The sequence below is a fragment of the Eptatretus burgeri genome, chromosome 3 (genome assembly GCF_056783735.1).
Source record: "Eptatretus burgeri isolate ZD-2024b chromosome 3, Ebu_testis_v1, whole genome shotgun sequence".
Classification (NCBI taxonomy): Eukaryota; Metazoa; Chordata; class Myxini; order Myxiniformes; family Myxinidae; genus Eptatretus; species Eptatretus burgeri.
In genome coordinates, this window is record NC_140963.1 from 43,992,313 (window position 1) to 44,136,491 (window position 144,179).

The 144,179-nt window shown below is 41.9% G+C and overlaps 2 long non-coding RNA genes across 4 annotated transcripts in view; one reads left to right on the forward strand and one right to left on the reverse strand.

Moving 5' to 3' along the window:
* Positions 1-2,917, reverse strand: part of LOC147029784 (uncharacterized) — a 6,629-nt gene extending 3,712 nt beyond the window's left edge. Inside the window, exon 1 of the long non-coding RNA XR_015056083.1 lies at positions 2,233-2,917. This is a non-coding gene — a long non-coding RNA (uncharacterized LOC147029784). The remainder of the gene's footprint in view (positions 1-2,232) is intronic.
* Positions 2,918-4,414: 1,497 nt separating this feature from the next.
* LOC147029785 (uncharacterized) lies at positions 4,415-114,996 on the forward strand. Of its 3 annotated transcripts, none has more exons than XR_015056086.1 (4): positions 4,415-4,988; positions 110,130-110,245; positions 113,058-113,147; positions 113,462-114,996. It is a non-coding gene; the product is annotated as an uncharacterized LOC147029785 (long non-coding RNA). The 3 variants fall into 3 exon arrangements; XR_015056084.1 differs by lacking the exon at positions 4,415-4,988 and adding an exon at positions 51,211-51,264; XR_015056085.1 differs by lacking the exon at positions 4,415-4,988 and adding an exon at positions 51,266-51,380.
* Positions 114,997-144,179: the final 29,183 nt, after the last annotated feature.

Here is a 144,179-nt window from a genome sequence, read left to right on the forward strand (position 1 = left end):
CACAAGGGCGGGGAAACTCCAGGTGGCTAAACACCACCGAATGACATATGCTAGAATGCATGACGTCATGTCTACTTGCATAGTTTCACACCAACGTATACAGAGCGAGGGTTTCCTTAAGGAATCGCAGAAACTGCTTCGTTTGAATAAAATGAACAATTCGGTATTTGCTTCTCATGTGAAAGTAATTCCACGATTTTCATCATTGCGCCTAAAAGTTTATTCCTTTTGTTCCAATGAGATGTGACCGATTTCACCTTCCTCGAGGACAGCAATGGATGGTTAAGTATAAGACTGCACCACGGAGTCTCGAGCTCAGTGCACACTGCAAGGACACTGGACAAAAAGATGTCAACAACAAAGCTCATCTTCCAATTGGTATACCTGGCCAGTGGCTTATAATACGTCCATTGTTTCCAAAGCGATTGATATCATAGATTCGATCACTCTTCGGTTTGTGAATCGATGCACCAGAATCGTTCTTCACTCATTCTGTGGATCACAATCCCACGTCCTTTCGTCCATGTTGACGTGTTACACCTTGTCTGTCATATATATATATATATATATATATATATATATATATATATATATATATATATATATATATATATATATATATATATATATTTATTTATTTATATAGACACATATGAATGTGTATCTGGAATACGTGCATCACATGGAGCTGTTAACATTGTGTACTCGAACCGTGGGCTACATGAGCCATATATGATGCAATGAAACTGCCCGCTGATACGACGACAGGTTGTTGTGCACGTCTGCATCAAGTGCTTTCAGTCGGCTCGACGTGAGCGACATTCCCAGACATGGGAATCAAAGAGCACGCACCAGGGTTCGCGCTCTCGAACACATTACTCCGTAACGTTATGCACAGCTACGTGTCACGCACGTAATGTACAGCCTCGTACATGGATGGGTATTACCAAGTGCGCCGATTTGTCGACAATGTTGTTTCCCCGAGGACATGTGATATGCTTGTTTGTGAAAATGCTCAAAACAAGAGCGAGCCGTCCGAACGCTTATACACGTATTGGTTGGTATAATGTTCGTCTGAACAATGCAATTAACTTCATTCACTGCTGTAGTTCGTCGACACACACACACACACACACACACACACACACACACACACACACACACACACACACACACACACACACACACACACACACACACACACACACACACACACACACACACACACTACCGTTGGAATTCCTACCGTTGTTAATGGTATATGTAGTTGCAATATGTAAGGACTCACCAGCTTGTATAACTAACGAATGCTTATGGTATTATGAATTATCAACGACAGATAAGTGCAGGCATTCACGTTATGTGATTACGTACGAACCACCTGGAGACGTTTCGTATAATATACATCACAATGTGCACCGCGTTCATACTGCACCTTCTACCGCACCATTCACCATGCTCGTGGCTCCATTCACAAGCAGTCAACATTCGTGTGTTGTGAAGTTAATTGAGATTTCATTGATCTGTTTGTTTAACGTTCGAGCTTCGAATTTAAAATATTGTGCTACAAAAGCCCTGCACGTATAGACCTCTTGATGTTGAGAATGAACTGTGTGAATGGCTGCTGTGTTGCCCCGGCGTTATGGCTTCGTGAAGCTTGCTTGCACAGCGACTGAGCTACCACTTATGTTTCTGATGAAGCAACAGGTCGTTGTTGGCAGTTTGAGTCATTTGGCATTTGGAAGTGACTGCGGCACAAGCCAAATCATCATGGCTCCTGAAATCCCATAGCACGTACACCCGTGTAGCTGATGAAAGCATTGCACAAGGGAGGGAGAGAGAGAGAGGAGACAGACACACAGACAGACACAGACAGAGACAGACAGAGGTTGGCAATGCACGACGTGGCATGAGCTATTAGAGCTATCATACTGTGGATACAGTCATTGGGAAACAGGTGTTACAGAGACAAAGACAGAGACAGTCAGAGTCTCCATTAAAACAGTCCCGAGAGGGCAATATTCAAACCAACATTTTAAAGCTTATTCAAAAATATTTGCAAAGACAACAACCCATAAGTGGAGGTGCGCAAGCCACAACTTTAAGATAGAGATTGTGTATAATCAATTTCGGTAATCTTAAACCGTGCCCCTTAATTTTTTTTTTTTGCTAACTTACTGATTTTATTTGAAAACAGGTGCTGGTAAGGGATTCAAACGGCGCTTATCCCACCTGTTGTGACCACAGATGCTTCTTTGCTCTTCTCTGCATCCGAACGGCCTTCTATGGAGCGCGTCTTTTTATGGCTTCAGTCGCCTCTCGACTAACGGCGTTCGATGCTCCGGAATGGGACGAGACCGTGTAAAGCGGTGCTCAGGGGCAGCCTGGCAGCACCGCAATGCGCTGCTGTCCATGGTGCTGAACTTGCGTCTCGCTCAGGACGCGCTATCGGCGAGACGGACGTTAAACGGCGCATGAGCTCCAATCGGTTCGAGCCTCGAGCTCGTCATGGACGCTCGCTCGGGCCGGATGCGACCGACGAGGATCCCTCGCCGCCCCGCAACTACCCCGATGACTTCAACAACAAGCGTGCGCTCACTCTTTCCCCCTCCCCGCGCCAGTTCGCTCGCGCTGCACGATGTCCCCCGGAGGAGGGGGGGGGGGAGCGCCAAAGCGCGACCTCCAATATTAATTCCGATTCACGGCCTCCCGAAATGGAAAACATCGTGGTCTGGAATACAAAAGCTCTTTCCACTCTACCCGTGCCTGCCGCGCGTATGTATAACTCTCGGTCCTCTGTCCTGCTCTTCTCGCCGAACGTCGTGAGCTCGCAGCTACACGATTACCATCCGATGGCGGGAAATACTAATTACCAGTAACTAGTCTGCACCGACGCAAGATGTGCTGAAAGCTGCGATTTCTCGGAGAGGAGAGTGAGGTAGGCGGGGGTTGATGAGGGGAGGTGGTTGGGTGGATAGCACAGAGAGAGGAGAGAGGGGGGCGGGATGGTGGAGGGGTGGGGGGACATGCTCGCCGTGTCAGGAGCTCGTCCCACATGCCGAGGTCCCCGGAATGACGCGCGATGGTGATTCCGCGGCGGCGCGCTCTCCCTATTTATTTTCCCTTCTTCAATGCGGTCGGAATGGCTAATGCCGCAAATGCAGGCACCACCGCGCAGCGAATCCATGATGTCATTGGCAAAGTGACTCGTGCAGGCCAAAAAAAAAAAAATAATAATTATCATCAAATAATAACGCATAATCCCGTCCCAAAACGGGCATCATCACAATCTGAGCCGCAGCACGATCGGGGGTCTTGGAGGCTACACATCGGTGAATACATACACAATAAATCTATTTAAATTTTTATTCCACTAAGCGAGTGCAAAATGCACAAAATGGCGGGAAGCACGTGCAGCACGTGACAGCACGAACGTATAAATATCAATTCCGACGGCCATTCATAAAATGCGTCTTCATTGGGGATGTGGCATCGACGTGCGTGGTATTTCTTTTATAATCCGCAGCCAGGGCACACGAACGTGGTGAAGATTTGAGAGTAAATGCAACCAACATACAGCACCTGGGGAAAGGCTTGCAGTGTGGGTGCAATGGATACTGTGCGTGCTCTGGTCGTGCACGGCAGGGTAGAAAGTACGGGCGCGAGTACCATTGATGTCCGCCAGGGCGTGCGGTGAGCTTGCTGTTATGTTTTTTTTTTTATTAATGGAGGGTTTGCTCAATGCACAGCACCGTACGTACCCGTGCACGTCACAATGGCGTCGGCATGGTGCGCATGCAGCTGGAGGACGGTGGACGGGCTTCTTTGTAAAATGCATTCGCTGCCTTTATGTTTCCGCTCTATATGTGCTGCCAGTGACCGTGCTCCAACTGGTAACATTGACGATAGTAGTCGGCGTTTTATTTATCAAAATGCACTGTGTGCCCTGCACGGTTCGCCATTGCGCGCACAGCTTCACCACCTGGCGACACCTTCCCGCCTGTTTCTATTTTTACACATACTCGACCAAAGCCTGTTCAAAGCCTCCTCCATCTCCTTCAATCTCCATCCAACCCCCACCCCTTCCCCAAACCCCTCCCATAATGCTACCCCTTCAAACCCCATACCCCGCCCTTTACGCGCAACCTCTCGTTCTCCTCCAATGCGATATTGACTTTCATTGACGTCATTGCGTCATTAGATATCCCTTAGAAACACCGCGTGCTAAATATAGCCGCTGTACGTTTGCCGGCTCCATCCCCCCCCCTCCAATACCCTCCTCACCACCACCCCGCAAACCAGGAGCCCCATCTCCCACCCTCCCTTTCGGTCCCCAGTGCTCCGCCGCCGCCCTTTGCCGCGCTCTGTACACGTACGGAGTTCTTTCCACCGAAACCGCCGCAGCGCCCAAAGCACAATGCTGACCACAGCGGAGACACTGCGTAAAGACCCACACGGTAGTCGTAGGTCCAGATAAACGTGCTTAAAAATGAGCAATAAAGAAAGCACGCAATCCGTCCCCCATTTCGCCAACGTGCTGCACCCATTACCCCGCATCGTCGTCCGTGAACCTCAGAGCGGCTCGCAGTGCTTCGGTGCGACCATGCCCCGGTCGTCGTGTGGTCGGTTCGATTCCCGCTGATACTCGAGGAGTGGCGATGCGCGCACGCTCCTTACGAAGAAGCATCCACGACTTGTTGTGCAGAGCACCCGACACACGAGCTTAACCACCCGCCGCCGCCACCACCACCACCACTCCACATAATCCTGTTCGGATTCCTATTAAGCCGATATCCCATTGTTACCCAACCCAACGCTACGTGCCCGTGGACCCGTTCTTTGTGGAGGAAGTTAAGCCGGACATCTCGTCTACCTGTACACATGAAACACCTTACAAGGATAACGGTCGAGTTCACTAATTCCGAGTCCATGCCTTTCACTTCTGTCGATTTCTCTGGAGCTTTGGAGAAGATGAACATCCCGTGCAGGTGTCACACATTGTTCCACACTACACGTCATTGTTTTCCACTTCTATGATCTATTTATTTACGATTTACGCTCTTTACCATCGATGAAGTTTATATAATATAATATATATATATATATATATATGTATATATATAATCATCATATGTGTTAGTGGAGAGAATATGAACACAATGCCTTGATTCATGACGTCACTATAATTCATGGATGTACTGATGCATAGTGATATCCATTCCACGCCAACGCCACAAACAGAGCATTGGCATCATTATGATATACGTATTATTATTTATGACTTTAATTGTTCAATTATGACGAACCCAGTCGAGTCAGGGCAGTTTTAAGTCCTTCGAGGGTTCAAAAAGGGAGTTTATCGCATGATCTCTGAGGTTACTTGGAATGTGAAGATGCCAGAGGATGGATATACCATCACGTGATATTATGGGAAAGAGATAGAAGAGTTGCTATGTTCAAGTGTTGTGGGCTCAGAAAACCTGCCATAGAACTGCTGGAAACACGAGCAGGTGCGGGTGGGTGTTTGTGGAGGGACCATCGATGCGGACAAAAGGTCCCGGCTAAGCCGACGCTCTGCCAAGGAGAGGCTATATGTTATCCGCCATTTTCTGTGCGATATTCGGGACCCGTAAAGCTCGAGTTGATTTCCAATCAGACCTTGGGTTGCGAAAGCGTTGCACAGCAACACGGTATTTGAGGCATGGAGGTGATGAGGTGACATCTGGTTGTCCAGCCCGCAAAACAATCATGGAGCACACCATTGTCATCTCGCTGCGATGTTCCACCCAGCTCGAGCAACTTCTTGTGATTCTCATGATGCTTTGATTGATGACTTGGTCGATATCTCTTCCTAAGCAGTCATCATGGAACCGATTTCATATAGCAGAACCCATGCACCTTGCTCAAAATACCACCTGCGGTTTGCCTTGTTCGTCGCTTATCAAACGTGGCTGAGTGAGAGAATTCAGGGGAAGATTTTTGAATGAGGAGTGAAGATTTTGTATGGATTTCCTTGCTGGTAGTAGAGTTGGAATACCACTTGGTAGATTTAATTTTGCGGGTGATAAAATAAATGGTTGATGCACTCAAGCTCACGGGTAGAAATGCATGCTCGTCCACAATGTGGAGAGTTGTACATCGTTTAACTTTAGGACACTATGATGTATGGATACACTGACCTTCCTGAATTACTGGTTTGCATGGACCCTTTGGAATGAACCCCTGCATTACGGTGATGACAGATTGAAAGTACACGAGAAGGACCCACAGTCATTCGTAATGAAAAAGAAAGAAATGAAGCATGTAGAAAGGGAAAAGATGGTCAATGAGTGGACTGGACCATTAATGTAGACCAGACCAAATGGAGCCTGCAAATTATCCCACCCTGTCGGTCGTTAATTATCCACCTGGGTTTTTTTTTAGGTAATCCTATGGTGACTTGTCAATTCTCCTGAGACGAGCTTAACTTCCAGAGGATTCAAATCCAAATCACGAACACTACTGCCTTCGGCTGCATTTGAACCGACAACCGACCGTACATATATGAGATCCCAATGTAGTATACTCACTGGACGACCTCTTCAATTCCAGTCCAGTGTTATCATTGGACCACCACTTGGTTCCTAGTCCAGCGTTCTCACCTTGGACCACCACCTGGTTCCTAATTCAGCATTTTCACTCGACAACCACTTCGTTCCTAGTCCAGCGTTTTCACCATGGACCACCACTTGGTTCCTAGTCCAGCATTTTCACGAGACCATCACTTAGTTCCTCATCGAGCATTCTCACCATGGACCACCACTTGGTTCCTAGTCCAGTGTTCTCACCATGGACCACCACTTGGTTCCTCGTCCAGCATTCTCACCATGGACCACCACTTGGTTCCTAATCCAGCTTTTTCACCAGACCACCACTTGGTTCCAAGTCCAGTGTTCTCACCATGGACCACCACTTGGTTCCTAGTCCAGCATTCTCACCTTGGCCCACCACTTAGTACCTCATCCAGCGTTCTCACCATCGACCACCACTTGGTTCATAGTGCAGTGTCCTCACCATGGACCACCACTTGGTTCCTAGTCCAGTGTCCTCACCATGGACCACCACTTGGTTCCCAGTCCAGCGTCCTCACCATGGACCACCACTCTATGCAAACACCATATTGAGCATTGTATATAATCTTCCAGCATTCGATGTGTCAGAAACTCATGCGAGGTGTTTATATTTATCTTGGAATGACGCAGTAGACCATGTAACAATCAATGACGTCATTTTGTGTCTTCCTTCGATGTTTTGATGTTTTAGCTGTGAACCATTTTGTGAACCATTTTAATTTTCAAAGAAATCTTACCTTTGCCCTTGCTGAAAAAAAACTTTCACGTTTTTGTCATTCATGTAGGAGAGAGTGTTGAGGTACTGAGTTCGTGAGATTTTAATGTAAAGCATTGAACTGCTGCATTAAGGTGATGACGTTAAATTAAGGTGTGGTGATGGACGAGCTTTGTGGCTTGGAAATAATATTGTTCATCAGTTTATTTATGGTTTTCGAACTTATTCCAAGGTGTTCCAATATTGTTCTCCGTCGAAACTGCAAATGATAATTTTAGGGTTAAGAATTTTATACTAGAGTGTGTTAATGTTACTCAGACTTTTAAATTACTTTGAACATTGACATATGTTTAACTCTCAAAGGAATCTAACTTTTGTCATTAGATAATGGTTTTCCCCCTTGCCCCCCAACCCCATTTTTGTACTTATACCCACCGTTTACTGTCAACATCCTGAAGCTTTGGGTGTCATCTTGAAGCTGAAGCATCCTGAAGCCACACATATATATATATATATATATATATATATATATATATATATATATATATATATATATATATATATATATATATATATATATATATGTGTGTGTCAGGTGTCACAGGATGCCTGGTTGTTGTTGGATTATGTGGGAGTGCTGCATCTTGGAGCATGCCGTTCTTAGGAGGGGACGTTTGGCAGGCAGTGTCAGTTTTAACTCATTGTGTGTACTCGAGCTATTTGTGTACCGGAGTCGCGGGTAAGCCCATAGCATCGCCCATTGCTATCGAGGAAAATTTCAACCTGCCAGGAAATTCTCAATGTGTAGTTGACTTTGCGTGCCACCATTACCTCCCTCTGTAATCCTTAATTCCTGATGGTCGCTCTCTCCTGGTTCACAGCACAACACAACACACCTGCAGGGTACGATTCACCGCTTCTATTCACGGATGAATACGTTCTGGTTTCCTCGGCTTCACGCGTCCTTAACTATAACACGAAACTCGATGAAGGTGCGTCCGGCGTCGCACGGATCCCTTGTTCCATCTCCTCCACTCCCCTTTGATTGCGGGTCATTCATTTATTGTCTTGAAGGATGACTCGTGTCCATCGCCATCGTGCCATTCATCTGTTTAATAATCTCACTTTGCAGATGACAGATACGCAATACCCATGGAAAAATTCCCACAATGCCTTGAGCCACGACTCGCGCGTTTCACTCCATGTTTCGGACCGTAGTGATCGTAAGAGAGGAAAACGAGAACAATTTAATAATTACGTCCGAATTTTGCGCGCTCATCCGCTGCGTGGTGACCGAAGTAAGCTGCAGGTTTGAGTTTATCAGCAGAATTGTCATACTGTCCTGTTTTGTCAATCGAATGCGTCATCGTTCATGTATAATGTATGGCTCTGATTTTTCAAGAAATCTTGGGCTCAGGAATATATCGTGGGCGCATCATGCTTGCCAAACTGCAGCACTCATGGAGAAATGCAAGTACAGGGAGGTTCACTTCCACCCATTCAGGCCGACCACAGGTGATCGCTTAACTGTGCACAGCAAGCAAAACCCCGACGGGCCAAACGCTTGCTCACCGTGTCCGAGCTTCTTTCAATGGCATGTCCGTGCGACTTTCAACCTCCTGCGAAAACCGAACCTCAACGACAAGAATGTCTACCGTGCTTTCAGCAATCGCGTCGTGCGTGCCTTCGCGACGCGTGAGACAAAGGGGGAATGGGTGTGCGGGGATGGGGGGCATAAGGGCGGCTAATAACGCGCCGCCATTCATAATAAGGCTGGCGCGCCTCGCCGCGGCCGTAGTGGGACGGCGAAGCGGCCCATTCATTCACATCGCGGCGCTCGCACTCACTCCATTCACATGTCTCGGGCTCGTTGTCGCTCGAAGTGCGAGCGCGCGTCAATGGCATCGCGCCGCCATCGACGGGGGACGGCGCCAGCAGGCACTGAGCACAAGTCATTCCTCTCCTTATTCTTTCGCCGATCCTTCGACATTCATTCGTTCCCATGGCCCGGTGTCATTCCCTCGAGGAATTTTCTATCCGTTTTCCCAACTTCTCCCGAAGGGCGCGGTTCGTTGATTCTCTGCACCTTTTTTTTTGCACCTCTCGTGTTTCGCGCAATGACGCGCGCACGTGTACTTGTGCGTCATAATTATTACATCCCATTGTGTCGCACACGCTTTCGGTAGCGCGACGAGCGAGTGAGTACAGGAAGATTGCGATGTGCAGCAACCTTCTTGCGATTTATTCACGACGTGTATGGTGTGCCTGGCAGCGTAAATATAATCCATCGTCGTGGCATTGCGCCGCTGTGTTGCTGCACGGGGTCATACGAATGCAAAAAGGTGAATTAGAATGTTGTAACGCTCGACACAAGTCCGCTTCATGATGCGGGACAAGCATTTGTAACAATATCGGATCCGAAGGAGGGTTTATTGAATAAATCTGTTGCAACATGCGAAATGCGTAAAAATCTCAAGGCGCACGAATTAAAACACACACACACACACACACACACACACACACACACACACACACACACACACACACACACACACACACACCCAGCACCTAATGACCGTCCTTCGATTTGCACATTTGCGGTGCAAGCAAATGCTGAACCGAGCCCGCGATCCCGAATGTTGAGCGAGAGAAACCACCGCAGTGAAAGCTTCGCGAAATAGAAGGTCAAAAAAATTACCATTTCATCTGGCGGATAAAAATAGAACGCTTTCGATTGATCGCTGGCGGCGAAGCGAAGCTGTTTTTAGCTCACAGTCGAGGGAGGAGAGAGAGGTGAGAGGAGGGTGGGGAGGTGGGGGGAGGTGAGGAGGGAGGGGAGGGGAGGAGGGAGGGAGGATCAGGGCAGAACGGTTGCCGGTGTCTTGACACAGCGGAGCGCTTCGTGCGGTTGCATGGCAATTACTAGGGGGTGGGGGGGGGAGGAGGACACTGAGCCAATGATAAACCTACGAATTGCTTTCAAACAGTTATTTATTTGAGGTTTTTGGTAAGTACACGTAAGTTGATAGCTGCAATTATCGTGACGCTAAACGTTAAGGATGGGGGTGCGTGCCATAACGTTGAGATGCGGTTTATAAACCGATCAGTGTAAACGCCGTCGGATGTATAACCTGTGGTCGCTTCCCCAATAACAATCGCCCTGTAAGGTGGAAACCGAATCTGCATTTCCACCTGCGAGTCGTGCCCCGACGTTTTGAAATCTCTATGTTTTGACGTGAATGCAACGAGCCGCCGGACGTACACAGATTGATCCTCACCAGGGGAATAAAACATCTTAGCCATGCAGCCTTACTTGTGATAGGAGCAGGTGCAACGTAAGGTAAGTAAGGAATGTAACGTAATGATGCGGTAAGGTAATCGTGATGACGTTGGCTGAATTTCCCAAACGAGCCTGAAGCTAAATCCATGGTAAAAAAAAACAAAAAACCAGGAGACTCTCTACCAGTTCTGTTGGTGCTAGTTGTACTGTGTCAAATTTGAATATCGCTCTGAAAAAATTTTAACGAGTGTCTTTCATTTTTTTTTTACCTTTATTGACGTGCTTTCTGTGCACTTCTCACCTCTTGGTGTACAAGGCATTTCCACACACTTGGTTCTCCAGAATGGACTGCTGCCCTTGTCTACTGCAACACACCCCTGGATTGCAGCGGTGTCTAAAAATATAGGAAATCATTGACATCTCCTCTCCAGAATGGACTGCTGCCCTTGTCTCCTGCAGCACACCCCTGGATTGCAGCGGTGTCCAAAAACATTGGAAACTAGAACGGGCACTCATAGAGCGCATACCTTCGCTGCCACTACTTTTTTTGTTCTTGGTATGAGTGTGGGGAACTGGTTTCATATGAATGGTCTTATGACACAAACCACATATCTATAATGTCATGACCCCCCCGACTTTCGGGGGCTACGGACTAAACAACAATCAACTCACGTCGTTTTGGCGAGTCTTCACTCACAAGTTTGGTGAATACAACGTTTCAACAAGAGAAGGTAATCTCGTTTGATGCTGGTTTCATGCAAATCGAATAAGAATTGACTGAGTTATGCCGAAAACCGCATATTTTTCAAGGGCGTGACCCCCCCCCCCCAACATTTTACCCCAACCGGTGACATGTGTTATGACGTCATTGTGTCACAAGATTGGCATTAAATTCTGAACATTTTGGTGCTGGGTTCATGTAAAGCGGACAAGAATTGACCGCGTTATGACAAAAACCGCATATTTTTCAAGGTCGTGACCCCTCTGACCTTTGACCCCTAACCGGTAACAAGAGTATGGGCGTCATTGTGTCATATTGCATATCACAAGATGAGGCGTTGAATTCTGAACATTTTGGCGTTAGTTGCATGCAAATTGAATAAAAATTGACCGTGTTATCATAAAAAGACGATTTTGACCTTTTCGTGACCTTGACCTTTGACCCGAACGATCCCAAAATCGAATCGAATGCTTCCTGGCTAATAACCAATCATCCCACCAAATTTCATGCAATTTGGTTTAATACTTTTTGAGTTATACGAATCACAAGATTACAAATAAATAAATAAATAAATAAATACACGCCGACCAAAACATAACCTTTCGCAGAATGCGAAGGTAATCATTGACATCTCCTCTCCAGAATGGACTGCTGCCCTTGTCTCCTACAGCACACCCCTGGATTGCAGCGGTGTCCAAAAACATTGGAAATCATTGACGTCTCCTGACGGAAGGCCGAGGTATACAAACCTTGCTGTATTTGTGCTCCAAGTTTGGTAGATGCTCATTCTTTTACCTTTTATTCATGCAATTCTGCAAAGAACTGATGGAAACGAGCTTCTCCACGAGTCTCGACATTGTATACTAAAATGATTCAAGGGATCAAGAGAAACATTTTTCACTCAAACAAAAATAGCACTATTGCTGTCGATACTAATTACAATTTCTGCATTGGAGAACTCTGGGGGCAATGGTAGTGGAGGTCCAATAACCAACCATATGTGGTGCCATGCTGTCCTTTCGATTGGGAAATAGACCCGACTGAACCTTAACCGTAACTCATCTCCTCTCTGAGCAGTGTACTGTGGTCACAGCCATTGTAAAGTCTTACACATCAACACTGGTCTTGGACAGAGCAGTTTTGGTCTTTGGCGATACAAGGAAGTTGATCCACAACATATATATTCAAGCCCTCCATAGAGACGTATACATTTGTGTGTAAGCTAGGATTAATGATCAGGAAAATGGTAACGGATGAGTTGGTCAAGAAACACGACAGGCTGCATCTCCACCTGAGATTGCTTGCAAAAGACTTGTGGAGAATATTTCATGCAGTGTTTCCAAAGAAACAAAACTGAGGTTGTTTGACTTTCCTCACGGGAACCTGGGTTATGGGAACACAATCTATATCCCGTACTTCACCAACAGATAAAATCAGCAGGACATTGAATGAGGTATGCTAACCACTGTTGGAAACGATGAAAACCTGACGTTTCAGATGTTAAGATTCTTTTTCTATTGAAGTGTTAATGGCCAAATCGTGAGCTTCTCCTTGCTTCTTAAGGTGGTTGGCATACCTCGATCAACGTCCTGTTGATGTCATATATTGTTCTTCCTGTCTACTGACACTATCAACACTAGCCTTCACCTGTAACACTATTTCTTCATTCTACATTTCGTTAACCAGCTTTATGGTTAAGTTTATCTTCTTCAGGACAGTAGACCTAAGAGGGGAGCACCAGCTGTTGCAGGAACAAGAATACTATTGGAGGCACCTTGAAAAAGGTACAATGTTTTTTTTTTTTAATGAGGCAGAACATCTGTTTATACAAAGCAATAACAAGATTGGTCCCAAAAGGATGCCTTGAGGAACACCAGTTTATTGGGGGTAAAGCAGAAGATAAGATGCCAAGAGGGCAATACACCACTCTCATGACAGGCATAAAGTGGGATATTGAATGTAGTTTATGGAGCACTTCATGAGGAGGACTCACTTTGGGACAGTGGAAGAAAGTATGGAAAACATCCTGTGTAATTGAACTGTCTTCTTGTTTAACGTTTCGAGGCTCAGTCGATTGAAGAGAGGTTGTTTGGCAGAGATATGGGCTGTGTTCCGTTGGCAAGCCCCTTGCTGTCTCTTGCCAAGCGGCTTCATTCAAAGCGCTCAAGCAAGCACTCCAATGGAACGGAATGCTCGGCTCCACTTAATAAGATGGTGGCGTCCAATGCAAACAATGCCATCGTGGAACTCGAACAAATGCTGTCCAGGGTGTCGTTTTCAGTTTTACTCCATAATCTTGGAACAACAACTTCCACAAACGAATTTATTGTGTTGGCAGCGGTGATCAAGAGTAAAATAAATAAATGTATTTATTGTAGCTTATCTCGTGGGATTGAGAGATGGACAGACAACCGTGATGGGTGGGGAGGGGGTTTGAAGGTTTGAGGTTAATTGCATGAAGAGCTAAATATTCCACTATTTCAATGAGGTAATGAATAAATATGTAATGACAATGTAACAATTTTACCTTTTTGCTTTGAAGAACGGGAATAAAGGGGGAAGTGTGTTATTTGTGGTTGAGGACTTTGGGTGGTGAGGTGGTTTGAAGACAGATTTCAATGTTACGGCCGCCATGTTGGTGCTCACTGCTATGTGAAGACAAAGGCGCCTCGGGCATTGACGTCCTAAGGCGGTGATGTATGTACAAGTTATATAATACAAGATGTATGTGTGTTCAAGATGGATGTATTATTAGTTGGTGATGTATATACAAAACAGGCAACCGTGACGGGTTTGAAGGCTTGGAGTGGGGAGAGGAGTGATACCTTTAGGTTGAGAGGGGTATGTGAGGACTTGGTTTTGGGAGGTGGACGTTGAGAACTTGGGGTTTGTGAGAGGGGTGTGGTGGGAGTTGATGGCTTGAAGTCACATATTGCATTCCTTGAAACGTCCACGGGTCCCTGCTTGTCCATGTATATAATGGAGCATATGTATGTATGTATGTATGTATGTATCGTTATGTGGAAGGGGGGATCCATATCTAGACTGTGGTAAGTGTAGTATGATCTGTGCATTTCGAGTAGGATAGATTGCCATGCAACAGGGACCTGTCAGAGCAAGTCGTTTGTTGCATGTGACACCGAGGATGCAGCGGATGTAACTTGTAGACGGGATAGTGAGAGTAAGTTTGTTTGCATAAACACCTCGTTTGTGGGCATGCTCGGTGTGGACTTCCCAAATACAGAGGCACACTCATCACGTGTCGATGTAAATATTGTTCATAGGATGAATATCGCAGTCGATGTAAGTATTCTTCGTAGGATGTTTTTACAATATCATATGCGTGCGGGCAGTTTTCCCCATAAATAGAGCTTTTTTGAGCATTTTTCTCAAAAATTTCTCCCTAGCAACGCCATAGCAACGGCAAACAAATCGATCATTTTTTTCAATTCTCAGTCAGTTCTATGCCAGTGAAAAGTCTGAACTAATAGACATTTATTCGATTACTTTGCATGTGTTTCGATACAGAGCGAGTATCAGGCACTGTGATTCTTTTTCGTTTATCGACTTCTGCATTTGCCGTCAGATGTCTCCAACTTTTGTGGTTAGTTCCCTCAAACTATTGATTGTGCTGGTGGTCGCTAGGGCTAGGCTAATAATGGCTAAGATCAACTTCTTACAAAAATCAGCTTTCTTTTCACCATTAAGGCATACATGTGGAAGTTAACTGACCTGCCGCAAGTGTGGTTACATGTACGTATCTCCCTCTGTCATAGTCAGTCATTATTGTGCGCTATAACTTTCAATCACAATCGCTTGAGATAATATGATGATATTTGAGCCTAATTTGAATTGTGCAGGAGTTGCTTCCTCTCCTCTCACTCACATTTCTTTGCGAAGAGGTGTATCAGCTACAACAATGCTTATAAAAACTGAACAGCACAACAAACATCTCCATTATGAAGTGTTTTTCATGCAAATTCTTCACAAAGCCTTTCCTGAAATTGAGGTGTCTAGTCAAAGTGAGGAATAAACTGTTGCCTCATCATAGATGGACAGTCGGTCCTTACAATAAAGGCCAGAAATATGCCTGTTCATACTATGGACAGACGGTTCGTACATTATGAAATGTGCCCGTTCATATTATGGACAGACGGTCCGTACATTACGAAATACGCCCATCCATACTTATGGGCAGACGGTCCGTACATTACGAAATGTGCCTATTCATACTTATGGACAGACGGTCCGTACATTACGAAATGTGCTCATTCATACTTATGGACAGATGGTCCGTACATTACGAAATGTGTCCATTCATACTATGCACAGACAGTCCAGACAACTAAATATTGTTTTGTTCACACTATGGACTAAGTATTGTTACATGTAATGTTTTTATGATTATTGTAAATTCCAGTAATTTGTATGTAATTGATGCTATTTGTGAAGCGAGTTTTCACGACCATCCCAAACGCTTTTAGTTGCGCTAGAATTCTGTGCAACAGTCCTTCGGCCCAGCCCTTTTCAGGGCCACCTACAATATTCTCTTGAATCGTGTATAGCATCTTCCAAAAGCCATGTTTTTTAGATACGGAGGTCGGGTGTCGCGTTTGTTGGACCAGGAACTGGTCCCATATCGCTGATCATAATCGTCTTCTTGTTCTTGGGATGGACTTTGAAAAAAGCCTACAGCTCCATCATTTCGAGTTCGAGTTTGATCGAGATGAAACTTGGCAGGGATATTTTTCGAACAATTCCGCATCGATTGACGGTATCCGATTTTCGATATTTTGACGGTATCCAATTTTTGGTAGCGTTGACATCACAAATCTGATTTTTGTTGATTTGGTAGCTTTTCAATCACATGATTTTTGGTAGCGTTGACATCACAAATCTGATTTTTATTGATTTGGTAGCTTTTCAATCACATGATTTTTGGTAGCATTGACATCACAAATCTGATTTTTGTTGATTTGGTAGCTTTTCAATCACATTATTTTGGTAGCGATGACGTGCCAAATCTGAACAATTTTTTTCTCTGATCTTAAGTAGGCTTATAGTACCCGGTGAGAGAAATCAAACGATACCAAGTTTGGTGACCTTGACCTTTATGGTCATGGTGAAGGCCTTGTCAAAGTTTCAATTCCTCGAAGTTCAAAACTTGAATTCCTCAAGTTTGTGAAGAGTTTACAACTGGCTGAAACTCTTTTCTCGCCTTTGATAATTCGCAGGCTTTGCCTGTCCACTGCGGATTTGCCGGTCTTGGGTCATATTAGCGAGCATGGTTGCAAGAGGAGACCTCATTGACTACGGAAGAGGGGTGATTGTTTGGGGGAGTATTTGGCAGGAACTTCAGTGACAAAGACAGCTCAACTTGCTGATGTTTCACAAGTAATAGTGTCTATGATGATGTCAGCATGGAATTCCAAGGGAAAGACATCGTCATCAAAGGGTACAGTGTGCCGAAGCGCATACTCCAGGATTGTGATATCCATGCCTTAATTTGAAGTGCAAGGCAAAGCAGGCAAACAACTGCAGTTCAATTGAATGCAAATTTCAACCTTGGGCACGGGCAGCCAGTTTCATCAAAAACGGTCCGCCGAGAACTCCACAGAGCAGGAGACCATAGTCGGGTTGCAGAGCACAAACCACTCATCACATTTGGCAATGCACATTTGCGAGTCCAGTGGTGCAAAGAGCACACGCAATGGACTTCGGAGCAGTGGAGAAATGTGATATGATCAGATGAATCATCCTTCACCATGTTCTCACGAATGCACATGTGGCACCAACCTAAAGAACTCCACAACAGTGAGTGCTTGTTTCCCACAGTGAAGGGTTCTAGTGGTTCTGTAATATTGTGGGGCACATTTTCCTGGGAAGGTTTGGGTATAGTCATTTCCTTAGAATGCAAGGTCAATGTCAATTGCTATTTATAGTACTGAGTGATCATCTTCACCCCATGTTGCAGCATTTCTTTTCTGCCGGGAGGGGTGTCTTCCAGGATGACAATGCCAGCCATCCACAGAGCACATGTGGTTGTCCAGTGGTTTGGAGAGCATGACACTGATGTTATCCATATGTCTCGGTCTTCTCAGTCATCAGATCTGAACCCAATTGAACATTTATGGAATAATTATGGAATGATGCCTGAGACAGCATTTTCCACCGTTTTCCACATGTGAGTTGATTGACTTTCTCATGGAAGAATGGTGCCACATATCCCTTCTGCAGAATTCCAGACTGACATTGCAGTGCATACATGCCGTACTGGCCACACGTGGTGGCCCAACACCCTATTAAGTGACCTTTCATTGGTGTTACCATTTTTTTTTGTTCACTGTATGTAGTATGCAGTGGACAAAAAACATACAGTGTATGTATGTATGTATGTATGTATGTATCATCTACTCTGAGAGTATTTGACCAAGGAAGCTGAAAGTTTCAAGGATTAATTAGAACACCCAAAAGTTGTTTACGTGAAAGTTTCGTTTGATTCCATCAAGTTTTGAAAAAAAAATTTTTTGCCCATCTTGGCATTTTCTTCCTTTGGGGGGAGGATGTGTACAATTGTAATTATCTAAACTATATAACTACAAATGTATTGTACATGCCAATCTATGCAGTATGCATGTTTTCACTTCATAAACGTAACCAGGGTTAATTTTATTTCTGGGAGCAATTAAGGCAGTGGTCTGTTACTGATACACTTCCAAAATAAAGGGATGTGTCAGAAGAACATGCTGCACACTTGGAACAAGATCGCTCATCAGATGGGTACTCTGCTATGGCATTAATAATCATAAAGACAGTAACATGACCCCCTTGCATGGTGGCTCATGTAGGGAGCGAGTGCTTCTCGTATACATAAATGACCACTCTGATGTGGAAAACCCTCTCTTCTTTTTGGCAAATGACCACTTTAATTTGACTTTCACAGTACATCATCCCACTAACAGGCAGACAGCAGCTGCATCACTCACTGCTGATCTGGAATTAATTAGATACTGGTCTGATAAATGGCATGTGTCTTTCGTGGAAAGTCTCACTTTGTTGCTCTGGAATGAGAGTCAAAACTATAAATTATGATAGCCAGCCACTGGAATAGGACTATACTCTTGAACTTTTAGGCCTCACCATCAGTCTTGACCTCAGCTCCTAGCCCAAGCACATGACAAAACTTTTCTCCAAAACCAGCCACAGACTTGTTTTCAGTCATTCAATGAAAAAGGAGAACTGCTCATTGCCTGCAAGGCTGCCTGTCATAGCCTGTCAGTTGCTCACTGTAGTCCTGCTCCACCCTATCATCTGGTTTCAAAGCAATACCTTGTGGAATCTATCACATGAAAAATTATTGTCATATCCTGCAATGAGACCAAAGCATCAGAGCCTTTGCTCTCACATCAGGTAGGCCAGAAGCCTATCTGTTTTTACTTCCTCTCCTCCGATCTCACTCCTGCGCTCTCTCAGCCCTCCGACCCTCCCCAGCAACTGCGAAATGCATGCATTCTTCCAGGAACTACCTCCTGGTTAAGCAACCGGACCCCTCTCTAAATCTGGGACTGCTGCACATGTCAACACTATTGCTCCTCTTTTCTTCCGTTTGTGGAATCGCCTTCGAGTGCACCTTTCCAATACAGAACTTCAAGCAAAAGGTTCACTGCCATTTTCTGTTATCACCTCTACCTACCCACAATCCGGTCAACCTCCATTAACCCGACATAAAATCTGCACCGGATTTCCACATAGGCCAACGAGGCCCCACCCGATGGTGGCAACTGAAGCAAGGGCGGCAAAGACGGTGAATCGGCCATATCTGTGATCTCATAACTTGTATCCTGTGTTCACACCAAATTGTCCTTCTTCGGGAAGCATTTCCAAGTCATGGAAGATAAAGCCCTTATTATTGTCCTTCTTGCATAACCAGCTGCTGACGTCAGTGTAATTCAGATGCACTGACATCAGCCGCTGATTAGCGCCGTGATGCTGCCGACAGCTGATTCGTTCCGCCCCATAAGAAACTGAAGGCACGGATTTGGAGGGTCGTCCTGACATGTAGATACAGCATGACTATGCACGGCCTCATACTAGTGAGCAAACAACTGAAGCAATTTATCGCCTTTCAGAGCCTTCAGCACCCACCACATAAAGTGTGGATATGAGTGTGGCAGTTTTGAAAATTGGCATAGGGTGGCAGAGAAGGTAAATTCAGCACTGAATAACATAACCATCTTACTCAGAGAATACTGTTTCATCCCCTTCTCTTTCTCCCCTTTTCCTGTTCATTCATGCCCTTGCTTGTGTTCATCTATGACCCCCACTGCCCCATGGCCAGTTTGTTGTCCTTTTTCCCTCTGTTACCTCGTTTTTCCATGGAAATCAAACTTCTATAGTAAAAAAATGTGCCATGGCAGACAACACACACCCACAGTTGATGTGATATAAGAGATACCATTCCAGCTATTCCTCTTTTCATAGGCTACGCAGAGTAGTGAAGAGGAACTTGTTTTGCTTTCTGGCAGCAACTATGAATCAAACTACTCTGATTCACACAAGTAGTACTGCAGCATAGCAAACCAATTGTTCGACTTTTCATAAAAGCACCAACATTGGTACATATGTTGACTAATGTATTCTGAACAATTATGGACATGGAGCCACTCGAGATTTTGCCTTGGTCAGCTTTGGCAGCCATTTTCAAAAATGGCCGCCATTCTACTTTAACAACATGGGATATCTGTCATTGTTATTCTCTTTGTAGGTTTCTCAGAGGTCATAAATACTCCATGTGATGTGCATTTACAAAGGAAAACAATACAAATGTCATTTGTGTTGATTTATTATATTTACAACCATTGTATTGGGTTGTAACCATCTGATGCACCTGCTCTCACTTCTGTTGTCCTTGACGGCGCCGTCATCATGCAGATGTTGAAGCCTGGCACTGCCAAGACATTTGAAGAATATGCCCACCAAGTCTTCATCCCATACGTCGAGGGGCAGCTGCGTCGTGCTTCACGTCTCGACCTCGTTTGGGATAGCTACAAAGATGGCTCCTTGAAGATGGCGACAATGGAGAAACGAGGAAAAGGGGTGCAATGGCGCGTGGTGAGCACTGCAGCCATACCAGGAAACTGGCAGTTTCCTACGTGTTGACGTAAACAAGGTGGAGCTCTTCACCTTCCTGTCCGATGTGCTGGTGCAGTCCTTCCAAGACAAGGCAAAGGAGCTGGTAGTCACTGATGGTGAAGCAGTCATCTGCCTTCCAAGGTAGGAAGATGAAAGCTCTCTGGCTCCATGCGGTCAAGAAGAGGCGGACACTCGCATCATGCTACATGTGGCCCATGCTGCCGAACATGACCACCATCGGATTCAAGTTCGAACCGTAGACACCAACGTCGTCATCTTGGCGGTGATGGTAGCCCAGGCACTACCATGCGTGGATGAACTCTGGATTGCCTTTGGGATGGGCAAGAACTACCGCTACATCCCTGCCCATGAAATAGCTGCCTCCCTCGGTCCACAGAAGGCACGTGCCCTCCCTGTCTTCCACGCCATGACCGGATGTGACACGGTATCAGCATTCGTGGGGCATGGGAAGAAATCTGCCTGGGCCACATGGAACTCGTTTCCAGAACTGACAGATTCTCTTGTGACCCTGACCACCACGCCGGTCAACATCCAGGATGACACAATGCACTGCATTGAAAGGTTTGTGGTGCCCCTCTATGACCGCACCAGTCCATAAACGGACGTCAACGAGGCCAGATAGAAAGTCTTCGCCAAAAGGAACTCCGTCCAGCGCATCCCACCCACTTATGATGCTTTGGAACATCATGTGAAGAGATCAGTCTTCCAGGGTGGCTATGTCTGGGGGCAGGTCGTGGTCCTTCAAACCGTGCTTCCATCACCAACAAGCTGGGGCTGGTGGCAAACAGAGGATGGGTCCTACGAACCGTTCTGGACCACACTCCCTGAGGCTTCAAAAAACTGCTTCGAGCTGGTGTCGTGCGGCTGCAAAAAAGGCTGTAGAAAGTGCTGCAAATGCAAGAAGGCTAATCTGAAATGCACTGGACTGTGTGCTTGTGAAGGAGAATGCCAGTAGACAGACGCAGTAGACACAGACTGAGATATCGGCCTAGCATAGAATGTGCAAATTCAAAGTCGCATTGCTTGTAAAAGTGTTGACTTCTTGATCCAGAGCCAGTACACTTGAGCTCAGAAACTCATATTGTACTAGACTGATGTATGCGTGTACCATGTGTCCTGGTAGAATGGTAGTAGACAGTAAACCGTAGCCACTTCAAAGTGAAGTGTGCAATATTTTGACTACATTCTCTGAGTTTGTCATTATCACGATTATCAGTTCCCTTTTCAAAATATATTAAAGTATGTAATCTATAATGCAATTTTTGTTGATTCCAAACCCATTGAATGTGATGAATATCATTTGACTCTTGTTCTCCAGGCAATAATGGGTACTTTTAAGTGAAAAGTTTCAGGAGAGCAGCAATTTACAAATCAAATAATGGCTTTTTTTACCGAAAATACTGGCTCATAATATTTGAATACACCTTTTCATGGTCAATTTACTGAATTTTACACTTTCCTTATATCTACCACCAATACAATAAGAAAATAAGAGCATATAGCCAATTTCGCTAAAGTAGAATTGTGGCCATTTTGGAAAATGGTCGCCGAAGCTGACCAAGGCACAATCTCGGGTGGCTCCATATCTAGAATTGTTCAGAATACATTGTTCTACATGTGTACCAATTTTGGTGCTTTTATGCAAATTTGAACAATTGATCTGAAATATCAGACTACGCCGCAGTACTAAAGGAAACATCCTTAGTTGTGGGAGGTGGTTACTTCTTCCATAAATCATTATAAACAAATTGCATCATGCAGCATGTAATAAGATTGATAACATTATACTTGTGGTGCGGCCTTGTGGACACTTTTTTGTTATTTGCATGATCAGAATCATAGATTACGCATATTAAAACTTTGGTTGTCAAACATTTTGAGTATTTTGTTTGTAGATTGTTTTTCAAAGCTGCATGCGTCTCTCATGACTTAGCTCATGCTGAAATTTTTATAAAGCATTTCTCAACAAATACATGAAACCATGACACAGCAAGGTCACAATACACCTGCAGCAAGCAACCTGTGCCTACCCTCTTCATAACGTCATTTCCACATGAACACTCCTTCAGTGAAAGTTGGCTTGGGAGGAGAGGATGTACGAGGTAGCTCAAGAAAGATCAAAATACAGTACCTATCTCATTATATTAATGGAAAAACACAAATATTCAAACTCCTTCGCTTGTTTTTTTTTTAACTCAGACGTAAATGAGCTATCTTCATATGACTTGCACCCAAGATGGTGTCAGGAGCCATTTAACAATTACTCCCTTCACACGTCTCTCAAAATTGTAATTTCATGCCTATTAGACATAAATACAACTTTGAAATTGCCTTGAGAATTTATAAAGCACACAAAACGCCTCCTCAATTCCCTGACTCCGAGAGGAGGGGAGCTTTATTGAACGAGGAAAATAAGTAAGGGAGGTTGTTGTTGAAGATCATGTTGAATGGATACCTTAAGAGAACACAATGACTCTTATAGCACAAATGAAGAGAACATGAGTAAGGGAGGAAAGTAAAGGCTGATATGAAGCAAAAGGGTGACCTGTTCGCAAGAGTTTGAAATTCTTTGTTATTACGATAAGCATATCGAACAATGTGATTTAAGCATGGCAGTTAAAGAATAATTAAAGACCAGGAAGTTTTGTAAATCCAGATTCAATCAATCACTTATCGAGCACATTTTATTTTGAGGTGAAATCTCAAAGTGCTTCACAAAGGAAGAAATGGTAAGAAAAGTAAAAATTATGAAATAGCAACGGCAAAAAGATGATATTTTGTGAAAGATGTTAAAAACAGCAATTGAGGAGGTTGCACCAATTTTTAAGAGGCGGAGAGTTTTGTAAGTGAAGAGCAAATGCGAAGAATGCTCAATCACTAAAACTCTTCATCCGAGTGTGAGAAACATACCAGAGTTTTTCCATTGTTAGATTGCAGCTCTCTTTGTGGGATGTAAGGTATGATTAGGTCAGATATGTAGTTATATAACCCATTTATGTTTGGCTTAAAATAATTATCAGCAATATTTTAAAATATACGTGTTGGTGTACTTGGAACCAGTAGGGTGCTTTGAGAATCAGAATGATGTGATCAAATTTATGAGCCTGGAAACCATATTCTGAATAAGTGTTAAGGGAAAAGTCAGGGAAGCTGAGAGTGAGTTGGAGAATATAATTCAAGCACCATGTTGGGAGAACATTAACTTAGATGTTGGAGATGGTTATTTCACCTGCAGCGTCAAGCTGAGCAAAGTGTGAGGTCAAGCTGAGCTAAGCAAGGTGTGAGGTCAAGCCAAATATCAAGCTCACCATAAAGCATCAAGTTGAGGTCAAGCTCAGCATAAAGCCAAGCGTCAAGCACAAGGTGCGAGGTTGAAATTGGCATTAAGCTTAGCAAGGTACAAGATGTGTCAATAAAAAGTTAACCACTTCAAATGACCTTTCTACTTTTCGTCATTACCTTAATTACTTTTTGTTTTGTAGGAGGATCATTGATCTTTGGCGAAGTCATTCAAGCCTTACCAAAGTATTCTATGGAAAAAATGACTTTGTACGGGTCCAGACGAGATTCTGTATTGAATAAGGAGTGCATCCCAGAAACAAGCCAAGCAAGCCAGCCATTTGGAAACTTGTGAAAAAGCTCAAAAGTGAAGGGACGATTCTCAACATTAACAAGGGAAGGTCCAGTCACCCAAGAAGTGTACGGTATGAAGGAAACCTGGACCTAGTTCGTGAGTCAGTCATGCAAAGTCCGAAGAAATCGCATCGCCAAAGATCGGCTGAACTGGGTCTCACTCTCAGCAGTATCAGAAGAATAATGAAACAAGATTTAAACCTCTTTCCTTTCCACATCACAACAGCCCATAAATTGACCGATGGGGATAAAGCAGCACAAGTCACTGTGTGTGAGATGCTGCAGCAGAAGATGGAGGCAAACCCAAACTGGATTCACGATGTGTGGTTTAGTGACGAGGCACACTTTCACGTCAGTGGTGCTGTCAATTCACACAACAACATTTTCTGCGGAAGTCAATGGCCAGATGAGCTTGAAGAGAAGTCGCTTAAGGGTCAGAAAGTCCCTGCTTTTGTGGCTGTCAGCTACAGAGGTGTGTTTGGGCCATATTAGTTTGAAGACAAAAACGGAAGAACAGTTACCATCAATCAAGAACGATTCCGGTCGATAATCAGCGCATTTTATGAAGACTTGAAGCTATCAATGAGCACTGCAGCCTTCCAGTGACAGTGGTTCATGCAAGATGGTGCTACTCCCCATATAGCCAACGAAACAATTCCCTTTCTGCGTCAAAAATTGCATCTGCGTCAAAAATTTGGACAACGAGTTCTCAGTCTGCATCTGGAAAATGAATGGTCTCCTCACAGCCCCGACCTTAATCTGCTGGATTTTTTTGCTCTGGGTAGCTTGTAAGGATAACTTCTACAAGGAACACCCCAGATCTGAACCTGCTCTAAAGGCAGCAGTTGAAGCTTATGTGCAGACAGTAACCATGAAAACTTGCAGAAACGTCATTGAAAACTTCACAATTTGTGTGAATGCATGTTGCATGCGTGGGGGTGCTCACATCGAACACCTCGACGATAAGTGCATTAACGTATCATGAGTTTCATTTCTCCATGATTTGGTTTTCATATTCCGAGTTAACTTTTTGTTTTATTACTCAATGTTTTGGTTCATATTGAAGTGGTTAAGCTTTTATTGACACACCCTGTACAAGGTAGGGAAGCTAACCCAGAGAGGAGAGGAGTTGAAGTCATCCTCAGATTCAAACATATGCAGATTTGGTCAATGTCGTGCAGATGGAAGAAATGGAAGAAAACATATTTACAGATTTCATTACTATGTCGAATACTGGAATGAGTTGGGTCTGTAGTAACTCCTCATTGTATAACCATAAATGCAGTCAGATGATGATGCTCAAGTTTCATATTATAAGAGTGAACTTTTACAGTGATCAATGAGAGGCCAAGAACCAGCACATGAGTCTTCACAACATTCAGTTTGAGAAGGTTCATAGAGATTATTTCGATTGTGGAGTTAAGAGTCAGCTTTATAAATTTGGAGATGACACATGGCTTAGAGATAAGGTAGATATCAGAGAGGGTGGTAATCAGATTCAGCAAAGTATCGATACTTTAATAGGTTGGTCAAAATATTGTCAGATGCAGTTCAACATAAAGAAATGTAAGGAGTTGGGGATGGGTAGGAACAATGAAAATAGGGATTACATGATGCAAGGGGCAATCTTGGAGTGTGCTACACAGGAGAAGGTTCTGAGGGTAGTAATAGATGCAGAGGGTAAGCAGATAGCACAATAACAGGCAGCTATAGGTGAAGCTAACATGGTTTGAAGTTGTAATCTTAAGGAGACCAATTTTAAATCAAAAGAGGTAGTGTTAACACTGTATAGGAATTTAGTGAGTCCTCATCAAGAATATTGTGTACAGTTATGGTCACAACTTCTGAGAACGTATACAGCTACCAAAGAGCAGGTACAGCATCGAACTACTATATTTATTTAGGGGCTAGCTAGACTAAGCTATGAGGAAAGTTTGAAGGATACAGGACTTTATACATTGGAAAGGAGAGCGAATGCAAGGGGATCTGATGGAGATGTTAAAAATAATTAAGGGTGTGGACAAGAAAGGTGTATTGAAGTGTTTCAGCAGAGTGGATAGTTTTATGACCAGGCACCATAATTTGAGGGTAAGGAAGGTGAGAATTTGTACAGTTTTAGGCAGGGGTCTTTCAGTTGGAGAGTGCTTTTTTTATTTATTTGAATGCAGCCTGTGGCTGCTTGGCTACATAATTTTCTGGTGGCATGGCTGTGCCACTGATGCAGTGCTACCTGTTTCCAGTAAGCTGATACTCAGTTTGCCAACCTTAGAAGGGTGACAGGGTGAGTCAACCCACTTGGTGTTATTTTGTTGACCTCAGAAGGGTGACAGGCTGTCAACCCACCTGGTGTTATTTGAATGGTGGAAGACAGGAGCTCATACTCAAGACCCTATGATCTTTGGCTAGCCACCTTACCCGTTAAGCCAACACCAGGCTTTGAGAGTGATTAATGCATGGAATGGCATCCCTAAAAAGGTAGTGTCAGTTGAGGAGGGGGATAAGTTTAAATGGGATTTAGATAGGAACCTGGATGCATTGGAGATGTAGTGCTATGGGAATATTGCCTTGTGCAGATGGTTGGGAGTTTGTATCTTTGTGTATGGGTGACAATACTGGGGTTGGTGCAGCACAGTCATGATGGACTAAATGGCTTTTCCTCCTGCACCAAAGGTCCTTGTGTGTATCAATGTTTGAATTTCAGTAGGAAAGGTTCAATATCCAGTTATATCTGTGTATGATCAGCGTAACGATAAACACTGATGTTAAAATTTCAGAAAATTTCAACAAGTGGATGCAAAAAAGAAACAAAATATAATTACAAGGCCTTCATCAGCAGCTTGATGGAAAATTGTTCTCCCATCTAGGCTGATGTCCCTGCCTCACACCTTGTTCAGCTTGATATTGTAGAAACCAAGGCCTTCAAAATAATTGGTATCGCTGAGATGAAGCTGAATCGCTGGGCCTATCTCTTTCACATCTTAAACAGATCGGGTGGACTCCATAACTTCTACCGACTCCTTTCAAGTCTTGCACTCTCTGCCGTTTCTGTGCCCCCCCCTTCCCCCCAGGTTTCTACAGGGCTGGCTCACAGTCTACAATCAACCCGTTTCTGGTGAAACTACCTGAATGCAGAATCACTGCTCACCTCCACTCATTTGTTCTACCTTTTTCCTGCATGTGGAACAAACTTCCACACCCTCTTCAATGTCATTCTTCCCTCCAGATCTTCAAGACAGCTGTTCACCAACATCTCAGATCATCCCCAATCCAAAATCATGATCTTTTCTATACTCGTTAACCCCACCAAAATCCCTTCTTCCAATTTTCGAGTTTCCTGCCCTTTACTTGGAGTTTTCTTCTGTACCCATCTTGCCCACCCCATGCATCCTCTGTATCCATATTGTTTTGTATTTCGCATCCTGTTTTTTGTCTGCTACGTCCTGATCAGTTCAGAGTACTAGCTCTTCCATGAGCGTCGACTATGTATGCCAAAAAAAATCAGCTTTGAGTAAAGATTTTACCCTGACTGCCAACCTCCACTCATCGATTTAAAATCTGATGTTCTCAAACACTCAATGACACAAGCCCCATTTACCTTGCCATCAGTTTGCGACATTTTCTGAGAATCCTATGTACAGTTTTATTATGCGATAACTATTATGTAGTTATGTGTGAGACTGCAAAGACTCTGGAAGACAACCAACGCTTCTCATTTGTACAGTACCTGGTTGCATCATTTCACACTCATTTTTATAGACTTTCAAAAACGGTTAGCTGTAACCTCCACCAGTAAATGCTAGCAGGTCAGGTGGGATATCCAGCTTAGCGTCTCCTTTAAAAGAGGATGTACCCTTACTCTAAAGTACCAAAAACGACATGTCATTCCCAGGAGTGGAATACAAAGTAGACTGTTCAGAAACAAATGCATTACCTCTGAGCTCAGTAAGTTGTATAAGGACATGATATTGGCTGATGGATTTTAAGGATGTCTTTCACAAAGAGTAGGTCAGTAGGGGAGTTATTGCTGGCATCCTGACTGGGAGCAATCACATTTTCAACAAACCTTTATTGATGAGAATACAGAGAAAAAATAATTTATAACTGGGTCAAAAAGTCAAAGGGCAAAATCATAGCGAGTAAAAATAGCCCTGCTTAGCCCATCCACAGCTGCACAGCGTGAGACAGCCAGGTTTTTTTTATCGCCTTCGTCTTTATTTTGTCCGCTTGCATTTTGAGATGGTTTCTAGTTTACCACTTGAGCTTTTGTCATCAAATTTTAAACAAACCTTTATGATGAGAACATGGAGAACAATGATTAATAAATTTTCTATTAACAATTTTTTTTTAATACTTCGCTGCCGTTTTCATCAAGTTTAGTCTGATTACAGAGTGGACGTGGACTTCCTTTGAATTTTGAGATGCTTTCTCGTTTGTATTCAAATCCCAGTCCAATACATATTCGCTAACAACAATATTCCACTCTTCATTTATTGTTTCTTTTTATTCCGTTCTGTTTATATTTTTAGAATGTCAACTCGATGAGGTCATAAAGTCTTTTTTTCACCCTTTTCCTATTTTATTGATTTTATTTTTCATTCAATTAAACTGCCTCATTAATATATTCACGAGAGCAAAAATGATGGTTACAATACCAAATGAAGAGGCGCAGTCTCTCATAATGATGACTCGCGTGGTTTGGCTTGCAACGCTCCCCTCTCCACACGTCGTTGCAGAGATTGACTTCATAGATTTGCTGTGTTGGCATGATTTACACCAATCAAAATACAAACATTTATTTTCCACAAATTTATTTGTAATATTGGATTTGTATATTTCTGTGTGTGTGTGTGTGTGTGTGTGTGTGTGTGTGTGTGTGTGTGTGTGTGTGTGTGTGTGTGTATATATATATATATATATATATATATATATATATATATATTTATATATATATATATATATATATATATATATATATATATATTGCATGGATTATTTGAAAAAAAAAAAGTGTCCCCAGGTGAAAAAGGGAGACAAATAAATATACCTTGGGATAAAAAGGGGGTTTATTTTTAGGGAAAAAAATATGAATATGAATATGATATATGAATGATATATAAAAATATGAATATGAATATGAATTCATATATGAATATGAAAAAAATATGAAAAAAAAAAAAATATGAAAAAAAAAAAATATGAATATATGTATATATATATGTATATATATATATATATATGTATATATATATATATGTATATATATATATATATATATATATATGTATATATATATATATATATATATATATATGTATATATATATATATATATATATATATATATATATATATGTATATATATATATGTATATATATATATATATATATATATATATATGTATATATATATATATATATAGCGGGGCTGAGTACCAGTATACTGGGCCGGTGTATACCCCGGTTAAAATAGGTGTACCATATCCCTGTGTCGTAAGAGGCGACCAGGGTTGCGTCAGGAAGGGCATCCGGCGTAAAACATGTGCCAAATCACGATGCGGATCATACGGATGATCCGCTGTGGCGACCCCTAACGGGAGCAGCCGAAAGAAGAAGAAGAAGAAAGAATCCTTAGATATGCCTTCACTCTCTTCTCCATTTATTTAAGAAAAAAAATAAAAATGAAAACTTGAATTAAAATGAATATCTTGTCGATGTCAATATTCTTGTCGAAAGTATTGCAAATAGACTTGTCAATTCTTTGTTTTCCTCCTCGGTGGGTTGAGTTATTTTCTGTAATACCAACAATCTTTTTTTAATCTCACTGGTTTCCATATTTTGATATTTATTTTGTCTCGCTCTTTCCTCCCTCTCCTTCTCTCTCTCCTCCGTCTCCTCTCTCTTCTACCTCTCCTCCTTCTTTCTCTTCTCTTTTTCCTCCTTCTCTTTCTTCTCCCTCTCCTCCTTCTCTCTCTTCTCCTTTTCCTCCTTCTCTTTCTTCTCCCTCTCCTCCTTCTCTCTCTTCTCCTTTTCCTCCTCTTCCCTCTCTTATTCAACTCCTTCCTCATCCCTTATTATCCTTGAATCGCTTACACCCCATAGAATATCATACATATATTCATCAGGATTTCTTGTTATTCCTGTATCCAAAATAATTTTTTTACAACAGGAAACCAATAAAATTTCTTTTGAATTTCTAAAAGAGCCTTACCTTTTCTTAACTTTATAATTTTTTCATTATTTAACATTCTAATTAAATCTAAAGTTGTCGGTTTATCAACATCAGCATAATGCCAATCTTTTATTGAAAATACCTCATTCTTATGTTGTAGAACATATTTATTAAAATACCGAATACCCTTTTCTTGAAGGTATGCTTGGACACAGAAATGATAATTTTCTTGAAGCCTTCTTGCTGTCATTTATGTATTAGAAATATATGTCAGAATAATATTATGGCACGAAACACCTCCCCATCTTCCCATAGTTAAATCATTTTGTATTTCCTTACTTATTATATATAATCCTGTTTTTTCTGTTTTCATGATATAAACAAGGGCAAAACCATTATTATATTTACCCTTATTAAATTCTTTTATTTGTTGTTTACTAATCGTGGCCCCACAAAACTCATTCTCAATACCAAGTGGATAATATTCTTCCTTACGAGACTGATTTAATTGTTCCAGGTCTTCGAGGTTAATTTTAAATGACCAATTATACCCTAAATCATTCATATCATACCCCCATTGTTCTATTCTCATACAAACGATACGCCCTTCTTTATAAAAATTTATATTAATTCGAACTGTGAATTCTGTATGACCTGGAGATAATATCAACAATTCTGTATCTTTGGAATACACGGCCGTTTTATTTAAAGATATATATATATATATATATATATATATATATATATATATATATATATATATATATATATATATATATATATTGTGATAAATCGCTTCATCTCACCAAGTCATTCGCATCAGTCGGGCTTGGATAATTTTTTAATTTATAAGCATTTTTCATGTTAATATTTTTGGTTATATTATATTTATGTCGTTCAGCCTGTGCCTTTGTGCAATAATTTGATAAATCAATATCCAGTTCTTGGGATACACCAAAGATAGAACCATCTTTACCAACATAAGTCATTTATATTAGATTAAAAATAATATCATAAAATTTTTTATTTTTGTTGAGTTGAAATAACACATATAGACATAATTGACCACAACACTTGGAATTTAATTATTGGACTTGAAATGTTTGATAAACACCATTCTGTAAGAATTTTATGACTTCAACAGGTGGTGGAAGACCAAAACTATCAAAATAATATTTGTCTTGACTATTAAAAATACAAACCCAATGAGAACCGTTCCCATTATTATCTTCTAAGTTCATAATAATATTCTTTGTATGTTTCGGCACATTTGTTAATTCATCTCCCATACAAATAACCACATGATGAATTTTTAATTTCTTACAATATTTGACAAGTTGTAAATTTGATGTTGTATTCTTTCCAAATTCTTTAAACCACTCATCAATGCTCATTTATTTATTAGAAAGATATAATCCATTACCTCTTTTCGTTAATTTTACACCTGCTTGTGCTATAGAAGAAAGCATATCTCCAACTAACAATCTCGCTTTATCAGGCAGACCTTCAAGTTTTTCAGCAAAATCTACAATTACACCACTTCCACTAATTTGTTTCTCCAACTCTTTGTTATGTCTTTCCAATTCTTTTTGAGCCTGGAGTTGAGCCTTCCTTTCGTTGGCAGTTTTCACTGCTGTTGAAATACCACCCGTCAATGCTCCAACCGCACTTAAACCAGCAAATAAAGGAATTAGAAATGGGAGAAATCCTCCACTCGTCCCTCTTATTGAATATTTTTTCAACATTGGTTTTGTCATTTTAATTTTAAGTGAGCCAGTGTCATTCAAGATTTTAACCTGTTCTCTTGTGAGCAAAACATCAATTCTTACTGCTCCTTTTCTCTGAATTGTATTAACATTAATCGTACAAGGCTTTTGATTTTGAACACAAGATGATCGTTTATGAAGATTGATTTGATTGACATATACCCCAGTTGGTACTTTGCCACTCATTTAGTTAACAAAAAATTATGTGAGACTAATCATCACACCATTATCTGTATTAATCTGTAATTCTGTTTCTTCCAAAAGCAAACAATATGTATCAACTTCTTCACTCTCTCCTCTTTCAATGTATAGGGAAGTATCCACTCGATTAGACTTTATAGTTTCCTTTTGAGCGCTCAGGTCAAACGCATAGATTGTATACAAACTTTTAAATGCTGTCATATCCAAAATAGGTTCTTTATTTCCATTACTTTCACACACCTTTTGGTAAGACTTGTATGCTTCAGCAAAATCATTTTTTCCCAATTAATTTCCAATCTATCTCGTGGATAAAATGTTCCATCTCGAGAAACGCGAAGTTGTTTCACCTTAGCATTATCACTCAATGCATTATTCTTATCAGTCGCAGTATCACCATCTGGCTTTTTAAAAATGATCCACAGATATCGTGGCTTTCCTTCCAGAACAGCCAAATTCCACGTGTAAGTAGTTTGGTTGAGTTTAACGTGTTGACATCTTCTTTTGAGGTATGATACACTGAGTGGTTTCTTTGAGTTAAGTCTTCTATTCAACATCTCTTCTGTTTTAAGATTAGGAGTATATTCACTGATATACCAACTCATTTCCTCAATTACAAATTTATTCTGTTCACCAAAAGCACTACCAACACCAAAAAGCAATCGATTTTCATTATCATTCCTTTGTAATTGAAATCTAATTTTAAGACCATACAGAACTTTATCATGATCACAAAATCCAAATTTACCTTTAAGAGGAACTGCCACAGTAAAACTATTTTCTGCTTTTGTATCATCATTATACGCTCCTTTCCTTTGAGTATATCCAGGGTCTGTGTTTGTTCCCGTTGACATATGAGGAATAAAACCTTCGACAGACCCCTTTCCCATTCGATCACTGAATGTATAGAGTGTAAATTTCATCATTTCAGATACAGCAGAGACATAATCAACCGCTTCAACTTCTTGTGTTCCAATATACAAATGCACACTATCAAACATTTTCCAGAAGAAATCATTGACAAGTGTAGCGTTTGTGTTATTCCCAGCTTTAGTGAATTTAAATTTACACAACAAGAAACTTTCGGAGAGATTCAAATAGGTTTGTTGATTATTTATTTCAAAACTTTTTGTACCATTCGTATTCCAGTCTGTTCCAGCTATTGCATTTACCTTGAAGTAATCTTCTTTTTTAGTGGAGTTTGAGATAATAATGGTATCATCCAAATCATAGATACTATCAATTGCTTCCATACTTGTATTTATTTAGGAAAAAAAGATGTTAAAACTTTTGAAACCCTGATCCAAGTATTCGAATTATTTTCTGTCGTTCTTGGGGGGACAACTGAGTTTTGCCTTTCTTAATTTCTTTTATTGCTTGTAATTTATGAGATTCCTTCTGGGCATCTTTTATGCTCTTTACAGCACCTGCTACATTTCCCACAGCAGAAGCAGTTGAACCAATTAGATCTTTATGTTTTAGAATAGTTGAACCAATACCCATGAGAGTTTCAATTATCCCATCTCCTCCAAATTGATGTCCAACACCCCTTTGTCTCTTAGGTTTATAGTATCCTCTACCAAGATACATACCTTCACCCTTGTAGTATGGGGAAAGGAACATCCCATCCCCTGTAATTATTTTATATTTTCCCAACTCGTGTTTCCTCACAATAACCATCGTATTTATTTATTGGAAAACTTCACGTAGGTGAATTCTGATGGATATAACTTCTCCATTAAAAGAAATCATACGATTATCTTGGTCGGTTATCCTAAAATTTACTCTGTGTATGGTTTTTCCTGACACAGGGAGATAAACCAAATTTTTGGGTTCCATATTGAATTTATAACCAATTGGGGTTGAGTATGCGCTGAATGAAAATATTGCATTTGTTTTTTTTTCCATCATTATAAGCACCATCAATCAAATCACAGTGAATTAACACCGAATTTATTCCTGAGGATATTTGAATGACATTATCACTGTAAAACGTCCCATTAGTTTCAATCTTTTTTGAGGAGAAACCCAATAACTCTCTAAATGAATTATCAATTGTGAAATCAACCTTGTAGTTATTTTTAACTTTAATCGTTGATTTTGAAGTATGTTTTTGAATGTCTATAACAATATTTTTTGGTTCATCACCCTGTTCTTTCATAAGACGAGCAATTTCGGAAGATATTTGAGAAATCTCATATGCTCCGGGTGAGACTGTTATTGTTTTGTATCCACTTCCGGGATTATAACTAAACTTGTCATTTTTATCAGTTATATTAAATAAGGTATTATAAGTTTCCATGGACAATAAAGATGCCTCATTCTTTTGTTGGGTCAAGTTGTAGTGGGAATGGGAATGAAGATGTGTGGTCGCTTGTTGTGAAATTAAAACTCAGGATTGTGCTTCTCATCTTATTTAATATGAGATAAAATGTCTTTATATTGAGATTTATTAATTATTTTCATGTTCATCAACTGGTCTAAAATGGCTGATGCTTCATTAAAACAATTGTTATTTCCAGCCTTCTTACTACCTAACAACAATAACAGTCTATTAACTAATTGCGATGGGTCATTTGGAAGAAAACTAATACCTGAACCAAGGATACTTAAAGCCTGAATAATGTGTTTCTCCTTCTCATTTTTCCTCTTTTACTAGAAATACTAACCCTATAATTTAGAGTGTTCAGCAGATCAATATATACTCTATCATCATTATTTTTCATATCCAATGGTTTATCAATATACTTTGATTCATCCCTCACAGTTGAACCTTGTCTTCCATCTTTTGTGAGAAGAAACATTAATCTCGGAGTTAGTTTAACAGGGGGTTGAGCAGAACCCAAGAACCTTAATTCATCATTAAATATCCATACCTTTTCTTGAACAAGATGAAATATTGCTGGTTGTTCTGTTGGAATGAGTCCTGCTTTGGTTTTTGAATCCGCTGAATATTCATTGTTTTGAAGAGCATTCACAAAATAATCAGGGGGTCGATTAATCTCTTCCAGTTGTTGAAATAAACCTTCATCATCATATACCTTTAATTCTCCGAAATGCTCTAATTCTTCCTCCGTCATTTGATCAAAATCTTTTAACATTTGAAGTTTTTTAGGAGTATATTCTCCTGTGGGAACTGTGGAAACATCTTTCATTTTTTCTTGGGAAGTTTTTAAAAGTGGTTTAAAATTTTTCTCTTGTTTTCTTTCAAATGCTTCTTCGCCCGTTAGTTTCTGTCTGCGTTTCTTCTTTATGTCTTCCTGCTGTTTTACAACTTTTGAAACCAACTCTTGATGTTCCTTAAATCTTCTTGCTCTTTCTTTTGCATCCATTTATTTATTGTAAAATATCATTTAATGAATTGTAAAGATCAACAGGGAAATTTTCCTTTTCTTCATCATTCAAGTAGATGTGTTCAAATAAATCATTTTCTTTAAATATTTCATCAAATTCTTTATTAACATTAATGCGAGTTGTAATTTCTTCTTCACTTCTTCATATACAAATACATACTTGCATCTCTGCTTTTCATACGTTTGTGTTGAGTTTCTTCATCAACATCAAAACCGAATGATAAAATCTTCACTCCGCTCAGATGTTTAATAATTTGTCTCGTTCCTTTTGGATTAGTTTCTAATATCCCAAGACCACCAGATTTTAGTTTCCTTAACTCACTCTTACAATGTGAATATTTTGTTGTACCAAGAGAAACCTTCTCAAATATTTGACCTTCATTCCTCAATCGCATATGTTCCTCCACTGAAATATAGTGATAATCTTCACCTTTTACTTCTCCATGTCTTATTGCTCTAGTTGTTGTTGATACAATGCGTATCATGAGGTGTTTTTTAAGTAAATTTACAATATTCTCATTTGTACTACACAAGAACCTTGATTTATGAAAGTTTTTTCCAGAAGCAGATTTACCCACAAGATTTACAATAATAGTTGTCATTTATATATGTAATTGTTTATAAAACAAAAAAATATATCCCTTAATATCTCATCTTGTTTCACAACAATATATTTATATTTTTCAGTCGTGTGCTTCATGTAATCCTCAAATTTCTTTTTACTACATAATGTAGAACAATTATCTCTCCAAAAATTATTGATATCTATTGAATTTAACTTGAATAAAATAAAAGTATTAGCATTGTTTCTGATGTAACGACGAGGAAGTTGAAAGTACGATTGACTAAGATAAATACAATTACAAGAAGAATGTCTCCCTCTTGTGTAGTAGCTGTCCATTACCGTTTGGTTTCTCTCATTAACACAATCATCAAAGATAACGAGGTTCTTTTTTGATTTATCCAAATCTTGAGGAGACGGTATATCATCCGTATTATCACTAAGAATACAAGTTATCGGATTTGATTTATTTTTACATCTCTGTGTATCACAAAATAGTTGAATTATATCTTCAATGTTATAATCATTTAGGTTTTTTTGACGTTTAAATAAACCGATTATATATTCTTTTTGAAGACCAGCATTAAAACCTTGTGAGAGTAGTTGATACTCTGGTTTAAAACTCGACTTTGTGAAAATTATTAAATTATCATAATCTAAAAAGTTGGGAGTGAGGAGCATCTTTAAAAGTAAGCAGGTTTTTCCACATCCACTTGAACCAACTATGAGACATCTTAATGAATTTGGGAGATTTTTATGGTTGTTAAATTTTATCTTATTTTCCCAAATGGGTAAAAAATCATTCATTTATATATTTGGACAAAAGGTTATTTAATTTATTATTGGCTTTTTTAGAAACTCTATATTTTATCCTAAGTTCAGGTTTAATTTCAAGATAATCCATTATTTTATTTATACAATATCTTGTGTTGATATTTCCCTGAAAATCACATCCATGAATAATATATAACAACAATCCTTTGAACATTTCTCTAATACGTTCAGTTTCTTCCCTTGTAAGGAAAGGTGTGTTATCACCCTCATACTTTGCATTCATTTCTCTAATCAATCTTGTAAAGTAATTCATTTTTGGTGTAAATCTAAAAGAATAATTTTCCTTTTTATATTTTTTATTATCATTAATTAGAAGATAATCACAGAATATACATTGTTTATAGGCTTTTGACTCTGTGTTTAATCCCCGTCTTTCACACGCAGGACAATTCTCAAATTTGTCATATGGAGAATCAGGAAAGTCTAGCATATTTATAAAGTAAAACTTTACTTAAACTGAAATTCATCTATACTTTCAGTTGTATATTGACTCATATTTAATAATATAACCATCGATATCGATATACTTTTTCTCATTACCAGATTCAACGACAACATTTTTTATATTAAAGGTAATTTTAAAATGATCGTTAACTACTATTGAACGAAATGTCATTTCACCTGATATATTTACATCCTTTATTTCATCAGGATTTACATCTTTAGGGTTGTTGAAAAAAATACAAATTTCTCCTTGCATATTACAGATGGTCTTATCTTTTCTTTCTAAAGCTTCATCCATAAGGTTTTTGTTTTTTGATACTTTTTCTTGTTTCATTGCTTTTTCTAGTTTTGAATATATTACCAGAAGGAGAGGAGAAACTTTTGTTAGAGATACTTTAATTGATGTTCTACCAGGTATACTAAAAGCCCTTCCACTGAAGGAAATTGAAGAACTCATATTATTTACCATAATTGTTTTTATCCAATAGTTGTTATATTTATCATTGTTCAATTTTACATCCTTGACATATTTCTCAGTATCTTTAACAAATGAAGAGATTGATTGAAACTTGTCTTTTGTGTCTTGAAACATTGTATTTATTAAGTGAAAAAGTTGGAGGATAAAATGGTTTTAAGCACAGATTCACCTGTAAAATAAACGAAATTTTCATCAAGAAAATTTTAGTTTAAGTAAAGATTTATTATATAAATATGGTGAATACAACATACTGCGATGTTTGTAATCACAAATATAAACATTATAGAAAACACCTCCGAACCAACAAACACACATTTAATCTATTTCATAAAATATCTCCTCTTGAGTTGGAAAGAAAACATTGTGATATCTGTTCAAAGGATGTTTTGAGGAGAAGTTATAATAAACATCTTCAACCACAAAAACACAAGAAAAATGAGTTTAAAGTAAAGGGAGACTATTATATTGAAAACACTGATGGGGCATTTAAAGGGCATATAAAAATAAGGATTTTTCAATTTGGAGAACCCGGTCCATCATCAATAGCTGAATCAATTGAAATAGTGAAACCTGATGTTGAAAAAGTTATTAAAAAGACATTAAAAGAAATGAAAACTTTAAAGTTTTATATGGGAGTGAAAATGAATATGAAAAGACAAGATGAAGAACAAACTCCTTATATGAGAACAGATCTTCATTTTATAACATCATTTCAAGATTTTTTAAATAGTGGGGTTTATGAAGAACTATCAAAACAAGAGGAGGATGTTGATAATACAGTGGTAGGAAATGGATTCAATATTAAAAAAATCATCTTTTTAGATATACACATTCTAAAATCAAACCCTCTTAAAGCTTCTTCTTATATTGAATTACCAAAAGAAATAAAACTAAAGAAGGCAGTTGTTAATATTAAGAACAATGATAATAAATGTTTTCTCTGGTCTGTTCTTGCTCACTTTCATCCATCAAAATGTAATTCAGAAAGAGTAAAACAATATATGAAATATGAGAATACCTTGGACATTAAAGATTTTAAATTCCCAATGCCACTAACAGATATTCCTAAATTTGAGAAAAAGAATAATCTTTCTATTAATGTACATGGATTAACGGATACAAACAAAGTTCAAATATTAAAAATTTCAAACAACTATAAAAATGAAGAAACACACATTGATCTTTTATATTTTATTGTTGGAAATAATTCACATTACACATACATCAATAATTTATCAAGATTAATCTCTTCTCAGGTATTCAGAACAGCAAACAAAATATATCCTTGTAAGCGATGTCTTAATTCATTTCATACAAAAGAACGATAAGAACAACATTCAAAATATTGGAGTAATCATAAATCAGCTGTAATTACAATGCCTAAACCTGGTGAAAAGATTTCTTTTGAAGATTATAATAAATCTATCATGCACCCATTTGTGATATACGCTGATTTTGAGTGTATCCTTAAAAAGATAAATACTGCTTCTCCTAATCCAAAAGAATCATATACAAATAAATATCAAAAACATATTCCTTGTGGTTTCTGTTATTATATCAAATCATCTGTTTGAGAAAAGTATAACAAAGTTGAACATTATCGTGGAAAAAAAGCTTCACAAGAGTTTGTAAAACGATTAGAAAAGGATTGTATAAGACTCACTAAATTAATGAAAGAAACAAATGAACCGATGAAATTAACCAAAGAAGAAAAATTAGAATTTAGAAAGAACAATATCTGTCATATTTGTGAGGGGGAAATTAAGGAGTCTAAAGTTAGGGATCATTGTCATCTTACTGGTAAATATAGAGGTCCCGCTCATTCCTGTTGTAATCTTAATTATAAATTACCTTCTTTTATTCCAGTCTTTCTTCACAACAGCGCCAACTATGATACACATCTATTTATAAATGAACTTTCAAAACACCAGGGAATATTTCTGCCATAACAAACACAAGTCAAAAGTATATTTCATTTACACAAATGATATTCACAAAACCTTTAACTCGTATTAGGTTTCTAGATTCTTACAAGTTTATGGGAACACCACTAGCCTACCTCGCATCAAATCTAAGCTCCACGGACTCTTTTCCAAATCTTAATTCATTCTTTCCAAAAGAGGAAATTCTCACTAAAGAGGAAATTCAGATTAAAGAGAGAATTCAAAGTAAAGAGGAAATTCAAATTAATGAGGAAATTAATGAAGAAATTCTAACTGAAGATGAAATTCTTCTTATAAACAAAATTTGAACAATGAATGAAATTCTAACTAAAGAGTAAATTCAGATTAAAGATGAAATTCTGATTAAAGAAGGAATTCTTACGAGAGAGGAAATTCAAACAAGGAATGAAATTCAAAGTAAAGAGAAAATTCTTTCAAGTAAGGGAATTTATCCTTATGATTATATGGATTCATTTATGAGATTTAAAGAAACACAACTTCCTTCAAAAGAAAGTTTCTATAATAACCTTTATGAAGAAGAGATAAGTGATAAGGAATATAAACACGCACAAGAAATATGGAAAATATTTAAGATAAAGAACCTTGGAGAATATCATGATTTATATCTAAAAACAGATGTTTTATTGTTAGCTGATGTGTTTGAAGCTTTTAGATCACTCTGTCATAATAAAAATTGTTATGGATTAGATCCTGCCCACTATTTCACAGCTCCTGGTTTAGCTTGGAGTGCAATGTTGAAAATGACAAAACAAGATATAGATTTAATCAGTGATGTTGATATGCTTTTGGTGATTGAGAAGTCCAAAAGAGGTGGAATATCACAAGTATGTTCAAAAAGATATGCTAAAGCAAATAATAAATATCTTCCAAATTATGATAGTGAAAAAGATAGTAATTATTTGATGTATTTTGATGCTAATAATTTGTATGGATGGGCAATGTCTCAATCTCTACCTTATGGTAAATTAGAGTGGGTGGAAGAAAAGGATTATGAAAAGGCTTTGATGAATATTGTTATTTCTTCTCAAGAGGAATTGAATGACGAAGAAGGTTATTATTTTGAAGTTGATTTGAGGTACCCGAGTGATCTTCATAATAAGCATAAAGACCTTCCTTTTGCATGTGAGAAAGAAACCCCAAAGAAAGAATGGTTCAGTGATTATCATCAAAGTTTTAATATTAAAAGCAAATCAACAGAAAAGTTATTAACAACATTCTATGATAAAGAGGGATATGTTTTGCATCAGAGAAGCTTAAAACAGTTTGTTTTATATATATATATATATATATATATATATATATATATATATATATATATATATATATATATATATATATATATATATATATATATATATTTATATATTTTTATACATATATATATATATATATATATATATATATATATATATATATATATATATATATATATATATATATATATATATATATATATATATATATACAGATATACAGATATATATATGTATATATATATATATATATATAGATATATATATATATATATATATATATATATATATATATATATATATATATATATATATATATATATATATATATATATATATATATATATATAGATATATATATATATATATCTATATATATATATACATATGTGTATATATATATATATATATCTATATATATATATATATATATATATATATATATATATATATATATATATATATATATATATATATATATATATATATATATATATATATATATATATATCTCTTCTTCTTTTTTCGGCTGCTCCCGTTAGGGGTCGCCACAGCGGATCATCTGTATGATCCGCATACTGATTTGGCACATGTTTTACGCCGGATGCCCTTCCTGACGCAACCCTGGTCGCCTCTTACGACACAGGGATATGGTACACCTATTTTAACCGGGATATACACCGGCCCAGTATACTGGTACTCATTTCGCCGACCTCGGAAGGATGAGAGGCTGAGTCAACCCCCTGGTGTATTAATTCAGTGGCCCAACAGGGCTTGAACTCAGGACCTTTTGGATCCCAAGCCACTGCCCTAACCACTGCGCCAACACACCAGGCTAGATATATATATATATATATATATATATATATATATATATATATATATATATATATATATATATATATATATATATATATATATATATATATATATATATATATATATATATATATATATATATATATATATATATATATATATATATATATATATATATATATATATATATATATATATATATATATATATATATATATATATATATATATATATATATATATATATATATATATATATATATATATATATATATATATATATATATATATATATATATATATATATATATATATATATATATATATATATATATATATATATATATATATATATATATATATATATATATATATATATATATATATATATATATATATATATATATATATATATATATATATGTATATATATATATATATATATATATATATATATATATATATATATATATATATATATATATATATATATATATATATATATGAGGTGCCGCGAGGAGGAGTGATGTAAGGGACACATCGGCTATTTTGGAGTTAATGCCATATTGCACTATTTTAACCCTTACCCTATCATCCAAGCCTATCATCATCATTTCATTAAAAAATGTCGCTTACATCACTCCTCCTGGTGGGGCCTCATATATATATATATATATATATATATATATATATATATATATATATATATATATATATATATATATATATATATATATATATATATATATATATATATATATATATATATATATATATATATATATATATATATATATATATATATATACATATATATATACATATATATATATATATATATATATATATATATATATATATATATATATATATACATATATATATATATATATATATATATATATATATATATATATATATATATATATATATATATATATATATATATATATATATATATATATATATATATATATATATATATATATATATATATATATATATATATATATATATATATATATATATATATATATATATATATATATATATATATATATATATATATATATATATATATATATATATATATATATATATATATATATATATATATATATATATATATATATATATATATATATATATATATATATATATATATATATATATATATATATATATATATATATATATATATATATATATATATATATATATATATATATATATATATATATATATATATATATATATATATATATACTTTTTGGTATATTTATATATTGGTTTTGTATATATATATATATATACATATATATACATATATATATATATATATATATATATATATATATATATATATATATATATATATATATCCTGGTGTGTTGGCGCAGTGGTTAGGGCAGCGGCTTGGGATCCAAAAGGTCCTGAGTTCAAGCCCCGTTGGGCCACTGAATTAATACACCAGGGGGTTGACTCAGCCTGTCATCCTTCCGAGGTCGGCGAAATGAGTACCAGTATACTGGGCCGGTGTATACCCCGGTTAAAATAGGTGTACTATATCCCTGTGTCGTAAGAGGCGACCAGGGTTGCGTCAGGAAGGGCATCCGGCGTAAAACCTGTGCCAAATCACTATGCGGATCATTCGGATGATCCGCTGTGGCGACCCCTAACGGGAGCAGCCGAAAGAAGAAGAAGAAGAAGAAGAAGATATATATATATATATATATATATATATATATATATATATATATATATATATATATATATATATATATACTTTTTGGTATATTTATATATTGGTTTTGTATATATCTTTCTTTTGTGTATTTTCTTTTTAGCGATATTATATTTCTTTGAAATTTCATTTGTGAAAAAAGAAGATCCAAGTGGTCAAGGGTCTAAGCTTTCTAAATGGTGTAAAGGTCGAAGGGGTTGAAAGAGTCTCCGGGGTCTTCAGTGTCTTTTTGGATCCTTGGAGTCTTTTGGGACTTTTTGGTCTTCGGGTCTTTTGGGGTCTTAAGGGTCCTTGGGGTCTTGGGTCTTCAAGGGTTCGAAAGGTACATTCCAATAGTACGTAAATAATGGACATATAGTCACATGGACGGATGGAGGGAAGGAAGTCCGGATGGAAGCACGCTGAGACTGAGCTCTTTTTATTAATAAATTACCCGTGTAAGCATGTGATATCAGTGAAACAAGTTGACTGATCCTGTCTCCACACCTCAATACTCCTGGATTTACCCCACATACCCACAAAAAGTTTGATGTCCAGAGAATTTGATTGTATGTATTGCAGAATCTACTCCAAACACACAAAATAAACTTGGGTAAACATTTCCACTCCAGGATGATGTGTTTTCAGCCGCTATTTTCCAAAATGGCAAATATCTCTGTGTGCAACCTTGATATGTTTGGAACTATCTGAACTATTGCATCTAAACAGTAATTTTAGTGTCAAAATATATGTTTTCAGGGTCAACAATCTCAACTATAGCCTTATGTATTTGATAGGAGTAGATATTTAACTATTTTCAAGATGGCGAATCTATACCAATAAATGTCAGTGTGTGTCCATCTGTCCGTCTGTCTCTTTCTTAATTCCAAAACCATGAAACTCAGCGACCCCAAACTTTGCATATATACGTAGAGAACTCCATTGTAGTGCAAGAGTGAAAATTGGGTGTTTGGTTAAATTAAAACACCCCTTTTGAAGATAATTAATGACTTTATTTAATTAACTGCTTTATCAAGGCTCATACTTGATCACCTTGCCTTCCCTCGCTGGGGTCTTAATTCACCATTTTTTTGGGCCTGTTCAACAATGTGTTGATGCAGAACAGGCCACAACAGTTTTTTAATGATAATATATATATATATATATATATATATATATATATGTATATATATATATATATATGTATATATATATATATATATATATATATATATATATGTATATATATATATATATATATATATATATATATATATATATATATATATATATATATATATATATATATATATATATATATATATATATATATATATATATATATATATATATATATATATATATATATATATATATATATATATATATATATATATATATATATATATATATATATATATATATATATATATATATATATATATATATATATATATATATATATATATATATATATATATATATATATATATATATATATATATATATATATATATATATATATATATATATATATATATATATATATATATATATATATATATATATATATATATATATATATATATATATATATATATATATATATATATATATATATATATATATATATATATATATATATGTATATATATATATATATATATATATATATATATATATATATATATATATATATATATATATATATATATATATATATATATATATATATATATATATATATATATATATATATATATATATATATATATATATATATATATATATATATATATATATATATATATATATGTATATATATATATATATATATATATATATATATATATATATATATATATATATATATATATATGTATATATATATATATATATGTATATATATATATATATATATATATATATATATATATATATATATGTATATATATATATATGTACATATATATGTATATATATATGTATATGTATATATATCTATATATGTATATATATATATATATATATATATATATATATATATATATATATATATATATATTTTTTTTTTTTTTTTTTTTTTAACTTTCCTCATTTATGGCATCGAATGTCTCAGCATTATAACCTACAAATCGCTGGATACATTGCAATGCTTATAAATGCCTGGAGACGCCAGCGTTTTTGGCTTTGTTTCATTTCTTCACATGCCATAACTTCTAGAATCTCTTAATCTGAGCCAAATTTCAAAATGTAAACTCAGAAATTTAACTCGTCAGTTCCAATTGCTAAAAAAAAAAAAAAATGAAAAATAATGTTCATTTGTCCAATTCGGACATCGCTTGACATTTCAGGCATCTCCTTGTGCATGAAGCTTATATGATCAATTGGCAATCGCTAATAATCACTTGTAAGACCAGCTGTTCCTTATTGAACATTTCATTTGATTGCTTGCTTGAGTGCTTGAGCCACATGGCGAGAGCTCTCCAAGGTGCTTGGTTATTCGTTTTAGTAAAAGTACCTGTGCTTTCAATATATGCACATTGATTGAACGTTTGTTTCCACCTGTGTTGGTCTCCGTAGTGCCATGTGGTGCCTCAGAAGGTGTCTCATCTGCTAAAAATGTGCAATTTCATTTTTCGAGGATATCACTTTGTTTGACCTTTTTGTGTGATCTGCTTTCATAATCCACCCCTCACTTCGACATCGATACATATAAAACTAGAAGGGCATTCGGTAAAGCGCATACCTCCGCCACGTAATGCCTGATCCAAGAGAACATATCGGGCCCAAAACATTTTTGAAATATCACACTATGCAGTACAATATCGTTTTGGCCTCATATCTCAATGGTGAAGAATCACTTAAAAAAATTCTCAGATCGGAGTCTCGATTCGGATCTCCACCAAAATTTCTGTCCTTGGCCGGTCACCTACGCACACGCACATATGCATGCACGCACGCACGCACGCACGCACACACACACACACACACACACACACACACACACACACACACACACACACACACACTCGCACTCAAAACGATTGCTTGAAAACTTTGAACAAAAATCGTGTGTCAAACAGACAAATGAAAAATCACTCATAGAGTGACAACTTGGCGAAATGGAACAGCACTCTGTAGAGAACATACCTCTGCCAGGCTGAATCGTTTACATTTTGGATGCCACTGATACGTTGGATCTGATTCCGGACCTTAACCAAAATCGAATCGGCGTGTGCTTGTCACCAAACCAACTTTTCCAACTTGTTTTGTCACAAGTCGTTCACAACTTTTTGAGATAACATGCTAGGCATAGTTTTTTGCCTCATCTCTCAATGGTGAAGAATCACTTTAAAAATTCTAAGATCCGGATCTGGATTTGGATCCTCACCAAAATTTAGCGTTGCTGTCCTTGGCTGTTCACCTACACACTAAACAATTTCAAAAAGGTTGCTTGAAAATTGTGGGCAAAAATCGTGTGACAAACAGACAAACAGATAGACAGACAAATGCTACAGATCAATATACTTGGCAAAAATTTTTTTTGCCAAGTAACAAACAGACTAACAGGGGTGAAAACATAACCTCCTTCACCTTCAGTGGTGGCGGTAAAAATTATGTCCATCTGACCTCGTGTTCGCCATGTTTGATCTAGCTGTGAAGGCAGAGACCGAAATTTTGTGTTCTGAGGCTTGATATCTTTTTTAATTGAATTTCGCTAATTTTCCACTTTAATTCCTCTTTCAATGAACTCTATTAAAAGGTAAATGTTTGTGTTTGTCGTTTTTATGTACTTTATGCCTGTGTACATATGCACGTGTGAGTAAGTATATAAACTGTATAACCATGATGGAACTTTGTCTGCGTGTGTGTGTTGTTGTTTTTTTTAATTTAACTTTTTGTTTGTATACATTGCCGAGGCTTGTATGAGAGCTCACACACAATGCACAGCAAGGGGGGCATGAGACAAGAGAGGCGGGAGAGGAAAGGGCAAAACAGTGGGGAACAGAGCGATGGGGTGGGGAACACGGGGTATACAAGATGGCCAATACAGGGACTTTCAGGAAGGAAAGTAGGGAATTTGAAGGAGGTGGGTTTGGGATGGATTAATGGGGGTAGAAAAGGTCGAGGTTTTGGATGGGGGAAGATGGGTGGTGGTGAACAGCTGTTTTGAAGGCCTGGAGGGAATAATGGGATTAAAGAGAGTGTGGGAGTTTATTCCAAAGGTGGGGAAAAAGAGGAATGAAAGAGTGAAGGTGAGCAGTGATTCGTGATTTTGGAAGTGTTGCCAGAAGGGGGTTGTTGGTGGACCTTGAGGCCCTGCGGAAATATGGTGGGGACAAATCGCAGACAGAGCAGTGGGGGGGGGGGGGCGGGCAAGACCAGAAAGGAGACGGTAGAGGACAGAAAGACCACCGACCTGCCTGCGGTGAGAGAGTGAGAGGCACAAAGACTCAGCCTTATCACGGGAGACACCAATGATCCTAAATGCCTTGGTTTCCATAGCATGAAGCTAAGAAAGGTGAGAGGCAGGAGCGCCCACCTTGAGGTGAGAGCAGTACTCTATCAGGTTGTGAACGAAAGCTTTATATGTCGCCAGGAGCTCAGGTGCGCTGAGGAAGGACTTTGCACAATGGAGGATTCCGAGTCGGCTACTGGCTTTGGAGGACTGGTTGGAAATGTGGCTTTCCCAGGAAAAGTCATGGCAGATAGTGAGCCCCAGAAGCTTGAATTGAAACCACAAAAAAGGAAAATTAAAACTAAACGCAACTAAATATGCCAATTTACCAACTCAAATGAACAAATTGGATAGGCGAGGACTTGAGCCAACAGCCTGGCAAACGAACAGGCTTTGGGCACCTCCACACTACTCTGATACAGCAGGGATGGTTATGTCAGGCCCACTGGCGGTGAATGGCTAGTTGGACTGGGTGTCTCTCAAAGCCAGAGAGCATATTTCCTGAAAGAGATTCCAGAGCCAAGAGTGATCCAGGCCAAGAGACGCGAGAAGAGCAAGGTCCACAGCCAATAGAGAAAGCAAAGTGAGGTCCACGGCCAAGAGAGCGAGAAGAGCGAGGTACTCGGCCAAGACAGTTCACACACACACACATGCGGGCGGCTTTTATGCTCTTATGGCCCGCCTTCAAGCATACAGCTGATTCCATAATTGACCGTCCACCCCTGTCACCTCTCCCCCCAGGGCAGCACCTCCACAAAAGCATCCTGCCTCGGTCCAAGACCCCCTGAAGCTCATTACACCTGTTGGCGCACAGTCCTCTGTGAAGTGGTGGCGGTGTGAGGAGAGATTCCAAATGGTGTGCCCTTTTCAACTTATCTCAAGTTCTCCAACTGGTCTTTCCTGAAGACAGGAGGTTTTACATGACATGAAAATGGTGGCCATTTTTTCGAACATAACAAAGCACCTCTCTTAATCTGTTGCTCCACTTGACAAGTGGCTGGGCAAGCAGCTTCCAAAGTAATTATTCAGCATAAGTCCTAAAAACCATAAAGGCAACAAAGGTGCAACAACAGATCCCTGCAACTGCAGACCAATCAGCCTTCTCTCAATTATCAGCAAGGTTTTGGAATCCATCATCGCTTCAGACATTAAATCCTTCCTCTTCTGCAATGGCTTGATTTCTGATCATAAATTTGGTTTCAGACCAGGTCACTCTACCCTGGATATGCTGCTTCTGCTCTCCCAACAATGGATGGAGGTCATCAATGCCGGACATGAAATCAGAGCCATATCCCTAAAAATATTGTGTGCTTTTGACATGGTCTGGCACTCTTCCCTGCTCACCAAACTCTCTTCCTATGGTATCCACGACCATCTCCACTCATGGCTCGCAGACTTCCTCTCCTGTTGCAGCCAACATGTGGCCCTAAATGGAGTTCTTTCATCCCCCCCTTCCTGTCCAGGCTGGAGTTCCTCAAGGTAGCGTTCTGGGCCCTGTTCTTTTTCTGGTTTTCATCAATGATCTCTCCGACTCTCAGGAAAATCCTCTTTATCTCTTTGCTCATGACTCCACCCTCTGCCGTATCATCTGTCATCCCTCAGAACGGCAAGCAGCAGCTTCTTCGCTCACTGCAGATCTGGGTAAAATGACAAACTGGTCAACACGTGGAACATGTCTTTCAATCCGAACAAATCTCATACTCCCCCCCACCCATCCACTTTCTCAATAATCCTCTGGAAGAAGTCCTTTCTTTCAAGCTTATGGGTCTCACTATCTGCCATGATCTTTCCTGGGAAAGCCACATTTCCAACCTGGCCTCCAAAGCCAGTCACCGACTTGGCATCCTCCATCGTCCAAAGTCCTTCCTCAGTCCACCTGAGCCCCTGACCACATACAAAGCTTTCGCCTGGAGCCTAATGGATTACTGCTCTCCCCTCTGGGCTGGTGCTCCTGCCTCTCACCTTTCTCGGCTTCACGCAGTGGCAACCAAAGCATTTTGGATTATTGGTATCTCCCACGATGAGTCTGAGTCTTTGGGCCTCTCACTCTCTCACTGCAAGCAGGTCGGTGGTCTTTCTGTCGTTTACCATCTCCTCTCCGGTCTCGCCACCCCCCCCCCCAGCTCTGTCTGCGATTTGTCCCCACCATATTTCCGCAGGGCACTCAAGGTTCACCAATAACCCCCTTCTGGTAAAACTACCAAAATCACGAATCACTGCTCACCATCACTCTTTCATTCCTCTTTTTCCCGCCTTTGGAATAAACTCCCATCACTCTGTTCAATCGCATTCTTCCCTTCAGGCCTTAAAAAACAGCTGTTCATCACCACCTCTTATCACCCCCCATCCAAATCCTCAATCTTTTCTACCCCCGTAAATCCACCCAAGCCCACCTCCTTCAAATTCCCTGCTTTCCTACCTGAAAGTCCCTGTAATATCCATCTTGTATACCCCATGTTCCCTGCCCCATCCGTCTCCCTTCCACAGATCTCCAAATGTCTCTGTTCCCCACTGTTTTGTCCTTCCCACGCCCCTCTTGTCTCATGCCCCCCCCCCCCCTTTGCTGTGCGTCGTGTGTTCGCTCTCATACGAGCCTTGACAAGGCATCCAAAAAATAATGGAACAGCTGGCTTGGCAAGTGATATTGGCAAGCTGCTTGATAACAGAACACACCCCAGGAAGACTGCAATTATTGAATAATACAATAAAAAAAAGAACCTTTTATTCTTGCGCTGGTTGAAAGAGCTCAAAAATGGTAAGTTATATATTTCTTAACAGCAAGGAAACATTTTTTGGGAGCAATCAAGCCAGCGGTCTGTTGTCTATACACAACCCAGGTTCAATTTCCCAGCAGGCACACGACGTCAGTATGAAAGACTCACGACGTCGGGAATCGGCCGCTTGGTTGTACAACCAGATCACGACGGGGTACAGCCACAGCGCGCCGCGATGATCTAAAACTATTTTTTCTGCCTCGTGTGTTGCCATGGTGATCGCTTTTCCACCTCGTGTGTTGCCATGGTGATCGCTTTCCACCTCGTGACGTGTGTGGTTGTGTTTGTCTTTCACCGGAGGAGAGATCTGATTGGCTAATTGCTATTTCCGCATCACGAGCCGCCATTTGCAAGGTTTGGTTAAACTTGTGAATTTTCAGCTATTTCTGAGTGTGACACACAATCCGTTTTAATCTATAGAAGACTTCCGCTTTTATAGTTAAAATTATCTTCCGCCGTGATCATTTTTGGTAAGTATAATATTATAAATCGATTTTATGTCTTAGCTTTTGTTTCTGGACGTTTTAAAGATCACAGAATCCATGATGTGTTCCTGTTACCGGTGTGATGGAATCTATATCGTTACATTCAATGTAAACTCTCCCGGGCCCTTCGGGGCCCTCGATCGTGGTTCGAGCGTTGGACTCGGGAATGGAATCTGATGATCGAATCCTCCAACACCCGATTTCATCGTTCGTTTATCTCGTTTCGCTGTCGCTGATTTGGCCCTGATCGTGTGGAGAAATCGACGGTAAATAATGAATTCATTTTTCCGTGGGTCTGGTGAAAAAAAAAACACCGCTCTGTGGTAAATAAAGGGAACTCTGTAAAAATTACTTTGGACAAGTTTAATTGGTTCAGAACCTTTTAAAATATATTTCTGGTGTGGATAATGCTTCGGCCGTTCGGGTCCGACGAATTACCGCATTGTACCACAATGTAACAAATTTATAGTTCCACTGCCCTTAAAAAAACCTCAATTAATATTATTTTTTATAATATATTATTTTTTATGTCCTCTTTTAACGAGTTAGGCCGAACCAAAGGCAAAAGGAAAACAATTGTCAGTTATTGTTCGCCGAAAAAAGTGGTTTTATCATAAAAAAAAATTAACCCTTTGGCCGCCGACAAACTGCCGCTTGTAACAATGAAGCCTTCATTGTGGTAGTTTGTCACTTGGGGAGTTGTTCAAGTTTTTCGGTGCACAATTGTTTTCCTTTGGTAAAATGTTTATCAAAAGACATGAAAATAACTTTATATTATAAAGAATGTATGAACACTGGTGTACTAAATTGTTGTTATTTTCTAAAATATGGGTGAATGTCCAATGCTATGATGTCCACATACAATTTGTGTGGAAAGAATGGGAAGAGACCTTTCCAGAACCTGAATTTTTTATAAAGTTGTCAGAGGAAATGGATTCTGCTAAATGACAGTTTATAATGTGCATGACTTGAGTGTAATTCACATTGCAAGTCTTGTTTGATGATCATAAAGCCAAATATATACGAAGTGGAAATTCTTATTATTTTTCAGACAGTACCATGACCAGTCAGCCAACAGCAACAGAGGCAGATGTGGACACTGCCATATCACAACATTTGAAATATGCCCCTGATCGGTGTGGAGGTGCGCGCAGGAACAAGCCCTCGTGTGTGTGTGTGTGTGTGTGTGTGTGTGTGTGTGTGTGTGTGTGTGTGTGTGTGTGTGTGTGTGTGTGTGTGTGTGTGTGTGTGTGTGTGTGTGTGTGTGTGTGTGTGTGTGTGTGTGTGTGTGTGTGTGTGTGTGTGTGTGTGTGTGTGTGTGTGACCACTGTTTCTCGCCAACCACTGATCCGATCTAATTGAAACTTGCCAGCTATATTGCTGGGGTCCTGTAGATGTGCCTTTGCAAGGTTTGATATTAATTGGACAAGTACTTCCCAAGTTATGGTCATTTATTTACCAAACCAACTGCGTAGGCGTGGCCGATGGGGAAGAGATCCTCAACCGCATTCCCCATTACAGGTTCCAACGTTCGGACTTCCGGATAGTGATGACTTACTGTATTCTCATAATTTCTCTTTCTTATGCGCATTTATAGATAAACACAATGCCCCAATCCAGTCGTCATTTACGAGAGCGAAGGAATGGCCTGTGTGTTTGTTTGAAAGTTTTTTTTTTTTGCACGTACGGACACGTACTAATGTAGTAATAATGAGTAACAGCAACACGCTGTGCCAGCCGTCCATGTCCTTGATTATTAAGAATTTGCAGCATAGTTAATTGTAATGTTGTATGTTGGAAACCCAGCCTAAGTTTACATTGTGAAAATATTTACATGGACTTTTATGCATAATGAAGTTATTTTATTTTATTGTGAAATTAAGATTGAAAACACCCAACAAATTAATTTTTTTGTGCTTTGGAATTATTTATGTGAGATGCATTCAAAATTGTGTTTTCATACTTAATGATGTTAGATTTTTATTTTTTCTTTGTATGAATAAACACACATAGATATAGATTTGGTCTCATTGATTTACCTGATTGTAATTCAGTTTTATATAATTTTATGCACTGTTCATATAATGTCAAGTATCATCTGTTTAAGTCTTTTTGCACCTCATTCTATTGATGCCCACTGTGGGACATAAGTAATAATATTTCTAAATTGTATATATCATGGAGAAATTCTATCAGAAAGGTGTTTGACTTCCCAAGTAGGAAGTAAAAGTTTTTATGATCCTTTTGAATTTATATGATCAGTACCCATATTGTACTCTTTTACCAGTCATTGCTGAATTTATACCTATTGAATGTCAACTATTATGTTGTATAGCAAAATTAGTATGTGGTTCTTCGTCTTCTCATAATTCATACCTTCTTCTTCTTTCGGCTGCTCCCATTCGGGGTCGCCACAGCGGATCATCTGTATGATCCGCATAGTGATTTGGCACATGTTTTACGCCGGATGCCCTTCCTGAGGCAACCCTGGTCGCCTCTTACAACACAGGGATATGGTACATCTATTTTAACCGGGGTGTACACCGGCCCAGACCAATAAAAACCATGAGATGGACCAGGCTTAAGTTTGGCGTGCAAAGAAAAGGGTAAAAACAAAAACTCCATTTCATGAACGTTGTGATAAAGTTGAAAAATAACGTCATGCTTCAATGTTGTGACAACGTTGAAATCTGACGTCATGGGTGTTGCAAATACAACTTCCCACTGACCCAATTCTGACGTCAGGTACAACCAGAACACGACGCTGCAACAACGTCAGATTTCAACGTTGTCACAACGTTGAAATCTGACGTCATGGGTGTTGCAAATACAACTTCCCACTGACCCAATTCTGACATCAGGTACAACCAGAGCATGATGCTGCAACAACATCAGATTTCAACATTGTGACAACGTTGAAATCTGACGTCATGGGTGTTGCAAAAACAACTTCCCACTGACCCAATTCTGACGTCAGGATAGAACCGGCATACGACGTTGCAACAATGTTGTGTGCCTGCTGGGCATGCTCTCTGACCTGATTTTACAATGCATGACAATAGAGTTGACAGGGGGTCCTTTTTTCCAACAATGAGATATGCAGGTTTCTTTTTCACATTTTGTGTGATTTGTTTTCATGATAAAATATGAATATAAATGCACTTGTATAGTTTCTGCAATGTATTAATAGTCGGCAGTGGCTGAAAACAAAGAGGGACGTGAACAGTACACATGGAGGTCGGACGAGGTGGGGTTTTGTGCATGCCTGCATGCGAGCAGGTTGGAGGAGTGTGTATGAGATGGTTCATGCATGCATGCAGGCAGGCGCTGGTCAGGTAGATAAACATGGGTTTTAGTTTTTAAATGCTCCCTCCCAGTTTTACATCGAACACGGCAGTTAAAAATAAAATGTTGCTGTTTGAGTGCATTTCATCGCCCCAGTTATGCCCTGGTATGCTGCCTACCCTCCCCTTTCATTACCTTTCCTCTCCTCACACTTCCTTCATTTGCCCTTAAGCTGCCTCTCTTCCCCTTACACTGCCTTCCCCTCCCCTCAGGATAGGGGGAGGGAGAGAGAGAGGGAAAGAGAGAGTGGTGCAGGGGAGAGAAGGAGAGACCAAGAGAGGGGGTGGTAGGGGAGGGAAAGAGGGAGAGAGGGATAGGCAACTCCAAGGGTGTGCATGATACGAGTGAAAATTGGGTGTTTGGATTAATTAAAACACCCATTTTGAAGATAATTAAGGCCTTATTAGGGGGAGGTAGAGGGAGGAGGATTGGGTAGAGGTAGGCGGATTGGGGGGAGAGAGAGGGGGGATAGGGGAGGGATGGACAGAGCGAGAGAGAGAGGAATAGGGGGATGGAGAGGGAGGGATGGGGGAGGGGAAGGGAGAGGCAGAGAGGGATATGGGTAGAGAGAGAGGGGGTAGTGGGAGAGAGAGAGGGGGATAAGGAGAGGGAGAGAGAGAGAGAGAGAGAGGGATAGTGGGAGGGAGGGGGAGAGAGAGAGAGAGAGGGTAGGGAGAGACAGGGTGATAGGGGGAGAGAGAGGGAGATAGGGATAGGAGGAGGAAGAGAGAGGAGGATAGGGAGGGACAGACAGAGGGGGAGAAGGGTAGGGAGAGATAGAGGGAGTGAGAGACAGGGGGATGGGGGAGAAAGAGACAGGGGGATAGGAAGAGGGAGAGATTGGGGGGAGAGAGGGGGTAGGGGGAGGGAGGGACAGAGAGAGAGGAATAGGGGGATGGAGAGAGAGTGTGATCAGGTTGAGGGGGACGGAGCTAGATGTGATAGAGATAGGGAGAGTGGGGGAAAGGATAGGGGTGGAGGGAGAAGAGGGATAGGTGTGGTCGAGAAAGGGAGAGGTATGGGGGAGAGAGTGAGTATAGTGGGGGAGAGAGAGAGAGACTTTTGACTTTTGTATACCTTTATTTATACAAGCATAGAAAATACACAGTTACACATAAATATACAAAACAAGACATAATAAAAAGGTCAAGTGCATAGCAAAAATGAATGATAAGATCATTGTGGTCTACTTTACACAAAGCATTCCTGTGACATCATTTCTGCTTAAACCTTTCAAGATTATTAATATTTTGGTGAAAATAAAATTCTGCACTAATCTGACCAGGGCAAGGGCCTTAAAAACAGTTAAAACATTGTAATCAGCATCAGGATTTGCAAGAAATTTATCTTTCCTTGTTTTATAGATTGTTAATTTCCCTTCAGCTGTTATAAAATTGGCGAGAGCAGATTCAACATGACTTTTGGAATTTAACGGCAATCCAAAAATAAAAGTACGTAAAGAAAATACAATTTTCATGTGACAGCACAATTGTGATAAAAAGGTAAAAAGTGGGGTCAGTCTTGCACAGTCAACATAGGCATGATATAAATCTTCAGAGGCCATACAAAAGGGGCACGAAACAGAATTTAAATCGTTAAAATGATGTAATAAAACATTTGTCGGTAAAATCATCTATCTATAATTCCAGCAATCTCTGTGTGTGTGTCTGTGACCGCTGTTTCTCGACAACCGCTGGTCTGATCTAATTGAAACTTGCTAGATATATTTCTGGGGACCTGAGGATGTGCCTTTTCAAGGTTTGATATTAATCAGACAAGTGCTTCCCAAGTTATGGCCATTTAGTTACCAATCACAGGACATGTTGCTGCGTGGGCGTGGCTGCGTAGGCCGGTGCACGGCCGGCCGACGATGACGTCACGTGCCGTGTTGGTTCCGATGGGGATCGATCGGTGCCTTAGTTACCGTGGGGTAGGAGTGCCAATGGTAAATGGCAGCGAATGTCATGGCAAGCAAAGACAGGGAGGTAAACTTGACTTTAATTAACTATGTGTGTGTAAGTATCACAGCAGTTATTACTTCAATGCAAGCGATAATTTGTTGAATGATGTGAACATTCCGTACGGGCACGCACTACTTTTGGATAGTGATGACTGTGTATTCTAATAATTTCTCGATTTCTTATCCGCATTTATAGATAAACACAATGCCCCAATCCAGTCGTCATTTATGAGAGCGAAGGAATGGCCTGTGTGGTTGTTTGAGAGTTTTTTTTTTTTTTTTTTGCATGTACGGCCACGCACATATGGGCATGCGAGAGCGAAGGAATGGCCTGTGTGGTTGTTGTTTCTGGCACGTGGTTTGAAAGTTTTTTTTTTACTTTTTTTTGTATGTATGGGCAGGTACGGCCACGCGAGAGCGAAGGAATGGCCTGTGTGGTTGTTTCTACATATATATATATATATATATATATATATATATATATATATATATATATATATATATATATATTGCACGTACAGCCACGCACGTACGGGCACATGAAAGCGAAGGAACGGCTTGTGTGGTTGTTGTTTCTGGCACGCGGTTTGAGTTTTTTTGCGGGGGGGGGAGGGTTTGCACGTACGGCCACGCATCTACGGGCATGCACTAGTATATACAATTCTCCAAGAGATATCACCAGTCCGTTTTACAATTGGTGGGACATACATGGCAGCCCATTGTGGGCACAGGGGGGACCCCAGAGGCAACGTCCTCTTCCATTGGAATCCAAAACTATCTTTGCACACATTAGGATGCCATATAGTGACACAAAGGTGGTACAGGCACTTTTTAGCAACACTAGGAAGTGGAGAGGAAGACAGGATCACAGTTTCTGTTAATGCTACTGATGTTATACACAACTGCGGAAAGAAGGGGTAATGGATTGCAGGGACAGCGTTGGTGGTATTAAAATGGAGTCCCAAACTTCTAGAGGTACGCAGAACTTCCTCGACGAGCTGGGAAACAGTTCTTAAGGAGCGCATTCCAACGGTAGTCACAATATGCCCAACTGGGTGCCATGTTTTGTTCTCGTTCTGCAGTTCTCATATGAGACATATACCGGAGTTTATGAAGCATTGTATGTAAGCACGTGATCGAGGTATGTTCGGAAAAAGTGCATTGTAGAAGATAGGCTCGTCGAGAAAGTTGTTGATGTTGTAGTGAGCCATATCTTGGTGCACTACAAGAGGCAGCCAGGCTTGCAACAGGTGTTGGAAAATCAAAGGCAATGGAGAGATGTCCACATGTTGAAAGTCCATGAGAAAAAGTTCCTGATTGAAGTCAAGCACGCCAGCCATTTTCAGTAAATGGTTAGCAGTGGGGTGCCATGGCATTGATGCAGAAAAAAAAAAGCGGTGTACAGTGGCGACTCGAAAGGCCATCAGTCGGCTGAGAATGTCAATAAGACCATGGCCACCATCTGCCAATGGATGGCGAAGGACTTCAGGCTTGACCCAATGTTTGCCACCCCAGAAAAAAATCAAGCAGATGTTTCTGGATTGTCAGCAGCAGTGCTTCAGGAAGGTGTAGGGCAATCATTTTGTGCCACAAGGAAGCCAACAGGTTATTGATCATGAGGGCATAACCTCTGTGCGACAAGGTAAGTAATATTCCTCTCCACTTCTCGAGTCTATTATCAAATTTGTTAATTCCATTTAACCAGTTCTTAGCCATAAAAGCTGGTGTGCCAAGAGCGGCTGCCTTCCTTCTCCCACTGCAAGTTTCTGGGAAGATGAAGCAAACCAACATTCGGGGTACCTATACATAGATAGCGGATGCTAGATAGACTTAGCTAGTGAGCTAGTTAGCCGGGCTTCCTAGACCTAGATAGCGGATGCCTTCCTTCTCCCACTGCAAGTTTCTGGGAAGATGAGGCAAACCAACAGCCGGTGTATGGCCAATCCATAGAACATTACATTTGCTCCAATTTATTGTAGTTGTGCAAGCCGGAGAGAACATTTCCAAGTCATTTCATAACATGGTGACATCATCACTGTTACACACCATGACACACACATCATCAGCATATGCTGAGATAACAATTGGCCTTTCAGTTGGCATCACAGGAAAGCCTGGTAGACGAGCACGAAGGCGAATTTGGAGCGGTTTAATACAGAGGGAGTTGAGAATGCCCAATAACGGACACCCTTGACGGACTCCTCTTCCAACCATCAATGGTGCACACAGGCTATTATTAACTTTAATGATGCTAAAAACATGATTATACAACAATGAGACATGGGTTATAAAAGTTGCCTCAAAACCAAACTGCTTTCAGGTGTAAAATACATATTCATGGCTAATGGAATCGAAAGCTTTCTCTTGGTGAGGTAAAAACACGCCAGCATTCTGCTTTTGAAGAGCACAGACATCCCACAAGTCCTGAATTAAAAAAATATTATGATGAATAGACTGGTTTGGAATACAAAAAGATTGATCAAAATGAATGAAAAAAGCTAAGAAAAGGCTTTACATGATTTACAAGGGCCTTGGAAAAGATTTTGTGATCCGCACAAAGCAGAGAAATAGGCCTCCAATTCTGCAAGGTCTGGAGATCTCCTTTCTTTGGGATAAGGCACACGACTGCATGCGACAAATTAAAGGTAACAAACCATCTTGTAAACCAAACTTAAAAACATCTAAAAGTGTTTGTCCAAGCAAATCCCAAAATGTTTTATAAAATTCAACAGGTAAACCATCAAAGCCAGGTGCTTTATGATTATGAAGGTCATTAAGAGCTATTAAAATATTGTTCTAAAGAGTGTTGTTGCGATTCTTCCAATTGTGGTAGATTTTGGGTAAAATCAGACATTGCTCGTTCATTACATTTCTTTGTGGGAAAAACATTCTTATAAAAATCCCGAATAAAACACTTCAACTGAACATTGTCTTGAATAATTTGACCATCACTTTAACGTAAGCTTAACAGTTAACGATTAGACTTTGTAGTTTTTCTCAAAGTTAAAAAAAGTCTTTACAGCAATTTTCTGAAGTCGACAGACCTTTCATTCTAAGTCGGGTTAGCACTCCGAGAGCATCTTCTCTAATTAAACAATTCAATAGGGCTTGTTTGTCAAAAGCCGCTGGCATCGTACATCCTTATCAATATTAATCATGCTATCTTGTAAAATGAGGATTTATTTCTTTAAAATACCTATCCTTGCTTGCTTTACATTAGTGAAGTTATTCCTATATTGCTGACAGAAGACTCGGATTTGTGCTTTTATATAACCCCCACCATTGACAAAGATTGGTAAAATCGTTCTGTGATTCTGGAATTCGAAGCCAAAAATTTTTAAAAGATGATTTTAAAAAGGAATCATTTAAAAGAGAGGTGTTAAAAGACCAATGAGAAGTATTCCTCTGAGGACTAGGAAAAGAAAGATGCATTTTAATTAAAAATGATCAGAAAAGCCAGAGGGAGTGATGTCAGTAAAACTTACACGGTTTAAAAAAGAGAGACTAATGTAAAATTTATCAAGCCTTACAAGCGACATGTTATTTAACAAGCAACGACACCAAGTAAATTGTTGGACGTTTCCATGCTGTAGTCACCAAACATCACTAAGATCATGTTGTAACAAGAGAGTGGACAAAGGCCTAGCACTATCTGGGTGAGGTTCAGGGCTGTTCCGATCTCTAACTGGATCTAATGTACAATTGAAATCACCACCTTAACACAATAGGGTATCGGGAGTGAGATGATAAAGAAAAGTGAAGGAATCAGTGAAGAAAGCTGATCTGACTGCACTGTCACTTGGGGCATAAACATTGACAATTAAAATCCGCTGGTGGTTATATATAAAATCAATTACAGCTAAATATCCAGCAACAATTTCTTTAAAAACAAGAGAGGAGATGGGAATATGTGGAGAAATATAAAAATCAATTCCGGCACGCACAGAGGCCGTGTTACTAAAAAACCCAAGTTCCTTTCAACTTCAACCTCCAGTGTGCCATGCAACTCGCAGTCGCCCGAGTTTATGGTAAAAGAAGAATATCTACCTTTACATTATTAATTAGCTGCATCGTTTGGACTTTACGTAAAGGATTACGTCCTCTGTTTATATTTAAACTTGCTATAATCGTAATCAAGAAGTTTTTATGCAATCAAGTGCTTCCTTGCTTTAATAATATATTTTTTCAGTCTCTTACAAGAAGCGCTGGAAATGGCAGCAGCTTCCGGGTTCTTAACAATTATTAATTTGTGCTTTCTGGACATAGGCATGCATGCAAGTTGGGGAAAAAATAATTTAGATCTACTCGCTTCTTACAAATATATTTTTTTAAAGTCTAAGATATCGGAAATAGAGATTAAAGTATCATCGAGACCACTATCTGGGGGGAGCTCCTCGCCAAAAGCACTCGACGTCAGAGAGGAGCAACCATCTGAATTATAGTCCTCAATTTCCTCAGGGCCTTCGCCCATTTGCTCAATCTCCATGATTAATTGAGGAGGAGGAACTAAAGATGTAAGAGGAACACTCTCAGTGGTTACATCCTTGGATGTGTCATTAACGATAGTGATGGCAATGTCGCTATCTTTAACGGGAGCACTACAAGGCTGAGATGACTCAGAGAGTATGGAGGCGGTAAGTCCAGTCTGGGGGGGGACTGGTAGTAATAGTTGGAGGTTGCAAACCAGGGTGGGGAGGTGGAGGAGGGAGGAGAGGAGCAGGGAAGGAGGAAGAAGAAGAGACAGGGTTGACAAGAGGAGGGGGAGGGAGAGAAGAGCAAAGGGAAGAAGGAGGAGGAGGAAGGGAAGAAAGAGGTGGAGGGGGGAGGGTAACATTCACGTTATAAGACATTTCAGAGTACCAAGTGGTTCAGAAGAGGAACCAACTGGTGAAACCGAAGCACATCGGGCCTGTGTTGCAGGGCAAGTCCCCACAACCACCTGTGCGAAGGAGCGAGGAGCTGCGGAAGCAACGAGGATTTTCGATCTGGGCTCAGTGGTGCTTTGAGAAGGGGAAAGAAATCTTTTTTGCTTTTATTTATAGGAGCAGAAGCAGGTGCTTCATGGCAAGCTTCTGCTTCTGTAATGGGAGCATTATCTGGGACAGGGAGTTGTTGGGATGAGGAGCCTTCATTTGCAGTTTGATTTGGCATGTATTTGGGGCACGATCTTTTAACATGGCCGAATTCACCACAACTATAACACACAAGGGTTTCTGTGTTCACATATCCCATTTCAGAATGTCCCTCGATTTTAAAGGGAAGGATTGCCTGAAACCCTGAAACACCTGGCGGCAAAATCATATAAACAATCCGACGAAACGACATAATGTGTTTAAAATTATCATTCCGACTACGGAACGGAATCATTGTTAATGGGGATACAACCGTACCGTATCGTTTTAACTGGGTTACAATCTGATCACATTTAACAAAAGGTGGTAAATTTGAAATCACAACTCTTTTGCGGGAGTATCCAGAGGGGAAAAAGGAACATAAATATCGTGATCAAAGAAAAGTCCACGCTTGACGACTTCAGCAACCATCGGCACTTGAGAAATGAAAAAAAACAATCTTTTTGTTCATATGGGAAACCGCCTGAACATTCTCAATCCCGATAATCTCACCTACACCAACAATTAACTTCTCCATGTCGACCTCCGACGGAGGAATACAAACAAATCCATGTTTCCTTGTTAGCGCTTCAAACTAAGCGTACCGCGAACATTCACCCGCCATGACTCTTCAATGACCAGATGTATAAAAGTATATCGACGAACACCATTCAAACTTTGACGGGTCGTGAGAAAACAAGTATAATTTAAACGAAAGGAAAAGGTATAATGAATACAAAATAAGTAAATAAATAAATAAACGCGATAAACTAATAATGCACAACAGTACATCGGCACGGGCACCGCCCAAAGCACAAGGAACGTACCGAATACCGGCGTAAATGCTCTTCTCTCCTGTGGTGAAATTAAATAAGAAGAAGACAAAGCCGCACTTCGTGATGTGTGACTTGCTTGTGGAGATGTAGCTGGAAAACTGCTTTGACTAAAGGCATGGTCCCTCGGTTCTTGTCGTTGACTGGCATTGTAGTCTACTGAGGCTTAAACGGTGAGAGTTGAGAGTGAACCTAGCTCTGTGTGTTTGCTGGTTAATTATTATTATACTTCGCTGTAGTCGATTGTTGATGTACCGTTTTGTTTGTGTTTGTAGAGATGGCTTCAATCAAGCAAATTAAAGCCTAATTCACCGAAGGCCTTTCTCTCTCATTCATTTCACCTCCCGCTCTCTAACTCGGGAAATGGGGGCACAAGAGGAGGGGTGGGGGGGTGGGGAGAAAACGCTGCACAGCTGGGTAAGGTAGACAAGAGAGCACAAGGTGACAACACAGATTTAACACACGCCACCATGACACTTACACACAAAGCGACTGGCCACCGGGGTGGGTGGGGGGGGAGAAAGAAAAAAAGAGAGAGAGAGAGAGATAGAGATAGAGATAGAGATAGAGATAGAGATAGAGATAGAGATAGAGATAGAGATAGAGATAGAGAGAGAGAGAGAGAGAGAGAGAGAGAGAGAGAGAGAGAGAGAGAGAGAGAGAGAGAGAGAGAGAGAGAGAGAGAGAGAGAGAGAGAGAGAGAGAGAGAGAGAGAGAGAGAGAGAGAGAGAGAGAGAGAGAGAGAGATAGAGATAGAGATAGAGATAGAGATAGAGATAGATAGATATATATTGACAGAAGCAGAGGGGTGAAGGGGCGAGGGGAGAGAAAGGGGATAGGTGAAAGGGAGGGGATAGAGGTGTACGGGTGGAGGAGAGAGGGAACGTGGTGGGGGGGAGAGAGGGAGAGAGGAAGAAGGGAGAGAGAGAGTAAGAGGGGTGGGAGAGAGGGAGAGAGGAAGAGGGGGAGGGAGAGAGGAAGAGGGGTGGACAGAGTAATAGGGGGTGGAAGAGAGGATGAGTGGAGGGAGAGAGGGATAGGGGGAGGGGTGAGAGAGTGGAGGGGAGAGGAGAGCCAGTGAATTCCGGCAGATGTGTCACCCAGTTTATTTTCCATCCGAGAGATGGCACACACAGTGATGAATCACCCTGTCTGTGAAACACCGGGATGTCAGTTTATAGCTGGGTCAGGATTCAAACGCAGGTGAGATAGTTTCAAGCAAGCATGCTTACCTCTTGGCTATCCTGCCTTTATGTGGCGATTCATTGCTTTGTCACAACTGAAAATAATTTTACTCATTGTAATCATATCATTCATTTTGCCATACCAACTGGTATTGAACTGAAGTATCGCCATCGAAGCTTGAAGAGTGGGCATCAAGTGGCTTAACCAAGCATTCCAACTTAAATGTTGAAAAAAAACTTTTTTTTAAAACGAAACGTTTAATTTTTGTTATTTTTATATGTATTTATCGATGCCGAAGTTATGGGTCATATAATCAAAGAAGATCGTACAAAAAGGGGAAACGTGGTGTAAAATTTAATTGCACATTTCCAGTGATCCAGCTACCGTCTGATGCACTGCATGGCAAAGTAGGGCCAATGCAGGTCAGTGGCCCCTGAACTTTCCTGAAGTCAATCGATAAACAGCATTCAGTAGCAGTGCGAATATTGTAGTGCACTCACCAAGTGCCTTAAGCATTCAATGAAGCACTCCCACGAAACGTTTGATAAGGAATGGCTGTCTTGACAAGCAATTAGAAATCATTTTCATTGAGGAAGATACCAATGATCCTAAAAGCCTTGGTTTCCACAGCATGAAGATGAGTTAGGTGGGAGGCAGGTGCACCACCTAAGAGGGGAGAGCAATACTCCATCAGACTGTGGATGAAAGATTTGTAAGTGGTTAGAAGCTCAGGTGTGCCAAGGAAGGATGTTGCACTACGTGGGATGCACAGTTGGCGACTGGCTTTGGGGGCAGCTTGAAGATGTGGTTTTCCTAGGAAAGATTGTGGTCGATCAGGCCGAGCCGACGTGGCACTTAGCGGCCTCAGAGGAGCGAACGGGCCTTGCTCTTTTAGAGTTGATGCTCTCTTTTGAGTCCGCTCTCTCCTCAGCGTCGTTCGGACCATTATGCCACTGGCTGGCGACTTCTCTCCGGCTGCCTCCCCCGACCCACAATTCTGCATGGCACTGCAGGCTTGGCTGAACTCCAGGCTCCACTCCGACCTCAACCCCGACTTCCACTCTGAGCTCCACTCCGAACGAACTCAACCACGAACCCAGACTGACTGGTCCACGAACCCAGACTCCAGACGAACTCAACTCCCAGGGCCACAGCCCCGCCTTTTATTGGGTCCAGGGGGTGGGGGGGTGTTTGGTCTTTCACCTCTGACCCTTCACCCCCCACTGGCTCCGCCAGTTTTGTCATTCTGATCCGATCTTGCCGTCAAATGCGGAGAAAGCGGACATGGTGGAAATCACCGGCCCTCGCCCCGAGGGAGTCCCCGCGTCTGTCGGCGGAGATGCCGTTCGTCTATGGTTGTCGTTGCTGGCAAAAAAGATGGCAGCGTTTGTGGAGATAAAGGTGAGGAGCTGTTGTTCGTTGTTAAAGTGGTGAGGAGATGTTGGTTGTGGCGAATGTGGTGAGGAGATGTTCAAAATAACGATAGGAAAGAATAACACTACCTCAAAGGTTCACAGCCCGGCTCACGAATAAATCCCGTTAGACATCGGTGGGGAAATCTATCTGGACACACACTTATCGACATAACTGATCTTCGGAGAACCTGAATGGTGATCTGTGAATTTCCACAACCGTATCACTACCCCCTCCCCTTTTTACAGACTCGTCCCGAGTCGTTAAATTTTCGTGTGCCTTCATGTGTAAGTTTCCCCTAGTACGATTTACCTTCAGATCCCTGAGTGCGACATTTGGTGTATCCGTGTCCCAAAAGTAAATAACCTATGGGCTGAGTAACTAATAAACAAACTCACTCATACAGATGACTTAACTACAATTGCCGGTGCTATGACAAACATGCATGGGGAGCAAACTCATGTACTATTTTCCTTAACTTACAAATTTACACTAACCATGGCCCAGGACTGATGGACTCTGTGGGGGAAAAGGGCATGGCAAAGTTCGTCAGTATATTAGCGTGAGCGCTCCGCAGCTGAAGGTCGGATGTCTTAGGGGCCTATTCAAAAGGCCCCATTGTCTGTCACAGAACCTTTTCATGGCTTCAGCTGCTGGAGGTAACTTACCCCAACCCGGCATGCCATATGCCATCCCACAGGCCATTCTTGAAGCAAGGAGCCAGGCTGCCCAAATTCAGTGTCTGGCTCATGAAACAAATGCAGGTATGAACACAAAGGGTGCATGGGCTGCACCAATGCGGTCCCCGTGTGCGGCTGCCTGCAGGGCACTCCCTGCAGAATACTGGATGGGCACCGACACAAGCAAACACAATGGTCAGCAGGGCTGCCTGCAGGGCAGTCCGCGCAACTTGCACGATTATCCTGGGGCACATGGTGATGGATGGACACTGGGGCAAATGCAAAGAAGGGCTAGCAGGCATGAGGTCAAGGCAGAGGCAGGCAGACAAGGCATGGCAAGGCCGGAACAGGCCGCTGTAGCAAAAACAGGCCGGCAGGTGAAGCTGGCCGGCCTCTTGTCTCGTTCGTGGAGGGAGTGCGGTGGTGCCGGCCGGTCTGAAGGCAGGCTCAGACCTACCCTACTGTCTCCCTCCCAACCTATCGCCTTTGCCTGTCTGTGTCCATACCCACTCCGTTAGTTTGCAAAACCAAATTTAGCCCCATCTTATTATTATTTTTTTTATTATTATTATTTCCTTCTATAATCCAGCTATAAATGGTCTCCCTCACCCCCATTATTGTCTCTGTCCGGCTAACCTATTGTGTCACCTAGCCTACTCCCAACCCCTATGTTCCCTTCCTGTAGGGGAATAAGGGAGAGCCAGCATCCTGTCTTGAGGCCCAACTAAGCCTCAGAATGGCCTCCTCAGATCTCAGCGATCTAACCCAAAGTGGATCCAGTGGCCTACATCCGAGAACTAAGGGATGGATGGTGCGGAGGGGTACATCTCCTTAACTACCCTAATATTCATTAACCTTTAACTACCCCGGGGCTTTCCAAAAGCGCCTGTCACTTAAACTATTGGTTCTACCAACCAAGATTCCCGTCGCCTGTGTTGGTGTCCTTTCAAATTTGGGCCTTGCCCTCAAATTTTCCCTCGTGCCCTCGCACGGTCTCATGGCTGGGACGCGTGTCTCCCTTGGCAGGAACTACCCTCTGCCGATTCTCCAACGATGGCACCCCCGGGCCCTGCGACTGTCTCCGAGCCTACCAGCTCCCTAAAATTTGGGGAGTGCCCTCCCTGGCTACTCCCCCTCGATGCTCACATGGCAGGCTGGCGCCATGGGCCCCTTTCCCCGGGTGCCCGTGCCCACAACACTGCCCACGTGGCTATTGGCACCACGGGCCCCACATCATGCGGGCCCACCCATGCCCACTACGCTATCCCGGCCCCTCTTGGGCCCTTGGCCTACCGCGGCTGACTAGCCCAGTGCCCGGGGTGGCCACGAAGCGATACTTACCGTTCGCAGCCACGCTCCCAGCCCTTCAACAGGACTCCTGCACCCCTCCAAACGGGTTTCGAGCCTACATTCGCACCAACAGCAAAACGACCTCCATTTTGTCAATTTGACTAACCCACTAACTAACATTACTCTGACCCCGGGGTCCCTTGGGTAGGAATCACTCCTCCCCCCAATCACTCGTGGCACCATGCATACCAGATTTGCTCCATACACACAGGCCTGCTGGCCCTCACTCACTCAACATGTTTCCATTCATTTCATTCCATCGCTGAACTCCGCCATTCTTCTTCACTAAATCCCTCAACTAACTCGTGCTCCCTCGTCATCCCTTATTCTCATGCACGTTCCTTTTAACTCTACGTAGCTGAGCTACGTCCCCACTACACAGTCATGCAATGTCTGTCTCTGTCCTCAAATCCAAAAATCCATTTCCCATCCTAAATCTAAACTGAAATCCCTCTAACCAACCATTCCATGGGCCCCATGAGGACTTGTCCCTGCCCCATGAAGCCAGTCTAACTATCTCTAACCCATCCCCCTAACTAGTTCTGTACCCCTGCCCTAAGCAAGGGGGCCTTCTACCCCCTGCCTAGGGAATCTTGTTTACTCGAAGTGGCGAGGCTTGCTTTTCTCTCCTTTTTTTTTTTTTCTTTCTGCGCACCAGCGTGGCAATTCACAAACCCACGCTCTTTTTTTTGCGTGACGTCATGGCAGCTGTTCGCGCTTCGCACACCTTGTCCCTTCTCAGACGGTAACATCCGGCAATGATTTTCCTTCTACCGGATTCCAACCATGCAGCCACGGCATCACCCTGTGCATCCCAAGCAAGCCTCGCGTTTTGAGGGGTTCCCCACGCGAGCACATGTGCTCTGCTCATGGAGCTTTACACGCACGCTCGCCTGGAGAACCCATCCGATCCAAATTCATCTATCCAGCCTAGCTTCTGTCCATCCACGGGATCGGCTTACATTCACCGCGTGCGTTTCCGGACCGGATTTCACTCGCGCAGGCGCGCACGTGGCGGCCTCGTGCGAAGCACGGCACGGACCCTGCATGTGCTGCTGTGCGAATCCGGCATGGTTATCAAAACGGCTACGGCCGCGACACGGCACTTGTCCCTCGGCTGGCACCGTCTTCGTCGCCATTCAACACACGCACTTCCGCGTACCATAACGCTTAGACACCTTACCATGACGCTCTCACTCGGGCATGCGGTTGCATGTTCCTGCATACCGACCGTCATCTCCCTTTCATACCGCGCTCTTACACACGCGGTTTTTCTTACACACAGCCTTTCACCCACGCTATTCGTGCGTTTCCACACGCATTTCGCCACACTCGTAAACACACACACCGGAACAATCACACTGGGGATTCGCACTACCACAAACGCTCCCGGGGCCTCCATACCCCCCAAGCTCCGCGTGTTCCCGTTCACAGCACTCTCCCCCTCTAACTCACAAAGCTCGACCGGACTCACCTCGTCACGATCCGCCTCAAGGGGGCATATTCCCTCCCCTCGTTCCTGAAGGAGGCTATCCTGCTGCTTGCACTGGGCCACCAAACATTCTGCCAGCTCACCCTCATTGTCCCTCGCTAACTCCGTGTGTGTGTGTGTGTGTGTGTGTGTGTGTGTGTGTGTGTGTGTGTGTGTGTGTGTGTGTGTGTGTGTGTGTGTGTGTGTGTGTCTTTAGTTTCTTTTAATTCACCCTCTATATCCCGTGTCTCTGTTAATTCCGTCGCCTCATTCATTACCTCAGTTTCTTTCTGGCTCCATTTTCCTTCCCATTTGAGTCATTCTTCCTCCCTGAGCCCCCTTAGTTGTTCGTTATCTTTCCAGAGATTTTCCATCTCTGTGGACTCTAACTTTGCTCTCTCCTCGAGTTGGTTAATTTCAAATTCATATCGTTTTTGTTTTCTCTCCCACTGTTTCTCATGTTTTTCCTTCTCCAATCTCATGGTTTCCTTCAATTAGCCGATCTCCTTTTCCTGTTTCATTCGTTGTTCCTTCACTATTTCCGCATACTTCAACCTTGCTTTCTTTTTTAATTAATCTTGTCTTTCTTTTTATCTTGCCAAAACGAAGTTTTTGCAAGATATGTTAGTCAGCTTGTATGTTTTTTTTTTGTTTGTCTGTAATCACGTATAAAAAATTCTGCAGAGCACAGTTATCATTGGAAATTTTTGTAACCGCATATCAGAGGCCTATAGAGGTCCCTTTCAGCGCATAAAATTTTGAAGGTCAAGGTCACTTTGTCGCAAATCAGGGGAGTCGACGAAACCCTTATTTTTTGAGTAATTTTGATCGGATCGTCTTCAAACTTCATGGGAATATAGTTCATGGTATGGCGCTCAGCTGATTAATTTTTGGTAGCGATTGGCCTTGACCTTCATGGTTAGCGCCTCAGGTCAATCATATTTGACCCCAAGGTCAAATTTTCAAGTTTTAGGAACCATATCGTGTAGTACCTCAAATTGAACACCTCGATGAGTGCTTTCTAGATATGTCAAGCTTGAGACATTATGACATCATTTGGTGACGTTATGAGGCAAACGCATATTTTTCATGGTTACTCTGTAGAATGATTCTCATCGGAATCTCTCGTAGGCAGATATTCCTCAAGGAGTCGCTCCTGGTGGATAGCAGCTCTGTTCACCTCAGTGTGACCTTAAAGAAGTCACACGTGGTCACCTTTTGGCAAGATACGGGTCACCCTGTGGGTGACATTGGTTTATTTTTATTTTTATTTCTTTCACCCCCTGTCCGACCATCATTATTTCGCCTGTCACATCCTTCTTGCCCACCTCCATCGCAGACCACACACCTTTTACACTCCCTTTCAATTCGTTCACCTCCTCTCATATCGTGCCGATATCCTTCGCCATTTTGCCTTTTGCTTCCTCCAATTTTCCCTCTTTGATGCCTCTTGCCCTGCCTGGAGATTCAGCCCCATGCTCTGCGTTTTGCCCCCCAGTGTTCGCATATCGCTCCTGAATGCCTGCATACTTGCATCCATTTTGCCCCTCATCGCATCCAAATTGCCGTCATGGCTTGAACCGGTGGGTGGGAGTGCTTTCTCCTTGCCGTGCGGCTCGTTGTGCTATTAATAGCCACCCACTCACGTCTCATGCCACGCTGAGGTGCGGCTGTGCTGCCATTTTGCGACTCCGTTTTTGGTTGCCGGTAAAGTTCCTGCACAGGCCGCTCCCACTGATGATGATTCGTGGTGCTATTATAATACAATGAACCGTCCTGGGCCATGGATTCTACATTAAAAAATATTTCTCCCTGCCCCCACTCGCCTTGAGCTGCCATTTTGCGTATCGGAATAAAAAAATTTGTACGCTCGTCATTTAATGGGAACGGAAGGTCGCTCTACACACCCTTGATCCGGTTCCCGTTAATTTAGTTTGGAGGAGGATGGATTGGAATCCCACTCCTTGACAGCAGTGTTGTGGATTCTCACCACTAAGGCGTGTGGGCGAACGCTTTTAGCTAATTGCGGCTGCACGCCCACCGACTGTAGCAATCCAGTCGCAGCTTTCGGATCAACGCCGAAATCCAACTACGGGTGTGTTTTTAACCACACCGTAAATCAGCCAACTCTTCTGTCCACGCGCGACAGGGTTGATCGCCAAATTGTCGATTTACCTAATTATTCGCACAGACAGAAATGCCGGGGATTTACACCTCGATGGGACCCATACGGACACAATCCGCTTTAAGCAGCTCGCACCGTTTGCGATTACCGAGCGGTTTATTATCGCCAAGCCCCGTCGGACTCGACTATCTTATCGGCTATTAAAAACCAGCTATTATTCCGGACGCAATTACGGCAGCTCAATGGAGGAAGGGACGGAATGAGCAGGTGTATATTCAAACAATGACATTTATTTATACATGCACATATACAAGCACGTATACAATGAATAGGGGTTAGGGATAAGACACAAGCAAAAAGACCTACAGCTGTTCTATTACGTAATGTACAGGCACTTAACAGTTCTACTTATAGGACAAGGTGCCACAGATTTCCATGCAAAAACCCCAGGAAAGAAAAGAGAGAACAGGGCCCGTAGGCCTTTAATGTTCCGCGGAGCCGTGAAGACCGAAGGAGCTCCACGAGACTGTGCAGGTTACCTGTCACCCTCGTGGTGACTCGCTGGGCCCTGGTTCTGCGACCCTCGGTGTGTTTCGTCGTAAACACGGCAGCTGGTGTATTGGCAGCTCGGTTGGTCCAGGCCTAGCCGTGCGGCCTGGTCGATCGGGCCTAGCCGACGACGCCTCAGAAGAGCGAACGGGCCTTGCTCTTTTAGAGTTGATGCTCTCTTAAGAGCCCGCTCACTCCTCAGCGTCGTTCAGACCGTAATGCCGCTGGCTGGCGAATTCTCTCTGGCTGCCCTCCCCTGACCCACAATTCTGCACGGCACTGCAAGCTTGGCTGGACTCCAGGCTCCACTCTGACCTCAACCCCGAATTCCACTCCGAGCTCCACTCCGAATGAACTCAACCACGAACCCAGACTGACTGGACTACGAACCCAGACTCCAGCCGAACTCAATTCCCGGGGTCTCAGCCCCGCCTTTTATTGGGTTTGGGGGGGGGGTGTTTGGTCTTTCACCTCTGACCCTTCACCCCCCGCTGGCTCTGCCCCTTTTGTCATTCTGATCCGACCTTGCCGTCAAATGCGGAGAAAGCGGGCGTGTTAGAAATCACCAGCCCTCTCCCCAATGAGGGAGTCTCCGCGTCTGTCGGTGGAGATGCCGTTCGTCTATGGATGTCGTTGCTGGCGAAAAGATGGCGGCGTTTGTGGAGATGAAAGTGAGGAGATTTTGTTCGTTGTGGTTAAGGTGGTGAGGAGATGGCGGTTGTGGCGAAGGTGGTCAGGAGATGTTGGAGGTTGTTGGTTGAGGTGATGAGATGTTGTTGGTTGTAGCGAAGGTGGTGAGGAGATGTTGTTCAAAATAACGATAGGAAAGAATAACACTACCTCAAAGGTTCACAGCCGGGCTCACGAATAAATTCCCGTTCGACATCGGTGGGGAAATCTCTCTGGACACACACTTATCGACATAACTGATCTTCCGAGAACCTGAATGGTGATCTGCAAATTTCCACAACTGTAACAATATATATATATATATATATATATATATATATATATATATATATATATATATATATATATATATATATATATATATATATGTATGTATGTATGTATGTATGTATGTATGTATATATATGTGTATATATATGTATGTATATATATGTATATATATATATATATATATATATATGTATGTATATATATGTGTATATATATATATATATATATATGTATGTATGTATATATATGTGTATATATATATATGTATATATATATATATATATGTATATATATATATATATATATATATATATATATATATATATATATATATATATATATATATATATATATATATATATATATATATATATATATGTATATATGTATATGTATATATATATATATATATATATATATGTATGTATATATATATATATGTATATATATATAATATACCAGTGAAGAACTGGGATTTTCCTGAATTGTGTTTCACACCTCCACTTGCTGCTGCATGAAGAAAACCAATTTATCCATACTAGTTCGCCACAAAATCGTGAGGGGCTTTATTTTTGCACTTTTATAAGAAGAAAGACAGTAAAAAGGTTGGGTTTATGGGTGTGGCAAAGATTGCAGGTTGTGCCGTGGGGGATGGCATGACGTGGTGGCACATCTTAACTTAAACCCTTGAAAGGAAACTGCGATTTAACCATCTCAGGAAGGCAGTTCCACAAATGGAACAAAAGAGGAACAAAGTTGTGGAGGTGTGCAGAAACCTTATATTTTGGGGGTTTGACCAGATTGTGGTTATGGGAAGAATGAGTGTCTCCTATATGAGCTAGTGAGAACAGAGGTTAAGATAACTATGGTTAAGAGAACAGAGGAAGTGAGACCGTATGAAAGACAACAAAAATAAGAGGCTACCACCTTTCTGCGATGGAAGAACAATATGCTTTGAGCTCTTACCTCATCACAGGAGATGCCAATAACATTGAGAGCATCAGAATCCAGGAGAGACACATGTGAAATGACAGAGCCACCGATATGGGTTTGTGTGTTCAACAAGATATCTTTATTGACAAGTATGACCAAAGGAAGCTGTTTTAATGACTTAGTTTATATGCTTCTGTAAACCGAGCTAGTGAACCATGTCACTATCGAATTGTCAGTAAAAACATCAATGCCTTTCCAATGACCTTTGTGGAGGGGACAAATTGCCTGCCCTGTCTGGTCTCATCGATACATGATGCCTGCAGTCTACCCTTCATGAACGACGTAATGCCCTCATGGCAGCTTGGGACGTGCATGAAAATGCTACCTCGGAAAAAGCATTACTATAGACAATTTTTGCAACTGAAAAACATCTAAGTGCTCATTTTTTTTATTTTTTTTTTTGTATACCTTGGTCGAGGCTCGTATGAGAGCAAACACACAACTCACAGCAAGGAGGCATGAGACAAGAGGGGCGGGAGTGGAAGGGACAAAACAGTGGGGAACAGACACATTAGGTGAACTGTGGAAGGGAGAGGGATGGGGATGGGACGGGGAACATGGCGAAGAGAAGATGGACATTTCAGGGACTTTCAGGAAGGAAAGCAGGAGAAATGAAGGAAGTGGGCTTGGGTGGATTATCGGGGGTAGAAAAGATCGAGGATTTGGATGGGGGAAGATAAGAGGTGGTGGTGAACAGCTGTTTTGAAAGCCTGGAGGGAAGAATGGGAAAGAATAGAGTGAGGAAGTTTATTCCAAAGGCGGGAAAAAAGAGGAATGAAAGAGTGAAGATGAGCAGTGATTCGTGATTTTGGTAGTTTTACCAGAAGGGGGTTGTTGGCGGACCTTGAGCGCCCTGTGGAAATGTGGTGGGGACAAATCGCAGAGAGAGCAGGGGGGGCAAGGCTGGAGAGGAGTCGGTAGAAGACAGAAAGACCACCGACCAACCTGCGGTTTTTTCTATCATGACAAATTCTTTTTTGGCAATCTTCAGCTTCAGTGTAGAGAACCTTTTAATGTTATACCATTGATAGTGACTCATTGATGGGCCAGGGTTAAAGTCTTGTTTTTGATGTGATGGAATTTTTGGTCTTGATCAACATACATTGCTGTGATGTTGAACCACAGCTCCTCTTACTCATGGTCAACTTGTAATAGTGGGGAGGAGGTGGGTGGATGGAAATGGGTAAGTGTTCCTTGGCCAATTGACTCCCTGTGTCTTTGTATTTCATGTTTCTGTGAGCTTTAAATACAATTCGTTACAAATGTAAAAATTGCTTTAACTTTCAATACTCCTATCGATACCTCCCCCCCATACCTCCCCCCCAAACAGTCCAGTCAGTGTGTTTTTGTGCTTTCGTTTGTCGCCCTCTGGAGCAAAAATAAAATTAGTTTAAACGATCTTTTGGCAAAACTGCCATCGAGACGTGCATGTACAGTATTTCCTTTTCACTTTGGTAATAATTCACAAGGATGCACAATAAATTTTGACATAGGAGTTTGGCCCTTCCAACCTGTGCAATATCAACACCACATTAATTGAATCTATCAGTTCATCAACATAACCCTTGTCTCACACCAGCAAATGCTGCAAGGCTTCTTTCCAATAGAGGGCACCTACCACAAATCCACCCTATTTAGACTTCCATCATATCGTTTACAACGATTTTTGCAGTTGGGTAATAAGAATTTACAGTTCAATAAGAATGACCACAATATGGTCACAACCTGTGACAAAATCCGGTCATGGGCCAATTGGGAAATGCGCATTTAAAGTACATACTCTAAAAAGATGAACAGCACTCGATTGTTAAACACACATTTAATGCACTATTCAAATTTTAACTCAACACCTCTCATCAATGTCAGCCTCTCCCACGGTTACATCAGAATGAACCGATTCATCACACGTTCACAGATGTTTCACCCCAATATGGGGCTGTTCAAAAATTGCATAAAATTTTAGGGAGGCATTTATGCATGCTGATGGTCTTGATTACATCTTGCTAATAATTTTTATTCAACATATCATTCGATTTTTCGGGGACCCTCATAGTAACACTCGACCCAAACAATGCCAATGGAAATCTGACGCAAAAAACCCGGGCAGTGTATAATCAGCAGAGGCCTACACGCCTGATGTCTTCGGCCCACCAGAAAAACAAGATGGCGGCCATATAATTTCATCTGTGTGCCATAGTCGGTGGAGTGAAGCGAAAATTGTGGATGGGGTCCAGAAGCTGTCCGACCAATGGATGCACATTTCAAACATAGGCTCCCAACAAGAACCACAACAACAACAACCATGCGGAGCTCTTGTAGACCTGCGACGTAACAGCTACTTCCAGCTTAAGCTGCAGTCTGTGAGACAGAACCCAGTCTTGAGCCAGAAATAATCTATGCAGGATCGTCAGAACGAGAGATGAGTTTGCATGCATGCAAACCACAAGCACAGGAATTACTGCTGTAATTTCATTTGCACGCCAAGATTTGGGCGTGCTGATTTTTTTCTGAGAAAAAAATTCTGACACTGGAGGTACCTCTGTAACCCAACAACTACAAGAAATAAATTAAAAATTAGAACAGCACTCTTTGATGTCGCGATGTCAACCGATATGCCTCCGTCCACTTTATTACATCATTATACTCGTAAATGCTGTACTTGTACCAAATTTGATTGAAATCCATTCAGCTGTTCTCAACAGCTCTCTTCTTATACACTGGTTGAGGAGCTTCTTGTCACACTGCCTAGCAATAGCTCGAGCCCCACTGGTTTGGAACAGAGTTAATGTTGGAGCTATCCCAAAGCCCAACAAGCAGAAAAACGACCCAAAAAGCTACCACCCGATCTCCACCCTGTCGGTTCCCTTCAAATTGTTTGAAAGAGTCATCCTGAACAGGGTAGAGCCACTGCTTGAGCAAGTTCTCCCAAATGAACAAGCAGGATTCAGGAAACAGAGGAGCTCAGAAGATTAGGTGCTGGCTGTCACAGAGCATATTGAGGATGCTTTTCAGGCCAACAAGAAATGTGGTGCACTCATGTTGATCTCTCATCTGCCTATGACATGATATGGCACAGCGGCCTGCTTCTCAAGCTATATAATGTTCTTCAAGACAGATGTATGAAAAAATATAGTCATCAATGTGATCATCTCCAACCGCTGTGTTAGGGTGATGATAAATGAACTACCCAGCCTGACTAGGATCTTTGAGAATGGTGCCCCCCAAGTGTCTGCTCTTGCACCAGCACTTTTCAACCTCTATAGAGTTGACTTGCCCACACACTTCTGGTATGAAACTGGCCTATGCAGATGACTTAGCCATCCTGAAGACATGGGACACTTTTCAGGCCACAGAGCAGGCCTTGTTGCATGATATTTCACAATACACACCTATTACCATCAATGGCAACTTCATATTACTGTGCAGAAGATCACTTCCTCAGCTTTTCACCTGAGCAATAAGGACACCAACAGACAACTACAAGTTTGTTTGAATGGTACTCCAATTACTTTTACCAACACACTGACCTAGGAGGAGGAGAGGAGATTGGGACCATACTCTCTGCAGAGCATTGGTGCTGCGTAAGCAGTCTCCTTGGCTATTGGGCACAATCCTGGACAGATTGCCACTCAGACACAGTACACCAGCATGCTGGCACTCATTTTGCCGATCTCGGAAGGATGACAGGACGAGTTAACCCCACCTGGTATTAATTCAACAGTTGAGCGGGATTTGAACTCAGGATGTTTGGATCCAAAGCCCACCACCCTAACCATTAAGCCAACACCAGGCATACACCGACCTACACTGGCTTTAAGTTGGACAGGGCCCATACTTTCTTCAACAATGCTGATGATTTTGCTGGAAAAACGGCAGCGAGGGTCAACCTGCTTAGGAAATTAGCAGGCCATGACTGGGGAGCAGATTTCATAACCTTATGCTCCACAACACTGCCATTGGTGCATGCTCCAGCAGAGTACTGTGTTGGTGCTTGGGGTAGAAGCATGCACACAAGGAAAGTGGATGTCCAGTTCAATTCTGCCCAAAGAGTCGTCAATGGTTGCCTCAGACCGACACGTACCCACTACCTACCTGTCCTTGCTGGCATCTCGCCTCACCACCGAAGGCGAGAAGCAGCATCCAGACATGTTGCACTTAAAGCTTCTGACTGAAGTTCATTTTCTCCACACCAAGATGCATGAACCACTGCAAACTCAACGACTCAAGAGCTGGAAACCCTTCAGCAGGGCAGCTCAGTCTTACATCGAGGCTGACAACTCAGACAGTAGACAACAGTTGCTTCTCTTATAGTGGAAAAGGATGTAACCTGATGGCAGACTGCAGCATCTGCTGCCCATTTCCACCTCTCCAGCTGGCTGCAGCCTTCCAAGAAAGGAGTGGTGCCACCTCAACAGATTGCGTACAGGTATTGGATGCTTTAATACTTGTGTGTGTGTGTGTATATATATATATATATATATATATATATATATATATATATATATATATATATATATATATATATATATATATATATATATATATATATATATATATATATATATATAGCCTGGTGTTGGCGCAGTGGTTAGGGCAGCGGCTTGGGATCCAAAAGGTCCTGAGTTCAAGCCCCGTTGGGCCACTGAATTAATACACCAGGGAGTTGACTCAGCCTGTCATCCTTCCGAGGTCAGCGAAATGAGTACCAGTATACTGGGCCGGTGTATACCCTGGTTAAAATAGGTGTATCATATCCCTGTGTCGTAAGAGGCGACCAGGGTTGCGTCAGGAAGGGCATCCGGCGTAAAACATGTGCCAAATCACTATGCAGATTATACGGATGATCCGCTGTGGTGACCCCTAATGGGAGCAGCCAAAAGAAGAAGATGTGTATATATATATATATATATATATATATATATATATATATATATATATATATATATATATATATATTCTGGCTGACACAGCAAGCTGTGATTGTGGAGAGCCCCAAACTGCAGAACATTTTCTGGAAGAGTGTCCCATCCACCAGTTGGTCGGAGGTTGGAATGCTCTTGTACAGCTTGATCAGCAAGCTAGAGAATGGTTGAGATCTGCTATTTTTACATCTTGGATGGCTGACGATCAGACGACACAAAAGAAAAAGCTGTTCTCAAGTATCAAATTTTCACCTGACATGCTCTCTGACCTATGAACTCTTGATGCTGAAATTGAATCATTTCACATTTGCATCGTAATATATACTTCTTTTTTGTATACCTTGTCGAGGCTCGTATGACAGCTAACACACAACGCAGAGCAAGGGTGGCATGAGACAAGAGGGGTGGGAGTGGGAAGGACAAAACTGTGGGGAACAGAGACATTCGGAGATCTGTGGAAAGGAGAAGGATGTGGCGGGGAACACGGGGTACACAAACTGGACATTACAGGGAATGAATTCCTGCATTCCTGCTTTCAGGAATGAAAGCACGGAATTTGAAGGAGGTGAGTTTGGGGTGGATTAACAGGAATATAAAAGATTGAAGATTTGGATGGGCGACGATAAGAGGTGGTGGTGAACAGCTGTTTTGAAGGCCTGGAGGGAAGAATGGGATTGAACAGAGTGAGGGAGTATGTTCCAAAGGCAGTAAAAAAGAGTAATGAATGAGTGAATGTGAGCAGTGTCGTGATTTTGGTAGTTTTACGAAAAGGGAGTTGTTGGCGAACCTTGAGCGCTGAGCAGAAATATGGTGGGGACAAATCGCAGACACAGCAGGGGAGGGGGCAAGGTCGGAGAGGAGACTGCAGAAGACAGAACGACCACCGACCTGCCTGCGGTGAGAGAGTGAGCAGCACAAAGACTGAGCCTCATCGCGGGAGATGCCAATGATCCGAAATGCCTTGGTTTCCACAGCGTGAAACCGATAAAGGTGGGAGGCAGGAGCACCAGCCTAGAGGGGAGAGCAGTACTGCATCAGGTTGTGGTCGAAAGCTTTGTACGTGGTCAGGAGCTCAGGTGGACTGAGGAAGGACTTTGCACGATGGAGGATTTCCAGTTGGCGACTGGCTTTGAAGGCCATGTTGGAAAAGTGACTTTCCCAGGAAAGATCATGGCAGATAATGAGACTCAGAAGCTTGAAAGAAAGGACTTCTTCCAGAGGATTGTTGAGAAAGTGGATGGAGGTGTTTGCCAAACGGTCCTTTCAGAGAGACATAGTGAAAGTGTGAAATTTGTCCGGATTGAAAGACATGCTCCATGTGTTGGACCAGTTTGTGATTTTACCCAGATCTGCAGTGAGCAAAGAAGCTGCTGCTTGCCAGTCTGAGGGATGACAGATGATATGGCAGAAGGTAGAGTCATCAGCAAAGAGATAAAGAGGATTTTACAGAGAGTCGGAGAGATCGTTGATGAAAACCAGAAAAGAATAGGGCCCAGAATGCTGCCTTGTGGATCTCCATCCTGAACAGGAAGAGGCGATGAAAGAACTCCATGTAGGGCCATACGTTGACTGCGACAGGAGAGGAAGTCTGCAAACCATGAGTGGAGATGGCCTTGGATACCATAGGAAGAGAGTTTGGTGACCAGGGCAGGGTGCCAGACCGTGTCAAAGCATGTGATTTGTTGAGGGAAATGGCTCTGATTTCATGTCCGGTATTGAGGACCTCCATCCATTGTTGGGAGAGCTGAAGCAGAATATCCAGGGTGGAGTGACCTGGTCTGAAACCAAATTTATGATGAGAAATCAGGCTATTGGAGAAGAAGAATGATTTAATGTCAGAAGTGATGATGGATTCCATCATCTTGCTGATGATTGGGAGAAGGCTGATTGGTCTGTAGTTGCAAGGATCTGTTTTTGCACCTTTTTATGCACAGCAGTCATGTTAGCTGATTTCCAAGCAGATGGCAGATGACCTTGAGCAAATGAGAGCTTGAATAGAACAGAGACAGTGTGAGCAGGTTGAGCAGAGCAGATTTTTAGAAAACGAGGGCTAATGCCATCTGGACCGGTTGCAGAATCTGAGTTGAGGTTTGGCAACAAGCTATCCACCTTGTCAGGAGAAAAGGACACAGAGTCTAGGGACGGTTGGGTGCGACTGGGTAAGGTGGGTACAGAAAGTGATGGGTTTTGGACACAATATTTAGATGCAACCATCGAGTTTAGGCATTCAGCCTTTTCACTTGCAGTATCATCAGTGCAGCTATTTGAGGCAAGGGAGTTGATGGAGGGGGAACATACACCAGAAACAGATTTGATTAGACGCCACCACGATTTTGAGGAGGGAGAGAGGTTTGAGAGTTCAGACTTGAGATTAGAAAGATGTTGTTTTCTGGCTCTCCTGAGGGTAGATACACACTTGTTCCGATCTTTATGGAAGGAACTGAGATTACCCTCAGTTGGGTTTTCTTTCCATGAGGCAAAGGCAAGTAGTTTCAGCACAACTGCCTCGCCACAAGCTTCAGTATACCATGGGCGGCAGGAAGGGTAGGACAACTGACGACCAGAGGGGATAAATTTGTGTATGAGGGAGAGCAAGTTTCTTTGAAATAATTCCCAGGATGAGTTGATGTTGGAGAAAGTAGCGATGGGAGACCAGTCTTGAAGTTTGATGGCTGCTTGGAGACCTTACCAGTCGGCTTGAGTGAAATACCAGACTTGACGGCGGTGAGGTGGTTCTCTGATAACAGCCAGAGCGATGTCCACTTTGACAAGCATTTGCTTAGAAGAACCGATTGGAGCAGAGAAAGAACAGCAGATATTTCAGGGAAATTTGTCAAAATCAGGTCCAGAAGAGATAGCGTACCATTGGTTGAGATCCAGGTAAGGAAATTTACCGATTGAGTCAGTCCCAATGAGTCGCAGAAAGATTTTGCTGAAGTGCCATGACAGGTCAGAGAGGTACCTCCACCCATCCAACTGGCATGATGACAATTGAAGTCACCACATATGAGGAAGAGAGAGTTTGGATGAGAAGATAGAAGTTGTTCCATGTTTTCGGATAGTGAGGTGTAAATGGAGTCATCAATGTTTGGTGGATGGTACAGTACACATATAAACATGAGGTGGGAGTGTAAGGGAAGCTGTAGCCAGAGGTATTCCTGGGGGTGTGGGGGAGTGAGGGCAGTGCATGGAGAGTGAGGAATAGAGTCTTCGATGAAGAGAGCAACTCCTCCACCAGGACGAGGCTCCAGTCTGTCATACCATAGGAGGGAGTAACCTAGGAGAGATATTTGGGAGTCAGAGACGTCTTGAGGGAGGAAACTTTCTGTTCAGCAGATTATGTCTGGTTTGTCAGTGGCAACCTGTATGGAAAGATCTGTAAGGTTTGAGTGAAGGCCCCAGATATTTTGAGAGCATTTTCATCCGATTATGTAATGGGAGGTTGTAGAAAAAATCGTGCGATGAATGGTGAATTTGGATCGGTAAACGCAGGTGGTGTAAACAGATCACGTGGTTCCAGGAAAAGCACGTGGCTATGGGAGGTGTTTCGTCAAAAGTTAATTTATTTAATTTATATGAGGATTGCGTATCATTCGGAAAAGGGAAGGTTTACGTAATATCGTGGAGGTGTACTGTGAATTTGGAACTGTAAACACAGAGTGAAGCTGCTGGTCAATGAAGCGTATCAGGGAAAGGGTGGAGAGAGACACGTGGTTACAGGAGGTGTTTTGATCGAAAGGATACAAGGAAGATTATTAATTTTTGAAGAACAGGTAAGATTCGGGAATGGATGGTTGTAGGAAGAAATCGTGAAGGTAATGGCGAGAGTGGGTCAGCTCAAGTAGAATAAAGATGGTGTGCCAGCAGGAGGAAGAAGAAGAAGAGGAAGAAGAAGAAGGATCAGGACTCATGGGTATGCAAGGAGAAAAGTACTTTTTTTGTTGTTTTGGATTTAAGACAAGAAAAAGAGTGTTTAGTTGAGAGGGATGGGGACGTTGGGAAAGTGGGGAAAATAGGAATTGAAGGTAATAGGGAGAGAATACAAATAAAGATGATCGTACACCAAGAGGGGAAGGATGGGTAGGCCTCAAGGAACCCGGTATGACAAAGTCGACAAAAACTCACAAAATAGCACGATTTTTGAAACAAAACTGAACTAGGAACACACGGTAACATGTAGGTGAGAAAATAAACAGTTAAAACGGGACATATAACAACTGGGAACTTAACTTTGTGAAAGTCAGCAGAGAGCCCTGAAAGAACCTTCCATCGCTCCATTCCCAGAACCGGAAGTCAATAAGTAGTCTGAGGCGCTACTTATACCAAGTTTGGTCAAAATCCCATCACTGGTTCACAAGTTAACGGGGTAACAGAATTTTTACCTAACGGAACTACTGACCTTTGACCTCTTGACCCCACAATGTAATCAGTTTATCTTTACATCATTATACATACTTGTACCAAGTTCGACTTAGATCCCTTCAGCCTTTCTTAAGTTATCGCGGAAACAAATACCTATCAGGGACTCTGACCTTTGACCACTTGATGACAAAATCTCATCAGTTCATCTTTGCATCATAATATATACTTAAACCAAGTTTGGTCAAAATCCCATCACTAGCTCACAAGTTAGTGTGGTAATAGAATTTTTACTGAATGAGACCTCTGACCTTTGACACCGTAATGTAATCACTTCATCTTTAAATTATTATAAATACTTGTACCAAGTTTGACTTGGATCCCTTCAGCCGTTCTTAAGTTCTCACAGTAACGATAGCCTATCATGGAAGCACGGATGGACACACGGACAATACGTAAACATAATGCCTTCGGCAACTTCATCCGTGGAGGCATAACAATGGCTTTAATTAATAATGGGGAGGGGACGCGATTAAAAATAAAATCACAAAGAATGAAAAGAACATGATGGCATGCTCTTCATCTAAACAAATGTGGTTGACACTTAAAAGACCTTTTAAGGCTACAGACATTCACAGGAGAAGGGCAAGATACACAAAAGGAATGAAAGATAGAAGATGGGATGGCAGTGTAGATGGGGTAAGGCCTTCTCTGTCTGAGGCGCTGTGGGCAAACGCTCGTCGGACATGCCATGCTGCCTCCTCTCATACATGATGACCACCCGAGAGTCGCTCCCAGGCTCAGGTGCAGAAAGCCAACACGCTATGGTCCGCAGCATACACACTATGCCAAGACCGCTCCCACAACCAATGTACGCCTCTCAACTTGGTCCCTGGCCTCTCAACAGAATCCACATGGTTGCTCTCTTGAATTTCAAACAACCAGCCCCATGGGATAAACGGACAGCAATGGTCTTTCGTGCATGGGGCCCCAATCGCAACTTGCCCCAGCACGCAAAGGTCATCCTCTTTTATAACACTTGGTGTGTGATCTCACCACAACTCCCTCAATTGCTGCAGTGCTTCTGACCATGTAAGCCCAGGTGCTGAACCCCAAGTGTCATGACCTCAAATGCCAAAGTGATGTATCCTACTTGTACATCCTCCCTCCTGAACCTAATAATGACGAGGATTCCATTCAATCTCTCTTTTTAACTCACCTGCAAAGTAGTTCCAGGGAGATTATGGGATGGCATGTCCTCCATCCGTCCACAAACACTTGCAAATTCTTCTCTGAAACGACACCCCTGATTTTGGTGAAACTTGACCACAACCTTCATCACCCGGTATGTACCAAAGTTTGTTCATGGCATTTATTAAATTGCGCCCTAAGGGGGTCTACAGGGGTCATCCTCTTTTATAACACTTGGTATGTGATCTCGGGGTTGCGGACAAATTCGTGGATTGCCCCCCCAAAAGAGGTATTTGCTTTCTTCTCAGAAACTACACACACAATTCTGATGCGAGATGAAAATATCATGAGACGACAGAATAATGACAGCCTGTGATGTAAAAACTCAATGAATTGTCATATCTTTGACTATTTTTGCAATCATCCATCGTAATCATTTTGTGATTAAAATAATAGTAAAACTACAATAAATATCGAATTCATGATACATCTGGAAAAATGGCAGCTCTGCCAGACTCCTGAGGCATCGCCTGCCCTCAAGCACTTTCAAAACGACGTAGTTCCCTCCTTGAATGTGTGTTATGCAATCACGCATATGCAGAAACAAAAATGGCTGACGGTAGGGCAATTGCCAGAACGTTATGATGGCACAAAGAAGCCATACAAGGAGGGCTCTGGGACCCCTGAAGATCTGATCATAAGGATTCTCAACGACTTCCGGATTGGCTGTTCGTGTTGCTAAATTATGCCTACGGAAGGTCGTATTACTTCTGCAGAAACCGTCCGGTACTTCGTGAACAGGTATGTTCTCACCAGTCTCCGGGGGAAGCTGTGCTGCTGTATGTCTCATCGGCTCTTCTTAGCGGCGGTTCATTGAACGGGTTTCAGATGTTTGTTTATCAGCTGTTCCTGTCTCTAAGGAGCTATTATTAATGAACCATTTTGAAATAGCTTTTTCACCCCAATCTGTCTGCCTGTTTGTTTGTGAACAGGATATCTCAACAAGTTTGGGATGGATTTAACGAAATTTGGTGGAGAGTTTGGATAAGTAACAAAGACCAAATGATTAGATTTTGTTGGATCTGAGAATTTTTAAGTGATTTTTTTTCACCATTGAGCAATAGGGTCAAAAACAACATATAGCACGATATCTCAAAAAGTTGTGGACGAATTTGGATGAAACTTGGTGGATGGTTGGGCATGTAACAAGGAAGAAGTGGTTAGGGTTCTGTACAAATCTGTAGCCACCCCTTAAAAAAGATTGGATCGTATGCACATGGTTACGAACGTACGAGCACACCAACAGATGGAGCATTATACAAACTGACTGGAAATATAATTTCTAAAAACAAACTAACATATAACAGGCCAAACAATAGTAACAAAAACGTTAGGTGTGAAGCCCATAAGAGGAGCAGCCAACAGACTGACGTAAATGTCACAACCCTACACGAGACAAAGTGCAGGACTATTTTTTGATTACTTCACATAATCGGTCATGTATGCAAGCTGCCTATGCAATCGAATAAAGCATCGAGGCATGGGGGATGGTGATTGTGTACACAAGAAGGGGCTTCAAGAGGATGAACCCCAGTTGGGCCATTGGTTGAAATGTCCACAAGGTGCATTACCGAAACGGGGTTGACAGTGCAGGCGAACAGCTCGGATCCAAATCAATATGACCTGGGAAGGCAAGGCACGACAAGTCAGGGGGCACAGGGGGTAATATGGTGCTCGGAGGATCAGGTGTAGATTGCAGGACATTACCATCGTCTGGGCCACACAGGGAATCTGCAGTTGGGGTCGGGAAATCACGATATGCAGGTACCTTGTGACATTTGTTTGATTGAGCGTGATATGGACTTTTTCGTAGTTGTGACGGGGAGAACTCCGTCATCTGGCACCATGGATGATCAAATGATGTTACTAGGTATCAGGGTCTTGCACAAGACTTATCACGGTCATGTGTGAGGTAGACAAGATCGCCAACTGTTATTGCGGGTTAGGGCAGAGCTATACCAGTGTGTGCTTGGGAGCATTTGTTGGACTGTATTTATGGTTCCAAAGCCGGACGCTGCATTGTCCATTGATAAGATCCAAGTCATCAATGGAAATGCTGGTGTTGGTGAATTGGTCCCTCTGGTAGAGCATTTCATAGGAGGACAAACCGTACTGATGCAGCCTGGAATTTAAACGGGAACACACCATATCAAGGGAGACAGGCGAAACAGGGCCACCAGATGGATCCTCATGCTTTAGTTCATTGATAGTGTGTTCAGCTGCTGTATTTTTGTTGGGGGTTTCTCACACGACCTACTTCAAGGGTGATTCTGAAGTGCGAAAGGTGGCCACTTATCAATATGGCAGCAAATGCAGGACCTGATCATAGCTGCATGGCCCTCAATCAGACGGATACACAAGCAGAGCCTAGTCAAGGTATCCCCACATTCGGCATCGATGATACAAGTGATTATGTGCGAAGTTACCATCAAAAGTCATGGATGACCAGTTTGAGTTGCCATTGAGTTTATCATGATGTCGACAGTGAACGAAACACCAATGGAGTCGGGGTTGGGGTCAGTGGAGGTAAAGGTGGCAACTTCCGCTGACTTTGGCGAGATACTGATCAGTCTAAGGCATAGGAATATCTCATAAACAACTGTTTAAATTGATGTTATGTGGGATGCTGAACGTATATGTGGATGGCCGACAGTAGCCCTTCGGCGGCTTGATGTGGGATGATGATGCATTCATGGCATGGTGACAATGGGTCACTGTGATATACAACAAATACATTGTCCCTGGAAATAAAGGTGACACACTGAGGTATCGCTTAATATCCTTAACGTTTGTGACCTTGAACGGTCTAGTGCCCTGTTGGAGATTGGCATGAGACCGTTGGAGGTCCGGGCATTCCAGTTGGGCAGAAAGCCACACCATGTGATTGGTGTAAGGTAAACATGTGGAACCTGAGAGTATGTCAATAACTGGGACATTGAGGATAGCATCCTCCAATCAGGACATGAAGGAGCACTGAGGCAAAATACACGAAGGAGAATTTCGGCTGGCAAAATTGGAGGGCAGATTGGCTGAACTGGCTGGAAACATGAGCCAAATGGTAGCGGCTCACAATTGAAAGAAAAGTAATAAGTCGAGGTCTACTTAAGAAGTCACACCAGCATAGCTTGTGGTAACCATCAACACTAGGTTTGCAGTCAGTCAAAATTTAGGCAGGTTAGTTAGATTGGATGATGTATTGGGAGAAGTGTTTGACGGACGTAGCGATGCTGAGGGCTTCAACTTCACAGGGAAGCCAGGACACCTGGTGTTTCTTCATTTTAGCAATGAAGAAACTAGCGAGCAGAGGTTTTCATTTGCATACCACCTACAATGTGGTGTGAATGCCGGCGCATGTGGTAGATCCACGATCCACAACTAGTCCGACACTTTAGGTAAGGTTATTGTGTGATGTGACTGAAGGGCTGCCTGAGCTTTAACAAAAGCAGCAGTTAATTTGTCGGTCCATGACAAACAGTCATGTGAGGGCTGGCCAGCACAAGCATCGTTCAAGGGGGACAACAAGGCAGCCATATTCCGTAAAACATGCGCAAGGAACTTGTGAGCACCAAAAGAGGACCAAAGGCCTTTCACAGTGGTAGGTGTATGGCAGGAGCTTAGAGCAGTGAGTTGGTGAGGACAAGCACCCAACTGACCCGAAGACCATACCCATCCTAAAATTGTAGTGTATTTTGGGCAGATGACAGTTTTTATGGCTGAGAGTCGAAGGCCGCATTTATCCAGGATATGAAGCACAATGGTCCAAACTTTCACTTGTTCCTCAGGATCTACGCCACAGAATAAGTTATCTGCGATTTTGGTAACAGAGAAATCCTTCCTCGAGAAATCTCCAAGAACATGACACAGCAGCTCCTGCAGTGTATTCTTGGAGCCTGGCATGCCCATGGCAGACAGGGCATAAACACGAATCCCATTGAATGGGGGTGACAACACGACAGTATTTCATAAAATGCTTCACGATTGGTATCTGAAAAAAGGCCTGGGACAAGTCAGACACGATGATATAAGACCAACCTGCAATAGTTCAGAGAGTGGATTTCATACAAGACATGAATGATGGTTGTAGTATGCTGTAGCAGCCAACATTTGTGAACACAGTGACAAGTCAGGATCCACCACTGGGATTTTTGATGAGGAATGTGGGGTTAACGTACTCCACACAGACATCTGCGTCTTTAGGTTTGACGAACACACCGACAGCTTTAAACTCATAAAACTTGGCCTGCAGGTCGACGAGGCGCGATTGTGTATACTGGGGCAGACGACCTTTGTGTTGTGGGGGTTGAGTTGGACCCATATTGACAATGGCACAAATGTTCCCGGCAGCACCATTATAACTAATGATTTTAGAATCAAAAGTAAGTGAGAACTAACGTTGGAGGGAGGCGAACTTCACCCTAATATTTGTCGCGAGAATGGTGTCAGGATCAATGTGGATAGTGTCATCACAGGCATGAGGTGAAAGTTGCGGTGCACACTTGGGCAACATTGGAGGGGGGCTTGCAACCTCATGGGAATATTGCTTGATGGTGATGGGACCTGCAGTACAGTTGGGAATGCGAATGCGGCCACATACACTGCATGCGCGACAAGTCTTGTGTACAAATGGATCTTGGACTGGGTTCAATGAAGATGTCAGAACACATCATGGTGCCGGGGATGTCTGAAAGGGGAATTTCAAGGAACTCACCAGGTCATCGCATGGTTGCAGTCGCCGAGAAGCTTAGAACAATTTTCTGTGTGGCGGATTGAAGAGACCTCACCTCTCTTAGGGGACGGATCACCATATGTGCTCCGATCGTGATTGACAATACAAATGAGGCGCCATGCGGTACATGAACGGAGTTCTCGCGAGGATGTCAACATCGAGATCTGAAGAAATCAAGGTCTCAAGTGCCAAAATGTGATCAGCCCTATTGAGAGCAACATGGGTCTCACCAACAACATCCAGTGGGGTGGAAGAGGGTCGCACCATCACCTTGGTAAGCATGCTGTGAACTTTTTGAGACTGGGAGGCCGATATGGTGAGCAAAAGTCTCACGAACGAGGTTATAGACCTGGAACTCGGCGGAGTTTAATTCATCATTTGAGCACAAAAGTTTTGATTGTCTGATACCATTGTATATGCATGGGTAATACAAGAAAGGTCGTTCTTAAGTTGTGCCAAGTTGGATACTGGTCTGTGGTGTAAGGTCAAATGGCGCCATTTTCAGTTTTAATTAGCATTCCGACCACAAGTGTCATTTCTGGATTAATGAGCGAGGAATGGCCCCGTGATACCAAAAATGCATCCTCAGAACACAGGGTGGTTGGATAAAGGTACTGAAGAACAACATTAATTGGTCATTAATTAGCATTTTAATTAGCCTTTTGAGCACAAACATGATTGTTGTTGCAAAATTACACCAAATACTAATGACTTGGATTCTTCATTGACACTTGGATTCTTCATTGACGGGAAAAGAAGCTCGAAACGTCAGCTTCCCTTGGTGGTTCATGTACGCATATCGGCTTTCAGTCAATTAAGATAAAATTTTTGATTCCTGGGACCAGACCTGTTTGTCATGAGACTAAATAGGCTGGTTCCCTGTAAGTTCTGAATTTGAAGGATAATAGCCTCACCTGAAAGGGAGAGGCTATTGCAATCGGTCGAGATGTGTAGATGTATCTGAGTGTGTGGTGTAAGTCTGCATGCAGATCAACTTTAATATTGTAATATAATGTAATAGCGCCATCTCGTGTACATGGTGAACAGTGCTCATTGTAATAAATGGGCACGTGTGGAGGTCTCTTCGAAGCCACCGACGAGTTCACTCGATGTGCTAGTATGTGTGCCCGAAAGCAAGCACAGAATGGGAATAGCCAAGTGGATTCCCTCGCTCGAGTTGTTTTGTCAGAGGACGAGTTGAGTGTTCCTGCCCACCAAAGAAACTGTTCGTTTTCATGCGAGCTAAAAAGCCGGAGTTCTTCATTTAATTTCACAAATGTGATAGTGGCTGAAAAAGGGAGGCTTCTATGAAACTTGTCGAGCAACTGGCCAAATTCAACCATTCCCGTAACACTTTTGGTGTGTACATCGAACGACTCAAAATGTCGTGCTGCCAGCAACATCATTGAAAACCCTGATAACCAGGTGCTTTTGAAAAGGAAAGGTACCACATTGCTGACTGGCTGTTGTGCCCTAAGTCGATGAGACTTTGATGAACTTACTGGTCCCAGCCAAGATGAAGGACATACTGTTGGCACAGATTATCACGGTGCTCAAGAAGCATTATAATCCCGAACCATTGAAGATTGCTGAAAACTACAGGTTCGGTCCCAGAAACCAATTGCTCAGAAAGAAAATGAGTGAGTACATTTTGTCACTTAAAAAAACTCTCAATTCGCTGTCATTTCAGTGAAAAAATGTTTTGTTTGTTTTGAACGGAGCTTTGAGAGATTGGTTTGTGTGTGGACTAATACATCAATGTCTGAACAGCAAACTGTTCAGCATGCCAAGGTTGATATTTGAGAAAGCATGCCAGACTGCGGTCACTATGGACATGCAGACAAGGACTCGAGCGTTTTGAGTTCATGTAATTGGCAATAAGCCAATGATGGCTACAGCTGCATGCGATGTGAAAATGTTGTATGCTCAAAAGCAGCATACTCCACAGCCTTCACTTGGTCGCTAGAAAAGGGTACCAGTGGAAGTACCCTGAGTAAGGTGTGTTATCACTGTCTTGAGCAGAATCAGTCCCACACCTGCCCTTATATGAAGGCTGAATGCTCTCCCTGCAAGAAGTTTGGACACCTCTCAAAGCCACACCATCAGAAACAGATGATGGCATTGGGCAGCAGCGGAGGTTAAGTAAGAAACCAACAGACCCTTCTCACCATAGAAAAGCCATCCAGCTACCATTGAGACATAAGGAGAGGTTTTGGAGATGTACATCATCCATACCACAAAGATGACTGACATTGAGCCATGTGGGATTTTTTTATTTTATTTATCAATGTTGACATCGCATGAATGGCGGTGCCAATGGAAGTTGATATGGGTACATCTGTAAACGTGTTTCCTGAAGCTTTGTGTCACAAGAATTTGAGTGTCCACCCACTGCAGAAGACTAAGATGGAGTTGCGAAGCTACGCTGGAGAGAAGATTACAGTTATTGGTCGGCTGATGGTACCAATTACAAAGATCGGTCTTCCAGGTTGTCAATTGATCATTGTGGCTTGGAACAGGGCAGCGATAATGGGAAGAAATTGGTTGGGTTCAATCAAGCGAGAATGGAAGGAGATTTCCTGTGTTAATCCCATTGAGCTGAGGTATCGTTCGAAAGAGGACGTTATTCAGCAATATCCCAATGTGTTAGCGAAACAATGAAACCAGTAAACGGCTTCAATGCAAGGGTGGTGGTATAAGACAATGCTAAACATATCTATTGTAAGCCAAGCCATCCACCCTATGCTGTGAAAGGAAGGATGGAGGAAATAATCAGTAAAGTAGATCAAAGAAAGTAGTTGGACCACTCCTATCGTCATAGTACCAAAGATGGACAAGTTCGAATTTGTGGGGATTATAAAGTGACTGTAAACAAGGTCCTCAAGGGCAATCAACCCAATACTTTGCCAATTATGGATTATCTATTCACAACTCTGACAGGAGGCCAGACCTTTTAAAAGTTAGATGTGACAAACACCGACTTGCAACTACAGTTGGATGAAGAATCCAAGTCATATTTGACAGTAAACACACACAGGTGTCTTTCAGTTGAATAGATTGCCTTTTTAAGTGTCTCCGGGATTTTTTCAAGAGGTAATAAACCAAATTCTACAAGGAATTGATGTGGAAATCTGCCATTTGGATGATGTTCTCATCTCACCTCCAATAGAGAGACCCAATATAAAGTGTTTAGATGTAGTGCTCCAACGTTTGGAGAAGCAAGGAGTATGAGTGAAAGCACACAAATTTGAAATGTTCCAAAACTCTGAAGAGTTTTTGGGTCATGGAATAGACGTGGATGGGGTAGGAGCTGTGATTTCCTGTGTTTGATAATGGAGAGGAGAGACCAATGCATTTGCATCCGGCACTCCCACTGCAAGTGAACATAAGTATGTCCAGATTTAATGAGAGGCATTGTACCTACATTTTTGGGGAAATAAGTTTCACAAATACTTGTATGGTTGCAAGATTGGCATTATGACAGACCATAAACCCCTTACAGCAATTCTTAGCCTAAGTCCTCGATTCCGATCTTAGCAGCAGCCTGTATGCGAAGGTGGGTTTTTACCCCGTGGGGTTTTCCACCCCACAGGGTCTAAGCGCTGCTCACGTTCTCTCTTTTGTTGTGTACAGTTCATTTGAACGTCTATTTCTCCATTATTCGTGAACAGAATTCGATGAAAATTGACAGGCATATACTACCAGACATGCGCAGGCATTATCTGAGCCCAAAGTGCGATTGCGGCCCTTATGGCTGAGGAACGGCCCATTCTGGGCCATTTTCTTAAAATTGTTATTTCTTGGTTATTAGTGAACGGAACCCAACCCAACTTGACAGGTATATTCTGAAGACCATTCCCAGGCAGTAACTTAGCCGAAAGTGCGATTCCAGCCCTTTGGGTCAAACGGCCCTTTCGGCCCATTTTCTTAAAATTGGTATTCTCGGTTATCCGTGAAAGAAACCGGACCAAATTTGACAGGTATATTCACGACGTCACTCTGCGGGCAGTAACTGAGCCCAAAGTGGGATTATGGCCATTTTGGCCGACAAACGGCCCTCTCGGCCCATTTTTTAAAAATTGCTATTTCTCAGTTGTTCGTAAACAGAACCTAACCAAACTTGACAGGTGTCTTCTAGAGACTATTCCCCAGGCAATAACTGAGCCCAAAATGCAATTCCGGTCCTCTGGGTCGAGAAACAACCCTTTTGGCCCATTATTATCCCGCCCCCCGGAGGGAGGAAGCGGGATATTGTAATCGTCCGGTTTGTTACTTGTTTGTCTGTTTGTTTGTTTGTCTGTCTGTCTGTTAGCAACTTTACGGCAAAACGGCTTTAGCAAACACTATCAAATTTAATCCACAGGTGAGCAATGAACCTTGGACGACCCCATTAACTTTTGGGTCCAATTGGATGAAAGGTCAAGGTCACAAAAAGATCACAATCGTTTTTCGCTCATAACTTCGTCAAAAATGATCTGATTTACTTCAAACTAAGCTTATAGTGAACCTTATTCTATTTGTCACTTATAATCCTACCCATTCCTAGAGTGAAAAATGCATATTTGTGAAGATCGGTAGGGTCCGAAGTTTTGGGGGTCATGGCCATCGGTCAAAATTACAAATTTTCCATTATAAATCAAAAAAGGCTAGGAATATGCGTGTTTACTATGGAAGACATATATCAAGTCCTTTATTGGACCTTTGACCTTACGTGGCCTTGAAAGGTCAAAATCATTTTAAAGTCATAACTTCATCAAAAATGGTTTAATTGACTTCAAACTAAGACTAAAATATTCCTTATTCTATTCCTTATAATCAACATTCAGGTTAAGGATGTATCAAATTTAAATTTGATCCCCAAAATAACTTTATGCCTTAAATGGGCGGGATTTGTTATGCCTGGCACCACTTGTCTTAAAATTGTTATTAAAAAAAATCTTAAATGCGCTGGGCAAGTCTCAAATGATGATATGAAACTAGCCTCACTCTTGTGAGGTGTTCTGGTTTCTTTTTCTGATGCAATGAAAATCTTACCAAATTTCAAAACTATCTGTCGTCCGTGCTATCGCTGACCCGAGAGTTCTACGAATGAACTCCCACAGGGTATGTTCGCAATTCGAACTTGTTAATTCTGTCAGTATATGCCTGTGATACTAAGTATGGATGATCAGTTGAACATAGTCCATCCATTGGGACCATACACTGTGCAGAGCATTGGTGCTGCCCAAGCAGTCTCCTGGGCTGATCATAGTAATGCTGATGTAATGTCTTTGCTGCCATCGCAGTTCACTGCAGAAAGAGAGGATGTGTTGTACTTTTCACTATTAGATGAGCTGCTGATCACAGCAGATGAAGTTGGCAGGGCAACCAAATGGGACCTGGTTTTATTAAGCATACAAGACTGAAGTTGATGGTTGGCCAAAACATGTGTCGGAGGAAGAGTTAAGTTCTTTTTTTGTTATTGGAAACAAGTTGTAAGTAGACAATGGTTTTATCTTGTGAAGAGTAAGAGTTGTAATCCGTAATAAGTTCAGGTCTTGACTGTTAGAAGATTTGCATGATCATCATTTTGGAATGTGCATGACAGAGTCTAGCCCATTGCTAACTATGGTGGCCAGGGTTGGATAAGGAAATAGAGCACATTATGGGTCAGTGTACCACATGTTAGTCAGTGAGCAAAATGCCACCATCAGCACATTTCCAGCCAGGGAAATGGACTGCCAGAATATAGAAAAGATTGCATGTAGACTGTGCTGAACTTAAAGGGCAGTAATTGTTCATCATGTTAGATGGTCACTCTACATGGGTTGAGGTTTTCTGATGCAGAAAACCTCAACAACCAAAATGTTGGACATCATGCATAGATTGTTTTCTTCATATGGTTTGCTAGAAGATGCTGTCTCTGATAATGGACTTCTGAGAAATTTCAGAAGAATTTTAGACAATTTATCAGTAGGAATGGTGTCAAACATAGCAAGGTACCACCATTCCATCCTCCTCCTAATGGAGCAGCAGAGCGCACACTACAATGTGTCAAACATGCCGTCATCAAGAAAATGCTGAATCCAAATCCCAAGAAGCGCCAAATGTCATTGGACCACAAACTAGCAAATGGATAATATATCCAACAAATGCATTTCACACCATCACTGGGAAACACCAGCTCAGCGGCTTCGAAGAAGTCAACCACAGACAAGGTTTACTGTTTTGAAACTAAATTTGGCACATTTGGTATAACAGAAGCAATTTAAGCAGGAGTGCCATGATAGTAGAATGAAGTGTAAAGCTAAACCAGAAGGTCAGATTGAAAGTAGTGAAACTATGTGGGCCTCACACATATTTATTCAAGATCGTGGCAAGTGATACAGTTAAGTTTATCCACATTGATCATATATTGCCAGTGGATTTTCATGATGATGATATTTGGGGTGAATTAGTTCATTCTGATGAATCAGAGAGTATGGCAACAAGTAGTGTATCATGCGTCATTACAGAGATGGTTGTACCAGAAGTGAGTCTTGAAGAAAGTCATAACACTAAGAGTCAGGCAAATCCACAGACTGAAGGTGTTGAGCACTCAAGTGCAGGGGAAGGTCAGCTTGAGAATAAACGAGATTATCTTCATGCTCAGTGCAGAATGAGTATGATTCTTTCAGTTACCCAAAGTTCTGGTCGAGAAAAATTATATCCACTTCGGAATCGGAAACCACTGGTTCACCTTAATCTACAAACCTGTAACAAAAACTAAAGGGAACGCAATGAATCCCGAGACCATATGATGGAAATGGTAATATGATGCGTATTTATTTGCCAACATTCACATGGTTGTCGACATGTTTTGTAGAATTTATGCCTGGTGTTGGCTTAATGGCTGGATTGGTGGGTTTGGGATCCCAGGGTCCTGAGTTCAAATCCTGCTTGGCTGTTGAATTGATGCTAGGTGGAGTTGACTCAGCCTGTCATCCTCTGAGGTCGGCAAAAAGAGTGCGAGCTTGCTGCAGTTTGACCACTCCTCATTTTCATAAATGCCAAGGTGAGCCAATGAAAAAAGCCAAGAATTCACAAGGTTTCAGAAAAACGATGATAATAGTAAACCTATATGCCAATAAAACCTCTAGAACACCAAGACGCCAAGGTGAACAACGAATAGCCAAGATCTTGTGAAAAAAGCCAAAGAATGATCACAATGGCGAACTGGTTTCCTGTGTCAGAGTGGCGACCCATTCAGAATTGTGCCCAATAGCCAAGGAGACTGCTTAGGCAGCAACAATGCTCTGCATAGAGTATGGTCCCAATTTGCACTTGTAAAGTTACTCTTCATTAAGAAGGGAGGAGTATATTGTAGAGTAATAACGCCATCCCGTGTACATGTTGAACAGTGCCGATTGTAATTAATGGGCATGAACGGAGGTCTAATCTGAACCACCGACGAGTGCACTTTACGTGTCTTGTGTGTGCCATAAAAATACCACAAATACAGCACCTTCAAACAGCCTACTTTTTATATAGAGCTCTCAGGCAGCCATCCACACAGTTCAAGAAAGTTTTCTACTTTAACAATATCATTTTTATGTCTCCTTTAATCAAACATTAATTTTACACCATGAGTGTGCTTTATGTCCTTGAGTGTACGAGGTGAAGAATCACTTTGAAAATTAATTAAATTCTCGGATCTGGATCCAGATCTCACTTCCGGTTCCGGGCTTGGAGCGACGAGAGGTCTCCTTAGGGGCTCTCTGCTGACGTTCTCAAAGTTAAGTTTCAGGTCGTTATCTGTCCCGTTTTAACTGTTTCATTTTCTCACCTACATTTTACTCTATTCCTAGTTCGGTTTTGTTTCAAAAATCGTGCTATTTTGTGAGTATTTTTGTCGACGTTCTTACCGGGTATTTGAGGCCTAGGCCTTGGCCTAGGCTTGAGGCCTACCGGCTCCACTCGGTGTTCGATCGTTTTTTATTGTTTGTTTGTTTTTTTCGCCCCATTACCTTCAATTTCTATCCTCCCCACTTTCCCAACATCCCCCATTCTCCCAACTAATCTCTTTCTTATCTCAAAAAAAAGAATAAAACCCAACAACAACAACAACACGCTGACCTTCTCCCGATTCTGCTTCTTCTTCTTCCTCTTATCTTCCTCTTTTTTTTTTCTACACTTCCATGACCGAATCTGTTGAAAACTCTCTCAAACATTAATATTAACAACAAAAACGATCTTATAATGCTTCATCTTCCTCTCTCACACATGTGGTACTCTTTACTGTTTCATAATGCACTACTCTTCTGCTATTTTAACAGACTGCTCTCAATTCGATTTCTCCTTCATTTCTTGCCTAAAAAATCCAACTATTACAGTGCTTCTTCTCTCCATTCTCTGAATTCGCCTTCATTGCATCCATCAAGAATTGTGTTAAATCGCATCTCTGACCTAAAACTTTTTAAAACCCCAACTTGCTATGAATGTTCGCTTTCCATCAACCATTATTTTTTTTTCCAACTTCAGTGCCAACTCACCCCCTCACCCCTCACTCTCACTCTCAAAGCAACCATCCCATTCTTCTCCCTCCAAGCCTCCCTCTCACCTCTCTCAAAAATTCCCCCCTCAACTTTCTCCCACCTTTCATCCCCCTCACTCATCCTCAAAGTTGCCCCCCTCTCATCCACCAAGCTACCTTCCTCCACTGCCCTCTCACCTCCATCTCGTCACTCCATCTCCTCAAATCCTCAACTTCCTTCTTCCTTGTTTCTTGTCCCCCCTCTTCCCCAGCACCACAGAGCCTTTTCTCCTCCTCATTCGGCTCCCTTCCCAAGCTATTCTGCAATACCCCACACTCTTTCAACAACCCTCCTTACCTCCCCCCCTCGTACCTTGTCCGACCCTCCCCCTCCCCCTCCACCCCCTGCACCCAAAGCCTCCTCCCCTACCCCTTCATTAAAAGTGTGGACCTCAAATATCCGGGGCCTTCGCTCAAACCTTTCAGATCTTTCCATACAGGTCGCCACTGACAAACCAGACATAATCTGCCTAACAGAAACTTTCCTCTCCCAAGACGTGTCTGACTTCCAAGTATCTCTCCCCGGTTACTCCCTCCTCCGGTATGACAGACCTGAGCCTCGTCCTGGTGGAGGTGTTGCTCTCTTCATCAAAGACTATTCCTCACTCTCCATGCACTGCTCTCACTCCCCCACACCCCCAGGAATACCTCTGGCTACGGCTTCCTTCCACTCCAACCTCATGTTTATATGTGTACTGGACCGTCCACCGATCAGTGATGACTCCATCTACACCTCACTATATGAAAACATGGACCATCTTCTATCTTCTCATCCAAGCTCTCTCTTCCTCTTATGTGGTGACTTCAATTGTCATCATGCCAGTTGGCTAGGTGTGGGTACCTCTCTCACCTGTCATGGCACCTCAGCAAAAGCTTTCTGCGACTCATTGGGACTGACTCAATCGGTCAACTTTCTGACCCGGATCTCAACCAATGGTACTCCATCTCTTCTGGATCTGATTTTGACAAATTTCCCTGACAATATCTGCTGCTCTTCCTCCACTCCAATCGGTTCTTCTGACCACATCCTTGTCAAAGTGGACATCTCTCTGGCTGTTATCAGAGAACCACCTCACCACCGTCGAGCCTGGCATTTCACTCAAGCCGACTGGCAGGGTCTTCGAGCAGCCATCAAACTTACAGCTGGTCTCCTATCACTACTTTCTCAAAAATCAACTCATCTTGGGAATTCTTTCAAAGAAACTTGCTCTGCTTCATGCACAGAATTATCCCCTCTCGTTTTCAGTTGTCCTACCCTTCCTCCCGCCCTTGGTTTACTGAAGCTTGTGGCGAGGCAGTTGTCCTGAAACAACTTGCCTTTGCCTCATGGAAAGCAAACCCAACTGAGGGCAATTTCAGTTCCTTCCATAAAGCTCAGAACAAGTGTGTATCTACCCTCAGGAGAGCCAGAAAACAACATCTTTCTCATCTCAAGTCTGAACTCTCAAACCTCTCTCCCTCCTCAAAATCCTGGTGGCGTTTAATCAAATCTGTTTCTGGTGTATGTTCCCCCTCCATCCCCTCCCTTACCTCAAATGGCCGCACTGCTGATACCACACGTGATAAAGCTAAATGTCTAAACTCAGTGTTTGCAGCTAAATCTTCTGTCCTAAACCCATCACTTTCTCTACCCACCTTACCCAGTCGCATCCAACTGTCCCTGGACTCTGTGTCCTTTTCTGCTGACAAGGTGGAGAGCTTGCTTTCAAACCTCGACTCAGATTCTGCAACCGGTCCAGACGGCATCAGCCCACGTGTCCTCAAAGCCTGCTCTTCTGCTCTTGCTCACCCTCTCTCTGTTATATTCATCCTCTCATTTGCCCAAGGTCATCTGCCATCTGCTTGGAAATCTGCTAACATCACTGCCCTGCATAAAAAAGGTGCAAAAACAGATCCCTGTAACAACAGACCAATCAGCCTTCTCCCAATCATCAGCAAGGTTATGGAATCCATCATCGCTTCAGACATGAAATCCTTCCTCTTCTCCAATGGCTTGATTTCCGATCATCAATTTGGTTTCAGACCAGGTCACTCTACTCTGGATATGCTGCTTCTGCTCTCCCATCAATGGATGGAGGTCCTCAATGCCAGACAGGAAATCAGAGCCGTATCCCTGGACATATCACGTGCTTTTGACACACTCTGGCACCCTGCAATGCTCACCAAACTCTCTTCCCATGGTATTCAAGGTCATCTCCACTCATGGCTCGCAGACTTCCTCTCCTGTCACAGTCAACGTGTGGCCCTAAATGGAGTTCTTTCATCCCCTCTTCCTGTGCAGGCTGGAGTTCCTCAAGGTAGCGTTCTGGGTCTTGTTCTTTTTCTGGTTTTCATCAATGATCTCTCCGACTCTCTGAAAAATCCTCTATTTCTCTTTGCCGACGACTCCACCCTCTGCCGTACCATCTGTCATCCCTCAGACCGGCAAGCAGCAGCTTCTTCGCTCACTGCAGATCTGGATAAAATCACAAACTGGTCCAACACATGGAACATGTCTTTCAATCCAGACAAATCTCACACTCTCACTATGTCTCTTCGAAAGGACCATTTGGCAAACACCCCCATCCACTTTCTCAACAATCCTCTGGAAGAAGTCTTTTCTTTCAAGCTTCTGGGTCTCACTATCTGCCATGACTTTTCATGGGAAAGTCACATTTCCAACCTCGCCTCAAAAGCCAGTCCGTCGTGTGACGAATCCTCTGTCGTGCAGAGTCCTTCCTCGGCCCTCTTGAGCTCCTGACCACTTACAAAGCTTTTGTCCGTTGCCTGATGGAGTACTGCTCTCCCCTCTGGGCTGGTGCTCCTGCCTCCCACCTTTCTTGGCTTCACGCTGTCGAAACCAGGGCATTTAGGATCATCGGCATCTCCCGCAATGGAGCTGAGTCTTTGGGCCTCTCAATCAATCACCGCAGGTTGGTCGGTGGTCTTTCTGTCTTCTACCGACTCCTCTCCAGCCTTGCCCCCCCTGCTCTCTCTGCGATTTGTCCCCACCACTTTTCCACAGGGCGCTCAAGGTCCACCAACAACCCCCTTCTGGTAAAACTACCAAAATCACGAATCACTGCTCATCTTCACTCTTTCATTCCTCTTTTTTCCCACCATTGGAATAAACTTTCTCACTCTATTCATTCCCATTCTTCCCTCCAGGCTTTCAAAACAGCTGTTCACCACCACCTCTTATCATCCCTCATCCAAATCCTCGATCTTTTCTAACCCCGATAATCCACCCAAGCCCACTTCTTTCAATTCCCCTGCTTTACTTCCTGAAAGTCCCTGTACTGTAATGTCCATCTTCTCTTCGCCATGTTCCCCGTCCCATCCCCATCCCTCTCCCTTCCACAGTTCACCTAATGTGTCTGTTCCCCACTGTTTTGTCCCTTCCACTCCCGCCCCTCTTGTCTCATGCCCCCTTGCTGTGAGTTGTGTGTTCGCTCTCATACGAGCCTCGACAAGGTATACAAAAAGATCTTAACCAAAATCGAATCGGTTCATCCTTGTCACACACCTAACCTCTCCAACAAGTTTTGTTCGAATCCATCTGAAACTCTTTGAGATATGCTGATAATTATAATTTTTGGTCGGATCCCTCAATGGTGAAGCATCACTTAAAAAAAAAATTGTTCTGGGTGTTGGCAGAGGTGCAGGGTGCAGCGAGTGCAGGCAGTGGTGAGGTGCAGGCAGTGGTGGAGGTGCAGCGGGTGCATGCAGTAGTGGAGGTGCAGCGGGTGCATGCAGTAGTGGAGGTGCAGCGGGTGCAAGCAGTGGTGGAGGTGCAGTGGGTGCAAGCAGTGGTGGAGGCGCGAGAGTGCAGGCAGTGGTGGAGATGCAGTGGGTGCAGGCAGTGGTGGATTCGCAGTGGGTGTGGGGAGTGGTGGATGTGCAGCAGGTGCAGGCAGTGGTGCATGTGCACCAATATAAATTGGTAGACATGAGGTATGGGAGACAGTTTTTGTGGGTGATGAGATGATTAAATATGTAGATTTTTCATTCTGCAGGAAGGATCGTAGACAAAGAATTCTGTGTAGTTTTGAAGGAGCAGGAGTTCGGGACATTGAAGGAAGGGTAAACGATATTGTATCAGGTCACGACAGGAAGAAGTAGGTTGTGGTACACCTCGGCTTGAATGATATAAGGAAAGTTTACTCAGAGGTTTTAATAAATAGATACAGGGTATTGGGGAAGCTGCTGAAAGCAAAGGGTTGTGAGGTCATGTTTTCTGGGATCCTCCCAAGATTAAGAAACAATATAGAAATTATGAGCAGAGCAATAGACGTCGACCAATGGCTGGAAGAATGTTGTACGGATGAAGGTTTTACATTTAAGAAGCAGTGGGAATCATTGAGGGGACAAAGGGAGTGTTTCCGGAATGATGGCTGCATGTTAAATAGAAAGGGGGCAGCAAGGTTTCCAGTGGGAATTAAAGAAGGAAATCAGGCTTTTTTTAGGTCAGTGGAGGGTGTAGTGAGGAAGCTATTAAGGAAGGAATGGATGATGTAATTGTGATGAGTAAGGCCAAGCAGGATAGAATTTCAGGAAGGGAAAAGTTAAATATATTATATACCAATGCCAGAAGTTTAAATAATGAGATGGAAGAGCTTGAAGCCAAAGTAGATAGTGAGGAGTATGATGTAGTTGCAGTGAGTGAGACATGGTTTAAGGAGGAGAGTAACTGGAGGACAGGATTAGAAGGCTACAAGGTGAATCGGTGTGATAGGAAGGAGAGAATATGAGGAGGAGGAGCAATTTCGGTAAAGGGCAGCATTGCATCAAGAGAAAGGGATGACATTAAGGAAGGAATAAATGTTGAGGATTCTGTATGGGTGGAGATTAGAGATTGTAAAAACAGTAAGATACTGGTTGGATGCTTTTATAGGGCTCTGGGTGGGAGGGAAGAGGAGGAAGGAGGAGTACATGAATAATTCAAAAGGGCACGTGGTAAGGGAAGAGTATTGATCATGGGGGATTTTAACTTGCCAGGGATAGATTGGGTCCAGGAACATGGAATGGGCAGAGCAGATGAGGATTTCCTTGTTTTATTCCAGGATTGTTTTTTAACCCAGTTTGTAGATGAGCCCATGAGGTTGAGTGCAGTGTTAGACCTCCTTTTAAGTAACGATCCCAATATGGTGGAGGAGGTGGAGGTCGGGGAGCATTTAGGAGCAAGTGACCATAACATTGAGTGTGCAAAGATTCTGTTAAGGGTTATGGTTCAAGATAGTAGGGTAAGTCTATTTGATTTCAAAAAGGCAAACTTTGAGGGTATGACGAGATAATTTGGTGATGTAGATTGGGAGACTCTACAACAGGACAATCAGCATCAGAGAAATGGGAAACCTTCAAGGACCGAATGTATAGAGTGCAGAGTGAGTACATTCCATTGAGGTGTAAAACTAGAAGTAGAAGGAGACCATGGTGGTTGAGCAGTGGGATAAGGAACGTGACTAAGGAGAAGCAGAAGGCATTTATTAGGTTTAAAATAACAGGATTGGAGTTAGATTTATATCTCTATTGAAGTAAACAGAGGTTGGTGAAGAAAATAACTCGACAAGCCAAAAGTGAGTATGAGAAGAACATGGTACAGAATATTATACATCATAGCAACGCTTTCTTTTACTATATCAGGGGAAAAGAACAGGTTCGGACCAGTGTGGGTCCATTGAGGAATAGCACCGGGAGAGTGGTTAGTGATGAAAGTGAGATGGCAGGCTTATTAAACAGGTATTTTTCTTCAACTTTCACACAAGATCAGTCAGGAGAATTACCAATAGGTGAGAGTATCTATCAAGGTGGTGAGGAAGGGTTTTAATAGAAGATCCAGGTTGGAGTGGAGGAAGTAAAAGAACGGCTTGGTCATCAAGAGTCGATAAGGCTCCGGGTCCAGATAATATGCAACCAAGAATATTGATGGAGGTGGGTGAACAGGAAAGCAAGATGTTTACGGATATTTTCAATAGTTCCCTGGACTCAAGACAGGTACTGGATGATTGGAGAGTAGCAAATGTAACACCGTTATTTAAGAAAGGATCCAGAGAAGAATTGGGAAGTGAAACACCTGTTAGCTTGATTTCAGTTGTGGGGAAGGTGTTCAAGACTTTAATTGAGGACCAGATGAGGAACCATTTCAAAAAATACAAACTAATTAAAGGAAGTCAGCATGGGTTTATCAAAGTTAGTTCCTGTTTAACAAATATTTTAGAGTTCTGTGAAGCAGTGTCTGATTGGGTGGATGAGGGAAAGGCAGTGGATATAGTGTCTCTAGACTTTAAGAAAGCATTTGATAAGGTATCACATTGGAGTTTGTTAGCCAAAGTGAGGGCTTGTGGAGTGGCTGATCAGGTAGCTAATTGGATTGCAAACTGGCTTAGTGATAGGAGGCAAAGAGTGGCTGTGAGTGGGAGTATGTCTTGCTGGGAGGACGGACGTAAGTGGTGGGGTACCTCAGAGATCAGGATTGGACCATTACTATTCATTATTTGCATCAATGACTTGGATAATGGGATGAAAAGTAAGCTTTCTAAATTTGCAGATGACAAAAGCTTGGAGGTGAGGTGGATAGCAGAGGGGGTGGTGATCAGATTAAGGAAAGTATTGATACTTAGGGAAAGAAAGGAAAGTATGGATTGGGCAGAAGATTGGCAGATAGAATTTAACCTGAGCAAGTGTAAAGTGTTTGGGATGGGAAAGAATAAAGAAAATAGAGATTACAGGTTGCAAGAGGTAATTTTGGAGCGTGGCACACAGGAGAAGGATCTGTGGGTGGTAATAGATATGGGAGGTAAGCAGGCAGCATAGTGCCAGGCAGCTTTTGGTAGAGCAAATATGGATTTAGGTTGTATTCGGAGGGGGATTACTTGTATGTCAAAAGAGGTGGTGTTTACATTGTACAGGAATTTAGTGAGGGCCACATCTAGAATATTGTGTGCAGTTTTGGTCACCACAGTTCCGGAAGGACATAGATGCCATAGAAAGGGTTCAGTGCAGGGCTAATAAATTGATTCCGGGCCGAGCTCGACTCGGCAATGAGGAGCGGCTGAAGGAGACAGGGCTTTATACACTAGAAAGGAGGCGGTTACGAGGAGATATGATAGAGATGTTTAAGATAATGAAAGGAATAGATAAAATAAGTGCAGACGAATTATTCAACAGAGTCAACAGTGATTGGACCAGGAGCTACAGCTTGAGGGTTAAGATGAAGAGAGTTAAGACGGTAGCATAGCAGGGGACTTTTACTCAGAGAGTAGTTAATGCATGGAATGGCCTCCCTAGAAAGGTAGTGGCATCAGAAAAAGAAGATAAGTTTAAATTAGAATTAGATAGGAACCTGAAAGTTATGGAGATACAGGGGTATGGGGATGTTGATAAGACCTTTAGGTAGTTTGAGCATTGATCGGTGATTGTGTGCATGTGTATGGAGTCCTGTTGGTGGGGGGTCTTGTCAAGGGGAATTGTGTAGTTGTTGATGTGTGTGTTTTAACCAAGCCCATGCCACTCCCCTGAGGGAAAGAAACGAAAAAAATACCCCCAAAAAACAAACAAATAAACCCAAAAATTTATTTCATTAATTAAAAACATTTTTTTGCATTTTCTTCTTTGGATCTTGTGTGGATGGATTAGTGTAGTGTCCACGCAGGCATGATGGGCTAAATGGCCTCCACCTGTGTTGGATTTCCTTATCTATCCTTGTAGTCTTACAGGTGAAGGATCGTGTGGATCTGCATCAGCGGACAGATATAACACTCAATGAAATAAACAAGCGAGCTATACTATCTGCCGTGGGAAGCAAGAAGTTGATATTCTTGACGTTAACCCTTTGTCAGAGTAAAAGAGGATTCTTTCCCAAAATCTCAGATTCTCATTGCTTCCCACAGCGGTTAGCACACCACAATCAACAATCCACTTCAAACCCCTCACCACCCACTTCACACCCAAAGTCCTCAACCCCCCCCCCCTCCCCCTTCCCACCCAACTATCTGTCCTCTCCTCTCCCTTCCTTCCCATTCTTCAAAACAAGAGGGCATCCTTACATCATTTAATATCATTTATTCATTTCTCAGAGGTTTTACCATATTTGGTAAAACGAATTTAAATTAAATTAAATCCACATTCGATTCCTACCAATCTGCTTTTCATCGCCTCTAACTTGCCACATATGACATCTGTTTATATTTACTTCTCATAATATGTGAATTACATGTCCATGCACATTTTATTACCACAGAGAAAAGCGTTTAAATGTTCATAAAGTCAACAATCCTCTTGATTGTAAGGCAGTTTTCTTTTGGCAGTGTAAATAGACCGCTGCCTCGGATCGCTCCTGAAAAAAAAAACATGCATTTATCTAATTTCCTCTGCATGAGTTGTAATCAAAATCTACCTTTATTTCATGATGGAAGATGGGTGGTTCAGTCTTCAAATAAACAACAAAAGCCTGAGACACTGAATTGGAAAAGACATGGATTTTGTAATACGTGTGTGTGTGTGTGTGTGTGTGTGTGTGTGTGTGTGTGTGTGTGTGTGTGTGTGTGTGTGTGTGTGTGTGTGTGTGTGTGTGTGTGTGTGTGTGTGTGTGTTACTAAAATGAATGCTGGATTGTTCGCAGTAACCAAAATGTTTGTGAAATAGAAGAAATTGGAAATATTGACTGTCAATAAGCTGTCCTACTGGACGATACCATATAAATTAGGTTGTTCAACTACCGTCAGCGAAGTGACGGGTTCAACACGAATAATGTATCCAATGTATAAAGCTCTTTCTCACCATTGACTGACTCTCTGACTGATATTTGTGTGCCGATGCATATTGAAGCCGGTACACCAGAAAAAAAATCACAGAATCGTCGGACAACGTCCGTAAATGAAAATATTGTTCTGGTCTCGGCATCACGGGGAGACCACGAGGGATGGACTGCCTCGGGTTACTCGCCGGACTCACTGGAATCGTAGGCTATCGCACACGAATAACTTTGTGACGTGGCAGGTCACTAATCGACCGTGAGTGCCAACAACTTGACCATGTGACTTAGGGTCTTCCGTCTAAGAAAGCATTTACCGAAGGGTCCTTAACAGGGAACGTGCCCTCAATATGTGCTTGTTAACCAGATTACCTACCGGATCAGGTGCAGCCGAGCGGAACTGCGAAGTATGTACTGGCTATGAAGTGAATATTTGGGGAATAACGTCCCGGCTAAGTTAGGGTGCGAGCCATGCTGGACCAATGAAGGAAAACACGAAAATGAGCTGGGACCATTTCTACAAAGGGCATTTATTTACAACCAAATCGAGGAAAGTTATGTGGCACAGTGAATGGGATTTATTGGTATGTACAGCAGGGAAAGCAAGGCATTTGTGGGGTGTGGCAAAAGACAAGCAAGCTTACAAAAGCAGACACAGACCAGAGTTATCCTGTGTACCTTCTAGAATCTTATTTTATGCTAGGACAAGACCATCACACACAAACCTGAAGAAGATTAAATGTAGCCCAGAGAGAAAGAAAGCAGGTGAGGGTAAATGTCCTCTCAATACCTTGCGTGGACGGCAGACCAACGCAAACCCAGAATGCTTAAGAAGAGGTAGGTGGGAGGAATATTGGTTACGTCTAAAATGTGGGAGTGGGAGGTGTGATGTAGTGCAATGTGGGAGTGCAGCATCATGCAAGAGGAAAATATGAATGCAAGTCGGTACGCTCGCTCCTTCGGTTCGGCTCATGAAAGAAATCAGGCTTCGCCTGCATCGATGCTCTTTTATGCGTCTACAGTAGACAAGGTAGATGGAAAGAAAGATGGAAGAAGAAGATGCATAAGGAGAAAGTAACTATCCTATCTGTGTAAATGTCTGTATCTATTGGTGATCGCTCGCACGGAGCGACCCCACCTCGCGGCAGTAGTATGCCATCCCCCGCCCCCCAATCCCTGATTGGTTACGGGGACTCGCGGCGCCTTTCGCTCTGCACAGACCAGCTCACTGACTGCCTGCTTGTCGATCCCATCCGGCTCCGCGTTCCTTCGGCAGCAGCACTGACAGCCCCGAACACGTAGGTGAGCAGCAGCAGTGACTAGCAAGCAGGGCAAACAGGATAGACTCATACAAGTGAGCAGGCTGACTGGAAGAGCGACTGACCCAAAAAGAGTGTGATCCAAAAGAGCAGAGGGCAAAGAAGAGAGCTTACTGGCTCCGCTCTGCCATTTTTATGAGCCAGGGCGAAGGGAGGAGCCGAGGACCGGAGGTTGATGAGCCGCAGGCAAAATCCGCTTCTCGATTGGGCCACAGCAGCCGTAGCCATGCCACACCAGGCCTCAGAGCTGGAAACTGGCTCAGTCACTCGCCAACCTTGGCACGGATCGGAGCTCTGAGCTTTTCAAGGGACTGCGGTCTTCGGACATGTGCTCTGGCCTTGAACGTGCGCTGCCCTTCATTCTACCATGGAATTATAGCGAAATCCTCCCGCTACCCGGAGGTCCCTTCATAAGCCTCAGTGCACATTCGCGCCTCGCGTTATGCCTTTCTTCAGCTCGACCCACATATCCTCCATGTCCCTTGATGCTTTGGTACAGATTTGGTGACCATGGGGCAGTTGTGATAGTTATTGAGCAGGGCGCTCTTGTCTTTACATTCTTCGTGCGAGTTGGTGGCAATGCGGCATCTGTAATGAGTCGTGACTGCCACGTGGCATCCATGGTGAGGGCTGAGTGCCATTTGGCGCTGGCAGTGAGATGGTGAATAAAAGTCGGGATTTAGCATGGGTTGTTGCGGGGGTATTTTTTCCTAGATGTAGGAAGTGGTTGCAGTGAACATGGTGAGGTTTGGTGAGTGAAGTCTGAGGTGAGGTGGCAGGTGGGAATTGGTGCACACTTTTTAATGGGCTATGGGCATGCAAAACGATGTACCGGTGTGCTGTTGACCGGATGCCCTCACAACACGAACATGCTGGAAATTCTCATAGCGTGTGCTCATTTTTAGTTGTGTGTCATGTGTGCTTGCTTGCATGGTTCATGTAAGGGAAAGGAAAAGGTCTAAGGTTAAAGTGGAGGAAATTAGAGGTATTAAAGACCTAACTACGAGAGTCCCACGCAATGCATCTTCCCCTTTTTAGCCACTAGACATATGTAAGGGACTATCTAAGACATATACTATTGAAATAACTGCCTGGGTTTCGCTGTATGCTGTGTGCCATTGCCTTAGAAACGTGGTTTTGCAGAACCGTAACAATATAAATAAATGAAAAATAAATAAATGAAAAATCAAATGCAAGTGAGCAACCCAAGACAATGGGGAAGCATGATTCATATGCTTACACAATTTGTAAGCAAACCCCGCTAGTATAATAAACAATTAATTCCATATCTAATATATAAAGCTCTTTTTAACAACTGACTGACTCGCTCACTGACTCAATGACTGATATGAATGATCGGTACCTTCCGGGTGACGTAGAAACTTGAAATTTTGCGGTCCGATAGACATGGAAGCCAGCAGCACACCGGGAAAATACATCAAGCGAAAAATATAATGCAGGTGAGAGACCCGAGACAATGGGGAAGCACAGTTCGTATGCTTACACAATTTGTGAGCATACCCCACTAGTCGTGTTATAAGCATACTTGTGTTAACATCTCACTGCACCAATGCACCTTCTCAGTCTTTCGTAAATAACTCGGGACATGCACTTGCTGAAATAAACTAACGTACATCGTTTAAGACACTTGATTGACTGTGATTATAAAATATCCCAGATGTGTTGAAGCAGATCTCCAACAAGACCTGCATCGTTCGTTCTGTTGGTCCTAACTTACGCTTCCAGATCTTCGCTTTATATGAGCGCAAAAGCAGCAACAAAGTTAAATATTCCCCTCCCCCTTGTGTTGAGAGTGATCATATCCTCGTATGAGGTTCAGAGGTTGGGGAGAGGGTGGGGGGAGAGGGTGGGGGAGAGTAAAGATTGGACAGAGTTGGGAGGGGAGGTTGAAGACTTTCGGTGGATGTGGGAGGTTGAGTTGTGGTTGGGGGGTGGAAGTGGTTTAAAGGCTTGGTCGTGGGGGTGGGGGTTGTTGAGGACTTGGGGTAATAATTGATGTCTCAAATAAAAAGTCATTTTGATGGCGTTTTGTGCTCTTTTAAAGAAGTGAACAACGTAACTGTTGCCACACTGCCCAAATAAAAGGACGAGCAATTTGTGGATTAAATTAAGGTTTTTGAACGTAATTTGTTTTAACCCGAGTTTTCAGGCTGATCGATAATTTGACAAGCCGGTAGGCAGCGATGGGTCGCCGAGCATGGAAACTATAAGATATAGAGCAAAATGTATGTCACATAGCGGATAGGGAATCACCTTAAGATTATGCATATCAAATCTCATCCAGTTCCATCTCCTGATAACCTACCAGCTGAGTTTGGTCAAAATCTGCCCACGTTTACTACCAATTATGCTGATGACAAACGAACAAACATCCAAACAAACAGACAGAATTACTGACAATAAGGGTCACCTATTTCAGCAACCCAAAAATACAGAAGAGTCGTTCGTCAAAAAAGTCTGCTGCCATTGTTGTATAAAGCTCGCTCCCACCACAGGGAGTCACTGTTGAACCATAAGAATACTGTGAAATGGCTTCTATAAAAATCTGCTTTAATGCAAGGCTATGTTCGCATTCAGCACAAGGCGTCACTATTCATCCACAAGAATACTGCGAAAAGGTGTACAACAAGCATCTGCAAACATAACATGTAGAGATTAACAAATATATTTTGATTCATCAGAATTTATTATGAGCTTAGAATTCGAAATATTTACATAACATTCGGTTTGGAGAATAGGGAGGATTAATGAGGACAATCAGCGTTGGGTTGAGTTGTGGAAGGATAGCTGAAAGGTATGCACACTCACCCCTGATATGTCTAACCTGCATTAGAATGTCGCCTCAACTATATAAACTGTTCATCTTTTGTGTTTTGCAGGAAGGGCGATACACCAATGTGTGCGCTGATCCTGAGATGGACATGGTTGTCCCGTCGGACAGCATAAGTTGGTGGATGTAATCAAGATCTCAATCCCATGGTGTCCTTCGCTTGGAGTAGGTCATTTATCACCGGCAGCGTGAACAAATTACAAATGTGTGCTCCAATCAACAGGGGATACTGTTTCAATGGCACAATCGCACTTACAGCAAAATAAGTATGCAAAGTCAGAGCTGTGTGCTGCAACAAGAATAAGAAGAAGAAGAAGAAGAAGAAGAAGAAGAAGAAGAAGAAGAAGCTTGCATGCATCCTTCTTGCATGACCATGTATATTAGCTGTAGTGCCAAGATGCATGTTTCTTCTCTGACAATGTATGTTGGCCAAAGGGACGAGGACCATACGGTTTATTGCTTTGACGAGCTTTTCATGGCTTTGCACGACTGCACTTCAAGCTCAACTACCACGCAGTTGGCCTTCATCTTGGCTAGGATGTTCATCTTGGTCAGTTTATGTTTGACCATAAGTTATATAATATAAAAAGGCGTTTCTGAATATTGAGAAGCACGTGCCCAAGGTTGATGCTCAAAATGCTGTGCTTGCGCACTTTCCCTTCGTCGTTGTTGTCTTTTCTTGAGCTTTTAATAACATTGAGCAGAGCTTGCACCTGATGAGTCATACAGATAGAGAAAAGGGACAAGAGAGGCGGTTCTCATGATCTGCAGAAGCAAAGAGAGACTTGTCGGAGAGAGTGCACACTGACCTGAGCTTCTAAGACCAGATCATACATTGCAGCTCGAGGGGACACGTTATGAAGAGGGATTGCTTCCCAGAGCACCCGACGGATGGTGTTTGCTCGTTTTCCTCGCGTGGCACAAATTACCGAACACGATTGATACAGCAGCCATCATAGACTGTGCCGACAGATGGCGACTCACGGAGTGCGTACGATCGTCTTCCCCTTTGCTTGAGGGCGGCTCCTTACACAGCGATGCCTTGCACAGAGCAAAACATTCCGCGTATCGAAGCAGACAGCTAAACGATTGCAATTGCCCTTTCTTTGTGGACAGCAGAGACTATGAACACCATCATTTTCCTGATACACCATCTTCACCTGACACCTATTGCATTGCTATTTATTTACTTGAATGAAATAGGAATTTCCAAACAGTGGGAAAATATGTGTGTGCGTGCGTGCGTACGTGTATGCGTACGTGAGGCGTTCAGTAAGACTTCGTGCATTGCGTTCAGCATAACAGAACCTGAGCACCAAGTAAAACCAACCGGCACTGTCTTTGGCACTGCGTGAATAAGAGATCTTTCCTGCTAATCTTTTTCACTGCCCTTGATCCGAGATTTCAGGACCTTCACACTATTAGAAAGAAGGATGATAAAAATGTATATATCTCCCAACACCTCCTGAGCAACAGTCACTCAGGGCGCCTTGGCCATTCCACAAGCTGATCGACCTGTTGAGGCCAAGGAGCGAGCTCGAGGCAGAGGAATCCTCCATACATTCAGACAAAGCGACAATGCAAACGAAAAGGTCTTCTTGCATTCTCCTCCTTGGAGAAAATCGAGATTTCTCTTTTTAAATGAAGCAATAATGAGGACACCATGTCGCCCATGGTCCAGCAGCAGTTGTCTGTCCAACTGACGTGTTCAAGAAGAGATGAAGCAATTCTCAAATCTCAGCCTCAAACCATTCCCACACCCTTTAGTAATATTGAATCTGTGACTGGAGAATCTGAGCACATGGCAAATGCAGGTTCTAAAATATACCTGAAAATATCATCCTTTCATGAGCTTTTATAGGCCCCACACGAAAAGGTGGTTTCTGCGGTATTTTTCTCAACAAGGGGAGTCCCAACGTTTTCCCCACACCAGTGCGGTATCGGGTCAGCTCAGCTACCTGTGCATAATGTGGTATATCGATTCAGATATATACCGGCATGGCCATTATGATATTGACCGACTGGTAATTATAAATCTGGAAGTGTGGCTCTGGTTTCAAATGTGACTGTAATGCATGGAGTCACTTGCTCATCCATCGTGTCATTTAACCGATCAGATGGAGTGATTTAAGGCAGATTTAAGGTCGAAATACTCCCCCCACCTCCTCTAAGGTTTCTTTGAAGTGTATGGCACAGACAAATATGAGGACATTTATCCGTTTTTAGTATGCGGTGTCCACGGCCAATGGAGAATTTCACACACACACACACACACACACACACACACACACACACACACACACACACACACACACACACACACACACACACACACACACACACACACACACAATTATGCTCTACTCAGTATGCACTCGCAAAAAAACTCAAACCTTGAGGCTTTATAGGTTTGTGATGAAAAATCCCATGGCATTTGCAATTATTCATCTCTGGCCAGTGTGTTATGTGTAACGCCTAATATACGACGCCTGGTGTTTGATTCACCCATTAAGGGCCTTGTCGAGTTGTCGGTACATGCAAGGGCTGGCAGGATAGCCGAGGGGTACGCACACTCACTTCTAAGCTGTCTAGCCTGGGTTTGAATCTCGACCCAGCTATAAACTGTCACTCCTGTGTTTCACAGGCAGGGTGATTCATCAATGTGTGTGCCGTCCCACGGATGGACGTTAAAGTGAGAGTCCTGTCTGCTGGCATTTGTTGGTGGATGGTAAACATCCCATGTTGTCCTTCGTGAACAGTTGGTGAGTGAGCACCTCAACCCTGAACAAATTTTAAAGAGTATTTGCTGCTTCCTTGCTTGACTCTCAGCAGGTAAAAAGGACAAAGCATGGACAAACATCCATAGGTCGGCAACACTTGCGCAGGCTTTGATCACCATAGTAATCTCTTCCTGCATTGAAGTTGCTCTTAATATGGGAACTCTTATCCATTTATTTAATATTTTTTTAACCTGCAGGAGTCACCGCATCAACGGCACAACTGAACCCCCAGCAACATGATGCTGCCCACAGCCATGTACAGCATGTGAAAGAAGAAGAAGAAGAAGGTAAATGCATTTCATGATGGCAAAATAACGATTTTAAACTTATACTTACCCTAATGCTCCTTGTTCTCCCAATTATTATCACAACCTGACCTGCATAACCTCATGTTTATTCCAACGATTGACCATGTTCACCTGTGAGTCTGTTCTCGTTTTCTCCCACCTTTTATTGGCCAGTCTTTAAGCAGATCTCCAACCAGATAACCAAACGTTAATACCATTTCTTAATGGGACAAGCATGGTCCTTGAACCAAGGAAAATTATTTTGCTCAAGGTTGTGTGTGTCATTTCGTGCTGGATCTTTCACCTATTTTCAGTGATGGAGGAGGAGAAAGATAACGAGGTGGTACGATGGCAGCTCCACAGTGAAGATGCCACTGATTGGATTAATGTGCATGCTACTTGGATCTTTCCATCAATGTCTTGCTTTTGCAAAGCCTGTGTTAAAGGAGCAAGAAGCTTTTGTCTGGGACTTTTTGTGTAGGTGTGATTGTCATGGGTCTCGCTTCCAAGCCTTAAAAGCGGCTCGTGGGAGAGGCCGGTGGGTGTACAAGTAAGACGGTGAGGGGGAAACGAAAGATTGGAATTTATTCTAACTTGTTATAGAATCCCTATTGGAACATCTCAGCTCATGGAAGAAGGTGATTACAGAGCAAGTACATCCATCAAATAAAACATCAATGTGACAAAAACCATTCATTCTCAGACTGAGAATCGCTCAGATTTTGCTGTGTCAACATGATTACCGACCCTGATCTAGTTAAAGGCTAAAACGATCTTCACAAGGTAGCCTTGTTCTTTTTTCTTAGCTTTAGTTTCTCATTGTCCAAGTACACTCAATGTGACTTAAAGCTCCTCGAGATGAAGAAATATAAGCTCATCCTTTCAGAGTTGGATCGAGTCCCCAGTTTGTCTCCCGATGAAGTAAATATTTAGTCTTTCTTGTGATCACTATTTCCCTTCTATTCTTGTTATCGCCTTTATCTGTGCGAAGCAGATGTGCTAGAAACATTGGCACAAGCCATGCATGCTACCTTGCATCCTGATGTTCCATTATTTTCCACCACTCTTTTGCCTCCCCCATCTCTCCACCACCACTCCTCCTTCTTTTTCTTTCCCCAACTTCCAACTCCCAATCTTATTCCACTCTTTTCCAATCTCGTTTACAATATAATCTTTACCTCTTCCAGCTATTTCTCTTAAAAACACAATCCAGTTTAAAACTCTCTCTTACTCTCAATGCTTTCTACTTCAATCCTAATGACCCATGCTCCGCTCAAAGTCCCCAATGGTGGCTTTTCCCCAGAATGTTGTCGAACACTTAACAGTATTTCCATAGCCTCCTTACCCATATGGTTCTGCTCTCTTTAGATCTTATCCCTCTTTTCAATACCTGTCTGATGTTTGATTGTCTTCATTCCTTTTATAACACTTTTTTTTTACACCTCTGGTTAAATTTTTGTGTGACCATAGCACACTACCCTCTTTTTTTTTTTTTTGGTCCATTTAATTTCCCTGTGGAGATCTCTGTTTCCAGTGTTTCTATTACCATTGCATTAATCCATTCTGACATCACTGATGGTGTTATCAAAATGAGGCGTTGTCTTTGTCGTCTTTCATACATTCACACAGCCAAAAATACTAACATTGTTCACAGAAACTTTGTGGCAAATGATTTTGAAACACTTCCGGTGGAATTTATGGAGGTTGCTTAACACAGGACTTTCAAAATGGCATATGAATGCTAACGAGGCCTTTTGTGCATGCGCTGTGTGTGCTTTTTTCAGTGACTCACTTCTGCAAGCGTGGACACTTTTAATCTGCCGTTGCTAGCATGAAATATGTAATTCAAATTGTCTTTTAATATTTTCAGTGAAAATAAAATATTCAAATTTTAACATTTTCTGCATTTTTACGAAAGAGTGGCAATTTCATCAAAATTGTTGTGTTCTTGGATGAAAATCGTACTCGTGAAAATTTAGGAAATATTACAGCAGAATGGCACTCAGTGGAGTGCATACCTCTGCCAGGCGAGACAGCTTATGTTTTGTAGCCCAATGATAGGCCAGATCTGCACCTGGACCAAAATCTAATCAGCTTGTTCTTGTCACTACCCAACTCATCCACTAAATTTTGTCAAAACTCATCCACAACTTTTTTTAATATCGTGCTCTATATCATTTTTAGCCCCATCTATCAATGGTGAAGAATCACTTAAAAAATTATCGCATCCGGATCTTCATCAAAATCGAATAAATTCTCACTTGTCACACACCCAACCTGTCCACCAAATTTCGTCCAAATCCATCCATAAAATTTGCTCACAGACAGACAGACAGACAGACAAATAGACAGGGCTGAAACCATCACCTCCATCCACCTGTCAGATAATGAGAAATATCCATGGATGAGAGCTCCCACTCCCACTGCAACTCCCATTACCCCCTCCACCCTCCCCCCCCAAAAAACATAGTATGGTATGGAGTAAAGCTTCTGGGATATGTGGCATGAACTTCTCAAGGCTGGTGGAAATGCTGTACTCGTGTCGTTGAATGCAGTTCTGTGCTCTGCCTGGAACACAGGTATCATCCCAACTCACTGGAAGAGGAGCCTCATTGTCCCTCTCTGGAAAGGGGAGGGTGATCGCCAGGACTGCAACAACGACCGAGGGGTAACGCTGCTTTCAGTACCGGGCAAGGTCTTTGCTCGGATAATTCTTGATAGGGTTCACCACAATCTGCTTGAGCACCAGCATCTAGAGCAGCCAGGCTTACACCAAAGAGGTCAATTATTGACTGTATCCTTATGCTTCAGGTCCTCACTGAATGCAGACGAAAGTTTCGGCAGGGGCTGCTTGCAGCCTATGTTGATCTATGCAAAGTGTTTGATCCGGGAATCGCGATGCCCTCTGGAGGATTCTTGGTATTTGTGGAGTGCCACCAAAACTGAACAATCTGATGTCTGAACTATACTCTGGTACTGAGAGTGCTGTGAGATGTGGTGATACCATCTCTGACTTTTTTTCCAGTTGTTATTGATAGTTCTTTGGCAGTGATATTCATGTCTTTGCTGGCTGCGAGCCAGAGATCAATAGATGGCTGGGTCGTGCCTCGGGAGTCATGGAGTATGGCGCTGCCGGTACCTGTGCGGGAGGATGAAAGTGCGAGTCTTCAGGTCCGTGGTGCTTCCAGTCTTGCTCTATGGATGTTAGATTTGGACTCTGACCAGGGATCTGAGATGGTGACTTAATTCCTTTGTTACCACGTCTCTTCATAGAATCCTTGGCCATTGCTGGTTGGACTTTGTGTCCAATGAGCAGTTGCTGAGAGAGACTCAAATGAGATTTGTTACCTGCATAGTCTGTGAGCATCAGCTGCGGCTGTATGGACATGTGTCTCGTTTTCCTGACACTGATCCTGCTCACCAGATTCTCTCAGTGAGGGAGCCTCGTGAGTGGAGGAGGCCAATGGGCCAACCATGTGCCTCGTGGTTGCAGCACGTTGATCAGCATCTCAAGGAGATGGGGATGGGCCAGGCATCTGCTTGGGGGGATGGCCAGACGAAAGCCCCTGGAGTACTGGCGGAAAGTGGTGCAGTGACGTGCTGCTCCGGTGCATGCTCCCATAACCAAAATATTAGTCGTAAACATCATCATTATTTTTAAAGTTTATTTTAAACTTACCCTGTGCATTCACATCCCTATATATGATCTTTCCATTGCTGTTAAGAAGCACCCAAACCAGATACGGTGTCTCCCTCAAGGAAGTATGTCTGTTCCATCTGGCTCCTGCATTAATATTATCTGGCACAGCTTTGTTTACTTTCATCTCATGAAGATGTCATTTGTTGAAGAGTCGGCAGCCATTGCTCTGTTGGTAATGGCACACGGCATCATCTTTCCAATTGCAGATGTCCATTTATAAAATCACCAGGCCTGCCATGATCACAGGAGACATTCCTGCAAGTTTAAGTCCGTTCACTGGTAGCAATCTTTCGGGAGTTTTGGTGGAGCACGCCCATCAATGCTCCTTCGAACCTCAGCTCACATCATTGGGATTTTGCCATATGGAGAACTGCGAGATCTCAGTTCTTGAGTGAACTTAGAAAGTTATTCAACTCTTTCATTGTGCAGAGGCACGTCCCTTTCTCTCAGGTACTTTCCCAAGTATTTTTGGCTTATGTTAGAAACTTTGTGAGCCATTCTAGGTAACAAACCTTATCTCACATCCATGATGCACAAAAACATGCTCTAATCAACAGTGCTGCTAAGGGGTTAAGCGCATGTGTGCTGAGGATACTGTGGCAGATTTCGTCATTTTGAAAGTCACATATTTTGTAGTTTAGATTTGTTATATGTAGTTGCAGCTTTATTGTGATTCTATTTCACATTTAAATGCACCATGTTGTACAATAAACCCTAATTTTGCCATGGAGGTAACTCACTTGGTTGGTAGCATGATTGCCTCTGAGTTTTTAGTCCTGAGGTTAACTTGATCTGCCATTCTGGTTCTTCATTGCACCGTTGAAGTGCTGAATCTCGAAGCACTCCATTCTCTAGATAAGTCCACTTACGTGGTTGTCCCATTTGGATTTTGGTTTTGCATGTTGACCTATCTCTCGCGAAGAGCAGACCAGTGTGTGCTGGCACCCTGGCCAAATTTCCCTCTTGATGTCAGCTTCATAATTTAAATGACTCTCTTCGATGTGAGTGCTGAGGTGTGGATATGTCATATGCATGATGGGCCAAATGCCCTTTTCCTGTGCCTTGGGTACCTTGCAGTTACAGTTTGGTGTCACTTTACAGCATCTTCCTAATCCAGAAGATTTTCTTTCTTCTATTTTTGTTTTTTTAATTTGACAGTTTGATGAACTATGTATGACGATGTACTTAGGTTTTCATACATATATTTAGCTGGGTTATAATATTTGGAGTTATAACCTCTTTATATGAGTATATTGTTGTGGTTCTGGAAACCGCATGCCTCAATGGCAATGGCACCCATCATACAGTGGTCCCCAGACAGTTATTTCATTAATATACGAACAGTTAGACCTTTCCCTCATGTCTAATGGGTCAAATGTGATGAAGTGCGTTGTGTGGATCTCATGGTTAGGTCTGATTATATCTCTATCTTCCTTCAAACTCTTTTCCTCTTATTCCTGGAATAAATCAAAGCAGGCACTGCACTCAGACGGCCGCTTGTAAAAACTGCAGCCACACTCTACACGATAATAATGCGTCTTCGCGAAAGCAAACGACAAACAACCTTACCCCTGCCGTACAGGACGTATGCGGTGCATTCTTTTCAACCCATTTCTGCATCTAATAATTATATCTATACTTTTTTAAAGCCAAATCTACATCTAATAATTAGATCCAATCCTTTCCTTCAATTCAGGACAGTTCAGGGCCGGCACCGCGCACACCACTGCCTGTGAAGATCACCTTTGGGATAGATAACCGCATGCTAAATGGCAGACCAGCACGCAGCCCCGTGCTAATTCATCATCATACAGTATGGGGCATGAATAGCACACATCTTCATTCAGGTCTGTGCGTTGGTTCACAACGGCATCTTACTGTCGGTCTTCGCTCACCACCACGGCCACGAATGTCTCCTGCGGACGGTAGACATCCTCTTGCACCTCTGCCTCGATACAGCTGCTACCAAGCAGAGGCGGGCTGTATGGCCGGGATCGCTCTGGCCGCATGGTGTATGGATGAAGCAAGGTGATTCATATCGCGGGGTTTGGAGTGAGACGATTCTGCAGCTCGGGCATGCCTTGCCGGTGTAAAGTAAGGCCGCTTCAGACCATGACGGTCGGGTCGAGTGGTGGCCGGGCCCAATGGGAGCGCCCAATTTGAGTGATGACGCATCGCTTCGGGGCAGCGCCCCGCCCTGCACTGCAGGGACTATAAAGAACGGATCACAAAGCCATCCAGAGGGTTGAGTCATGGTCGTCCTCATCTTCCTTGCCTGGCTTTGGATCGGTCTCTGTGTGTGCCTGCTGACCCCTCTTCTTTTTCACACACTCATCACCTTCTCCACCCACCTGCCGGACTCTGCCTGCTGCTGGCACTCCGTCCACTCACTTTCGACTCCGCCTTCTCCACCCACTCGCTGCTGGCTCCACCCAAAGTCCCTCCCTCACGCCTGACGGTCACGCCCCTTCTCTGAATCAGCGCAGATGCTTTGCTGCATCGTAGCCAAGCAGGAGATGATGTGCCAACTATCAAGGGGGGATCATTCAGTGGAGCATCCCCCCAAAACGTACTGGGTGGCGGGGTCAGTCAATCGTGCAAGGTATTACGAGACTGTTAGCCTCATCTCCTCTTCTTTTTGCTCATTATCTCTTCTTCATCGGTGTGTGTGTGTGTGTGTGTGTGTGTGTGTGTGTGTGTGTGTGTGTGTGTGTGTGTGTGTGTGTGTGTGTGTGTGTGTGTGTGTGTGTGTGTGTGTGTGTGTGTATCATGGTGCCTGTCCTCACTTAAGTTAAGATTGCAGAATATATATCAGGATAACCAAATTAGGTAACCAAATTAGACGGAGGACCATAAATCACATGGTTGAGTTATTGGCGTTCACGGTCGGTTAGCGACCCGCCGCGTCACGGAGTTATCCGTGTGCGATGGCCTGCGATTCTAGAGTCTGCTGGGAACCCCAAATAGCTTCCCTCCCTAGTGGTCTTCTCACCCAGACCTCCGGCCACAAAAATATACCAAGTATTATTTTTTATGACCATATCATATGTTTTGGCATTGGGGCAAGCATGGAGGCCAGTGTTCAGTTGTATGACCATATATTTTGGCCTTAGAGTCAAGAAACAATGTTTAATTGTGTGGTCATACATGTTGGAGGCATGTGGTTAATTCTCTGACCATATATTTTGGCCTTAGGGTAAGAGAGCAATGTTTGGTGAATTTTTGAGGCATGTTGTTAATTGTCTGACCATGCATTTTGGCTGGTTTCATACATTGTCATACACCTTTACAATTAATATGCCAATTAAAGTTTATGACCACGTCTTTTTGATGTTAGGACCCTGAGGCCCATGTTTAATTGTTTGATCATCTAATTTTGCCTAAGGGTGAGGAGGCATATGATTAATTGCAAGGTCAAAGTGCATGTATTAGTTTGACCAGCTTTGCATGACTACATACCTTGGTCTTGAGGCTGTAAAATAATGCATGTTTTTAGCTTAGTTGTAATGTTTCTATTTTAACCTTTTTTTTTCAAAAGTCATTTTAAATCATCTAAACATCAGACCAGTTTGTTAGATCATGCATTTTAGACAGAGAGCCAAAGTGAAATGCATTATTTTGTCCAGATTTTTATGGTTTTCGAAACGATCTTCTTTCGTCTTCAGGTTAAAGTGCCTGTGTTCAGCTTTGCTCCGTTTTGATGCGATGCTCGGGTTTGTTTGTGTTTTTATAAGCCTTTTATTCAAATGTAAAAAGCCATTTCTCAATTTATAAACAGCAGTTTCTTGTCCAACCATGCGTTTTTGACATTCGTGCCATCATGCATGAGTATTGCTTTGACAAGCCTCATCACTACATCGTATAACCGTCTACAATGGTCTCCAGGTTTAATGCATATACTTACCTTTGCCATAATGTTTTGACATTTCACCTCCTTCCATGATGAAGATTTTCTCAATGGGGAAATGTATAAACAACTGTTAATGGTAAAATTATCATTTACACCTTTACAATGAGGGATTTTTGTCTTTATCAAGGGGGGATCAAGCTCCCTCTCCCTCCTCCCTGGCAAGATCAAGGATCAAGCTCCCTCTCCCTCCTCTCCCTCCTCTCCCTCCTCTCCCTCCTCTCCCTCCTCTCCCTCCTCTCCCTCCTCTCCCTCCTCTCCCTCCTCTCCCTCTCCGTCTCTGTTTCTCTTCTCTTCTATTCTATTCTCTCCCCCCCCTGCTGGCTGTTGGTGAGTCGAGTGGAGTGTCATGGCGGGTGTGTGGTCTTGGTGAGCTGTGATCTGCCCTGTTTTTTCACATCGTTTTTTTCACCTCTTTTCCTTTGTTTTCTTCTATGCATCGTTATTTGTGCCCCCACCCTCCCTCTTCGTTAGACCTCGCACTTCGGGCTTCCCTGGTGCCATCGTCACCCCACCCCACCCCGCCCATCTGTCCTTGTTATTTCGCGGTTTGCCTTTTGGTTCATCTCGACCTATCCCCTCCCCTCTCCTTTCCCCTGTTTTCTTCTCACATATTTTTTCCCTGAGATGGAGAGAGAAAGAGCCCACAGCTTCTTTGTGGATAGCTTTTAGTTGGTGGCCCATCCCGGCCCTTCAACTGATCGTTTTTTTTTCCTCACTGTAGCTGTGTTTATGTCCTTTGGAAACCTGTCTCAGCTCGTATTTAATTACTGCACGAGAACAATCACCCCTCCTCCCCCTTCCTAAATATTACTTCGTATTCCCGTTATGCGGCATTTGTAGCATTAACACAAAAACATGGTGTCGTCTGTGTTCCGTCCCATGACGTCAGCTTCGAGGATCTCGTTATCACTACAGGAAACACAGTAGGTACCAACAAAGTTCGTGCAGCCTCACGAATGAACAATCGTATGGTTATCTTCGTGTCTGAGACAGAACTGGTTCACGATATTGTATCGACTGGACTATCAACAGACGACGGACATTCCGTGCTCGTCTCCCCTCTCGACACACTGGCCGTCAAGGTCATTATCTCAAATGCTCCTCCTTTCCTGAAGAATCAGACGTTGTTCCTCGAACTATCTCGTTATGGTACTGTGGTTTCTCAAATCACCATGTTACCTTTACGTAGCCAGGACGATCGGACGAAGAATGTGATGTCTTTTAGTAGACAAGCTTATGTGGTACTTCCTCCCTCTAACGCTGAAAGAATCTTGAACATTGCTTTAAAACTCGAAATTGATTTAATCATGATTACCAAGTCTACGTAACCACTGACACCTTGAAATGTTTCGAATGTGGTAATTTCGGACACTTGAAACGATCTTGCCCAAAGGCTACCTCGTCCAACGATGAAACAAACCTTGTCAACAAGGATACGTCTTCTTCCTTACTGTGAAGAAAGGGAATCCGGTGTCCGGTAATAAGGCCCAGTCCTCCCAGTCCGCCCAGTCCTCTCAGTCCTCCCAGTCCGATAGTCCAAACAGCAAAACAAATGTTTGTGATGGTTTCACCATCGTTTCATCAAGAAAGCGCAAAACTTTACCTGATGACCGTTTAACCCAGAAGAAGGCGGCATTTACAAATGAGGAATCTGTCGGTAATGTTCCCGCATTTGTGACTGACGTCACTCGACAAGGCTTACCACCCAGAATGGACCCGGTACCTACGGCCAACAAGTTTAACCTACTTGCCCGTGAGGACATCGACGTCTCCCTTACAGAGACCGCTTTACCTGTTATCGCAGTAAATGAAACTGTTTCACTCGTTAAAAACTCTTCGATTGGAAAGTCCATTGACGGTGATACACAGACCACGAGTGATGAACCTGCTGTCACTTTGGTAAATGTTAACCCTGAGTCCATGTCAGCAGGAAATAGCGAAGTAAATGTTAACCCTGTTACTGCTCCCAGTCCCTCACGTGGTGAAGCTGGAAACGCAAGAAATGTTAAAATGGATGTTTTAGAGGCCCCCCCCCCACAAATTATTATCTACCCGCACACCATTGGAGGTCGATAACACTGTTATGGTCGAGGGAAGCGATATCGCTGTATCCGCTGATGGTGTTTCCGTTTCATCAAAACCCCCGATTATTTCCGTTACTTCACCAGGAGATGTTCCCACAACGGAAGAGCACATAGGCTTCGTAACTTGCACAGATCCGTGTATTGATATGTAGGAGGGTACAAGCTTGTGTGACTCGGAAACTAAAACCGACCCTGACGAATCTGACCTGGAGGAAACAAACAGGAACAATCAGGTGGAAACGGTGGAGAAGCTGACCAGTCAAGGTCCTACCCCCCCCCCCCCGAACAAATAAGACTCTTCTTACAAAATACATACAGGAAACGCAATATAAACCCGACGGAATACTTTCCAGATCTACCGCCCTTCCTTGAGTGTGCTCAGGCTATCGTACGTAAGCTTGACTTATTCGGTTTCCACCAGGCACACTGTCACCGTTTTTACAGCCATTTTTCCCTGCTGTGCAGGGGTTTGGCTTTTTCTTGAGGCAATGTTTTTATGGCTGGATGCCCTTCCTGACGCCAACCCTGGTCACCTCTTACGACACACAGGGATATGGTATCGATCTCCGTAGGCCTGCCAGTGTTGTGCAGATGGGCGTTCCCAACTGGAAAGACCCATTACTTTGGATGAACTTGGCACTGCCCTGCACGGCCTTGCCATTGGGAAAGCACCTGGATTGGATGGACTTGCAACCGAATTTTACAAGAAGTTTTGCACTTATTTGGTTCAGAACTCATTAACACCTTGAACGCAAGCTGCCAGCTTGGAGAGTTACCTCGGAGTTGCTAACGAGCTCTTCTTACCCTCATCCCAAAAAAGGGAGACATGCTGAGTATTGAAAATTGGAATCCTATCTCCCTGTTATGTACGGACTACAAGATATTTTCAAAAGCCATGGCATCGTGACTTACTCCTTATTTATCCTCGTTGTTGAAGGAAGACCAATGTTACTGTGTCCCAAAACGTTCCATCCATGACAACATCTCCCTTGTGAGAGACATCATTGAACTGTGCAAGGAAAACCCTAAAGATTTAGGACTTCTTCTCCTTGATCAAGAGAAAGCCTTTGACCGTGTTCTTGGTGCCTTTCCAAGTACTTGGGTGGTTTGGACTTGGTTCGACCTTCATCTCTTATATTAAAATACTATACAATAATATTTCTAGTGTGCTTAAGATAAACAATGAACTTGTTGCACCTTTGTCTGTTAACAGGGGAATTGGACATGGTTGTCCTCTTTCTGGGTTGCTTTATGCTCTCTCTCCATCGAACCCCCACTGGTTTCTTTGCGCTGTAGACTAACAGGTGTTAGTTTGTCCCAGCTTGAACGGCCCATCAAGGTACTGGCATACACCGATGACGTGTGTGTATTTGTGCAAGATATCAATGACATTAACGTCGTTCATTATTGTTTATTCTTATTCGAAAAGGCTTCTTCAGCCAAAGTAAATTGGAACAAAACGAGCACCCTTTGGCTCGGTCCGTTGTGCTACTTGGCGCCAAGACTTCCTGCTCCACTGTCATGGGCCAACGATGGTGTGAAATACCTTGGAATGTTCTTAGGTAATAATACCACAGTAGCAAATAATTAAGCTGGTCTGCTCGAGTTTGTTGAGGGTAAACTGCAAAAATGGAAAGGTCTGATCACACAACTGTCACTCATATCATGGAAGGGTCTTTGTCATCAACACACTGGTGGCCTTTACCTTATGACACAGGTTCTCCGTGCTGCATCCTCCAGCGGCGTTGCTTCAACAGCTCCAGAAGTGCTTCGTGTCCTTTCTCTGGGACGGAAAACACAGGGTGCGACGTTGGATCCTCAGGTTACCACTGACCAATGGAGGTTAAGGCCTGGTTGACATGAAGAGCTATCTAATTGCCTTTCGACGCTCGGTTGCTCTTCACATGCTATACACGCGACCCTCTCCACCATGGGTCAATGTCGCTCATCACCTTTTGCAACAGGCTGGGAGGCTAGGCTATGACCACTATCTTTTCCTGATGGACCTTTCCAAAATCGACACATCTCCCCTCTCTCGTTTCTATCAGAGCATACTAAGTGTGTCGCAAGCTCTGACAATAACAAGAGCTACATATTCTTTCATGAAACAGATGTTTCTGGAAGAACCTTTGTTCTACAACTCCTTTTTAGGTTATCTCTTCGAGCATGACCGAATAATATGGGTGTCGATGTCCTTCGATCCGTACGTCCGTCCGTTCACAATGAAGTTGAAGTGGGAGATTTGGTCATTAGTGATCCTGATAGAGGTCGATGAAACGTACACGATGGCATGACTTTCAAGGTCACGGAAGGTCAAGGTCACGAAGCCTTTGAAGTTGCGAAAATGACGATTTTCAAATTCTATCTCCTCCGCCATTGGTCAAGCGATCTTAAATTTGATTGTAGCATATGAATCTATGGGACAATATCTAAATTTGGTCAAGCCGGATTTTCGATATTCGCTTTCTTTTTCGTGTCACATGACTTCAAAGTTGGCAAAAAATGTGAAAATGACGATTTTCAAATTCTATCTCCTACATTTCTCAAGCGATCTTAAATTTGATTGTGGCATATGAATGTATGGGACAATATCTAAATTTGGTTGGGAAGGATTTTCGATATTCGCTTTCGTTTTTGCATCACGTGACTTCAAAGTTGGCCAAACCTCCCTCCTGACCCGAGAACACTACACCCTAGTAACAGGAACTCATGCTTGTTTCTCGCAGAGATGACCGTCACTCCCGCACGGGTGTATTTTATTCCATGATATGCCTGCTGATAGGTGTTTTATTCAACGCTTTACTGACAGGGGTGTTAAATCTGTCGCAGATCTTCTCAGCCCAAATGGCAGCTGGATCGGAGCTGATGCATTGGCAAGCCTGGTCGGTGTGCGATCCTCTCGAATTGTGGCACGCATATTATGTAGTGTGATTTGGACATACACACAGCTTGCACCTGCTTGGGAGCACAGGACCAGCAAAGCAATGAACAAAATACACATCGAATACCTTCTCTCTCTACCTTTCCTGAACTCGTTTGTGTTTTTTTTATCTTGCCAGCTCTCTTCCTTGTACCCCTTTTAACGTTGGCTTCAATGGCCTTCCCAAACAAAAAGACCTTTATTTGGGTTGTGTAAAATTTCTTTCACAACGGCAAATAACACAGCAGAGGGTTCGATGGAGAGACCTCTTCCCTTATTCTCCCCCTTATTTTCCTAACTGGAAAGGTTTTTCTCACCCTCCTGTACCACCATGACATGGTGACCTCCAATGGAGACTGGTACACTGGATCCTTCCTTATAATCACTTGTTGCACCGTTTTTCAAATCTGCTTGAAGATCAATGTCCTTTTTGTAAGAAGTCTGAAAACCCTTTTCACATCTATGTTGAATGCCAACGGTTGGCACATTTATTCATCTTACTTCGGAATTGTTTTGTGAGGTTTGGTTTTATTTTTAACACTTGTGTGTTCATCTATGGATTGGATATCCTACACAAAAATTCCAATGCTGTTTTTGCCAATTTCCTGCTTGCTCAGGCAAATATGGCAGTATATAAGTCAAGGAAAAGAAAACTTGATGGTGTTGGAGTAAATGATGAAGATGCTTTGTTTTTGTTCAAAATCTTGTAATAAGTCGTGTTAAATTGGATTTTGCTTTCTTTTCAGTAACTGGAAGATTACCGCAGTTCGAATCAAAATGGTGTATAAAGGAAGTTATTTGTAAAGTCCGAGAGGAATGTTTATCCTTTTGTGAAATGTTTTGTATATAATCCACCTGATTCACCCTTTCCTTTCTTCAGAAATTGTTTCTTGGTTTTCTATTTTTATTTCTTTCTCTGAAATGAAAATGTGACTCCCATTTGGGGGCTTTTTATTCACGAGTCAGTAAGTGACCACTATATTAATTATGGGTGTGTGCCTGTCTGTCTGTCTGTCTGTCTGTCTGTCTGTCCCGAGCATAGCTCTGTGGGATTTGATCTGATCTTGATAAAATAAGGGTGCGAGGTTTGTATCATGATCTAGTTGTGTTTTCCGGAGAATGGGCTGGCTGCGCCCATTATGGGCGGAGCCACGCCCAAAAATCATGTGTTTTTATGGGGTAGCCACATTCAAGTTACATCTTCTCTGAGGGGGGTTGTCGAATCTGGCAGGGATTTTGGTATTTGGTTAGCCCAATGGCACCTGCATAGCCCCACGGAGCTCGATTTTTCATTTTCATCCCAACGTCAAGGTCACAAACTTAGAAAATGTCAAAAAAAAATCAATAAATTGGGCATCGAGCTCCTAGGGTTTTCAACTGTTTCGAATGAAAGTTGGTATGCAAGGAGTGCTCTTCGAGTACTACAACTTTCATCATTTACGTTTTTCCCGATTCCCGCCAGTTTGCCCGTGGCGTCCCCTCGAAGGTCAAAAAAATAAAAAAGGCGAACCGTGTACATTGCTCGTGAACCATCGCAGTCTCCAGACTTGTCATTTCTATTTTTATAATAAAAAGATACAAAAGTCAAGTCAGTCTCTTTCTTTTCTCTTTCTCTTTCTCTTTCTCTTTCTCTTTCTCTTTCTCTTTCTCTTTCTCTTTCTCTTTCTCTTTCTCTTTCTCTTTCTCTTTCTCTTTCTCTTTCTCTTTCTCTCTCCCCTCCCACTTTACACAGCTGTTGTTCGCTTGGCACGCACGTGGAATTGCAGGATGCTGTTGCTCAGTCTCTGGCGGTACATGTGAAGCCTGTGTTGCTTCTCCTTCTCTCTTTTCTTTTCATCTCACGTTTTGTTTTTCGTTTTTCTTTACCCCTTTCTCCTTGGTTTTTCTTATCTCTTTGAGAGAGAGAGAGAGAGAGAGAGAGAGAGAGAGAGAGAGAGAGAGAGAGAGAGAGAGAGAGAGAGAGAGAGAGAGAGAGAGAGAGAGAGAGAGAGAGAGAGAGAGAGAGAGAGAGAGAGAGAGAAGCGTGTTTTGGGGATAACCACTTAAGGTGGTGGTTAACCACTTAAGGTGGTGGTTACTGGTGGGTTTCCCATCGAGTTATTATTTAGGTTTTTTTCCTCTTCTTTCTGCTCTTTATTTGGGCTTATAACCATTACACTTTTCTTTGTTTTTCTCTTTATTAGTAAAATGGCCAGTAAAGATTGTCGAGGTTCTGCTGCTCACAACACCGACGAGGTGTAAACAGACAAGCACAGCATGTGCTTGCTGCCGCCGGAATGCGTTTCACTGAAGGAAGCTCTCCTCACAATTAGCGAACTGATCGCTTGGGAGAACATTCGGGTGGCATCTCAAATGAACCACAAGATCGTTATTTTTGTCTCAAAAGTCCAACTCACATACGTTGTTGTGCAGAATGGACTCATTCTGGGTGATGACCGGTATGTTCCCTTTTCATCGTGGGACACTTCTGGCATCAAAGATTTTGTTGTCCAACGTTTTACCGACGCTGTCTTAAGGCCCGGTCACACCTTGACGTTTTAGCCAACGTATGCCGATTTTTTGAATTTTTTTTCTAAAACGCTGGCACACGTTCAATACGTTATGGGTAAGTTTTGATAACATTGAGAGCACGCTGAAAAACACTGCCATACGTCGTTGTACGTTGGCTTTAAACGTTGTACTTTTTGGTTGTCCTCAAATTTTTTCATGCTTGAAATTTCACGACGTATGCCGGCGTATGACTCACACGTTCCGCTACGCTGGCCACAAGTTGTATGCACGGTCTGCGATCGTTGACAGACGTCAACACATGCTACTTGTAAGTTAATCATAAGTTGAGACACGCCGAGGTAATGTTTAGCGTACCCGAAACTTATTTCTAACCTATGATTAACGTGTTGTTGGCACGTTACGCGATCGTTGCCACACGTCGACAGACGTTACTTTTAAGTTACTCATAGGCTGAAAGACGTCGGTATAATGGATCGCCCTTGCGTCAGCGTCCACGGCCATGGCCAGGACACTTATTTGCAGCATTCTTCAAACTTTTCTTCGGCATGACGAGGATGTTCACACTTCGATGTCTAGCTTGGCTATGATTCCAATTGTCCATCGGCAGCGTCTATTTAAAATAGTCGAGTTTGAGCGTTTTAACACGTTCAGAAAAATGCTTCAAATTTCCAAACCCCAGCGTCAAAAAACAAAGGCGAGTGACAGCAATTTAAATCGTTCATTGTAAACAATGAAAATAGCTGAGTGGTACCGTTTAAAAATCGTTGAGTGTAAAAAAAAAAATCCAATTGTTGAGCGCAAGCGTCTACTTTCAATAGTGGGGTTTGAGCGATTTAGCACGTTCAATAGAAACGATTAAAATTTCCAAACCCCAGCGTCAAAAAACAAAGGCGAGTGACAGCAATTTAAATCGTTCATTGTAAACAATGAAAATAGCTGAGTGGTACCGTTTAAAAGTCGTTGAGTGTTAAAAAAAATCCAATTGTTGAGCGCAAGCGTCTACTTTCAATAGTGGAGATGCAGCCATTTAAATCGTTGAGTGGCAGCCTATGAATAGCAAACCCCACATCACCGGCAAAGATAAACTGACGCACGATATGGATTAGTTAGGCTATCGTTGGGCATAGTTTGTGAACGCCAGCTTCACGATAATTATTCGTTGGAATATCGTATCTATAAGTAATCAAAGCGCTCTATGCACATTATTAGTTCATTGTGCATTTGTCCAACCCGTTATGAATAGACCTAAATCGTAAAAACAAGCTATAGCCCATTGTTGAAAAAGCCCCATAAAAAATTAGCCGCGAAGAACTTCGAACAATGGTGAAAAGATGTCTCCTACCCATGGACACGCGGACGCAAGGACGATCCATCATAACCCACACCCTCCCCCTCACACTCACCGACTACTGCCAACATGAACATACTAATACTAATACTGATACTGATACTGTTACTGCTGACATGGACATCGACTCAAAAAGGACTCGAAAACACTGTTGGGTTCCCCTTTTATGAGCAGCATTTTTATATACCAATTCCCAAAACCGCTGGGAACACGTCTTTATATGGCAGTTGTAAGCTAGAAACAAGTTAATTTTTTTTTTTTGTCGACCGGAAGACGTCGTTGGAACACGTCTACATACGTCGATGTGTGTTGGGACTACGTAAAGAATAGGTTCAAAGCACGTCAAACATAAGTTAGAAATAAGTTTCGCGTAAAAAAGACATTTCCGCGACGTGTTTCGACTTATGAGTAGCTTATAAGTAGCCTTTGTGGACGTGTGTAAGCGTCCACATATCGTGTGTAAAACTTATCCCCATCGCATGCGGAACGTGTGTCATACGCCGAGTACGGCGTAAAATTTTGAACATGTTTAAAATTTCTTGACGTACTCTACTTACTACGACGTATGATAGCGTACTTTAGCGTTCTACTCACGTATACCAAACTTACTCATACCGTATTTGACGTGCCCCAACGTTTTAGACACATTTTTCTTAGGTCGGCATACGCTGGCAAGATCGCCAAGGTGTGACCGCGATGTTGACACTTCCATTTCTACGGCAGTTATGATTCGAATTGTTGTGCGTCAGCCTTTTAATAGGCTACGTCACGACATCGTCGGCGATGCGTGCAACGCGCTATGCCTGAGTTAGACTATCGTTGGGCATAGGTTGTGTAGGCCGACAACAGGTTCAGCATTCGTTGGTATAAGTTATCTATAACACAACGAAACGTTCTGTGTCCGTTACCAATGCGTTATACATAAGACCAAGTCGCTATGAATACGTCCGAATCTTTAAAAAAAAACATCAAAAGTTCAACGTAAGCCAGCGTTTTAGATACATTTTAATACGTTGCCATCGCTGGCTAAAACGTCAAGGTGTGACCGGGCCTTAAGGAATCAATTCTTCAACAACTCGGTCAGTACGGTACTGTGGTGTCGAGAATTATTAAATATTCCATCCGCACCATGGATGTAAAGCTTAAACACATCGAAACGTTTAGACGGGTTTGCTATGCTGTTTTAAAAGATGGTGTGATGCAGTTAAACGTCTCTCTCGTGTTTAAAACAGCAAAACATGAGCATAGGATTTTTGCGGCAACAGAGAGGCTAATGTGCTACGAGTGTGGAGCTTACGTCCACACAAGGCAATATTGTCCTAATGTGAGGAAAACATATGCTACGGTATCCAGAGCAGGCCCTCCTGTGAACGTTACAGAGAACGTTGAAAACGAGTCACGTGTAGAGCAAGAGTCTGTGCCGGAACACCCGGGTTCAGTTAAGAATGGTGCTGATGAAGTTCACAGGCACAGTACAAACAATGAGATAACAAGTAGGACGGTTAATCGTGTCAACGATGAGTCAGCCGATGTACCTGTGGGCTGTGTAAACGACACAGAAGAGGAGTCACAGCCTGCAGAGGAAATGATTGTGGACATAGGTTTGCGGAAGCCTTTGAAAATGTCCCTTTTAAATACTGAAAAGAAGGATAAGGGCAGCAAGGTGTTAGTGGTACAAGCAGAAAATAGTCCAAATGATATTGATAGTGAGCAAAGTGGTGAGAGAAGGGCTGAGATTATGCCACCTGCTCACGATAAAAGCAAAGGGATTTCTGAAAGCAGAGATCAAACCTGCAAAAGCAAATTAATCACTGTTGGTGATATTAATGGTGATGTCTCCACCCTCCTGCTTGAGTAGAATGAGGATGAGGAGTTGAAAGTAGACGATGATCAAGCAGGTAGGACAGAAGCAAAGATTGCTGCTGAAGTACAATCAACTGACCACGATGAACCAGATGTAATGGCTGATGACCTTCCTTCTACTTAGCGAGAAACTTTGGATGCATCTCAAGAGGAAGATGAGCACTCTGAAGTGGCTAAAGAAAACATTGTTTGGTTTCTGAAGGAAACCTTTAGACAACACAATGTGTGAATCAAAGATCGTTTCCCCAATATTCTAGCCTTCATTTCAGCTGCAAGGGAAGGACCTTAAGGAACCTGAATTTCAGTGCTTAAGGAAAGCTGTTACAAAGGCAAACAAGGAACTAAATGAGGAAAGTGACTTCATTCCAAAAAATAATCAATAATAGAATTGAACATTATATCTCTGAATACAAATGGAGGTCGTTCCACCTTACAGAAAGTACAAACCCTTCAAGCAATCGAGAAAGCAAAAGCTGACATGATTTTATTACAAGAAACCCATGCTATGAATACTCAGGTAGCTGATTGGGCGAAACTATTCAAGGGGCGGTTGTGGTTACGTGGGTTTCCTAGACCTTGAGCCGGCGTTGCCATCTGCCTAAGTCACAGGTTGTGTGCTCACCAGGTTTCCTTCAAAGAAATCTATAAAGGGCATTTGATATCAGTAGAGTTTATTCACAATACTCAAAATATTGTTATCCTAAATGTATACGCACCAAGTGATCCCATGGAGAGGAAAATCTTCTTTTCCACATTACGGGACGAAGTAAAAACTTTGGATACAACTGCTTTTATTTGTATTGCGGGAGATTTTAACTGTGCAATTTGTCATTTAATTGATAGGAATGGCCATGAACCGCATGCTGCCTCCACAAAAGTGTAAGAAGACACCATAAAATATTACTGGTTTAAGGATGTGTGGAGGTCACAACATCCACTTTTGCACTGTTACACATGGTGCAGATGTAATGATGGCATTATGTCAATGGCAAGACTTGACAGGTTTTACGTAAATAAGCTAATGTTAAATGTTGTGTCTTCGACTCAAATTGGGCCGACTGGGGTTTACTGACCATAGCTTAATCTCAATGTCTTTAAAATCACCCTTTCCACCCTGTGGCAGTACTTATTGGTCTCTCAATACTCGTCTCTTACAAGACAAGGGTTTTAATGATGCCTTTCGAGTCGTGTGGGAGAAAATCCGGTCCTCTCGATCTGATCTTGATAGTCTCCGGTTGTGGTGGGATATTGCAAAAACCCAAATAAAAACTTTTTGCCAACAATACAGTTTATATTGCACCAAAAGGCGGTCAATATCAATTGACCGGTTAAAATAGGAAATAGTATTCCAAGAACAGAACAATGATGAGGATGGGAAAGACACACGTGACCAATTAATATGGGCTAAGAAAGCATTGCTGGAGGAGATGGTACGGCAACAAGCAAGAGGTAACTTGGTAAGAATGCGAATGAGCTATTTAACATTGGATATGCCAAACAAAGACTTCCTAAAATTAGAGACCTCTTTTAAAAGGTCACAACAAATTCATAGTTTACTCACTCCCAATGGGTCCCGAGTAACCTCTCAGCAGGCGATCAGGCGTACACTGAGGGATTTCTATTCTAACTTGTATTCTCCTCAGAACATGGACAATGAGGTGATGCAAGAATTAATTGCTGGGCTCCTGAATGTCAAGGAGGATGAGCAACGCGTGCTTGACTTCCCAATTTCGGCAAATGAACTTGAAGCAGCTGTGAGAAGCCTGAAAGATGGAAAAGCCTCTGGAATGGATTGCTTGCCAGGGGAATTCTATAAGACTTTTTGGAACATTTGTGGGACCTGAGTTACTTGACGTTCTTGATGAAAGCATACGTGATGGAGAACTACCGGTGTCCTGCAGAAGAGTGGTTGTATGTTTACTGCCAAAATCTGGGAACCCTCAACTGGTGGAGAACAGGCAACCGGTATCTTTACTGTGTGCTAATTATAAAATTCTCTCTAAAGTACTTGCAAATTGCATGAAAACTGTTATCAGTTCTGTTATACATCCAGACCAAACTTATTATGTACCTGGAAGATCTATCCATGACAATATATTTTTGGTAAGAGATATTATTTCATGCAATAAGCAACTGGGTGATGATTTTGGATTACTGTTTCTTGATCAAGCTAAGGCCTTTGTTCGTGTTGATCACAAATACCTTTTTACTGTTTTGAAGGGAGTGGGATTTGGTGAAACTTTCATCTCTTGTGTAAAACTCCTAGATACCAATACTCATTGTATGTTGAAAGTTCATAATAGCTTATGCTCTCCCTTTCCGTTTCAACGGGGAATCTGGCAAGGTTGTCCTTTTTGTGGTCTTTTATATATAATTACCCTTGAGCCACTCCTGCTATCAATTAGATAGCAAATACCTCGGGGAATGAGAAGTATAGAAGAAGCAAGATTTGTGCAGACGGCATATGCTGATGATGTCTGCATTTTAATTAAAAGTACAAACGATGTCTCTGCTTTACAGCGTTGCCTGAGAAATTTATCTGTGGCCTCCTCTGGTGTGATAAATTGGAATAAAAGTACAGCATTATGGTGCGGAAAACGTGACCTCTCTTTTGCATTACCACCATCACTCCCACAGAACTTGGTCTGGAGAACGGACGGAGTTAAATATCTTGGAGTGTACCTTGGCAATCATGAGATGGAGATGAAAATTGGGAAGAAGTTTTGGAACAAATTAAGTTCACACTGAAAATGTGGGAAGGACTGTTGAAGTCCCTTTTATATAAGGTCGTACTCTTGTCATCAATAATTTGATTGCAACAAAATTGTGGAACAGAATCACTGTTCTGCAGCCATCAAATCAACTAATTATGGCTATTCAGCGAATGCTGGAAAATTTATTTTGGAGTGGATACCATTGGCTACAACCTGAGATACTGTACTATCTCCAGAAGGAAGGTGGCCAAGGTGTTATCAACATCTTTGGTCGGATTGTGGCCTTTCGATTGCAATCTCTGCAGAAACTGCTGTTCACTGAACAGCTAACCTGGTGAACATTTGCATTTTTTTCTCCTGCAACAAGCTGGTAAACTGAGATATGATCGGCATCTATTTTTGATGGATCTCGAGCACATAAACTTTGTTTCTCTTGCTAAGTTCTATCATAGTTTACTGGATATTTAGAAAAAGTTTGATGTCCAGCAGCTGCTTGAGGCATATAATTGCAGAATGTTCCTTCAAGAACCCCTTTTTTTCAATAATTTTTTCCCTGGTATTCCTCACAGTCATGCCATGATTCAAAAATTTATCCAAGAAGGAATCAATAAGGTATGTGACTTGAGAGACGTATCTGAGGTTAAGTGAAAACCTGTTGGTGTGGTAGCATCTGCAGTTGGTTCTAGATCTGTCCAACTTGTGGGCCAAGTGGTGTGTGTAGTTATCCGGAAGTTTAAACATTTAAATATTGGCTGGGAAGGTGCTGGTGTCATTGAGGATTTCCGGTTAAGCTTTCCCGAGATCAAAGTACTCCTTTCTTCTTCTTTTCAGTCGGCGATTGAAGATACCCACCCACCCCTCCCCTTTTCATGTTGTAACTAAGACTGGAATTTGTGATATTCTTCGACAAAAGGGAAACGTATCCCATTCTGAAAGAACACGAATAGCATTGTGGTCAGGGCGGTTAGGGCCAGGTTCTCCCTGTACACCACTTTGGCTTCATATGTATACCTTACCCATCCATACATAATGTATTAGCGGACATACAGTGGAGGTTTGCACACTGGACCCTCCCCTCCAACACATTTGTTCACCATAATAATAATTCGCTGACAGAAATATGTCCTTTCTGTGATCAGGAGGGGGACTTGTTTCATGCTTATGTGAAGTGTTCTCGATTAACTTCTTTTAATTCTACTTCATCATCTTTTTCACCAATTATCCTTTTCCTTTAGTTTGCGCATGTTTATTTTTGGTGTACCCTTTAAACCTATATGTAGAGATGTGGGAGTTCTTTTAAATTTTCTGGGTGCTGTTGCAAAATATGCAATCTACAAATCTAGGAAGATTAAAATCGACAATGGTCACGGATCAGATGTTATCTCTATTTTTAAAGTCTTTGTCTCAACACGACTTAGGTTGGAATTTGATTTCTTTTTGAGCAATCAAAATGTGAAACTTTTTGAGAGAAAATGGTGCATCGTAAATTATGTTTTGTGTTTTGTGAAGAATTCAGAACTTTTATTTACTTTATAATTTTCTTTAAACTGTGAGTTTTTTTTCTGTTGAATTCTGTATTATTGTAAATATGTATTATACTGTGTGTGCCTGAATGTAATAAATGAGGTTTCAAATTCTCTCTCTCTCTCTTTCTCTTTCTCTTTCTCTTTCTCTCTCTCTCTCTCACTTTCTCTCTTTTTTAGATCATCTCTTCGAGCATGACCTAATAATATTGGTGTTGAGAGGAGAGGTGACGATCCGTCCGTCCGTTCACAATGAAGTTGAAGCGGGAGATCTGGTCATTAGTGATCCTGATAGAGGTCGATGAGACGTACACGATGGTATGACTTTCAAGGTCACCGAAGGTCAAGGTCACAAGGTCTTTGAAGTTGCGAAAATGACGATTTTCAAATTCTATCTCCTCCGCCATTTCTCAAGCGATCTTGAATTTGATTATGGCATATGAATCTATGGGACAATATCTAAATTTTGTCGAGCCCGATTTTCGATATTCACTTTCGTTTTCGTGTCATGTGACTTCAAAGTTGGCAAAAAATGCGAAAATGACGATTTTCAAAATCTATCTCCTCCTACATTTCTCAAGCAATCTTGAATTTGATTATGGCATATGAATCTATGCGACAATATCTAAATTTTATCATGCCGGATTTTCGATATTCGCTTTCGTTTTCGTGTCACGTGACTTCAAAGTTGGCAAAAAAAATGCGAAAATGACGATTTTCATGCGAAAATGACTTTTCAAAATCTATCTCGTCCTAGATTTCTCAAGCAATCTTGAATTTGATTGTGTCATATGAATCTATGGGACAATATCTAAATTTTGTCAGGCCGGATTTTCGATATCCACTTTCGTTTTCGTGTCACGTGACTTCAAAGTTGGCAAAACATGCGAAAATGACGATTTTCAAAATATGTGTCCTCCTACATTTCTCAAGCAATCTTGAATTTGATTGTGGCATATGAATCTATGGGAAAATATCTAAATTTGGTCAGGACGGATTTTCGAATTTCGCTTTCGTTTTCACGTCACGTGACTTCAAAGTTTGCAAAAACTGCCCTACCTTCAGGAGGCTATATATTTTTTCGCAGAGATGACCGTCACTCCCGCATGGGTGTATTTTTTCTTTTTTCTCTCTTTCTTTCTTTCTCTCTCCTTCCTTCTTTCTCTCCTTCTTTCTCTCCTTTCTCTCTTTCTTTCTCCCCCCCCCCTTCCCCTTCCCATCCTTCTGAGTGGTTAATCGACTCATTTTGCTGATGACATCCAAGGGTTAGAAAATGTATTTATCTTTCCTGCAATTTTAGCCTGTGCCTGCAAAGGAAAAAGCAGGGTTAAGCAATTCGTTAATTTTCTCTGTCTGTATACAGACGTCAGTCTGTGATCAAATAACTACTTAATTTCAATTTAATTTTATATTTTGAATACTATGGAATACAAACTGGAACAGAAACCTTCAGTTTAGAAGTGCTTTGGCTCTGAATTTCGCAAATTGTATGGAATCTCGTCCCAAGCCTGCTTGCGCAAAGAGGAGTGGGATAATAATATTTTACTGTGTGGCAGTCAAACAAAATTGAAAATCATTCCAAACAGATAACGTAATGTTTTCAGGGACATCATAAAGGACACAAACAACAGGCAGGAAAAACGAATTTAATGTGTTAAATAAGGGGGTGTAAAAGGCACTGCATAAACAGTGGTAAACTTCGGAAAGGAGGTTTTTTTCAACAACTTTTAAAACCTTTATTTTGTTTCAATGTAACTACATACTTGAACACTCAAATTGACTTTTTGGCACTTTTACAAACCTTCCGTTTAGCAGTACAGTAAACCCTCCAATATCATGGGTTTCTACAAATCATGGGCAACCTGTTGTGTTTCGATTCCATGATCACGGGATTTAATTCGACCAATCGTGGTAATTGAGCTGAGATGGGTCATCGTTTGCGTCCTGTGTGTGAACAATTACATCCCATTATGAACCTTGTGTTTCTCATGGACCGTTTTTAATGAGCTCAACTATGAAGCGATGGACAAAGTTAGTTGTACCAAAAGGCAGAGAAAGGTTATGTCATTGGGCGAAAAGATCGAGTTGTTAGGTTGGCTCGAGGATAAAATGTGGCATCTGCATGGGCCGCCATTACGAGGTCAATGATTGTCGGTAGAACCCTCCCCGTTGTACTCTTCCTCATTTGCAAATCTTCATTTTCCTTCAAACCTTCAATATCCTTCAAACTTAATTCCCAAACGTTCATTTTCCAACTCTGTATTCAAACCTTATTGCCAAACACTGAATTTCTGATACCCAGATTCAACCCCTGCTGGCAAACACATTTTCACGTGCACCTCATGAAACAATTTGAGGTGCAGGGATTTATAATGGAACAGGTTTTTAACACCTATGAGATGGTATTATTCTGAAAGATTATGTCATCTCGTACCTTGGTCCCCAAGCAGGGAAGATCATGATTCAAGGTAAGGCGATTTAAGGATTGTGTTTCCCTTCTCCATTGTGGGTTGTGGAAATGCTGCAGAGACCTTCGTTGTAAAGCTAATGCTACTTTTCCATTTGCTGAATCGCCTTCCCCACTCACCCTTTTCCCACTCACCCTTTCCTTGCTCACCCTTTCCCAGCTCACCCTTTCCGAGCTCATCCTTTCCCCACTCACCCTTTTTCAGCTCACCCTTTCCCCGCTCAACCTTTCCCAGCTCACCCTTTCCCCACTCACCCTTTCCCAGCTCACCCTTTCCGAGCTCATCCTTTCCGCACTCACTCTTTCTCAGCTCACGCTTTCCTAGCTCACCCTTTCCCAGCTCACCCTTTCCCAGCTCACCCTTTCCCCACTCACCCTTTTCCCACTCACCCTTTCCCAGCTCACCTCTTTCCCCACTCACCCTTTCCCAGCTCACCCTTTCCCAACTAACCCTCCCTCCTCTAACACCATCATCCTGAGATAAGTCTTGTGTTTTCTATTTCCGGCAGAGTACAGTGCGAGTACCTAATGTTTACCATCACCCACCTCGCTGTGTTGTAATGAATTTGATAAGCTAAAACTTGTGTTTTTGTTTAATTTACGCCATATTTATTGTATTTACATGTTTGTTTCAATGTTGACAAGCCTTATATACATATTTATGTGCTTATTTCAATAGTAAGGTGTTTATTTATGGCTACCGTCGACCTTCCTTGATATTTTCTCGAAGTCCAAGAACCGAACCCCCACCCCCACCCCCTTCCCATTAGCCCTTGGTTTCCACGATCATGGTATCAACTATCGCGGTATTTTCCAGGAAACGAACTCCCACGATATTGGAGGGTTTCCTGGACTTGAAAAAATATTTATGCAGTTTCATGTACTGAGGACAGGGTAAACACCCTGTCACACCTTGACGATTTAGCCAACGTATGCCTGACGTATGCAAAATTGGGCTAAAATGCCAGCACACATCGAATACGTTATGGGTAAGTTTGTATACATTAAGAGCACGCTGAAAAAACACTGCCATACATCGTAGTACGCTGGCTTTCATCGTTGTACTTTGCGGTTGTCCTCAAATTTTAGCATGCTTGAAATTTTACGACGTATGACTCTCACATTCCGCTACACTGGCCATAAGTTGTAGGCATGTTCTGCGATCGTTGACACACGTCGACACACATTACTTGTAAGTTACTCATAAGTTGAAACACGTCGAGGTAATGATTAGCGTACCCGAAACTTATTTATAACCTATGAGTAACGTGTTGTAGGCACGTTACACGATCGTTGCACACACGTCGAGGCACGTTATGCGATCGTTGACACACGTCGAGACACGTTACTTGCAAGTTACTCATCAGTCAAAACACGTCGAGGTAATGCTTAGCGTACCCAAAACTTATTTCTAACCTATGAGTAATGTGCTTTGAACCTATGTGTAACGTACCTCCAACGCATATTGACGCATGTAGACGTATTTGATTGACGTCTTCTGGACGACCACATTACTTACTGAACGTGTTTCTACTTTACAGCTACCGTATAATGGCGTATTGGCAGCGTTTAAAAAAAACAAAAAAAACAACAATAACTTCCGATATTTCATCATGTGCCGTTACGTCACGTCCAATTGCCTCTTCAGTTTGCTCATGTCTTATTCTTAGTTCCACCTCTGTGGATATATTCTGTTTGAAGATATTGTCACGTCCAAGTCGAAACTTAAAAGCAAATGTCCGAAATATATTTTAAAATTCGTGAAGCACTAAAAAAAAACACATAAAGAAAATAAACAACAACAACAACAACTTCAGATATTTCATCACGTGCTTCACGGAGCCAAGGAGAAAAAAAGAAAATGTGCCTTGATGGAGAAAATAAGTTTCGGGTATGCTAAACATTACCTCGACGTGTTTCGACTTATGAGTAACTTACAAGGAACTTGTGTCAATGTGTGCCAACGATCGCATATCGTGCCAACAACTTATTCCCAGCGTAGCGGAACGTGTGAGCCATACGGCGAGTACGTCGTAAAATTTTCAGCATGCTTGAAATTTCACGACGTACTAAACGTACCACGAAATATGACAGCGTACTTCATCGTTTTTCAGCATGCTTGAAATTTCACGACGTACTAAACGTACCACGAAATATGACAGCGTACTTCATCGTTTTTCAGCATGTTCTTAACGTACACACAACTTACCCATACCGCATTCGACGTGTGCCAGCGTTTTAGATACATTTTTCATAGGTCAGCACACGCTGGCTAAATCGTCAAGGTGTGGCTGCGATGTTGACACTTCCAATTATCAGGCGGTTATGATTTAAATCGGCGTGCGGCAGGTTTTTAACAGGCTACGCCATGAGTTCGTCGGCGATACGTGCAGCACGCTATGCCCAAGTTAAACTCTCGTTGGGTATCGGTTGTGAATGCCGACAACAGGCTAAGCATTCATTGGTGTAAGTTATCTATAAGACAACGAAACGTTCTATGCCCGTTACTAATATGTTATGCATACGACGAACACGTTATGAATACGACGAACACGTTATGAATACGACCAAAACTTTAAAAAAAACAGCAAAATTTCAGTGTACGCCAGCGTTTTACATACATTTTTATACGTTGCCATTGCTGGCTAAATCGTCAAGGTGTGACAGCGCCTTAACTGCAAGATTCAATGTTCATGCTGTAATGCCCTGAGAGCAGAGTACCTGTGAGATTCAACATTCATGCCCTGAGGGTAGAGTAACTCTTAGAGTCAGCGTTCACACAAATATGGTGGTGCCTCGCTAGCACTGTTTGTTTTGTGCAAAATGCAAAGCAAGGGTTTAAAAGACCATTCCCATGTTCTTTTTCTCAAGACTGCGTGGGGTAAGGTGTTCCGGGAATTCTCCAGTTAAGCCTCCCCCCCCCATACAATAGGGGGAGGATTACACCTGTTAGAGGGTTTGTTTCTACATTTAGTGCCCCTCATTTTTTCATGCTACCTCAGAGTTTCTTAGGCCCCTTGGAGTAAGTACTAAAGCACAATTTAGGATTGTATTTATTTTTATCTTCCTTTTTTTTCTGCCAATATCTGAGCTGAATCTCAGAGCTGGCTGGAACTTTCGTAATGAAATTTTGCTTCAATAACATGAATAATTATAAGTGTGTGGGGTAGGCTTTTTTTATCTTGACCTAATTTTATGGTCATGACCTAATTATAGTCAATTTAACATTTTTCACCACAACTCAACTAAGGTTTGTCTGATCAGGACAAAATTGCTTTCACTAGATAGCCTGGAGTATGGCACATTTACGCTTTTAATTTACATCATACCGCTCATAGTTAACGGTCAAGGTTAAATGGTGACATCTGACAAAAAGACGGTTTTCGTCATCGTTCAATTTTGCCAATGTGGAATTCCAGAGTGCTTAGCCTTCTAAGATATGCTTGCATCATAATAGTGAACCTGCACTGGAGTTGTGCACCTGATATGGAGTACGGTAGTACTCTATATGGAGGGATGATACAGAAAAAAAAATTGTTGAGAAACCTTGACCTATCTTTTTGGGGTTGTGGCTTACTTCACTACAAACACATTTTTTGATCATAACATGAATAATTATCCTCCGATTTTCATGATGTTGAGTTTTATGGATAGAGTGTGGATGGGGACACATTTTCTCAATATACACTCTATCCATAAATGTTGAAGGTCATGATCATATGGTGGTCCAAAAAGAATATGGTCATCATTTGATCGTGGGCACTGGGAGAGGCTTACCCTTGGCGATCGCTTTGTGATCGCAGATATCTAGTTTTCCTTCTGCTGTTCTCCGTATTATTTTTATATCGATCTCTCTTCCACCTTTACATCGTTACTTTTAATTCTCCTGTGGTTCTGTTTGCCAGTGAAGACCTTTTTAGTGGACCTCTGCATGTCTCATATTAAGCTTTGAAGGCTTTTTTTGTACAAGCTTTACATTAATCGTATTCTGTCCTGTTGATAAAGCCTTAAGGCAGAAACGGTTCTGTAAAAAAATGATGTTGATATAAACATGTGGAAATACATGTCATGCCGTACCTTTTTGGTAGTGGTTCATGGTAATGCCCTGTGGAGATATCTCCTTTAAATGCATATCTAATGCCCTTACTTTCCATCAAACGCTTTCAATCCTTCCTCACATAGCCACACACGTTATCATATTAAAACGGTTGTTTATCTTAATTTTTACAACATAGTGTGCCCTTTATATCTTTTCCTTTCTTTGGAGGGAACCCCATGATGCTGGAAAAATATCTCACCGTTTTTCTTTCACTTAACGTCAACAGTGATGGCTGCGAAGTTATGTGAGGTTTATTGGTGACACAAAAAAAAAAATATATATATATATATATATATATATATATATATATATATATATATATATATATATATATATATATATATATGTCACACATTCTATAGTCAATTATTGAGGAATTTTGCACGTGGAACAACAAAACTAAGTGACTTCAGATAGTTCTTTCTATTTGTGACAGATCCCTGTGTCTCACCATTTGACTCATCTACAATGCGAGGACATCCTCCTAGAGCCAAAATCGTATGCTCTACAAGGATTCTAAATGCAATGGCCATCGATTGTAGAGAGTGCTTTTGAGCTTGGAGCCTGTGGACGATCCTTCGCCTCTACCTTTTCGGTGCATCTACTTAGCTTGGACGAGGGACGTGCGTGGGAGTGCTGTGATGAATTTTAAAATTCAAGGCTGAAATGTGTCATTTGCGAACCAATCTCGGATTTGCTTTCGAATCAGAATGTCCGATGGCTTGTACGTCAGTGCAGTTGGTGAAGACTGATAACGTACCCAAGTTTCCACCTTCAAGTAAAACCACTGCAATGTTGTATACCCACTGATACCATTATAGAGCAACACACAATCCTAAGAGCCTAAGGGTCTAGTTGAATTTCATGCTATCCTCTGATTTACTGTTTATTTATCAGGGTGGCTAAATGCAAAAGAAAGTGATGGGTTAATCATGCCATACTTCTTCGGCAAAACCGTAATATATTTCCTGATAATGCCAGTGATGGACTCTCCAACATGCAGTCATCTGTTTTAAATGACAAGTTTCACTTGGCCTCCACCACTGAAGGTGAAGGAGGTTATGTTTTCACCCCTTTCTGTCTGTCTGTCTGTTTGTTTGTGTACAGGATATCTCAAAAAGTTGTAGATGGATCCTGATGAAACTTAATGGGCATGTTGGGTGTTTGACAAGGAAGAATTGATTCAATTTTAGTGATGATTCAGATCTGATAATTTTTTAGTGATTCTTCACCATTGAGAGATAGGGCTAAACTGATATATAGCATGATATTGCAAAAATGTATTGGGCCAGATATGTTCTCATGGGTCAGACATTACGGGGTGGAGGTATGCGCTCTATCGAGTGCCTGTCTAGTGTAATATAGGGTAGCAAGATAGGTTATGTAGTGACATGCTTGCAGGTAACTTGTGTTCATTTATATTGTTCATGGATTAAAGGCTACCTGATATTATGGTTAGGAGTGGCACAATGTTAGCATGCTATCCTCATAAAGAGTTATAAGCCCTATACTTACACCCATCTGAAAACCTCAATTGATGTTAAAAACTCCATCAGTACTATAAAGACTTAGTCATTGAAAGGCAGTTTAGAGGAAACCAGATCTTTTAGGGAGAGATAGACAAATCCAGGCAAGATGTTCATAATAACAGAGGAATGACAGCAAGTGGTTGAAGTCATCAGTCACACACACACACACACACACACACACACACACACACACACACACACACACACACACACACACACACACACACACACACACACACACACACACACACACACACACACACACACACACACACACACACACACACACACACACACACACACACACACACACACACACACACACACACACAGACACACACACAGACACAGACACAGACACAGA